The sequence below is a fragment of the Cimex lectularius genome, unplaced genomic scaffold (assembly GCF_000648675.2).
Source record: "Cimex lectularius strain Harlan isolate CLEC.00 unplaced genomic scaffold, Clec_2.1 scaffold129, whole genome shotgun sequence".
Lineage (NCBI taxonomy): Eukaryota > Metazoa > Arthropoda > Insecta > Hemiptera > Cimicidae > Cimex > Cimex lectularius.
Genome location: NW_019392715.1, coordinates 885,708 through 1,028,990, shown reverse-complemented (window position 1 = coordinate 1,028,990; position 143,283 = coordinate 885,708). Strand labels below are relative to the sequence as shown.

Genomic DNA, 143,283 nt, shown 5'->3' with positions numbered 1-143,283 from the left:
ATTTTCTTGTTTATATCGGATAACAGTATCGGAATGAAGGTTAAAATAATTAACATTAAAAAACGAAGAATTGTGTAGTCCGTGTGGAAGCCGAAGACTATTCGGTCTTCTTTTTTATGCGGCCTTCCAATATTATCCCACACGTGCTTGATAGGGTTTAAATCTGGCGATTTGGGTGGTGTCCGGAGCTGCCTAGGCTCATGTATGATAAGCATTCATGAGTTTTCCGAGACATGTGTCTTGCTGGAAACGGAAAGTCCTTCATGTTGGGGTTGTTGTCTTTCTGGAAAAGGAAATTCCTTTTTTATACCCACTCTAATATTGCGTTCCTTTAAATTCTGTGATTATCAAAGTAGACGTATTGGTTCATGATCACATCGATAATGTGTAAATTGCCAACTCTTCTATAACCCATGCAGCCCCAAGCAAGCACTCCATATTTAGCTGTCGGTAGTTTTTTCTTTAATTTCAAATGTTCCCCTGGCTTACGCCACACTTTCATTCTTCTATCGGATGGAATAACAGTTTCCCAAAATACATCAGGCTTACTTAAATGCTCTTTAAAGAACTGGAGGCGCTTTTCCCAATTCTTCGCACTTATGCCCTGTGTTATCTGGGATTGCGTCAGTGCATGCCTTGTTTTTTAATAGTATTTTGTACCGGTTTAGGGCGTAAGTGAAATATTTACAATACTGATACAGAATATCTGCAATTTCGGGACCGCTTGTTGAAAGGTTGTTTGTCACTTCTTTGAGGACCTCATCGAGCCCCGTATACCGGGAGATGTTGTAATGAATTGTCGAGGGTCACTTATTAAGTACATTTCCTATTTCACAAAATGATTTTCCTTCATTATGCAATGTAACTATTACTTCCCGAGTGGACTGCGGTACGTCCATATTGAAGGTTAATATCGTAATAAGTAAAACATGATTGTTATTAAGATAATATTGCACAAGTATTTTTTGCCTCTCGATTAGCCTATTCAACGTTATTAGAAAGATTTTGTATAACGTTTCCGCTATTTCAAGGCCGACATATTTAACGTCTTTTGGATAACGTTGACGCTATTTGAAAAATTTTTGCGTAACGGATTTTCCTTGCCGAGTTTGTAGCAATTCAAATTATAGTCGTATCTTGCAAGCTTTTAAACAAAGGCAGCGTTAACAAATGTAATGGATGTTTTCTTGATTGCTGACGAAAATTTGGCAAATGCTGATGATCCGATAGTTGTAAAAGCTCTAACGTACAAAATTAATTACAGGGTGATGCGGGGTAAGTTCAGTTTAAGTGAAATTGATAAGGAAAACTGTCAAAAACTTTAAAGAAAATAGCTTTACTTTTAGAAATATTAGGAAAACTGCATTTCATTGCAGTTAGTTAACCATATGCGTACTCATTATAACCATATTCTATACCTTTTAAATTGTATTTAGTCGGTTTAACCAAAGGGTCTGTTGCACAATTGCTGGTCATTTATTGACGAAAAGTTGGCATATATAAAATGGGAACCTTATGGACCAACAAACAGCTGAGGTTCTCGCCGGCCCTCTGTGTGTTTTCCTTCTTTTTCTCTCCTTTCGCGCGTATTTCTAAAAATGTTGGTATATTTCTTGCTAACCGTCGTTCCTGCTTGAATGGAAATAAAACTGCTAAATATTTTACAGTTGTTTACACCAAATATACACACATTTTTAGGATTCATGAAAACTGTACGAAATGAAGAAAGAATGTTAACTACAAAATATTTTTTTTTTAAATTATATTTATACATTATTGGAGAACATATCCAATAAAACACAACTTTGATGACTTTACATTCACCCTTTAACAAGCTCGGCATTATGAAGCAACGTAGGACGCTATTTCAGATAGGTTCCGTTAAATCTGCGTTCTGGCTACGTTATGCAAAATCTCCTTATTATGAAAACAAATACTCCTTACATTGAATATTTTATTAATTATGTTTTAATCCAAAAGCCTTAAAATCATGGTCTTGACTACAACTCTAAACCACGAATCTATTATTGAATAAACGGTTGTTGGATCGCATAAGAAGATACAGTTAAAAGCCTTTAAATAATATATTAAGATTTAAGAAATTATATTTATAAAAACAATGACATACAATAAGAAATTTGGAGCTCACCTCTTGCGGTTTTTTATGATGAATATGATATCGTAAGGCTGATAGAAAGACATAAGATGAACTTCTTTATTTTTTATCGCAAAGCAAAACAATGCTAAAAATGAAGTTTACTTTTTTGTTTGTTTCAAAAGTTATTTTTTGCCACTTTTTAAATAATTTTAATTTGCATCAACATGAGTGTGAAAAGAGTAACTAACAACTCCACATCCGCGGTGGAAGTTTCACGTGTTTTGTTGATACTTCATTTTTCCTACCCCTGGTGTTTTACTTTTTCTGGTCAAATTCGGCTTGAAGAATTTTATAGGAACCACCCTTACACTTTTTTGTATTAATTATTTATTATCTGCGTTTGAACTCTGGTTTCAATAAATATTACTACTTTTACGGAGTTTTTCTAATTAATTAATATGAACCCCATATATTCATTGAGTCCTAACAGTATTAATTATTATGGGCGAACGGTGGCATAATTCTCTCTCAATAACCGTTATGCTCTCATTACATATTGAAACCCTTGTTGAGGTAATTGGATTTTAGATTACTTCCGAGAGCAATAAAGAAATGTTGGCCTATGCTCAGTTTTCTTCTTCTAGTGTAATATGGAATAGTAGTCATAAATATTTCCTTATTGTTTTCTTCTATGTTGTTTCAGGCTGATTGAAGCCGACTCCAAGAGTCTCAATTCCATCTCGAACAACAGCGGCCATTCACGCAAGAGCTCAGACACCTCGCAGATCTCTCTCAATTCAGGTAACTTTCAATTAATGGTAAAACCAAAGAATAATCCGTGTTAATATTGTAAACAAAATATTATATCTTGACGCGTATATGGGAACAATGAAACATGTCGGTCAGTACCACCTATCTTGGTTACGACTCCTAACTCGTTGGTGTTAACCAAAACCTAACAGCATGCAAGAGAAGCAATATGGCGTAACAATTTTTGATGATCATTAATATTTTTGCTTAATTACATAAGAAATATAATTAACTCGCTAATTGTATAATACGTTTTAATCCATATTAACAAAGAAAGCAAAAAATGTATTTATAAACTTTTAGAAGCTACTCTAGAATAATATGAAACCGTTTCTTGTTTGATTTAGTATTCCCTTTTCTTCAAAATTTAACTACTGATTTATTAACTACATTTTTTTGAAAGGTTGGGAGGTTGATTAGGAATTATAAAAATCCTTTCCTCTACTGCGACCTAAATAGATCTATTGTGGAACCCCTCTATAAATTGTAGTTATACCTTGGAAAGTGCACTTTTCATATAAGTCTAAGCATTTTCCTCGGTGTCTTTTCGCGTCCCTTTTGTGAAAATTTTGTTACCCATGGGGCTGTACCGTAACTGGGCTAATTCTTCACTTTCACAAAGGATATGTGCCGATGCCTTGGTCCTCCTGACAGAGTCGACATGTTTCGGTCTCTGCCCAACTTTAGACGATAGGAGGGCAGTGGCTGGTATAATTAATTCACCTCAAATCCTGCCTGCTGAGAGAGAGAGAAGTTCCTTCATCTTCCGTTTTGACAGATTTGTAAATTTTTTAGTTTGCCTTACACTCGGTACTTTTGTCCAGTGTTTGACGTTTTCTTTCTCAAACCATTTTTCCGGTTCCAACTTAAGCACACATTCCGATACACCACCCAATGTTGGTTCTGGTCTCATGAGTGAAAGGGTTGCCCCTTTTTTGGTTAGTTAGTCAGCCTGTTCTTCCTTCTTTCCATTAATTTCCGGGAATCCACTTTAAAGTAATGTTGTTTTGTTTTCCCAGAGTCTTTAAGCAGTTTTGGCACCACAGACAAGTTTAAGCATTTAGTGCCTTGGCTGCCTGACCACCTGAGAGTATGTAAATCTATGCACCTTTCATATTTTTCTACACTACTCCCAGTTTCATCTTTGATCCATTTATGTACCATATTAGGGTTCCTTGTTGAAATTTAGGGCCACTTTTCTCGCAAAGGTCGCCCATTTGGAAGGGTCTGTCGACACTCAAAAGCCACCTTTTGTACATAAATTTGTGAGGATGTAAGGTCGAAATTGACTACCTACTACATGACAACTTTTATAATTACGTAGTTTCATTGGAACATGAAGGTGTATAAGATTGTACAGTTCTTTTAAGTTCATCCTTGTTTTCTTGTTTCTCTTTTATATCTGCTCACTATATCGGTTGCTTCTAATATTTAAATTACTTTCCAACATATTCTGTCTACTGTAGCGTTTGTTAACAAGGACACTGCAACACGATATCACGATTCTATGAAAAATCAATCATTTCATTCAAATTAATTCCGCCGTTTTGTCAATTGTTTACTTAGCGACGGTCAAACCGTTCCATACTACAAATTGGTCAATTGACGTGAATCAACGCGAGAGAAACGTTATCGATTTCAATGTTTTATGACACCATTTTTTATAATTAAATATGAATAATGTATAATTCACTAAGTTGTTTTTAATTTCTTTGACCTTAAAATGGAAGCGGTTCATATTTTCCACGGGTTTCTGTTGATAATTAAATTGATTTTTAACCCAAGAAAGTAATGGTCTTCCTAGAACAAATCTATTTAAAACATCGATTTCCCATTTGTAATGAATATGGTATTGGCTTATTGACTAAGGGTCTAGGCGTGTGTACTTTTTTGTTGGTCTCATAACAAAAATAAAGGTTGTAGGATAGCAATATGTTTATAGATCTATTGTAGAGAAGAGTGAATGAGAGAGAGACAAAAAGATGGGCAGACATAGAAAAAGACAAGCTAAGATAGAGAAAAAGATTAAATAGAAACTAAAATAAACTTTAGTACAGTCTAATAACTTATACCTTGCTTTATTGACAGTTAACCTTATGCTAAATTACTTCTGCACCCTCGAAAACAAAAGTTTTATGTCCGAAAACGAGGGACTCGATCGTAAAACACACAACCAGTGCATATTTTAAAAATAAATCATTTACTTCGAAACCTTATCAAATGAAATAACTTGTTTTGAAAAAATCTGAATAAGCATTCATTTTTAAGATGTTTGTGACATGCCATTCTTCCGCCATAACGAATGCTGCAATGTACAGTTTAATTTATACATGTCAGAGTAAATTCATGTCAGTCAATTCAAGTGAGGTTTCGAGAGATCTGTGGAAGTTAATAAATGTACTTATCAGAATTCTAAAGGTGCATACCACGATTCTGCGGGTTCGTCACTCGATTAATGATTGTACAATTGGTAGTAAAGATGCATTTGTAGAAAAATGTATAAAAATTCATGTGTGAGTTACCTAGAACTACAAATAGGTGCACTGATTGGACTGTGACATTGAGTTAATATGCGTTAATAATATGTTTATAATATAAATATGCGTTATATTAATATAATGTTTGTATTTCTAAGCATTGTAAATATAAGTAATTAATTATACATGTAACTTCGCGTCAAAAGAAAACGCTGACTTTTAAAGGAAAGCCGGATCGCAATTAATAAGGAACATTGACTAAAGAAAATCGCATTAAGGCCAAAACCATTATTCGTAGTGAATGTCAAAAGGAAAGGTACAAATTTTCCTTAGTAAATTTAGAAAATTGGAGTCCTTAAATTACATCGGCCTCTGTTAATGGTATATGAACTGAATTGAAATTACTTAAACTCAATCCCCCCTCGGTTTCAAGTGTTTATTTTGTATTTGAAAATTGTGCTGGGTGTAAAATAACCCTAGAAATGGGTTGTCTAAGCGAGGTTGTGAAGGTGACAAAATCCCCTGAGATTAAAAGTCTGATTATTCGGTTTTGACTAGCTCATTCAATTATATACCGTCCATATCTGGGCCAAATTGAAAATTGGAAACGAAGACTTCAGCAATACTTACGGAAATTGGTAATTGGATCCGGAATTTCGTATTTTGATTGAAAATCCCCTAGAAATGCAGTACATGATCGATGCAAAAGCGTTTTGTTTAGGTAATTTTGAACTGACAGAAAGCGAAATTGCAGGCTGCACGGAATCGGGCGCATTAGTATTCTCGATTAACAGAATATTCAAACAAAATAGTCCAAGAATCCGGTAAAACACTTTGAAGATAATCTGAACGTTAAAACAGTTTTAGTCGTTAAGCCCAAGGTCTATCGAGACCCTCACCAGCCCGGCTACAGTTAATTCAATTTAAGATCTTACTTTCCGAGATTAGAAAAAAAAATTGTGATAAACTGGCAATTGAAGCAATTTGTTATTTGTATAATTTATGTATAATTTAACTGAAGCCAACATAATATATATTATGGTATTTATCTCTATTTAAAGCAAGGCTAGGTTTATAAATAGCATACATTATGGGCCCCAATAACCATCCCTAACCATCCATGTAAACATAACAGCATTCCAAATGGTTATAATTTGAATAAGCATATTCAATCCACTCAGGGAGTTGTAGCCCACTTAATGTGGAATTACTACGACGACGAGTGCGTCAGCTGTCATCTTGAGAATCAAAAAGTCTGATAAGGCCGAAAGGCTAGGTGCGGACGTTAAAGATCCTCATTGCCCTTTCAAGGACGACAGAGTATACGGGAAAGCAAAGCACCATATTCATCTGAGCTGCTGGTGGTGGGCTGTTGCTGCCAAGGTCGTCTCAAAGAGGCATACGATGTGAAGCCAACTTCCCACAAACCATTACGAATCGTTGGCCTTGCCAAAACATCTTGTACACTATGGAAAGGGTTCCGTCTTGCAGTAATGACAATATTTCTGTCCTCCCGTCTCTTTCAGACGGAGCGGCTAGTTGATTCAACTAGTTGAACGGACGGGTGTCAAGGAGTGTAGCCCAGGTAGCAAATGATGGGAACCGCCCCAATCCCTTGACACGCAGTCAGCTCGTCCGGGCGGGTGATCAGCAGGCACAAGTGCCGCTCACGTTCTCATCCTGACTCATTGACTCAACACAACAGACACTGTTCGGCATTCATACCAGTCGCCTAGTTGAGTCAACTGAGTTCGCCATGGAAAGCGTTACAATTGCAAGTTTCAATGTGGAACAGTTCATTAAAGATATTCGTATTAGTCCCGTGATATGGGACATGAGGTGTGAGGAGTATAGTGATAAAACTTAAAAAAAACGAAGCTTGGAGGAAAGTAGCACAACAGTATTTGAGAGAAAGCGCCCGTTTCCCAATTTTATAACAACGGATAAACCGGCACTTTTCTTTAATGGGTTTCCTCCTTTTTTGCTTCTCATTTTGCAGAAAAGCAAGCACAAGAAGTGCTCCTGCTTCCTCGGTGCTAACATCGTACTGACCTCCCGTTGGGAAGAGAGATTGATCCCACATGTTGCCTTGTGTGAAACCATCAAATAAAGTGTCTTCACCAGTAGTCAACCGGGCAACTTAGTTGAATCAACCAAACCGCCTCGTCTGAAGGAGGCCCGTCGTAATGCGCTGAGATCCACTACCAGCCCTCCTATGGTACCTCCAGTCTCTCGGAAATCTAACGCCCCGGAAACCACGCTCTGAGAAATGTCAACTGCCTCTGCGATATCCACTTGCCTGTGACCTCGATGACTCACTCTCACAATAATATTGCGAATGTCTGATTCAAGGTGATATCTTTCCATGGTTAAAGATAATACAACTGGATTAAAATAGAGAAAAGACGAGAAAAGGTGTTTGTTTACAAAATTAGTAATCTTCATGTTTACTATTCTTAAGTAAATCCTTTGTTAAAAATCAGGACTAACAATTTTTTGTTTTTTGTTCGTATTTTCTAGTTTGTTTTATCCAACTAACAAAAATAAATCGGTTAATTTAATTAAAATTAATATAATAAGAATATATTACAAATATCCCTATTCAGTTTTGAGCAATTTACAATAGATTATTACGAAAGCAAAAGTTCAAATTAATTTGTAATATTAACGTTGGTTGTTAATTCGTATTCAACGGTTTTTTTTTAAGTAGAATTATTGAAAGAAGAAGAAGAGACATTTTACTTTAGTATCGCGTCCTCGAAGTCCTTGCAAGTGCATATATGGAGTTCCTGAGAGACAACCTTAAAACGCCATCTGTCGCTTATTAACTAAAAATCTGAAGATAAATTACGGATTTTGGCACACCTACCAGTCGATAATCGAAACCAATGCTACAAAGTTATAAAGTTGGTGGGAGTACAAACTTGTACAAAATCAACCAGCATTAAAACTTGTACAGTCAGCAGTTCTTATCGGACGATAGCTATGAGTGGTTTTTCACCTTAATTAGCACGAATTGCGACTCATTTACCTATGGCCAGGCTGAAAAACACAATCTCTTACACAATCCAAGCGGAATTCAAGAAAAATGACTTCCCCGTCATCGTATGGAAGGAAGTGGACAGACAGAATACCAAAGAATTATTTCCAGGTAAACTCCATAGATCAAGAAACTCAAAAGTTGAATCATGGTGAATTTTTTTATCTTTTAAAATATAGTACCACTCAGTGTTTTTCTCTCTAAACTTTTTCAACGGTTTACCCTTAAAACCAAATTGCCAAAGCTATCAAGCTATTCTCTTCTACATTCATATCTCATGCATTTGTGTAAATAAAATAACTATATTTGTTCGACCATAATTTCATACATTACAGCAATCACAAAAGTGGTAAGAAATGTTTGTTATATCTACGTACATATAATATTAAGAGCATTGATCAAGCAACAATATGTTGATCAGGCACTGGGTCCGTCTTTACTCGCGGGTTTTGACGTACTAGTAGCGCTCATATGCGTTTCGGCTTTGTGTCATCTTCAGTGGGGAACTGAATTGAAATGAACAAGGACAACAGCCAATAGGGTAGTCTGAGGCCGCAACGGTGTTGACACGGCGACTCATCACTGAAAGGGAAAGGTCTCGGGTTCGAATCTGGCGACCCTGAATTCGAACCCAACATACTTACAAATGGACTTTTTTTCAAAAACACCTGTAACCCGGTATGACGGCTGTTGCGAACCTGTAAAGATAAAACATTCATATGTAAATACATCATTATGCATAGAAGATACAATATATATATACACATATAGAAAGAAAAAATAATATCAAAATAAATATTTAAAAAAAGGATACATCTACAAAATAAATATCTCTTGACAAAATGTAAAAGGAAAGGGATAAAAGTATGAAAAGGAAGAAATAAGAAATGAGGGTAATGACTTGAGTTGTAAGTGCATGGCTTTCTTTCTATAACTACACCCCAAAGAGCTCCAAATGAATTTGGAAAACTGACATTTTTTTTGTAGAAATGTTTGTGGAGCCATTAAAAAAATAAATAAAATATAACTTATTATTTACCAATTAACAACTCATCTTTTTTTACATTCTTTTCTAAAATTACTTGGTTTTTTCACAGTTAGAAGTCACCCATAATTCATGATAATAGTAATAATCGTCAATATTGGCAATGGTCAGATAGTTGATATGTAGCAGTATGCTTGGAGAGCTGACTCATATAATTATTTTTTGACCCAAATGACTGAAAAAGTAAATCCATCGCCTGATGAATGATCATACTATTACCAAAGGTTTTCCAAACTTCCAGATAGCAAAGAGTATTTTCTCAATACCAAATTATAGTCTCTTCTCTCCATGAGCAAAGTATGCTTTTTTTTTTTTTTTTTTTTTTTTTTTTTTTTTTTTTTTTAATGTTCACTGTATTTTTTTGGACTTTGTAGAAAAGCTCTCGGTTATCACAAGAGAGTCCATGACCTGTAGCCGATAAAAAGCATATTTAAAAGCCCAATAGTTTACTCTGTGGTGATAAACTCTTTTATATAAAATAAACTTTATAATACTTATTTAGTATTTCTTGGAAAAGGTTCACTTCAAAAAATTCTATTCGTTGGAGTTGTCATCATGACAAATTTCTGAATATTTTATCTTTGTTCTAGTCTAAATAAAGTGAAAAGTATAATATCTTTGAGAAATATGGTGTTATTTTATTAGGTGCTGTGTATTGCTACACACCATTAAAATAATTAGATTTTTAAGTATCAACCAAGTGGTGAAAGTTTGCTCTTTATGTTTTGTAAACTATTTTGTAAAATTGTTTCTAAATGTGTTCCTATAAAACCAGTTAATACTTCTTACTAAACAAGCAATAAACCTTATTAGTCAGACGTGATACACAATTACTGATATTAGAGTTTATTGTCTGTCATTTATTTTTCTTGGTTTTTTCAATAGTGGCAGAAAGATTAATCAGCAGAACAGCAAAAACAGAATTAGATAATGATAAAAAAAAGCATATCATTCGTTACTAAAAAAAAATTCTTAATTCCCCCCCCCCCAAATGTATTGCAACAAAACAACGGGTACCTTGGTATGGAGGGTGTGCATAATTCAAATAATTTATTTTCTGATTCCATTCATAAATTTCAAATTAGGTTAAAATTTCCTTCGTTTTAAGGTACAAGTTGCACTCAGGAGCGAGAAAGATCTGAAGATGGTGAAGAAGACTCTTGGATTTTGTGGGCTCAAATTGCAAACGACTGGGAAGCACACAAAAAGAAAAATTTGGCTCAAATCAAGGTATGAATTCAGTTAACTTATGAACTAGCTGTTGGAACACGAGATAATTTATTTGATACCAAAGAATCTAATTTTTTTATTACTATTTTATATTTGTTGCAGCAATTGGTTCGAAAAGGAATTCCACACCACTTCAGAGGAATTGTCTGGCAGCTGCTGTGTGATGCACACAACTCTCCAGAAAAGGAACAGTACGCCGAATATATTAAGGGTACATCAGCATGTGAAAAGGTGTGCACAATTCTATTAGTTTTTTCTCTCTTATTAAAAATTGACTTGTTGTGTTTTAATTTGTATTTGTTTAGTTGTCATTCATTCAAAGTGCTTAAATAAATAAAAAATTGTTAATATGTTTTGTTATAAACTTTAACTATTTGGTTGGCAGGAATGTTAATTATTTGTTTTATCATTTCATTTTTATAAGGTAATTCGAAGAGATATAGCCCGGACCTACCCTGAACATGATATGTTCAAAGAAAAAGATGGAGTAGGCCAAGAATCGCTTTTCAACGTCATGAAGGCCTATTCTCTGCATGATCGAGAAGTTGGCTATTGTCAAGGTTCTGGATTCATTGTTGGACTTCTTCTCATGCTGGTAACTGCCGCTTTCTTCATCTCCGGTGAAGGGAACTCTAACATAAAGAGAGCGATATCTTTTAAAATTAAATTAATATATAAACATATTTATGTTTGAAAAGTTTTAAAAGTCTGCTCTTTCTGTCGGAGAAATGTAGTTTGGCACTTTATGTATTATTCATGATTGGTATTTTTCATTATTTTACCAGGGAACTATGGTGACGGGGTAATTCAGTTTAGCAGAGCTTTGGTTTCTCGTGGTTTTAAAGCTTGTAATGAATGAACATTGTAAACAATAATAATACAAAAGACAATATTGTATTTATTATATCTAAAAGTTGAATCATCATTTTGTTTTTTGTAGAAAAGTCCCAGATTATATTTCTCAGACTTATTTATACTAACAGATTATGGATTGCTTAAGAGTATATTTTATTTATGAATTTTCTGAGTTTCTTTACCCTAAGTACTTAGATAAGAATATTAAATCCATTTTTTGAAATGAGTGACTTTTTTCTCTATTCTTTCATATGTTCTTAAGCATTCCACTTTCTAAAGCTGGAGAACAGACAACTACTAGGAATTGACTTGCTTTGTTTATATGATTTTAAAGCAGATGCCAGAAGAAGAGGCATTCGCTGTGTTTGTCAAACTCATGAAGGACTACAGAATGAGGGATATGTTTAAACCGACAATGGCAGAACTTGGTTTATGCATGTACCAGTTGGAGAACTTAGTTCAGGTATTCATACTGGCAACTAATCGGTGTAAAATAAAATAACTAGGTTAATACAGTTGTTTTATAAATAGGAACTGATACCAGAGCTTCACAATCATTTTAATTCTCAAGGATTTCATACATCTATGTATGCTAGCTCGTGGTTTCTCACACTATTCACCACTGCCTTGGCAATTCCTACAGCTTGTCGTATAATCGATGTGTTTCTATCTGAAGGAATGGAAACCTTATTCAAAGTTTGTGGCTGTTTATTTTTATTTAGAAGCGTGACTAAGATGTGTATAATTTAATTACTTTTATTAAAAATTATCTTGCAGGTAGCGCTTGCGTTATTGACAATGGGTAAAGACGATTTGCTCTCTTTAGATATGGAAGGAATGTTGAAGGTAAGGGAAACAATAAATGAACTTTCTTAAATAAAACTTATCTAATTTAAATATTAACAAGAAAGGTGTACTAATATTTTTGTTCTAGTTCTTTCAGAAAGAATTACCCATAAGAGCAGATGCAGATCCAGAAGCTTTAATGAATTTAGCTTATAATGTAAAGTTTAATACCAAGAAAATGCAAAAGTTGAAAAAAGAATATACAGTCATGAAAACCAAAGAACAAGAAGATATGGTCGAATTAAGGGTAAGTTTTTTTAGCATGTTTTATTTAATTTTATTTATATTCTTCAAAATCTTAATTTTTTTATTTAAATCATGATACAGAGATTAAGGCAGGAAAATAGATTGCTGCGTCAGAGGGTAGAACTTTTAGAGGCTGAGTCATCTGAACTTGCTCACAGGCTGGTCCGAGGACAAGTGTCAAGGGCTGAAGAGGAAGAGACTATTTTTACTGTACAACGAGAACTCCAGGCGTTGCGGATGACTCATCTGCAGACAACTCACCAACTGGAAATAGCTCAGGAGGAAATCAAAGATCTTTTAATGGTTATTGAACAAAACGTAAGTAATAAAAAAGAAAAAGCTCTCAGTTTATATTGATTATGAACCAAATTGCCCAATTTATAATTTTTATGGTTGAAATTTTGAAATTTTTCATGAAGCATAATTCATGCCAGAGTTCGTTAGATGAAATAACAGCTAAGAAAGAACAGTTGTCTCAAAAAGAGGAAATGGTCTCCTGCCTTCAAGAGGAACTTTTTAAAGTTCGACTCAGGGAGGCCGAAAAAGATGCTGTTATAAGAGATCTCCATTCTAAAATTCAGGATTTAGAGCAAGTTCGTATATTATTCATAATTTTTTTTTCTATTATTCATAAATGAATATTTTGAATTTATTATGTGCCTTCACTTCTAGGATAAGAAAACTTTGAGAGAAAGTACAGTGGACAACTCAGTTGCTCACCTCCAGGAGGAGCTTATCGCTGTTAAACTTAGGGAAGCGGAGGCAAATTTAAGCTTAAAAGATTTACGTCAACGTGTGACGGAGTTAAGTTCTCAGTGGCAGAGACATCTACAAGTAAGTATTATTTTAGTTTTTAATCACCATTCCTTTAAATACAAAGAATTTTTACACTGTATGTCTGTAGGAGCACAGGGCAGAACCACCGACAGCACCTGATTCTACACCAAAGAAACTAGGCCTATTTTGGGAATCCCGGAGTGGTGATGTTCAAAGGCTTGAAGAAGAACTTATGAGTACAAGACTAAAAGAAATGGAAGCTGTCATGGAGTTGAAAGAAGTGAGACTAAAGGTAATCATCTCATTAATTTTACATAACTCCATTCAACTCGATCTAATTTTTGTTTTGAATAACAAAGGTCATGGAGCTTGAAACACAAATACAAGTCAGTAGCAATCAACTTAAACGCCAAGATGAAGATAATAAAAGACTTGCTGAAGCTTTAGAAACAACAGAGACTAAGCTTAAAGAGCAGACTTCTAAATGTAGAGACCACATCCATAAATACACTGATCTTGAATCAAAGGTATGGGTTCTTTCCTTGTTATTTAAATTACATTTACAAAAATCCTACTTTTTAGATGAAAGATGAATTGATGATGGCTAGAATACGAGATGCCGAATGTTCTCAACTTGTTGCCGAATTAACACAAAAAATTTCCCGATTGGAATTAAAAGTATGTTGTCTGATTTTCTTAAATTTTTATAGTGTTTATTCCTTTTTTTTTTATTCATTGTCTATTTTTAAGAATTCTGAACTAGTGACTGAAGGTGAATTGAGGAGTCACATTGGGGATTCAGACAAAGTGAGGCAACTTCAAGAAATGTTAGTCGAAATGAACAAAGGAGATGTGAGTAAAGTTATATTTCCATTAAGTAAATCATTTATATTGGGTTGTCCGGAAAATAATGCAGGATTTTGGTATTAAACAAAAAAAAAGAAACTAGTTACTTTAAAGCAATGTTCTTTAATCAAAATAATTTCCCATACTCTCAATACATTTCTCCCAACGTGTTGGTAACTTATTAATTCCGTCTGAGTAGAATTCAGAATTTTTAGAATTGATAAAGTCAATAAATGCATTTTCCAGTTCCGTTTGATTTTTGAATATTATGTGTTGTAAGTAGTGGTCCAGGTGTCTAAAAAAATGGTAGTCAATAGGCGAGAGGTCCGGAGAGTAGGGTGGGTGAGGCAAAGTTTCATAGCCAAGCTCCAATAATTTTTGTGACGTTACACGTGACACATGTGGTCGAGCGTTGTCATGCAACAAAATGGGCCCTTTCCGATTGACCAAAGAGGGCTTCATTGCTGCCAATTTCTGATGCATGGTATTAATTTGGTTACAGTATGATTCAGCATTGATGGTTTCGCCAGGATTTAAGAAGCTGTAGTGTATTAAACCAAATGAAGCCCACCATACCGTAACCATTACCTTTTTTTGATGAGTTGGGGGCTTTGGAAAATGTATTGGAGCTTCTCCTTTGTCGAGCCACTGTCCAGAACGTCTAGTGTTATCGTAGAGAATCCACTTTTCGTCACATGTAACAATTCTGGCCAGAAATGGGTCATTTTTGTTTCGACAAAGAAGTGATGCACAAACATCAAAGCGCTGATTTTTTTGGCGATCGTTTAATGAGTGTGGAACCCAATTTTCGAGTTTTTTCACTTTTCCAATCGCCTTGAGGTGGTCAGCGACGGTCGTTTTACTGACTTTGAGTTGCTCTGCAAGTTCTCGAACAGTTGTTTTGGGGTTTTCTTCCACCACTGATCGCAGAACATCATCATTAAGAGAGGAAGGCCTTCCACGACCTTCTTCATCTTCAAGGCTGAAATCTCCCTCCCGAAATTTTTTAAACCACCTTTGCACAGTGCACTCATTAACACAACCCTCGCCCCAGACTTGGTTAATGTTTCTAGCCGTTTGGGCTCCGCTTCGGCCGAGTTTAAACTCGTAAAAGAAAATCGTACGAAATTCTCGCTTTGACATTATAAGGATGACTGAATTATTTCCAAGTAGCGGAATGCTACAGAGGTAAACAAACAATATCATTTGGAAGAGGATTAATAAGTGTTGACATTCATACAAATGAGTAATCCTGTAAACGTAAACAGAATATTTTATATAGATTTTTTTTAATGAAAACTTAAAAACCTGCATTATTTTCCGGACAACCCGATATATTTACATACTCTACGCATATTTTATAATATTTTACTTTTTTTTCACAAGATGATTCAGTATGAATCATCAAAGGGACATTTATTTTCAAAATCCTTACATTCACCTCCATTAGAATGAACATAAATATTTTACAACAAAGAAAATATCCCGAACAAAAGGTGTTAGGAAGAAGCTATGTTTGAACTTGAACATTGAATTTTTTCTTTCATTGTCATATTGATAAATGAGTCATGTTCTTTTAGCTAGAAGAAAAAAGAAAAAGAAAAAAAGTTTGCTCCCTCAACGAATAAAACCATTAACAAAATATTAATAAAAGAAATTATTTAGGGAGAGGTTTTATGTTGTCCAAATAAATAATGCAGTTAATATTTTTTTAAATAATAATTTGAGAAATTAATATGTTTGTTATCAAAGGTTATTTATTGTTCTAACTCTTCTTTTAGGGGGGCGTCGGTGGCCGCAAGGTTTAGTCTTTGACACGGCGCTCATCACTGTAAGGTAAAGGTCCAGGGTTCGAATCCAGCGGCCCTGCATTCGAACCCGACAGACTTACAAATGGGCTTTTTTTCAAAAACACCGGCACCCCGAGGGTTTATATGACCTCTGCTGTTGCGAACCCTCGTAAAAAAAAAAAAAAAAAAAACTTCTTTATAGTACTTAGTATTTTATAGTACATACTTATTCATTTAAACACATTTATTCTCTAATTTTTGATTTATTGAATTGAAATAAATACAACAGAAAACTGAGAGAAATGACTTTTAAGTAGAACATTTAAAAAAATAAATATATAGTTTGGTCATTTTCTATCATTTTTGTCTGCCTTTCTTTCTGGTTGTGAGATAGTCAAATGAGTCTTTCTTCTTGCAACTTTCTCTTTTATACCAAACTAGCAAGACTTGGAAGGCCAAAATAATTTTTTGAAGCAACAAAACTACAGGTTCATCACGCCACGGGTTGCAGACCACCAAAGAGGAAATCTTATCATATTTTGGTACATAGTTCTTCTATGAAGTAATTTTATAAGTGTGTCTCTTTTCTTTTGGGCCCAACCCTGAATTCGGAGAACTGAAAACAAGGTCCCAGAGGTTTTTATGATCGGACCTGACTATAATTATCTAATTTATCGATCAGGCACCTTTTTTTAATATATTCCATTCAAACCAAAATAAATACGAGACCAAAATATTAATTAAATTTAAATCTTTTATTACATTTATTTCCAAATCAAATTTAATTCTCGTTTTATAAAGAGAAGTAAAAGTAAAGGAAATTATTATTATTATTATTTTTTTTTTTTTACCACCAATTCAAAAATACGATTAAAATTTTAACACAACTTTTAAAATCAAATGTTATTTCTTTTATTTTTCTTTATAAAAATATATTTTTTGTCACAACTCTTTTTAAATTAAAGTACAATTATTATTTTTTGTTTTGACGTCAAAATATAAAATTTACTCACTTGAATTGTGTACACACCAAATTTTTTCTTTATTACAAAAAAAAAACAGCTCTTTAACCCATGTGATGATTTGAAATGCCGTCAAATAGTCTTTGTTCCTTTTATTTATATTTCCACAAATTGTGGATTAACAGAAGGACAAACTGAGTTTCTAAATTTAGTTTAAAAAAAATGTTTTTTTCAGCTATTATATCAAAATTTGACGAATTCCACATAAGTAACAAATTAATCTTATAAATCAATTGTTAATTTATTTGTTATGTGCTTCAGAAAATAATGTAACTTATTGTGCTTGTAAATATGTTGGCAACTTTTGCAAGCGACTCTTTTTTTAATGAAACAGCCATAAAAGGATTTTAACGCTCCCCAAAGACTACAATATAATAAAATATATTTTTGGCCTTTGGCACAATAATGTATATAAGTGATATGGTTAGATTCAAAGATTTGGTATTTCCCAGCTGAAGACTCCCTCAACACCTGATATTGAGCCTTGGAAGTGGGTTGAGTAAGTTGGTCCAGATTAAAGCATGAACACTTACCGCATGGGTTCAAATTACAGCATGTGCTTTCCCTTTGTTTATAAATAATTTTATTTTATATAGTTTCCCCCCCCCCAATTATTGCCCTTTTGAAGCCCTATCCATGAAAGTAGATTCAGATATTTTATTCTGTAACTATAAGTAGATTTTATTTAGCCAGTTAACAAAAAAAATCCAAAATAATCAATTAGGTTATTTTATTGTTGCTTCATAAATAATTTTTTCCTTAATTTACAATGTTGTGATTTTTTTAATTAATGTTTTAAAATGAATGCTGTGAACTATCAACAATCTACCAGATGAAATACTGTTTTGGCAAGGAACAAAGGTTTCAGATGAACCTTAGTCTGTAGATTGTGTGGCATGTTGAATGCATTTTGTGGCAATTTTATTGAATGTAAATTTTCATAATTTGGTGGTATTATTCATAATAATATGTATTTTACTACTTGTCAATATGCTTTTCAATATAAAAAAACAATCAGCAAATAATTAATAATAATAATACTTTTTAGTCAATGTAGAAAATGGAATTTATTTAAGTTATGGTTGTCAAACTTAAATCACACACATTAAGCTAAGCAAAAAACATATTGGAAACACCAAATATTACAACTTCTCCATCAAACATAATTGACAATTAATCTGCTTAGTTGAAAGTAGCCTTCCTTGTATTCATGCGGGAATATGATTTTTTTTTTTTTTTTTACAAAATCGGTTGATCAATAATTAGTTGAAGTGGTGTGGAGCATCATTATCATTCCTGACCACTCTTCACTACTTCAACAAACATATCTTTTATATTCTATTATATATCATTATTATTTATTCAAATAAATTGATATATTATTTTTTACGCAAAGTGTGGTTCTCATGTGAGTATCGTTGAATATTAGCAAAAAAGAAGGAAATTGGTAGGGTGCAGGGGTATTTTCTGGATGTTGTGAGTTTGAGCCCTGCTTGACAACCACACTTTGCATAAAAAATAATATACCAATTAATATAATTGCTTTTATAATAGGACCAACTAAAAACAAATATATATTATTTATTCAACATATCTAAAATATTGACATCTTTTAGATACACCTCATCTGCAAGCTAAGCAAAGCCAAATTCCTTTGACGCATTTACTGCAGGATTTATTTAATTTAACTTGTTTATCAGGTTGATATTTTTTTATTTGGAAGAACTGAGAGTTTGATTTTTCTCCATGTCGTCATCATCAGTCGCTTTGCTAAAAATTAATATATACTAGTTAAAATAACTAATATAATTGCAATTTAATTATGGTCCCACATCAATTTACCATTGCTAATTTATACATCGTTGTGCAGCTATGATGCCACGAATCACAATGTTTGAGAATGGTGGAATAAGAGGTAAAATTTAAATACATATACATAGTTGTCAATTGGGGACCAATCACCACAGCTCAGTCGGTGGTAGAGCACCGTGGTACTAATCTGGATGCCAAAGGTCTGAGTCCCGCACGTGACACTAATTTTTCATCTCAACCTTCTTTGCATAAAAATTAATACGTATTGAAAAACTGGTTAAAACAATTATAATTGGTGATGATTCTCCTACATCATCCTAATTCATTTAATTGATTGTTTACACTCAAATATGCATTGTAATAAACTGAAAATATAAAATATGTAGATAAGAAGATAGAAAACATTAAAGATTTTAAAAAAATCATCTTTACCCATTGTTGAGATTTGTAGTTTTATCAGTCATCTGTTTTCTAATAATACTCTTCTATTATATATTTGGTTTTAAAACAAATGGCTATATAAATTGCTAATGCTGAATAATAATAATGTTAATTGTTTTAATTTTAGGTCATGAGCGATTCCTGGTCTAACAAAGGCATGAATCGATCTGGGTCTGTCGATACCGAGAGTGAACACGAAGAAACAGCAGATCTTTACATCAAGCTTGAAATGTAATGAAAGAATTATTGTTTTAAATTGAATTTAAATTAAGAAAGAATCGTCACACCCAGTAATACAAGGGCGGGAGATGGAGCTACTGATTTTTTGGCGAAACGATATCCCATTTTGATGTTTAATACTTTTAAAACAAATATTCCTTGTATAAAACTGTGCAAGGATTTGTTTAAAAAAAAAGTCTTATCTTCATTTAAATGAATTAATAGTTAAAACTAAATATGAAAAGTAGCGGTTTGCTCAGCTCTTAGAAAAAGTGAAAGTTACAGTGAAAGCACAAATATTTAATGATATTATTTATCTTTGTTAATTATTAACAGAGATATAAATGAACAAGTTGTGGTAAAAATTTTATTTTCCATCTACTTTAGAAGAAAATGACAAAAATTAACCATAAATAAGTTTAGGTTTATTTATTGTAAGTGTATCTTTATAACCAGTTAAGGAAATTAACATGGTTCTCAACACTTATAAACATTTTCATAGCATATAAACAAGCCTACTTTTGATAAATCTTTTAAATTTAATTAAATTGTATTAGAGATTTTATATAACTTGTAAAAAGGAATTTTTTTACAATATCGGATTGAGGACCATTTGTGAACAAATAAGTATGGCGTACTTCATCGTAAATGATATAATCAAACTCAAAATATTTGAAATAGAATCCCCTTGAAAGATTTCACGGGAGAAAAATTATTAGTTGAAAAAAGTGTAATTCAAGACTACATATCTCATATTATGTTTAAATAAAAATTACTTTTGTTGTATTCAGTAGCAAACGCTATTCAACAGTACATTTGTACCAATAGTTTTTAAATTAAATTAAATATTCTTGAAATTAAAAAGGTTAAGTAATTCCTTGCAGAAATTTTAATTTCTCATAGTGAATACTTTAAGGTTTGGGATTTATTATTTTTATTATACTTGCTTCTATGAAATTAAATTGGCATACAATTAGATATTATTTATACTTATTTATTTTATCCGTCCTTTTTAAGTGTATTTCTGTGAACTGATTTTATTTTAATTGTATACAAAACCCAGTATTTATTATATTAATGTTTTTTTTGTTAAAATTTGATTTATTTTTCTCCACACCATTTATTTGTATAGAACAGAGAATTGTAAATATAGTTTTTAGAAAGATAATAATAAAAAAAGTGCAATGTTTGTATATTCGTTTATTATTAGTTAAATATTTAAATTATTTTACAAACGTCAAATTATTACTCACATTCAAATTTTAAATTGGTGTGCATACTTCCCCTCTCAATTTTGCTACTTTATGTATCGGAATAGTGTATATTGTAGTAATATATATATAAACTAAGGTTTCTTTTGCTAACAATTATTCCTTTAATTGTAAAAGGTTTATAGAAAGAAATTTGGCTAAATATTTTTTAATTGCATATGTTCCTTATTCACGTCAACTGGATTTATTTGGATATCAAATTACATTCCAGAAAGTAGGTTATTTTTTTAGCAATTACCTGTGATCTTGCAATTATAATTTGCTTTCTTAATAAAGTTCTTTACTATTAAATTTTTCTGATATTAGTTTCTAGTATTTTTCACGGGACCATTAAATTAATTTGTCTGACACATCTTTCATATAGAATAATCTGTTAATTTATTGTTGTGTACTTATCATTTAACAATTAACCATTTTTAGATATAACAAGAAATAGTATTTTTATTATTAATTCACCATTTGTGATACATTATATAATTGTAATGCAGTTTACTGCTGTATTTGTCATTACTTTTTTATTCTTTTAGTAATATAGTTAGTTGTTTTTATTTCTGCTTCTCAAATTGCTTGTTTTTTCTTGTCTTAAAAAAAAAATATTTCAGTGTCGAAAAAATACAATGTTCATTGCTCATTTTATTATTTATTCAGTCAATTTTTTCTAGTGATATGGTTAAAATAATATTTTTCACACTTTTTTGATTTTGTAACATTGCAGTTTTGATTCATGGCTACACACGTGGTAAAAAAATAGACTTTTGGTTAATAAAATTGTATATTGCCAAATAGTTTTATCTTTACTGTACCTTGTAATCATTAAATTTCTGAAATCCCAATAAGCTGTTTTTAATCAATTATAAAAAATATCCAAGTATTTGTTGACAAATGAAGTTTTATGTGTAACCCATTGTACCAAGATTTAGGTAAACAATGGGCCTAATTTGAGTAAAAACAAATTAATTTCTTTCCCCGTTTTACACTATTTTCATTCTATCAAATCTATCAACTTAATTGTTTCTTCAATTATTATGAAAACAGTAAAAATAATTGAAGAATGAAGAAATTCCAAATAAGAATAATTTGCTTCGAGCTTTAGTGACCTTAAAGGAATTAAATTAATGATGCACAATGTACATTTTCTATAATGTACAGTCAATAAGTATAATTTGTGAGGTTCAGGAGCCAAATAGCCTTAGGTCATCTTCGGCCCTTGCTGGCCTTTCACGTGTATTGAGTTTTAAACATTTGAGCGTCCTAATCTGGTTGTTGATGATGAATATACCCATGTTATGTAGATGTTCAGATGTCTAAGACCAGCTAATAGACATCTCAGTCTGGCCATATCCAATTGCAGTTGTGAGTTTGCCAGTCTTGGTGAAGGTTGTTTTAGCATAAGTCTCTCTGCTTTTATACAAAAACTAAGTAGATATCCTAAATTGCTAGCCCTCTCATTTGTACCGTAGAATAGACACAAAACACAATAATGTATTACCACCCAACACAAAACATAGAAGTTTGGTCACACCCACTCCCCAGAGAATCTATATTTCTCGGGTTAAGTGACATCTTCCTTTCACATTAATAAATCACATTCATTTCAATAAATACAACAGAATCACATGTGAGCATAACACAGACTTATATACATTTAAAAATCCCTATAGGTCTGAGGTACTAAGAAAAACGATCTGGGCCTACCGCCTTGCCCCAGGACCAACTCTGATGATCAGTCAATAATCTTTTTAGATAATTAAGGTGTAGTTTAATACATTAAGTACTTATCTAAAAATCTAAAAACTATGGTAAAAGTAATATAAATATAAAATTAATAAAATAAAATCTACGGCCATTAAGTTAATTATAATTATTTTATGCTTAAATAATAAAAGAGTACATGTCGTGTGTGAACAGATAAAATAAATGCCAATTTAATAAAATTGAGACAGAAGTTCGTATGATATTATTTTCATACGAATAGCATTGAACGATTTGTATACAATTAAATAAACAATTGGTATAGTTGAAATTCTTTATAAAATACGTGGTACGTTTACCATTTTAGTTAATTGGAATTTTTTCTTAGTTTTTATTCAATGAAATTATTTTATCCCCTGTTGTGCTGTTGGGTAAAATTAGGGGATAAGCCCAAACCGGAAGGAAGATCATACATAAATAAAGTACGGTTGTTCTTATTTTTTTAAGAACATTTTTAAAATGTACCGATACTTAAAAACAAGCTAGGAGAAATCTAAGTCATACTCTCTTTATTCCTGCTCAAACCAATTTTTTTGCTGTTGATTGTTTGGTCCAGGAGATTTATATGTTAGCTAAAATAAAAAAAATATAAAAAATTTTTTAAAAAAATTAAAAAAAAAGCTTATAGCTTGGTAGATATCTCGTTATGTTTCTTTTCTTCTGTACGTATTTATTAGCATGGATGTGCAGTGCGAGAGTGCCAATGGTGGAATATTGAGTATCCCATCGACCCTAAATTAGATTAGTAATATGTATGTATAATTAATTCACTATTTTTGTGGTCCGCTTGACCAATTAATTAAACTCCCCATCTACCCCACCTTATGAATTTTCCCTCCTTTTGCCATTTTTCAAGTTTGGAGTTGATGTCCGAGTGGATCGAGGTCACGATAGCTCAGGTGGTAGAGCAGCGGCGTATCTAGCCGAAGGTCGTGGGTTCAAATCCCTCTCGTGCCATTAACTTTTTTTCATCTCAGCTAAAAACCTTAATTAATTGTCATGTATGTGTAATGTTGAATGAGTAAACGGTGAAGGAGGAATATCGACTATTCCACTACCAATGGAATGAATGGTATGTAAATAGGAATAAAAAATATTTAAGAATGAAAGAGAGTGTGAATGGGTTTGGATCTAGGAACTGCTTGCGTAGGATGCTGAATTGAACTTGTCGATAGCCCCTGGACTATAATGTCAGACCTCAGACTGCTAAATCACCGAAGCCATAAGTTCAATTATGTACATATGTGTATATTTGCATAAATATATGCAACATTGAGCTTTCTAGAGCTTAAATCAATTAAACAATATATTATATTACATAATTTTATATTAAACAACTCTTTTTAAAGAAAGTTAAACAAGCAATTGAGCATCGCATCAAAAGGAATGTGCAATTATGACATTAAAACAATTGCCCTTCGATGTTGTGTCATTAGTCAAACCCCTCCTCAGGAAGTTCAACTTGGATGATCATATGGGACCTTACATACTCAAAATCAGTGACAAAAAGAGTAGGTCACCCACTTTTTCTTTTGTGAATTCATGTTATCAATTAGAAAATTAAAATCACACTCTAGCTTCAAGTTTGGCGCGTTTACAAGCTTTTCTCTCGAAAAAAAATTAACGGACAAGAATTCTTGAGGCTTCACTGAAAATATAACTTTGTCTGAGAGTACAGATGGGAATTGAATATTCCAAAGTATGGAAATAATTTTGTTATAAGAGATCCTACAGTGAATATTATTTTTAAAAAATCCAACATATCTTGTGATACAACAGAGAAAATCCAATTTTCAATAATTATAATTAATAAACAAATAAAGTTAACAATTGACTCATGAAATGGTTTAAATTTAATTTAAAAGTGGTTTATGGAAAGAATCATTTAATAACTATATAAAATTAAGTTCCTAAAGGTGTCATTTCCCTACTTGTTCCTGAAATATTTATGTTAAACATTTTGCTAAGTATTGTCACAAAAAGTTTTACCTAAGCATAGTTGTATGAAACATCTGACTGGCACAGAATATTGTTTGGTGATCTATGCTGTAGGATTTACTGAATCCACGACAAAAAGGAAAGGCTAATCGTCCCCCTGAAATTTCTCGATAATATCAGAAATTGATGGTGACGAGTTGCAAAATTTCCTGTGCACTGTGTATTTCTACAGGAATTTGTCTCAAAGAAAAATTTCCTAGCTCATTTTTAAAAATTGATGATCCACCAGAGGGCCAAGGATATTTTCAAAGACCGCATTAATTTACCTTCCTGTATATTTAATAAAATAGAATATTGCAAGCTATTCTAAATAAAATTACTAGTAATTAATTATAATGTTAAAACTGTAATAAATTTTTTCTACAGAAAATTTAAGTGCCATTTCATTTGGGTTTGGATTCGTATAAGCTCAAATCTGCATGTAAATATATATATACATGCACTGAATTGAGCCTATAACTTCTCGCAGTCCACCGGCAATTGCAGCTTGTTTAATTTACAATAAATTAACATCAGGTCTTGATAATCACCCACCCGGGGTGTTGGCAGTCCAGGGTCTGACATCAGTCTTATCAGTCCAGCCACAGGGGTTGGGCTCCAGGTGCAAGAAGGTCAATTCAGCATTCAATACATGCACTTCCTAGATCCAAACCCATTCACTGACTCATTCATTCTTAAATACTTTTTATTCCTATTTACATACCATTTGCTCAATTGATAGTGGAGTACACAATATTCCTCCTTCTACACACATTACATGACTAATTTAATTGAGGATCGATGGGTACGCATTCTGCCATATACCCTCTCAAACTGCACATTTATGCTAATAAATACATATACAGAAAAAAATAATAGACAATAAAATAGCCCTGTTTTTTCCAAAAAAGAAGGGTCCAGATACCTGCTGCTGTGCTTAAGCAAGATTCGTGTATCTGGTGGCAATCCTACACGGTCTCTATATAGAGCCAAGGAGTTGCACCCTTCAATTAGGTGGACACATCGAGCAACCTTTCTCTAAATGCCAGACGCAAACGGCTTTGGTCAAAAAGAAAGTGTCCATGTCCACCTTGCATGGCCTAATTTTTAATCAGGTGAGGCTGACCCTTCTTCTTCGATTCAGTCCCTCCGAGAAACACCTATCAACAATGGTCCTGATCTGTGAGAGCTTCTCTGCCGTCCAGGCCACCGTTTTTTAATCAAGTTTTTTTATTTATATCATTTGTATCATAAGTGCCATTTCATATTCAACCGTTTAATGGCGTTTATAAGAATAACATGGTTTCTTTAAATCGATACACTAATTAAAATAATGACCACTAACCACTTTAAATAACAAATATTTCTCTTTAAATATAATAAGGGTTTATAAAAAGAAATATCTCATAAAGTAAAAAAGGAGAAAAAAATGCGATTTGTTGATTTATTTTCATCTTCGTTAGAGCGTAACAAATAGTAAAGAAACGTCTTATCTCAACTAACGCAATAAGATATTTTTGCACTCAAATAAGTTAAAAAAGTGATAATTAAATCTTGTGTTTTAGTTGCGCAATATTGTTTATATTGAAATATGTGTCTAATAAGATTGATTCGGAGGTCATTTATTCACTCTTATTAGCTTATATATTAGGCATTTTATTCATAACTTTCAGTACAGATTAATATGTTGTAACGTTAAGTTTTACATACTGAGAAATATACAATTTTTCTTAAATAAGAGAAAGAGTTTTGTGAAACAGATGTTTACATGGTCTTATGTATAGTTTGTTCGTTTCAGATCATCTCATCCAAGAGAGAGTGCGAGTGAGAGAGATATGCTGATATTTAACATCGATAAGGAGAAAATATAAATTATTTATATGAGATTTTTAAAATTGAAATTCATTACAGCTGAATTTCACCAAGAACAAGTAGAGCAAGGAACCGATGGCTTTACAGCAGACGACGTAACTTGGGATTCATGAAAACGATTTGCACGGGGTGTCTATCGATTACTAACGCTTTCCCTGCCTGAAAATCCTGCAATCTCTCTTCCTTATAAACGGAAAGAAAACGGGTATTCTAGTTAAAGTCGAATTCTAGACATACGCGATATTCTAAAATCTAAGATTTCATAAATAAGAGCATAAGGTGGAATCGCGGACGTTTTAATAAGGGCCGAGGTATGGACTGTAAAAATAAAAAACTATACATTAAGGTTACAGTTATTTAAGAACGATGGCGTCGTAGTTTTATAAGTTTTGAGGATTGAAATTCGTGAAATTCGAAGGCACCGGCGAAATGTAGTGGACGGCCGAGGGAGCAAGTCGAAGTAAGACTTTGTTTCATCACCGTGACAATAAACAACTATACAAACGTCCCTTAATAACTTAAGATGCTCCTATTTGTGGAAATATGGCTAAATCCAATTTTGCTAAGCTCCAGGTTGTTAAAAAAGTTGTAACAATTATTGGATGGTTTCCACATTGGACTCCGATTACATGCATGTAACCCTAAACATACCTAGCAAATTGCAGAGAAAGTAGTAGTCCAAAGAATTAGGGACGTTTTAAATGAAAATAACATTACTCTGCCTTGCCAATTTGGCTTCAGACCCATGCATTCTACTTCTATGCGGCTGGCCAATGTGGTGGATATGATTTTCCATAATGTTAAGTAAGAAACATAGAGATGATACTTATTGACGTGGAGAAAGCGTTCGACTGTTTGGCACAGTCTGTGTCCTATATTTAATCTCATGCCCTATCAATTTCTTAATTACCTAACACATTTAAATAGTATTTACCTAACCTACAGGAAATTCTTTGTACAGATTTATGGCGTAAGGTCATCTTTAAAAAGTATAAGAGGTGGGGTTCCCCAAGTATCTGTCCTTGGGCCAATCTTATTTATCATCTGTATAAATGTTCTTTAAGAATGGCACCATCTTTTGGTACACAGATGGATCTAGAACACAAAAAGCTAGGAACCCATGGGAAAGCACATCAGTGTCTTCCAAGTGAAGCCCGTGCAATCGAGAGATGTATTCAATTCAACTTGACTAAAGGGTACAAAAACAAGAACATAGCTATCATATCAGACAGCCAAGCAGCCATGAAAGCACTAAGCTCAAATATCATTAGTTCAAATATGGTGTTGAACAACAAAACCAAATTAAACTTATTAGGTACGCAGAACAGTCAGCCTCTGCTGGGTCCGAGGACACATGGGAGTAGAAGGCAACGAGAAAGCGGACACCCTTGCAAGGAAAGGGGCTGCTACACCGCTGATAGGACCTGAGCCTTTCTGTGGGATAGGAACCCACACTATCAATGAGTACCTCAGACAGAAGGACAAAAAGAAAATGAAGGAACAATGGAATTCACTCATTGGACACAAACAATCCAAGAATCTCCTAACAAATTTCGGAAGGAAAGAAGTTACAGAAAAAACTGCGAGTCCTAGCAGGATTCTTAATAGTTCACTGCAAGCTAAATGTACACTTAAAGAAGATTGGAATAATCCAAAGCGGCACATGCAGATTCTGCAAATATGCAGAGGAGACACCAACAAACCTATTAATAAACGGTAGCTACACTTGCCAGCAGGAGGAAGTGCTTTGGGATGTACAATGTGATCATTGAAGAGATTGAACCACTGAAACCGGGCCTACTAATCAAGTTCCTTGACGAAATAGGACTCACTGGTGTGCTTTAGGCAGAGAACGGAGGATACAATAGCTCTTAAAAGGCGCTGTATATTACACCCCGACCATCTGCATCTGGGTCTCTTTGCTGACGATATGGTCTTTATAGGAGCCTCCTTTAAGGTTGATTCCATCTGCAGAGAATAACCAGTAACTGTTGATAGGTGTATGATAAAAAATGGAGAATCAGACCTAATGGCAGCAATACTGTTTACTCGACGCAGACCAAACATTGTCAATCATGATGTAAGAAATAATCTGTCAGTACCATGGGTTAAGAATGTTAAATACTTTGGAATGTACCTGGATTCCAGACTTAATTTTAGTTATCACGTTGAAAAAATGCTCAAAAATATGGACCATCTTATGGAATGTTACCGGTCTTTAATAATCGTTATACAAACGTCCCTACGGTATATAAATTACGATGCTTCCATTTGGGGAAATACATCTAAATCTAATTTTGGTAAACTCCAAGTTGTTCAAGATGCTGCTCTAAGAATTATTGGAGGGTTTTATACTTTGGACTCCGACAGATTCAGACACGTAACCCTAGACATACCCACAATAGTACAATTGTAAATTGTTATAATTCAGAATAAATAGCTCATTTGTACAAATCAAAAATGGAGCAAGGAAGACTTTAATTCCCGTAAATACAAGCATAAACTATTTAAGATATATTGTTTGAAAAATAACGAAGATTAAAAGGAAATGTGTGTGTCTGCCATTGTACCTGATTTAACAAATTTCTGTGATAAGTAATGTGTAACTAGATGTTAATGTTTATTTTTGTTCATTGATTTGTTCTGTAACTGGGATTTTTTCATATATTTTTCCTCTAAAATGTTTTATGTGTAATGTATATTTTAAAATAAAATACTTCTTATATTTAATGCGGACTAAGAGAAAAAGGTTCAATAATACCATTGAATTAACTGAATACAACTTATGCAAACAAATCTGTAAATCAAAAATTACTTGCAATATTCATAAATACAATCTCAGAATTATTTTACCACTTGGGAGTTCGTGAAGTTGGTGTATTAGTTGAAAAGAATACGCTTGCAAAACAACTACTGGTTGATATTTTATGTTAATGTTACCGTATTAACATTCCTAAAGGCAATATTTTCATGAAATACGGAGAGCACGAAGAGGGTTCCTTCTTTATTGTTTAAATAAAACAATCCTGCATGTCCCTTATTATAAAATAACTTTAGGTTGACAGGACAGAGTGTGAAGTCTAGGTGAGAAGTTGGGATGAAAGTTAGACTGGGATCTCTTCGGTGCCGCGGGCGACTGTATCATTAAATTGTTAAAACTTGTGTCGCTATTGAATTTGGTTCGTGACAACTTAAAACGATAAAACATTTCTTGTTCTAAACGGCATCATGAGGATGCCGTGAGAAGATATTATTTTAAGAGGGCATCGTACCGGGAACGTCGTTTACAAATTTATACCTTTTATTCTTATTCTTAATTATCGTTTAATGTTATATTTTTCTTCTTTAGAAGATCCATACCTTTAAAAATTGATTTGGATTTGAAATTACATTAGCTTAATCTGCCATGGATGTACATTTATACAACATGTGCAGAGCTGAGCCTATTACCTCTTGTAGTCCAAATTCCAGCTTTTGTAATTTACAATAAAATTTTACAATACATACAGCAGGCCTCGAGAAAAGGTATTTGTTTACAAAATGAGTAATCTTCGTGTTTATTATTTTTAAGTAATTCCGTTATTAAAAACGAGTTTATTTTAAAAGTAGCATAAGTCGATTGGTTTTTAAATCGAGATATTTCAGAGTTTGCATTTTAAAATGTTTGAACTTACTTAGGGATGGTTAGGGTATTTTCTTAAATTTCTTGCGTTTTAAATCCACTAATTTCTTGTACAGTTATGATGTTTTACGTTCTAACATCTCGGGCCATGAATATTTTTAATTTTATATAAATCATCGTACCTTCATGTGATTTGTTATTTATTGAAAGTATATATTTATTTGCGTGAATGGAGGGGTTTATCTATCAAATTCCCCAAAGAATATCGAGCACTCTGTGGTAGTTTGAACGAAGCCTGGTGAATGTAATTTATTAGCGTGACTGGAGGGGCGTACCTTAATTACGCCGAGGATACGGAATACTCCCTTGTAGTGAGAATGCTAACCAGTCTATCACGTTTTTATCTTGTTATCCATAATTACAGGTACAAAGAGGATAGCAGTAGGATAAAGAAAAGGGCTGGTTACTGTTATATCTTACGACAAAACTACAAACATAATTATTACTATGGTTTGGCATGTGTCCTTTTTCTCAGTAGTCTTTGTGCCGGTAATAATATTACAGGTACTCCTCACTTGTCTAATCTACTAAGCTATTATAAAAATTGATATATTTTAATACAAAAGCATAGAATATTATCTAGCAAAACAAGAAATCACAAACTGACTCTGTTTAAAACAACACAAAATATGCAATAAAAATTAATGAATGACGGTAACGCAAAATTGATTTAAACTTATGGAAACAATAAAAAAATTGGAGCCAAACAAACCTAGAAAATAAAAAGAAAGAAAAAGAGAAAATCAAAATGTAAAAAAATAAATAAATAAAACATAAGTAAATGTTTTCAGTAATATTTAATAATATACATTATATTATTTACCAGGATTAGCATTGTATCATTCAGCAAATAGGATAGGATAAAGAAAAGAGAGTTGGTTATCGTGATATCATAAAACATCATAACTTGACTGGATAAGCGGTAAAAGAAATTAGTAGATTCAAAACGCGAAAAAGATAAGAGGAGGGATTCAAAGCTAAGGAAGAGAGGGTTGACCGTGACCAATATAGTTTGCCTGCCCTACAATAATATAAAAAAAAAAACATTATAAACAATAATTTCTATAATAGGTTATATGAATGATTGCCATAGGCACCACAAAGATTTAAAAAATTGAAAAGTTATTTAATTATTTTTAAATGAATGTGTATGTTCAATTTTTCGCAAACACCATTGGTTCTCGCATAAGCCGAAAAAGAGGTTTGTGGCATATAAATTTTGGTAAAACACATTCTATGAGAAGTATATTTTTTTAAGTTATGTAAAATCAAAATATAAAAAGTAATTATTCAGAAATCGTGAGATGCTGTCTGGTGTGATGTAGATTTCAGAAAATATTTTCTTTATCGTGCCGACGTTTCGATCTTTATTGAGATCATCTTTAGGGCTCAAATGTTTGTCTTCTGTGTAATTGTGCCATTCGAATGACAAACTCTTTGAGCCCTGAAGATGATCTCAATAAAGATCGAACGTCGGCACGATAAAGAAAATGTTTTTCTGAAAACTACATCACACCAGACCGCATCTCACGATTTCTGAATAATTATCGACTAACGGTCACAATCACCACACATAAAAATTAATTATGAACAGTAAAATAATTTAAAAAACACAATTTATCAATTATTTATAGGAATAATACGTATATATTTAAAATTCACATTATCCATAAAGTGAATAAGTATCGAAATTCGATCATAATTTTTCTTCGATTTCAAAATAAAATTATGAGGGATGCCGTATTGATAATTTTAAAGAAAATTTTAGCTTAAGTACCTTCAGTTTGCTTCAGCTTTTGTTTTAAGTGATTTATAATATGGATAGTTTTGTTATACCCAATAAGATAAAATAATATTTATTGAATGTTTTATTTGATTATTTAAGATACACTAGGTGACTAATTTTACCAATTTGAACAGATAAATAATTTAAAACTGTGATATAAATGTTAAAAGATTAATTTGCTCTTCAAATTTCTGATTTATTGGAAAACAGATTTTCTTAGGCTAAACATTTTTATATAAAAGAACCAAAGGAAAATACTTTACAATTTTGTAAACAATGTCATAATTAAATTTCGTTATGAAATGTTGTAAGTTGAAAAGTAAAAGTGTAAAAACACCATAGTGAAGTTGGTTTTTCCTTGTCTTTTCGAGGTTGAGTGTAAGGGAGGCCTCAAAACGCAGACGAGATAACAATGATGCTCGTTAATTCAATGAGTCAGCACGAGATGCGGGTTCTATCATCTTATTTCTGATTATTCTTTTAATGAAAGTCTAAAATGTTCCAGCCGTACAGATACATCTGTACGTACCGGTTTCGGCCCGATTCCCTTCCATTATACATCATCCGTTTAAATTCAAATATTTCAACGCTATAAACTGGACACACAGTGTGGAAAAGAAAAATTCGATTGGTACATTTTCTCTTTCTCTGTTATTCAGTATGAACGAGCTCCTGGGAATGCAGATATTAAAAACGCCGACCTTCGTTGAGCATTCCTGGGAGCTTTGCTTTGGCGCATCGAGGAATGAAGGACACACCATGTACAAATCGAGAACTTGGACTTCCTGGCTGTAAACGCGGTCACGTCGTCTATTTCGTATTAATTTTTTAAACAAGCCTTTTTCTCAGACAACGCGCAACAATAAAATTGAAATACATTAAAGTCTTTTAACGATTGGAAAACTTACCAGCAAATCGTGTAAATTGTTACATAAAACAAAAGGCCTTTTAACGATTGGAAAACTTACCAGCAAGTCATGTACATTGTCTACGAACATTCCATACTTCTGCGTTTCAAGTAATTCAGAAATAATTGCGTTTTTAACTCATTATTAACGATTTACATGGTCCATATGAACTGTTTATGTTGTACACTTTTTGTAAAGGATGGTCGTTAATCACAGGTTTTGTTAACCTTCCTTTACAAAAAGCGAATCCCCAAATTTATTTTATTTCTATGTTCATATTGTATCAATGTGTTACGAAAAACAAATTGATGTTAACGTGTGTTTTTTAGCAACAGGTTGTTCAATAATTTGTTGAAATCTTGACGTGGGGTCAGGAATGAAGTATTTTAGACAAACAACACTGATTCGGGTCATCTTCAGGGCAGAAAGTGTGGTACTATTCTTGTGGTGTCATATTTGTATCTTGTGAAATTGTTGTTCACAACTTTATACCCTTAATATGATCCGAATAAATGTCGAATCGTCGGGGGAAAAATATTAAAAAGGATGTTATTCAAAAATAGTTCATTCCTCACGACTTGAACAAATTATTGATGTTAATGTATTATTACTTGTGGGTACCACCGACGCCTTTCTTACCCATCGAATACCAGGATCTATTTAAAATGCTACTATTAGTATTACTTACAAATACACGAACTGTAAAGTACAAAGTATAAGAAAAGAATCAAAAGAAGGAGTCTATCAATTCACGAGAACACCAGAACAGTTCTGGTGAGTTGAACTATCGCTTACAACATATACAACCAATAAATGGAAGTGTGGGACCTCTGCTAAGTCCATTGGAATGGTACCTGCTTACCTTTGTATCTCTAGTGGGCTTATGTCAGATGGCAGTCTGTACGTTGTATTTGAAAACGTTCTTTGAAATCAAGAACACTTACAAAGTCGAAATCAATCCTTCAAGTACATTTGTTTAAGTCTAGTCAGAAAGTCTACAGTCTGTAAAGCCACACGGTCAGTAATTTGTTCTTCATCATTTCTGAAAAGTAAATCCTCCAGCATTGCAAAGAAACGCATGAGCAAAAGTAATCTAACCTTTGGAAGTTTGCACTAATTTTTTGATAACACAGGCGATCTGGGTCTTGTATTAATAGTACTTAAAGGCTGGCATTTTGCAAATATTTGTACTATTAGTGACTGTTTATGAAACGGAATTCCTTGTATTTTAAACAATTTTTCTTATACTTTTGACTTTACACTTGTTCTTTGTACTTTTGCACTTTTTTATTATAAAACAACATTTTACAAATTTCAAGCTCCTACACTAATAATATTAGTTTGTATTAAGGTATAGGGTAATGGAGGCATCATTTGGTGGATAAATCTTTCATACGTATGAAATGTTGTTCAAAGAAAGACCGGCAAAACTAATGGTTATGACTTATGACTGAGAAATAATAACGACCATCATTCTTAACGTTATAATGGTTTACGTGCAACACAACAGAAAAACTGAAAATAAAATTGATGGTAAACATTTTTGAAATAAAACGATCGTTCGACTAAAGCGAATGGGATCAATTTGTCAATTGGATTTGACCAAAGCTTACTTGCGACCATAATTCAATTTAATCTATGCTTGCGTTAAATTTATTTTCTGGTAGACTTTTTTCGAAATTTTTGATAAAAAGTCAGATCATAGAGTTTATTTAAGATGTAGTAACGTTTGAAAAATCTGTAGAGAACGTAGGATCTTATAGATATTTAATGATTTAAGAAGGCCGTAAGACCTCATACGCAAAATACCTGGTTTATTGTACAAAAAACTAATGTTAATCATTTTTGGAGGAAAAACTTTTACGCTTTTATCATTTTTAAACGTACTTTACAGCTTAGTTTACCATGAAATTATTTTTGAGGTTAATACTTAATTTAGTTTTACTTTATATTTCTACGCATTAATGGTGTGAAGAAGAACAGCAGGAAAAAACTGGGGGATGCAGTCCAGAAACCCTGGTCTGGATGTACACCATGATGGGGAGACCTATCCTCACATATGGTGCAATAGCCTAGGTAAAGTAAAACGGATAGCAAACTGGAGAGAACTCCGAAAATACAGACAACTCGCATGCGTTTGTATAACTGGAGCGATGAGAACATGTCCCACAACTAGAGAAAATATTGGGATTAACCCCTCCACCATTGACAATGAGAACAGCTAAAACTATTATTAACATTATCAAAAGAAAACCTCCTAGGGATAAACTTAAAATGGAGGGATAGTAACAGCCTAATCCGATACTCTTGGCCCCAAGAGACGACATTAACAGTATGTTTGAGTTCAAGCAAAATGTTCAAATAAATTTAAGTAACCAAAAAGAATAGGAAAAAGGAAAAAACCCTCCGTTGTGAGCCATACCTGCTGGTACGCTGAAGGATCTAGAACGCAAGAAGGTCCTGGAACCAAATACTCAGAATCCATGGGAAAATACACCAATATCTTCCATATGACGGTCATGCAATTGATAGATGTACCCAGTTCAACTAGCCAAAGACAACAAAGTACTAAGTTCATCATTAGCTTAAAGGTGGTGATGAATTGCAAAACTGAACTAAACAGATTAGGTAAGTTACGTAACCAAGTCACCCTCTGCCGGGTCCTAGGGCATGTGGGAGTAGAGGGCAACGAGAGAGCGGACGCCCTTGAAAGGAAAGGCGGTGCGATACCGCTGATAGGTCCTGAGCCCTTCTGTGGAATAGGGATTCACAATGAGTATCTCATAAAAAAAAAAAACAAATTGAAAATTAAGAAACAGTGGAATTCATCGGACATAAACAATCGAAGAGCCTTCTGGCAAATTTTGGAAGGGAAGAAACGAAGAAAGAAAAACTTCGAATTCAAATACAACAAGGTACGTGCAAAATCTGCAAAGAAGCAGAGGAGATACCAACATACTAACAAACTGTGGCGCCATATTTGCCCACAGGAGGAAGTGTTTTGGGATGTACAAAGTATTCGTAGAGGAAATTCAACCACTAAAGCCTACTAATCAAATTCCTTGATCAGCTAAGACCCACCAGTGTGTTATAAGTACTGAACATACAATCGCTCTCAACGGGCGCAGTATGTTACTGACCCCAAATATTACATCTAAATCTACTTTTGACAATTTTATTTTATATACTGGTGAATCGTGTCTTTTTAAAAACCCAATCCTGTGAATAACTTAATTGTCAAACGGTCAAAATCTATTGTCGATTAGGCGTTCTGGATAAAGGTTCATTAGCACTCAAAATTAATTGAACAATGAATTTGATAATTATAATTAAACTAAGAAAAACTCTTTTGTCAACATGGGCCCAGACGAAAAGGAATATAAATATTGGTGAAAGGACTATCTTTCCCAAATTCGTAATTACTTCAAAACCGCCAAAATCTAAAGCGATGTCAGAAAAGGATGTAAGTATTTATACACCGTATCGACTCATTATCAAATCCTTATTACGATATATTCAAACATTGATATTTATTAAATTTTGAACTACGCGATATGTCTAATCGATGTTTACAAAGTTTAGTATTAAATAAGACCAATGGAAAAAATTAATACATAATATTCCGTAAAATGTTAAAATAATTGAAAATTTACAGTTAAAGATATAATCTTAACAGTTATATCGTATTCAACAAGAATCACATTCGTTTCTAGCTAACATTACTGCTTATCAACAAGAGATCCAAACGATTATTATACTAAAGGTCAAATCTAGTCAGACAGATAAGTAAAATCAATCGGGTAAAAGCTGGCATTATTTAAACCGATGTAAAAAATTTTAATTGTTTCTGACGGAATTGTAATGAGGACGAAGTATTTTTTGATCGAAGCACCAAAAGAAGAAGAATTGAGATTATCGATTATCCAAAATTGCGTTTTCCATGCAAAACAAACAAAAACCAAAAACAACTATTTTCTATGTAACTTTTTTTTAAGATTTAGTTTTATGGTTAAAAGGTTAGGCTTCAAGGCATTGAAAAATGATAAAAATCACACTTCTCCCTCATAATTTTATTTTGAAAACGAAAAAAAATTATGTATCGAATTTTGAAGCGTATTCATTTATGGATGATGTGATTTATTATTCGTATAAATAATTGATAAATCGTGTTTTTTTTAATTATTTCACTCTGTATAATTACGTTTTATGTGTCGCTTTTCCATAACTTTAAAAACTATAATTCTCAGAGGTGTGTGTTCTAGAACGCAAGAAGGTCCTGGAACCAAATACTCAGAATCCATGGAAAAATACACCAATATCTTCCAGGCTGACGGTCATGCAATTGATAGATGTACCCAGTTCAACCCAGTTGTGTGTGTGTGTGTGTGTGTGTGTGTGTGTGTGTGTGTGGTGTTTTAACAAAACAAATTATGTATGCCATAAACCTCTTTTCCCTCTTATACGAGAAATTAATAATGTATGTGAAAAATTGCACATATTCTTTCAAAGCCACATTCATTTAAAAATAAATTTAAATCGTATATCATTTTTTGTTACTATGGCAGTCATTCATGTAGCCTATTATAAAAATTAATATTTAATTTTTTTAGGGCAGGCAAACTGCATTGCTCATCGCCAGCCCTCCCTTTCTTAGTTTTGCATATTTTTTTCTCTCGTTTTAAACTTACTAATTTACTTAGCTTTACTTTTACTATTTCTCCAGCCAAGTTATGATGTTTTAAGATATTACGGTAACTAACTCTCTTTTCTTTATCCTATTGCTATCCTCTTTGTACCTCAGGGCCTCGTTAATTGTTTATAAAATGACGTACAACATAATAATCAAGATAAAAACATGGTAGACTGAATAGTATTCACATTACCCGGGAGTACTCGATATTCTTCAGCAAAATTGGGGATATGGCCCTTTCGAACACGCTAATAAATTCATTCAACTTCACTTCCCACGCTTTGTTCTAACTATCCCAAAGTATTCTATATTCCTCGAAGTAATTGGAAATAAGCCTCTCAATTCATACTAATAAATTACATCTACAGTACTCCAAAGTACTCGATATTCCTCGGGGTGATTGGATAAAACTTGCCATTTTGGTTAAAAAATTACATTCACACCACCCCAGAGTACTTGATGTTCCTCGAGGTAATTGGGGATAATCTCCATTTATTAAATGAATTATTTTGATGAATTGGAAACATTTGTTCCAATAAATAACATCACATATGTAAATACTATTTTAAAGATATTTCGGCCCTGAGTCTAGTCAGTTTTTGTTGTCTTATATTATGTTGTGTGATTTTGCAAATAATAATTGATACAATACCATAAATAAGTAATTCGTTTCAGTTACAATAAATAGCCAATACTTCCTTTTGTAAGCATATTCTTTTCGACGATTTTGCCAACGTTTAAAAAAAATTGTTTTTCTACATCTAAATCATACATAAAAGGATTTTCAGTTGCTATTTCCTTGTGTAAACAAAATTGAAATTAATCCTGGCATGTGCGCATGATTAATGAACGATTGCCTAACGTTTGCCTATAGAGTTAGGATTCAAACTAAGTCGCGGTCGATTAATAGATATGGAGTGTGAAAGACTAGGGCATAGGCAGATGTTTAATTCATCCCAAGACGAAATCCGTCATTCGAATACCAACAACTGCTCAAGGATCTAACAGTTCACGGCTCAGACTCTAACCCTGCTTTAAGCTGTTATAAATACACTTTTTTTTCTACTCCAATTTCTTTTAAGTAGACGTATTCTTATAGTTTCTTTTTACTAATCCCATCGGGGCTTCAGTGAACGTCACAATTTTATTAATCGGAAACATATGCCCTCTTGTGTTTCATATGAGGACTGATCTCTTCTCATACTATAAATGCTCCCCCGGCCAAACAAATATACCATTCATTCACAGTTATTCATACCATCCGGCGGTGACCAACCGTTAAGTAAATTATAGAAATAATTGAATATTAAAACTTATTCAAAACTGGAGTTACTATTTGTCAAATCATAGCGTCATAACTTTTAAGTTATTAAAATATTACGCACCCTACCTCAAATCTCACGTTTTAACAAAAATATAGTACGAACATGACAGCGTTTTAATATCTGAGCAACAAGGAAAATGATTAAAATGTTTGCAAGTTAATGGTTTATACATTGAAATTCGATAAGGCAAAGGAAACTGTTTATCTTCTATTGTATTACTTACGAAGTACTTATTTATATAAAAAAAATAGCAAACATTTATGAAAGAATGGCCAAATGTTGCATAAAATTTTTCAATAAATTGACTTTTTGAAGTAGCAAGGTATAAATGAAGTCCTACTGGCTATTATTTTTTTTATTTATCAGTTGTGATATGTTTGAATACTTAATTTTCTGAGAGTGCATGCACTGTTTTATGTAGCAGGGCATGGAAAAATTTATCTTTATTTTTACAATTTTTTTAAGCCAAAATTGTTTCTTAACATTGAGCTGAACGCAAGTTTTCCTATGCACATACAAAATAGACAATGAATTAATTTTGAAACCAGTTTTATTCCCGACAGCATACGTATATTAAAAAAATCTTATACAATAATAAGAAAAAAACGCTTACCAACAAATTCTCATAATAATTCTTCTTCTTCATCACGAAGTTATATTTTACTAAAATAATCCAGAAATTATGTGTATTAAGGATACAGTGTTTCAAAACAGATCAAATTGATTCATGCTGTCTCAAATATCACAGTCAATTTTTTTAACTCATCCTACCTCAAATTATTTACATTAATTTGTTAATCAAGCATTTAATTTATTATAATATAATTAGCAACACTACTTCCACTTATTTAAAATAGGCTAATAAAGAAAATAATATTTAAAAATTAGTCTTTAAATTCTTAAGTTAAGCCTTTATGATCGAAAATCAACAAATCAGACAATTTACGTTGAAAGACGTGTTCGTACACTTCTGTCTTCTGTAAGTATACTTTTTATAAAGATATTGAGGCAAGAAAGACCGCGGTAGAGAGAAGTAAGAGAGTCCGATTTGTATTTGCAACGCTTGTGAACCTTGGTTCGAATCCCGGCATACCAAATGGATTTTTAATTGTCAACGATATGGAATATAAAAAACTAAAACGTTATTTATGAACTATACGAACGAACTATACAAATGCCCATTAATAACTTATGGTGCTCCCTTTTGGGGAAATCTAAATTCAATTTTGCTAACCTCCAGGTAGTCCAAAATGCTACTCTGAATTATTCAAGGGTTTCAACATTGACTCCGATAAACAACATGGACTTAACCCTAGACATAACTAGCTTAACAACCCACAATAGAGCAATCGTAAATTATTATTATTTTTATATTTATTGCACATATTTATTAAACGTCATAATTATACGAAAAATTGTGTATAATTAATTGAATATAAATGTAATAACGTACTAATTTTTATCGATGATCATAATTTGTATTTTTATTAAATACATTCAATTAATTACGCGAATAATCGTGTATAATTAATTGAATAATGTACAAATTTCTATCGATTATTATTATTATTTATACTTTTATTACATATATTCAACATTTTTATTTGAACAACATTTTTTATTACATATATTCAATTAATTATACGCCATAATTATACGCAAAATAGTTTATAATTAATTGAATATATATGTAATAATAAAAAATATCGATTAAAATTATTTTTATTTTTATAATATATATTCAATTAATTATACGTCGTCATTACACGAAAACTTGTGTATAATCAATCGAATATACATGTAGTAAGTACTATTTTCTCTCTACCTCTCTTCCTCAGATATGCAAACGCACGCAAGCTGTCAATATTACTTATTAATTATGTCTAAAATATAATGTTTAATATAATTTTCCCTCCCAAGAAAAATGACTAATAAGAAATATTACACGGATATGAAACAATCCGGATTTCGAGCCCTTTAGCTCATCGTCAGGTTGAAGGAAACAACAACTTAATGTGAGTAGGAACAATCTTTTTTTTAAAAAGGATTGAACTCCACACTCACTCCATCATTCATAATTTCTATTACATGGATATGCTGTCCTGTGCCCGAATATTTATGGTAGAATGGCCCACGTTATGAGATATCGATAAATTATTACCATTTTGTTTAATTGAAAGTGTAATAAAAATATGTGTGGATTTAAAGAGTGAAATTCATAAATATGACATTGATTTTTATACAGGGCGTATCTGTTTTTCTGTTTAGAGGGGGTTCCCGGGACGTTGGACAAGCCGGTGAATTAAATTATTAGGCGTTTACTGGCTGGCATCCCCCGAGGAAGGGGTGCGTTATGTAAGGCGTATTCTTCCATGTGAAAGGGCCCGATAATAAATCGAAAAAGGGCATAAACGAAAATCTAAAAAAAAGGGTTTTCGAAATGGGGCCCTAAGCCAAACGGAATAGATCGGTTCTAAAGAAATTGGATTGTTGGGTGTGGTGTGTCGAAGAGGGGAGGGGGTCGCGTGACGTCACAATTCCAGGCTGGAGCCCCAAACCAGCGCCAGCAGCTCCAAGCTCGGATCATCCGACAGTCGGCAACAAACCGCCCGTTGGAACAGTTCACTCAGTGCACGTACCATTTCCCGTTTCTAACCTATTTTCAAAACATTATTTTATAATTTACAATGGCGGAAGAGAACAACAAGCAAGAGGCTAAAAAAGAGGAGGTCCAGGACACGGCGAAGGACGTCCCGCAGGATACAAAAGAGCCCGAGTCCAAGGAGAAGGAAAAAGAGAAAGAAGTGGAAAAAGAAGCCGCTACAGCCCCGGCGCCGGAACCTCAGCCTCCCAAGCCGCTCGTCCATAAGACCAATTTCGAAAAGGACGTCGTCTATTTATTCCAGTTTTCCAGGACGCCGGTAATCCCGTCTCTGTCGCCGTACTGCCTCAAAGCCGAGACCTACCTCAGGCTCGCCGACATCAAATACGAGGTAAGGGCCGCTCCCGCCGCCATTTTCGTTTCTCTCGCAGTTAGCGTCCGTTCAATCCCTACGCTTCTCAACCCCCCAAACCGACATCACACTTTCATTATTGTCTACATTCATATATTCAATAATAAAAAAAAAAACTATTTGTTTCAACCGTATAAACAAAACAGAACATCACATATTTCCTGCCTGTTTTTGTATTCTTTTTTCGATTATATTATAACGCTTTAATAAATGTTTGCTTCGATTCATACTTTTTTTTCATCGCTTTAACAAGCTCTGGGTTCTGCTTTCTTTGGCCTTTTTAAATTGAAAATTACTTTAAAAAGAAGGCAGAGAATAGAAGCATTACTTTTCTTTTAAATCTACTTTCATAATTTTTATCTGCGCATTAATTTATTTTGTACGTTACATGATTTCTTTTTAAGCTTCTTTATTTTTGTACTTTCAAACATCGCTGCAAACAATAGAGCCATTTTTTCAGGTAATATATCAATTTTTGTTTTATCTTTTTCTATCTTTGGGCGACCTGCACCGTTTTATGCTCCGCTTGTTAGTTTTTATTGATGAAAAGACGGCGTTTGTTATCGTTGGGAAGATAAAGGGAGATTTTTTGACTGGGACCGGATGGTTGGGGGCCACACCCATCTAATTTTAGACGTAGAATAAACAATTAAGGCCTTTTTAAACATTAGCCCCTATGGCTTGAGTGGGTTCGTGACGGGCGGCCGTGGTGAGGCCTCGCCGTGCCGTCCTCCTCCACCGCCTCCTCCGCCGCCGCCGGCTTATGTGCACATTTCCCCGTTTTTGAAACGAAGCTATCGAGCTCGCTGTTCCCATGGCAACACGGGGTCGACACCCTAAGTGCATCTTTGCCGCGGCCGTGGCCGATGGAGGGGTGGTGGTGCGTCCAGGGATTTTTGGCCTAATCAAGACCGAGGGAATTCAATAAAGGCGTCGTTTTGGCCGGCTACGATGAAAAATCGTATCCGCCGCATTTCCGAACCCGTCCTGGTAGATGAAAAAGATTCAAGTCGCCTGTATATTTAAAAAAAAATTATATACGACTCAGCTTACCCCTTATAGGAATTGCATGTGAACCTTAAGTTTAATGCCACAAATTCCACATGTTCCAATTTTAATATTTTAATACCCGAAAGGATTGTATTTGTATGTATAACGTGGGAAACAATCTGAATATGGACCCTTTCCACAAAAAAAAAGAAAAAAAAAGCTAAGAGTTAATTTTAAGTAATAAATTAGAGGTAAAGAAAGTTTTAAAATCTAGAAAAAAATGTTCAAGCTGGACTGGCACCCAGATTAAACGATTGTTACAAGTATTTACAGCTTACTAGAGTACCCACTTATTCAAATACTTTATTATACTTTTCGTTTTTGTTGTCTTAGTTTTCCTTTTATGAGTACTTTAATTCTTAATTGCCTCTTGAAGGTTGGTAAAATGATTCACTCTACCATCTTATTGCGACGTTTCGGCATCCTATCATTTTCAAAATAGTTCTGGAAACTTGAGCTTCCATAAATGAAACATTTAAAGAGAAAAAAAACATAACCTTCTTAATTACGTACAAATACTTCTCAAAATTCCGATTTCGTCAGCAGGACGATCTCTCTATTGTGTTTTGGTCAAACGCATTACTTTCTTATGTGACGCCTGTACTTAATATACAGGCGACGATTAGCTGACCGGAATAGGGGACGGCTAGACTGCTGACAAATGTCGAACAACTAGACCGCTCAAAATAACTAACTCATTTCCCTGCCTTGGGGGTGCCATGGCATACATGTTCGTTCAAAGGGCATAAATGAAGTTAAAGAAAATATAGGACTAAATTAAGGTAATAGAAATAGAAAGAAAATCGTAAATTAACTAATTATATAACAATACGATCATCGTTCAAGAGTGGTGAGTCAAGGAGTCATTACAATTTATTTTTTAACATAACTAGGCCACTGTTCACATTGTTGAAGATTCAGAACATCCTGAGACGGCTTGTGACTAGCATGGATCAGTGGAGTGGCCTTCCCTGTGGACGAGGATAGCTCCTCGCGGAATAGGAATGCTGTCGTCCCATATCTCAAAACAATAATCAAGAGTAATCGAAACTTCGAAAAACTTTCTGGTTGATTTAATTATTTAAAAAAAAATATTTGTGCCTCATTCAATAACTTAATAGCGACTTTTTTTCCCAAGTAGTCAATAGAAATTCCTATCCATAAAAAGAACAGGTGCCATCCTGTTGGTTTTTTTCTCCCGGATGGTTTACATTCCAAGCTTACTCGAAACTTCCTTTATAGAAGTCAGTTGTCAGGATCAGTCCGACTAAACGAAATAATGACAATCATTAATCACTTTAGTAATGTTATCTTATTATAAATCGTGATGAACTGTTTTATGATAATATTGTTGTCGATTTATGTGATTTCATACGTGAAATTCTTATAGAAACTGGTAGATTTATGAAGCTTTTTTTCCATTGAAAAGTCGGGCTATGAAGGGCCCTTCTTGGTTGGTTTTTGCTTGGGGTCTGTTTAAAATCACTTAAGGTCTATAACATAATCTCGGCCTTGTAGCTGAAACGTTTTAAATTTTAATGCATTAACCCTTGGGGGCTCCCAGGCTGATAATTGCCCTCGTTTCATATAACGTTCTGTCGGCACACCGTAAGTAGTAAAGTTTAACGAAAATCAATACCCTGCACGAATAGACTTGCCGTTATAAATAATTAAATAGAAATTTAAAGCATCCCCTTAGAGGATTAGTTAGACGGTTTGTCGTTTTGTTATTCACTTTCCACATCTGAACTAGGTCGCTAGCAGCTAACTGTAGCTTTCCCTCCGACTTCCTGGAAATTTTTCCGAAAGCTGGCAACCGTCAAATCGGCCGTAACAAATTACCAACGACCCAAAACATTCTCCTTTGTGATTTTCGTCTTGCTGGGCGAGTGACTGGTGGTAGGCAGTCTATTTCTTGGGTTTTTAAAAAATGGTATATAGAACAATAAAACTGTGCGACTTGTCGGTCGTTAATTCTGCTCTATTTTTGAAGATAAAAATACGCAACAGGCATCGATTCTGCTGATTTAAAAACAAAACAATTAACAACACGCTGGACTGCACTATATCAACATAGTGACATAAAACTGACGGTGTTGTTATTGTACTGTTGTTCGAAACTTATAATTAGTCCATCCACGAACGGCCGTCCCCATTCTTCTTTTCACAAAGAATTTATCGCAGAAGGCATTTCCCAGAATTTGGCATTCACTTCTGCTTTCCCTTAAAAGCATTACTCGTTCAAGGGAACAGGTAAATAAGATTGGAAATACGATAAAGGCTTTGCTTCCCTAAGTCCTTTATCTATTTTTCAGGAAACAATTTACTTCACTTTTCCCTTTACGTTTAGATTTTTTTTTTAAATATTATATTTCGTCCAACCTTGATAATGAAATTGTTTGACCAAAAAACTTATATATATATATGTATATATACTGATATTTCGGATGCAAAAGAAATTGGCCTATGCAGTCCTCCAATATTTACGATAAATTAAGCCGATGAAGGCCTTTCTTTCATTTTATAGAAGAGCTTCAGGCATCTGAGGAATGTAGTGCGCAGTTGAGTCACTCCCATCTTTGTTTATAGACAGAGTTAGTACACAGATTGTCTTTCTTGTCAGTTGAGCTATTTTATTCAACCTTCGGATCTTGTGAATAAAGATAATTAAATGCGTGTAAACACATTCTAGTCTGTTCGTGTTGGTATGCTATTTTCTTTATTAATACGTATTTGTAATCTTTACGTCTTCGGATTACAATATGGAAGAGGAAATATTTTTTCTCTCTCTTAACGGTGTTAGGAATTTAGCGGCCTCCTTTTCTGTTCTCTGGTTGGACCTAGGTTGAGCTTGTTGATGGAAAATAATGATTCATAGCGAATTAAGCACAACAGGCGTTTCTATGAGGTTGAGAGTTTATCGATTGTAACTAATCTTTGACGATAAGGCAACTGGTCAGCAAATACAAGCTTTATAAGAAGCACAGGTCCGTAAGCAGATCGCTTACAAACAGTTCCAGGCCAAATTTGTTGATCTGTCAGTAGATAGGGAAATTTTCTTAACAAAATACCCGCCGGTTACGATCCTATATATTTTCTTAACAAAATATCCGCCGTTTACGATGCTATATATATTTTTAAAATCTTTAATTAGGTTGAAAAGTTAAGACAATCAAAAAGTTTCAAGTACAAGGAAAATGTAAATTTAAATTTTGTTCGAGTTTTAAATTAGTTCAAGAAATGGATTTTTTTAAATAATCAATCTATTGAACTATCTACAGTGTAAGGTCAAATTCCTCTGCTGACCTCTACTCTAAAAATAATGGGTTTCGCCTCACATTAATTAAAATTAAACTTCCCTTTTACTGTGTACAGTTTTGGATAAAACCACTCGCTGTCTTAATAATTAAATAAAAAACATTTACACAGTATGAAAAGTCTTCTTTCATGTGATTTCATTATTCGAAAATGAAGACGTTTTAGACATGTTGATCAATTATATTTCTTCTCTGATAATTGTTCATCTTTAGTTTCACTTAATTTGTTCTTCACTCTCCATTCTCAAACTTTTTATTCACTAGAGAAAATTTCTCAACGTGATGAATACCTATTAATTAGTCTGAAATGAAAAGTCATATGCCATGCCTGTTCATAATTTATTTTAATTAATAAAGGAATTTATATTTATTAATTAATTTGTAGGTTGTTTTAATCTGCCATTCTGGTGCATTTAATTTTTTATCAGGTCAAGAAAACCCCCGTACTGATTGTCTAATAATCAATCAATCAAATCATCAAGTTACTGTTAACCGCCTAAACGAAGGCACTTCCTTACTATGAAGTCGTGTGAACATTTTTTTCGGGGGTTCGGTAAGTATGTCGGGTTCGAATCCTCCGACCCCGCATTCGAACCCAGGACCTTTACTTTACAGCGATGATCGTCAACGCATTAACCATTGTCCCCTCCCCGTCAACATTATTATACTTATTGTAACTTCAATTGAACCAAAAGGAAATTATTTATCCATAGCGCTCATAACGTGGGCGATTCTATGCAATGTATATGTTTATGCAAATATAATGTACATGTATATGTATGAAATTTCTTATTATTCATTTTTCTTTGGTGGGAAAACTATATTAAACATTATAATTTTACTAGAATTAATAAGTAATATTTCCTGACAGTGTGTGTGCTTAATTAAGTCAGGAAGTAAGAAGGGAGGTAGAGAGGAGAGAGAATAGTATTTATAACCTGTAGTATTATAGTATTATTAAATATTATTGTTTATTATGAAATATCACAGTTGTGCTAATTAGTAATACAGTAAATAGGGCGTAGCTTAATTGAAGTGATATATAGGTTTGGCGTGATACATTGATACTCTAAGGACAATTAATTCATTAACTAATTTAACTCTTGTTACCCCTGAAATAAAATAAGCTCTTTATTTACGAAAAAATGCGCTGCTAAGATAAAGCAGTTGGGGGGAGGGTAGGTGGCCGCAACGGTTTAGGCGTTGGCCAGCGCTCGTCACTGTAAGGTAAAGGTCCCGGTTTCTTATCCAGCGGCCCTAGATTCGAATCAGGGACCTTTACCTTACAGTGATGAGCGCCGCGTCAGCACCTTTACCGTTGAGACCACCGACCCCCGATAAATTTATTAAAACACAGATTTTTAAAATACAGTTGTTTTTATCGGAGGACGTTTAAAAACTTTTACCGATACTTACATTAAAAATATCTGTTATATATAAATTTAGTTGTTGAAAAAAAAGGCATATGTTAAGAAGTAATATCTGGATCTTAAAAAACATCTCTCAGCTCATTAAACTCCATTAGTTTTGTAATAAGTTTGTACTAGGGAATTGGAAAAAGCGTAATAATCATCTTAAGCAATATTCTAAGAATGGTAGTTTTTATCACGTAGTAATGTATTCATAAGATACAATAAGAATAAATAATTGTATTATTTAAGGGGAAACAAGTCGATTTTAAAATTTATAATATGAAATTGGGATAACATTATTCGTTTCTCCAGATATACTCGTGTGCAAAAACGACATGCAAGAAGCGGAAAACGAGTAACGGTCGCATAACAGGAAAATTTCAGAATGTTTGAACACGGTAATTGGAAAAATGGTACAAATTATGATTAATAAGGACCGTTTTTTAATGGCCTGTATGCCTCTTGCAATTAAAACTATTTGAGATGGGTGTAGGGCTGAAAAAAACTCATGTCCGAGGGGTGGGTTACTGAACCCCGGGGACGAGTCGGAATGGTGGTGGGGTGCCGTTCGTCTCCATGGAGACCCGGGTAACGGAGGCGGTGGGGGCGGCGGCGACGCGAACCACGCCCGTCCATCCAACAGTCGATACCCCAAGACCACTTTCATTACTTTTCATTTGACACTTCCAAGTGTAAAACCTTTGTTTTATTTAGCTGTTTTTGTTTATTGAAACGACAATTTAGGCAAATATAAGCCCGTTGAAACATTTGCAGTCGATACGAACATGTTTAACATTTTAACATGTTTCAACAAAAACATATTTACTTAACAGCTTATTTAATTTAATTGTCGAGTTTTGCAAACAACCCTTTCACCCACTAACAAAATGTTTTTATCAATCTGAAACACCCCGCGTAAAAAGTTATTCTCATTGGTTTATTTATGCAGGGCCGTTAAGACTCCATTAGTGTCGGTCAGAATAAAACTCGACACAGATCAATCTTTTATTAAATAGATATACATACAGGGTGAGGTTCGACAAACTATAAGGGAAAAAGCGTTAGTCTGATGTGACCGTTTCTCCGTTTCTGATGTGACCACATCAGACTTACGTCATTATTAACCCCCAAAAAAAGCGTGTTTCGCCTGCGCTTTCCTTACGTTAAAATAGAGGAATCAAGAAATAGGAAAAACTTCTGACACCGCTTAAATTTTGTGCGTGGAAATTTAAGTTGTCTTCTGTTTTAAACAAGTAGAAATGAATGTTATGGCTGTCTAGCCCCTTACCCCGACCCACGTTAGTTATTAACCCACGGCAGTTATTAATAAATCATGAATGAATGTTATATTGAAAACGTATATGATGCATATCATTTTGCAATTATAACACATTTATTCTGAAAAAGTTCATTAAGGTCAATAATCATTCGTAAATACAATTGGAAACGTGCAGTCCTAACATTAATTTTAAATTTTATTGGGTTTCGTGGTCCGCTTGGCTTTTATCTCAACCAAAACCTTAATTAATTGAAAAGAATTAATTTTAAAATAGGGAAAGAGATTTTATGTTATCAGATGTTAAGACAAGTTAAATATGTTAAGACAATAGTTAAATATGTATGTATTTAGTTTTCATAAAAATACTACATTAGTTAAGATACATATCGTTCAGGGTCTTTGTTAATCTTCCTACTTTTTACTCTTCTACCAAGGACAACGTTCACTGTTCATGTCGATTTCCCACATTAATAAACATGTTGTGAGGAGGTTCGCAACGTTAGGCAACAAATAATGAAATTGTACTTACAGAAAACTGAACGTTGAAAATATTTTAAGCCAATTAGAATTTTGGGAAAGCTTAAGAAAATGGCAAAAATGTAGATCGTAATTAAGAAGAAAGTTGAATCGTTTAAGGGAAGAAAATACGGTGAAAAGTGTCATTATAACAAATCAACAGCCACCCTCTTATATGATTGATTTAAAAGCAATCAGAGTGGTATATTGTAAAACGAAATTAACCAAGCAGCTTGCTCAATTAATTACTAAAGAAATAATTATTATTAATGTTTTTTTTTTTTTTATTAGAAAGGTAGAAGTATTCGTTAGTTTGTGAAATGACCTCGTTAAGTTACTTGTTCTTGAAGATCCGCGCTTTCAGACTTTCCCCAGTGACAGAATTGACTTAATTGGCTGTAAAATTCGGGATTATCGAAATAAATTATCAACGGATGATATTACCATAGTTTGTACTAGATATTGAACCGGGCATAGCTGGGGTGGTAGTGTATTTTGTTGTTGTTGCTTCTGGCAAAAAGTAAAAGTCCTCATCCTTGGGCGCCGGTATAAAAATAGAGAATACGTTCCGGGAATGGAAAAAAAAAGTTTGAGAAAAATCGATGTCCGTAGTTGTAATGAGTCATAATGAGTCGCCGCCGCGCCGCCCCCCTTCCCGTCCTGTGCGTCTCCTAAGCGGCGCCCCATGAATCATATTTCAGGTCGATTGGAATTGACCATGAGGTCCTTATCACGGTTTTCATAAACCAACAATCGTTTATCAACAAGGAGGAAAAATAGGCATATATGGAAGGACTCGTTGAGACCGCGGTGGTATTTTCAATCGTTTACAAGTTATTTTTATCTTTTCAACCTTCTTTCAAAGATTAAACTTAAATCTAATTTTATTCCACACAAATTCTTTTTAAAATCACGACTAAAGTTGATTGCTTGCGTCTGTAGTATCTATTAAATGATTAAATTTTGCCTCTTAACTTCAATTATTGAATTATACTTGGAGATACTGTGTCTTGGTCACAACGGGTCATTAGCTCACACCTTCTAGAAGTCAAACCAAGGGAATACCAATTTTGACTAATCACATTATTTAACAACTACTTCATATTAAAAAAACTAAACAACATCAACCGCCTGATGAAACCTTAAGTAATTAAGCTTGTTTATTGCTGGTTGTACTTGCCCGTTTTTTGTCAGCATTTTTCGTTCCTGTCCCAAAGAAGGCGAACGTACTCGGGTACAAAATGAAAACAACTGATAACAATTGGTGCTTATGAAAATCATAAAAGAATTTTAACATTAATTTTTATTACTAATTGTTAACAGGTATAATTTAAGAGATTTCAATATCGGCTCGCTTTCGTTAATAAAAACTCTTTTTTGGGCTTTTTCTTGAAGACGTTTAAATTAATATATCTTTTCTGGAATATCGACCAAAAGTTTATATACTAACATTTTTTTTTAAAGCATCTATTTGTAATGTAGGTTCTAACCAGAAGTAAACTGTTTATGGGCCTGTTCGTGTACAACTTAGTGATGGCTCACCGAAGGTATGAAACGCAAAGAAGGGATCATGCTCACCCGTTTCAGATAGGCCATACCAGATTGACACATGGATCAAACCCCACGTAGATGTGCTTGTGGAGGAAGGTTGCTCATTGTGACATTTCGTCGAGGGGTGTCATGCCTTGGCCCCTTAGAGGGAGCGAGTAAAACATAGACAGTCCTTGAGCACGAAAGAGGGTTGTTGGGTCCCCTATTTAGATTTTTAAGGGTATCGGTGGTGTTCACTTGGCATTCGGGACATGAAGACAATGAGAAAGTGGACGTTGGCCAAAAAAGGATGCGATATGAACTCTCTATGCCCCGAACCCTATGCGGCCGTGTCACACACCTAGAAATGGATCCTTAATGAGTCCAAAACTTAGTGGTACAACACGGCACGCGAAGAGATTCCTAGAAGTGCCATCCGCAGGACTTACAGAGGAATTACTGGAAAGTAAGCTCAATAGAAAACGGAATTGTGGTTGGACTCCAGTCACCACTGTCGCATAAGTAGGAGTACAGACAGAAGAAATACTCAACAGATACTGCCAGGAAGAAGAGGATGTAGGTGCAGATTCTTGCAACTAGTAGAGGAAAAGCCTCAAACACAGGTTTTTTAGATTTTACACTAAGGAGCCGTTGGCAAGGCTACGGAAGGTGATTAACAAACTGAGTTGGCCAGTCTGTTATAAAAATAGAGGAGCACAATAGATCTGCTCAGGTCGAGGTGCAGAAGGCCTTGTGGCCGCCTCTTTTATCCCTATCCCCATCTGTAAATATTATAACTACTGGGTGTACGTTTATATTTGTTTGGGGAAATGAATAAATGAGAGGACCGTGACAGAAAATTGAGTACCCGGCTATGGCGCTCAGTGTGTTGGAGGGAGGTCCTATGACTCTTGTCAGTAGGTAGACTAAAAAAAAAACAGTTTAATTACTGAGTTTTAGGTTATTTTATTACATACTATTCCTTTAGATTAGATTTTGCAATTATCTTGTAAGCAATATTCTTTTTTCCCAATTAGAAATTGAGTAATAATTAATTAAATTGTTGAAAGGAATCAAGATTTGCCGATGTTATTTCATCTTTCCGTTATCTTTTTAAACAATGGTTTTACTTTTATTATGTATTTTATTTGTTGGGGATCCATATATAATTAATTTTTTTTTTTTTTTTTTTTTTAAAGTTTAGCTCTTTCTTTTTTGCCTCCAATGTAAGAGTTGACTGAAATCGTTTATTTACTCCTGACGGCACGTAGACTTAAAACTAGCAACCCGTATAGAGGGGAAAGTAGAAGTACCACTAGACTTTGTTTGTCTTGCACCTTTTGTCTACCTTGATCAAACATTTCTTTAAAGTAAAAGATCGTCCCTTGACTGATAAAAACTTCTGTTAATTAAAGACCGTTACATCCTAGGGTTTTGAATGTAGAAAGGGGAACTGTGGTGAAATAGGTTTCCACGGATATTCCTAGGTAAAAACGTCGTGGCGAAAAAAAAGAAAGAAAAAGAAGGAAAGCTAGCATTATCCAAGTCACCCTCGCTTTCTACACTGAGCCAGAAAACTCGAATGCCGTCGGATGCATGACAAATGTCAAATGCATTCACATTTGAAATGTAAAATAAACATGAGGTATTTAAGCTCGTTTGTTCAGTTGGAACTTCTTAGCTAATAAATGTGTACATCGTAATTTTGAACAGGTTGAAAGATTTCGACTTCCTTTCCTTTCCTCGAAAGGCTGACTCCTAATTTTGAGTCATATTTCCAGATAAAAACGTGCTCACGTTGCAAGCACTATCTCAATCTGCCCAATTGTCTTGAAGTCAAGAGAATTGACCGACGCTCGTAAAATTTGCAAACTTGACCTCTTTGATAAGTTTTACGTCCTCTACTCGTGAATCTTGTCTGAATTATTTCAAGAATCCGCTTTGCCTTCATTGGCAACGGTTGCATTAATAATTGTAGTGTTTGTTTATTGTATCATTCATTTTTTTTCCTCGTGAAGAACAACACAAAAGTGTATCCATCCCATTACAAGATCATTTACGCCCTATGTTAAATTATTAAAAGTTAAATAATTTTCAAATGAACTGGATCACGGTATGGTCTTGAAAAGACAATTCAATTGTTTCTGCCAAGCTTTTAACTCGTTTTAAGGTTCAACAGGGCCAAACAATCTTTGAAATCTGTCTGCGAATTGACATAATTAAATTTTTAATAGCTGATTTCAAATTTCTTCAAAAAACCAACTTAGTCCCAACGTTGCCAATGGCTGAACTTACTTGGCAATAGTAATGGGATTACTGTAATGGTTGTTACACTCCTTGGCAGTGTTGGAACAGAATCTTACCCCAAAGAAATTTGAAATATGTATCTTAACTGTGTAGACTATTTAATATTGTTTTGCCCTGATCATCTTAAAATAGATCGAAAGCTTGGCAGTAACGATTGAATTTGTTTTTCCATCAAGACCTTTTTTTTTATTTATTTCATGAAACTAATTTTACTAGTAATTTACATTAGGTCTAAACTGAATGGTTCAACATACCATAAACAACCTTCTAATCAACTGTTAACTTAAATATGAAAATTTTGAACCAAAAGAAGTCAGTTTAACTGTTTGGAGTTGTGCTTTGTTTAAGGCCTTACATTTTTAATTAAATAAAAATATTAATGTGTAATCAATTTAAAAAAAGATCAGAGATAAGGCTAGAATCATATTTATATTTAGCTATCTGCGATGAAATGTTAAATTTCTTTGTAAGTGAAGAGGACCTCACTGGTCTGATATCCATGAGGCGGAAAAGGGATGTATGTAAGAGTTGTATGGTGGGGCTTAAATGAGATAATCTACTGTCCTTCATTGTGTGTAGGAAGCTGGGGAGAGATAAATTATTTTCCTTTGGCATGCATCCTATTTTCCTTAAAAATTTCGCTTCGATTAATTATTAAGGGAACATCATAATAGAAATAAATTTTTAAAAAATGCCAATATTTGTTTCTTAATGAATTACATACTTTATTTTTCTCTTCTTAATATATTAACCTGGAGTTGTTTAATTCTTTAATGTAGTCATTTTAAAAGTAACATTGCTTACAACACAAACAAATTAAAAATATTAATATTTTCAATTTTTATTGTACAAATCTTGTCTAATGTATTAAGAAAATTTAATTTCTGTTAAATAATTAAAATCATAATTTTTGTTTTGAAAAAATTTCAACTACAGTTAAAACTGTATTTGCCAAATACCATTTGAGGGCAATGACCCCACTGTCCTACAGGAAAGGGTGATTTTACCTTGGAAGGGTTGTTCAACCCCTTGAGCCTGTTGCCATGACTATATTACAGCCACACCCAGTTATATTGTATAAACATTTATATATTTATTCATTTGCATACCCTCAAATTAATTGTAAATTGTCGAGTAAAATGGTAAATTTACCTAATTTTATTTTATCATCAAATCTCGGTTTTTCACTTTAGTTAAGTTTAAATTATAGGAAATTATCAGATTGCAATCAGATGCAGGTGTTCTTCCTAGTGTTACAATCAGCATTTTTTTCCCTCCAGGAAAACTAATTATTTTATTTTAAATATTCATTCTTTGCCTAGTGGAGGCACATCATTCAATTGAATGTTGAAAATGGTTTTTAAAAATAACTCAAGAAGGGAATTTATTTAAATTATGTATATGAATAGGCAGGGGTTAAATATTCTTTTCTTCTTACATGTTACCTTGAGGAAAAATACCAAAAATGAAATATCAGTTTTTAAACTCAGGGAGTTTAAAATAAAAAACATCTGCCATTTATATCTCCCTTCTCATTAAGGAACTAGTTCAGAATCCATTTTCAGAATTGTTATTTATTTATTTTTCTTTGTTTCAGAATGTAGACCATAAGACAAAGTTTAAGTCTAAGAAAGGATTATTACCTTTCATTGAATTAAATGGAGAAGAAATAGCAGATTCTGCTGTTATCATTAAAGAGTTAGGACAAAAATTTGGCAAAGACCTTGATGCCGGATTAGACAACAACCAAAAAAACATCTCGCATGCTATGATTTCAATGATTGAAAATCACCTATTCTGGTATGTACATATTATTATAATATAAATGTAATATATATTTCAATACTTACAATATATTATATTCCAGGGTTGTAATGTGGTGGAGGACAAAGCACCCTGATAATATCATCAAAGGATATAAAATGAACCTCCAACATTTTCTTGGCAGTAAAATCCCACTAGGAGTTCTCAACTTTTTCTTCAAACTTAGTTACAGTCGAAAAGTAAATAATTTTATTTTTCTTGACATTGATAGTGCCATGTATATTAACAAATCATTTTTAGGGCTGGAAAAAAGTTAAAGCCCATGGAATCGGCGTTCACAAACCAGAAGAAATCATGGAATTTGGACAAAACGATCTTAAAGTTTTATCTGAAATATTGGCCGACAAACCATTTTTCTTTGGAGATGAACCTACAACGGTAAGTTTTGTCTAGAAAACATATTGTCTCAACTAATTTTGTGCAAAATTTCAAATTGCAGTTGGATGTAGTGGCATTCGCTAATTTAGCACAAATATATTTTATTGAAAAAGACATGCATTACCCACTTCAAGAATTCATGCAAGAAAACTGTGCTAACCTTGTTGGACATGTGAATAGAATGAAAGACAGGTAAAATTATTTAAAATGTTTTTAAAAAACAACACTTTAATTTTTTTTAAATCGATTTCCAGGTGTTTTCCTGATTGGGAAGATATATGCACAACACTAGACCTCAACTCTCATCTCCCAAAACCTCCACCAGAAGAAAAGGAATCAAAAGGAAAAGATGAAGAAAAAAAAGCTGAGAAGGAAGGAGATGAAGGTGATGAAAAAGAAAAGGTAATAGATATATTTTATACCAAGTTTTACAAGTTATGGTCAAATTTTCTTGCAATTATAAAATGGAAATGTATTCATTTTTCAGTCCGAGAAAGAAACTGAAAAAGAGAGTGAAAAGGAGAATGCTGACAAGGAAAATAAAGAAAAAGAGAAAGAAGAAAAGTAAACACCTTAACAAGGAATATTAAGTACCCAAACATCACCTCCTTCGACTCTTTTCCATCACTTCAATATCGGCTATCAAACAAAACATCAGATTATAAATTTGACCTTTTTTCTCCTCTCCCTTAATACATAAAGCATATCCCATGTTCACTCAAACATGAGTAAAAGCATGTATAGATCTATTGTGAATGTGTCCATGGTATGCATGAAAGTACTTTATGTACTTGTGGGTGTGTGTATGTGAGTGTTATGAAATATTTAACTCCATTTTCTATACTTTTGTTGTCTACAGAATATGAAAAGGTTTAATTTTTTTTTATAATTAAGGACAGAATTAAAATTTATATGTGGGCATTAGAGCTGGATGAAAAGTTCAAAGATCATTTCGTACTCGAAATTTCTTAGAAGATTTTCATACAGTGATAGGTAATTTTTATGAACTCTAGCTAGATAGGTAAAAGTGTAGATTCAGAATGATATTAATAAACACATTTTATACGTGACTTATACTGTTTAGAATTTTTCATAATTTTTTAATGAGCATGTAGATAATTTCAGTCATGACAAACAATAGAAAATAGACAAAAACGCTCAAAATTGTCATATGCTCAAAAAAAAGTTAATTCAATGCGCTATTTTAATTTACAAATTTTTTTTTTTTAAGATGTAGAAAATGAGTCGAGAGGAGTGAGTTTATAAATTGTGCCGTAGGTTCGACTCGGGACCATACTATTTGTCCAATGCATTTAAAACACACTGCGGCGCTAGTTTAATAATTTTAAAAAAATTTGTCTTTACAATTTTCTGACTTGAGATTATTAATCTTGTGGTTAAAAAAAGATAAAAATTAAAAAACTTATCAGGACGCTCTATGAGCACTGTTTGTATCGCATACATATAAATATTTATATATTATAAAACTTGTCAAACAATATGCTGTAAGTTTCCTCTTTTTTTATTATCTTTTCAGTAACAGTAAAAAAATGAAAGAAAAATTACATAAAAATGCTTGTTTTGTAGCATTATTACAATTATATAAATACATTTATATATATAAATATATAGGATAGTTGTGTATACATAAGCTTTTATTTTATGGATTATTATTTTTTTTATTATACAGTTATGTGTTTTATAAATATATATAGTATATTATATTTGGAGGAGCTTTACCCCCTGTGACGGATCCTGATCCTCGGTTTTTGGGCTTTGATTGTTTAATGCACCACAAGACAGGAAATGATCTCATTGGTGCACATAAAAAAGAAAAAGAGCCAGTCTCTAGGTTAATTGATATTTTTTATATGTAAAAATTTGTTTATGTAAAAATTGTATACTCACTAATATTTCTGGTTTGTTTGAAAGTTCACAAAACAAAAACAAAGTTAGTTTTTTTTTTCTTTTCTTGCTATCTTGTGTATAAAATGTTAAACTTACTAATGTTGATTGCTATCAATGACAGCATTTTGACCAAAGCTACATATGAAATTTTATAATGTTGTGGTTATTGTAGCTTCTCTTTATTGCTTTAACAAACAAAAATGAAATATTTCAAAAAATTGGAATGTTATAGTGTTTTGTCTCAGTTTGTGGTAATTCACAGTTGTTTGCATAGATGTGCATATATACAGCCCATAATTTATTTTATATATACATATTGATATGCTAACAGTTGTATATACATAAACAGGCAAGAACATTCATAACAAAAACAAAATAAAATAATTGGAGCTGTAATTTACACATTTGCCTAAATAAAATATAATACCCATTGATGTGTTTCAGAATTGGAGTGTGCTTTTTTTGCTCAAAAATGTCATTCCTTCACAATTTAAAAATATATTTACAACAAATTGTTTTATTAAAATTTTGCTAGGTGGTCATAGATTCAGAAAAAGTATCTCTAGGTATTACATTTAATTTATTTAGATTATTGGAAATCTGTTAAATTATCGAGAAACAAGTCCTCATGGAATTTAAATTTTGTTCAATTATTTTGTGATTGTCTAAGGATTGTGTATGTTGCAAATTATGTCTAAATGGCTGTGATGACAGCCACAGCATAAATACAAATACACTAAGACAAAAACGTGGTCAACCTTGATTTTTAAAGTACATAAACCGTAACAATTTTTATTTACTGAATATTTTTAAAGAAAAATATAGCTAAAAATGTTGCTATGGAAACAGAACAAAACAGTATTTCCTATGCTTGAATTCGGCATGGCATCAATTTATGAGGTTTTCAATGTAGTGCTGCTAATACTCCAACAGTGCCTTTCTTAATTCTTGCAATGATCCTAACTGTGTGGTGGCTTGCATTTTCATGCATCAAAATAAAACCGTCGCCAATTAGTGGCATATAAGGAACAACTTATGATAAAAAATCTTCAATATATTGTGCTTGATGATCAAGTTTGTGCGACCATCTATGGAAATGTTTTAGGGATATATATGGCTCTCCTGTTTTTCTCCAAACCCTCTCATCCGTCATAAGGCAAATGAAACTGACAAATCCTAAAAAAGATTTTAGTCCAATCTTGCTCATACCAATTGATGTGATTTCTTGCAAACCGCATTGTCAGAAGTTCTGGACTAGCTGCAGACCACACATAATCCAGCTTAAGAAAGTCTTTGGCCTACAGTGAGAAACATTTCTACCTTGTTGAAGTTGTTCGAAGTCAACAGCGGTAGAATGTTGATTATAGAGTAGATTCGAAACATTATCTCAGCGATGTGACGCGATTTGACGATCCATGCTTTCTTGAATAACCTACAGTATCTGGTAGCAATGGAAGACCCTTCGGACAGTTGTGCTGGGAGTGTTAAGCACCCTTGCCAAATTGCTTTACCATCTGCCAACAATGTTCTAGTTGAAATCTCAATCATCTAAAACCAACACTCAAACAAATTTGAAACAAAACAATCAAACCACCAGAATGTGAGAAGCTTTACAGAAAAAAACAAAACAAAAAAAGAAGAAAAAAGTGACTATTCATACAAAATCTAATTGTAAACCTAAGCGGGAGATTTTATGTCTCTTATTTACCTTTAATCTTTTAAAACAGACAAAATATTGTTAGATAATATATATATATATAAAGTTTGCGCTTATATATATTTAAATATTTAATAGGTTTTGGTGGATTGTTGCAGAATACGATTCATAATTGCACTTCTTAAACAGGTCAATTTTGGAACAACTTACCTTTACTTGAAAGGTCAACATGCAGACCTCTGTGTTATTTGTGATCCCTTAGCAATACCTGGTTGAGAAATTTCCTGAGATAATTAATTTCACAAGTAACTTAAAACATTTTTACTGAATAGATCATACAGAACTAATATTACTTTCCTTAGGTCTAATTTGTACAGCCAGGCTGTGAAAAATGAATAATTAAATTGTTTTATTTAAGTAGCTGGCATGAATGAAAGTGCTGTTATCACATTTCATCTATTCATTGCAATTCCAAACTTTCATAATTTCTTGTGAATGAAAGTGTTATTAGCATCCATTCACAGGCCAGTCTGTGCAGTGAACTGGGGCAACCCCGGACACCCAAACTTCAGATTATCTGCTGCCACATCCTCTCACTAGTACGATCGAGTGCCTGACAGGGTCATGTATGGCATGCTTTGTTTGCGGATATGTCTCCTCAGGATTCATTTCAGTGAGGCCTGGACTGTCACTGTGGATGGTGCTTCGGTTGGCCAGTCAACCAACGTCCAACACCCTCCCAGAAGTAATCACCCACAATCTGACAAAGTTGCCTGTCGTGTACCCCACCCTCTACAAGATTAAGTTCATTGCACTTAGTAGTGGATATACCAGTTTTCGTCTAGTTTTTACAGGCGGTCCAAGACGCGATGGTGGATGGTGAAATAGTCACCATTGCCCCTCCAGTAGAGTATATACATATTATGCAGGGCGGGCGACCGAGAAAGGAGGGGTTAAAAGCCTAGGTAGGCCCGAACCCCATCCCTAAAAGGTCTGGGACTTGGTCGGCTCATAAACCTCTTTACAAACCCCAAGATTTTGGACCATTTTATCTTGGGGAGTGATTTGTCAATGTCTTCTCCTTCAAAAGTTTCAAATCTATCCCTGGCATACCTATCACATTCTGCGAGGTAGTGTCGGGCCGTTTCTTCTTTTATTTCACAGAAGCGGCAAAAGGGGTCTGGTAGGATACCCATTATGAAGAGGTGTCTTCTCAAGGGGCAATGGCCCGTTAGGATACCTATCAGCCTCCTTATTCCCCTCCTTGAGTTAGAGAGTAGCCATTTCGTTTCTTTTGGTTTGATTTCCTTCAGAAACTCCTTCAATTGCCTATGTCCGGGAGGCAGATTCTATTCTTTCAGGAATTGTTTCATGCCCCAGCAATTAATACTCTCTTTCGCTGTGCTTATAGAGTGGGGTAATACCGGTTGTGGCCCGACAAACACGGTATTTGAGCCTTCTTTGGCCAGGCTGTCCACCTCTTCATTGCCATAGTGCCCCTTATGAGCTGGTATCCGTATGAGGGTTACCCTATTCTCGTACCTGGTAGTAATCCTATTAATAAGTTCAACGGTTTCCTCTACCAGCCTAGATGTTGATAACTCTTTTTGTAGTGACTTAAGACTGACATGACTGTTGGAAAAAATTCTAATATCTTTTCCCTTAATCTTGTTCTCCACGAGTGTTCTGCAGCAAACATTGATGGCCCAGACCTCCGCCTGAAAGACTGAGGTGTTATTACCAAGAGGGGAGGAGATGCTGATCCCTAATTTAGGTATATGTATTCCAGCACCACTTCCCTTGTCCTTAATGAGTGAGCCATCAGTGAAGCAGTCTAGGCTACGATGGACATCATCCGCACTACAGTTGTAATCACAGGGAGTAACTACCTGAAAGTGCTTTTTCCCTAAAGGTGTTTTTACTTTTTATTGCTTACGCTTAGTAGTTGGTTATTGACCTTACTCAATAAATGTAGAATTTTCGAGTGACCTATATTATTTCCCTTATGGTTCCAGCTGCCTTCCAGTAGAGTATGCACTTAAGAGTTAGGGTCGATGTAGTAATATTTATGAAAGCACCCCATTCATCATAACTTATGTTAGCTTATTACTTAATTCTTAGATTATAGTTTGCTCGAGTTCTGGGCTGAAATGACCTAGCTGTCGAAAGCCCCTACAGCCTAACTCCATTGGTCGGTTACCAAGACCCCCCCCCCCCGAGCATTTGGCTCAACAGCTCAACGATAGTCCTAGTCACCCAGCCGCATAACTCTGAGAAACTAAGGTGTGAAAATAAAATAAAGAAATCACAAAATTCAGAATATATTTATTTACAATAAGAATTTATTTATCAATAAATTTTAAAAAATTTAAACAGTTGAAGAGAATTAAAAGTTTTTTCTTTTAATTTGTAGGCATAGAATAGTACACCAAATAGTGTTTGTACTAAGGAATGTGTATGGAAACTGCTACTTGTAAAAATAAGTACATACATTTATTTTTATTATTAATATTATTACATCATTTGAAAAATGAAAGATTATTTTTCTAAAGAATAATTATTTATTTAGAGGTACTCAATAAATCATAAAATAACGAACTACACACTACTTGTAAAAACCTTATTCAGGCCATTAGGCTGTACACACTTTATTGTAAATTACGGTTTGTACAATTTCTTTATCCTTCATCACAGACATATCTCACTGTTGTTCATTTATACATAAATGAAGCTGAATCTGGGGGGGAAAAAAACAATTGATAATTAAGCCCAACTTTTTAAAAATAAACTTCTTTGTTTTAATTACCTGCACAGTGCCTGTGGTAAAGATGAGATTATTGGTCCATAACCTTGCGAATTATCATAGAGTTCAAACAACGGAGCGGCAACAAGTTTGTAGTTTTTAGGGACGGCAAATTGAGCTAAAAAATATGCAAAAACAAAAACAATATTATCCCCGTCCAAATAACAATTTAATGCCTAAACAACATTTAGTTCTATATCAGAAACATTGTTACAAACTATTTACTACAACAATTCAACATTCAATTATGTATTTTAAAAATAAAATTGAATTTTTTCTGCTTGTGCAGTTCAGAATTGGCAATGTGACAGCAAACTCTTATGTTAATACAATAATGGTTCTATTAGTACAATTTACTGATTAACATTCCAAAAAATCATGAGGTCATTTAAATGCTGAATTTTTATTTTAGATAAATAATACTTCAAACAAATGTCTGGATGAACAAACTTAAAATTGACTTTGTTTCAGAAATGTTTTTACATAAACTTGCTCAAAACGTAGCCATAAGAATTGAATGTTGTTATAAATAATTAAAAGACCAATAAAACAAATTAAGAAAAAATAAACAATAAAAATGAGCAAATAAAGTCTAGAATAAATAATTCACACACAAAAAAAATCAGATCCAATTATGTATGACAAAATGTATTCAGTTCTCAAGGATATTAACATCCTTTTTTAATTTTTATAATATAAAATGTAATGTTATAGAAAAAAGTGTCTATTTACATATAAGGTATTAAATCAAATGTCTCTAAAAATTAAAAAATATTCCCATGAAAATGAATTCAGTGAACGTGGTCATTGCAAACAAAATTATATTTGTTTAATCTAGAACCCAAACAGCTGTTTTTATTTTTTTATTTAAAGATATTGTTTAATCAAAATTATTTGTGGGGAAACTATAGGCGCTAAAGAAATCAACAGTGAAATGATTTAAAACAATTCCCAATGAACAATATTTACAATGTAATCAAGTTACTACACCATTCATTTAACATAATGTGTATAAAACTTGAAAACAAGAAATGGTTGTACATATTGAGATTTATATAAAATTTTATAAGTACTGATTAATGTTACAGTCTCTTATATAGAAAACTTGGTCAATCAGTTCTAAAAAAATGAAAAAAATTGCAATAATTCTTGAAACTGAATATAAAATAGGTTGGCATCAAATCGATATAACTCCATTAAATGTTACAATCAAGGTGATGATATACTCAAAACATTTCAATGCCTGAAAAGGACAGGAATGTTAGAGGTTTAACCACTTCAACTCTTGTTTGGATTGTAATTTTGTGGATTAAATACAAAATTACGTAGAAATTAATGAATTCAATAAACAAAACGTTTAAAAATGACAACAAATGTGTAGTATTGGGTTACGTGACAATTTTTCCGTTTTTTCCTTCTTATTGTAAAAACAAGTGCATTATCTCCGCTATTGAATATATTTCTAAGAAAATAAGTAATAAGCAAATCCAGTGCAACATTCAAACCTGATTAAACGTTAATTTTAATCTATATTTGAATTTAGTGAATATATGCACAACGGAAGTGTCCAGATATACAGGGCGCCCATCCTCTTGGTATTCTGATCCCCCCAACTAAGGTATGATCAACAAGAAATAAAGTTTTATTTATTAACAGCTAATGAAGAAAAAAAATATGCCAGTAATTTTGCATAATGAAATTAAAATATTTTAAAAATTAACACGCAATTGATGTACAACTAATATTTCATTTATTTTTTAAAATGCTTTTTTATTTAACAACATTTATAAGATAATGACCAAAGCATGTATTGCATTTACATATAGTAAAATAATAATTGAACTATCTGCTTATTGTTCTGATTTTTATCTACTCTGTACATTTGATTCATGTAGATAAACGGAATGTTATTTTTTACCATACCAATTCTATACAAACTTTTCTAACAACCCAATATCTGATTTATTTTAGATGAAGTTATTAAAATTTAAATTCCTCTATAAAATATTATCTTTTATTATATTAATTAAAATGCAAGACTTTTTTCAAGGTGAAGAAGGAAGAAATGTGTGTGGAAAGGATTGATAAATGTCATGTATAGCGCTAAAGAAAAAAAGAAAAACTAGTGATTTTCACTGCTATTCCAGATTATGCAACGGTGTACATGTTTCATACAAATTTTAACAAGTAGTCAGTATAAAAATGAAAATGTATGTAACATTTTTTGTAAGATTACAAATGAAGAAGGAACATGTTCCACAAACAATTAAGTACAATTAGCAAACAACTGTTGTCTTTTTTTTCATACCTACATCATATTAGACTCCATTATTATAATTGAGATCAAATAAAATCAAAAGAATGTTTCTAGACTTCAAAAAATATTATTACCTATATAATATAAAGCATTTGGCTTAATAGTAAAAAGTTAATAAGTAAACATGCACAAGAAATGTCTAACTAAATACATACGATTAATAAAAAATATAATATAAACAAAGCAACCTTTCTAATTAATAAATTTTACTTCATAATACATGCCTTATTGTATTATCATTAATATAATTTGTTTGTATATATTTGAACATCTCACACTCCCAGAAGAGTCCATTTTTTGAGAATGGACAGTTGGTACATTTTCTTAATGTTTTGCTACATAGTAAGGAAAATTATATTCTTATTAAGGTGCAGTAAAATATAATTTTGCCTTACAATTATTACATCTCCGATTACAATTAAATAATTCAAAATTCCCCTTTAAAATAGACAATTTTTTTTTAAATAATAAAACGTGATTGTTTATTTATGTTGGCAGTTATTACTGCCTACAAAGAAATTAGTGAAACAGAAAAACTAATTATTTCATTAAAATTCTAATTAAAAAATAAATAAATAAATAATAAAACTTTGGTTTTACATGATGAGACAATAAATTATAAAAAAAAGGAAAGAAAAAATAATATTTCACGAGCAAGTTTTCGGCCCCAAATAAGCAATCAATGAAAGTTTATACAGAGTGAAAACATTTTACATGTAAAAAGGGTGCCATTATTTAAAATAGTTACTTCAAGAACACATCAATATCTCAACCAGAACCCGTATTTAAGTTCCCATATTAAATAAATATAGAACATTAAAATATAATCCAATTAATCCTTTATTTAATGTTCCCTTTATGCCATTTGATCATATTTCACTAGGAACCAAACATTTATTTATGAAGGATTTTTTTTGCAACAACAGAAGCTTTCACCATTAGAAGTTGCTTTGCTATAAAATATGCAGGAATTTAACAACTTCTGCTCAGTGTGAGATAAGCCTAATAGCATGAACGTTTAAAAAATAAACATTTTTTAAAAATAAATTCATAAATGTGGCATAAAGGGCAAGCAGGATTAATTAACAGGTTAAAAAAAGAAGACAAAACGAAGTTCTTTAAAAGAATTCTTTTTCTCTAAAACATACATTCCCCAATTTTCTCTTAATTTGCAAATAGTTAAAAAAAGAACTTTGATCTCGAAAATTGATCATTATTTATTTATTATTGGGACCACAGGAAGTAGCTTGGTAATTCAACCGTTATCGAATTGAATAAACACCCTTCTTTTGAAATATAATGGACTGTAGATTTTTTGGCCAGGTTGGTTGAACTTCTCAATGTCTTGCTTAACTGTGAAATAAACATAAATTCAATTACAGTTTATCCATATGTTCCCTTGTAAACTTTGATATTGCTCTTCCTTCTTTTATTACCTCTTTTTAAGAAATTCACTATTTATATCAATTTAAAATATTTTGGATGTGAGAAAATGGTGAAAATAACAACATACCGAATTAAGAAATGGTGTAAATTTTGATGATTTACAAATGAAATGACTTGTGTTACCTTTTTCAGCCAGTTGGACGAGAAATAGCCTTTTATGCTCTTTTGGCTTTGTAATATGTGGTGGAATGTAGGGATACTGTGGTGGCTCAAAATTCGGTCGCCACCAGTTGCCGATAGTGTCTTCGACAATCCAATCTTGTTTTACACCATCTTGACGCCCTAGTGTCTACAAAATCAAGATAAAACATTTTCTATAAGTAGTTTGCACAACCTTTTACTTCATTATGATTATTAAATTATAATACAGACAATTTTGATTAAGTATTACATTATTTAATTTCAATATATTAATGGTTAACTTAAATCAAAACTCACTTCTGTGAGAAGTCTTTTAAGACCGTCAACTTCATCTTCCCCAGCATTAAGTTCACCACCTGGTAACTTGAAAAATGTTGTTCCTAACTGTAATAATAAAACATGAGGCAATCCATGTTCGTGCACCAAAAGAACTCCTTCTACACTTCTCCTCATTCCAATCTTTTCAAACTCTTCTCTCATCCGCTGGAATCTGGCTGGAACTGAAGGATCTTTTTCAAAAAGAGGCTCTTTCGTGCCAAACGTGTAGTTTGTTAGAGGGTACCTGAAATGACAAGCAATTGTTTGAATCTAAACCAATCAAGTCAAATTCATTGATACGCAAATTACATGATTATCAATAAATTGGTAAATTCATGGTGCTGTTTAAAATCGTCTAAGATAAAAAATTTAAGAGTTACATTTAAACATAGCAGCAGAGATGTCTGGTGAGCAAAAAAATAAATCCTCAAAGCAGTAATAATACATTTATATTAATATATGTGGGAAGAGAGCATCTCAGATCAATTGCCCTCCGGGTCTGGTTGTTTTAAAGGTTTTTTGGGTAAGAGTTGAGGAAGATATGCAAGTGCAAACAGAGAAGAACGACGTATATTGTATAGCAATACCTTGTTAAAAAAGCGTGTTACAAGTAATGCGTACATTCAGTTACTCCCCCACATATATACTAAAATAAAAATTAAAATGTGTGCTAATATACTGTCTAAAAATGTAAAAACAAATATCAGAATATTGAACCTATAATGGAGATGATTGCACCATTGATCACACTCCCAAAAGAGTCCATTTTTTGAGTATAGACAGTTGGTACATTTTCTTAAAGTTTTGCTTCGTAACAAGGAAAATTATATTCTTTTTAAGATGCAATCAAATATAATTTTGCCTTACAATTATTACATCTCCAATTACAATTAAATAATTCAAAATCCCCCTATAAAATACTGACAAAATTAATTTTTTTAAATAATAAAAAGTGTTAGTTCATTTATGCTGGCATTTATTACTGCCCACAAAGAAATTAGTGAAACAGAAAAACTAATTATTTTATTAAAATTCTAATAAATAAAATTTTGGTTTTTCATGATGAGACAATAAATTATAAATAAAAAAAAGAAAGATAAAATAATATTTCATGAGTAAGTTTTGGCCCCCAATAAGCCAGCAAAAGTTTATACAGAGTGAAAACATTGTATATGTAAGTTCTCTTCCATATTAAATAAATACAGACCAATAAAATATAATCCAATTAATCCTTTATGTAATATTCCCTTTATGCCATTTCATCATATTTTACTAGGAACCAAACATTTATTTATAAAGGATATTTTTCAACAGTTGAAGCTTATTATTATATTCATTAATTTTCATGGCCTGCTTGACCAATTAATAGAATTCATTTAAGTAAGGTTTTTAGTTGGCAAAAAGGAGGGAAAATTCAAAAGGTGGGGTTGAGATGGGAAGTTAGTGCCCGAGTGGATCGAAGTCACGTGGTAGAGTAGCGGCGTATCAAGCCGAAGGTCGTGGGTTCGAATCCCTCTTGTGACTGACTTTTTTATCTCAACTAAAAACCTTAATTAATTGAATCTTATTATTATACATTAGAAAAACTCCTTTGGTTTTTCATTGCTAGAACTAAAGGCATTTTCCCTCTACTTTACCTTTAAACTTAAGTTGTTTATGTTTGAATATTTAATTATGTAAATAGTCAATTAATTATACACAATTTTTTTCGAATTGAAAAATTTGTGTCACAGGCGGGATTCGAACCCACGACTTTCGGCTCAATACGCCGCTGCTCTACCACTTGAGCTACCGTGACTTCGATCGCCCATGCCACAAACTTCTCATTTCGACTACCTGATTTTATTCTAATTATAAGCAAATCGCGGCTTCATATAGAAACACTTTTTATTAACGATTATACTAGATTTGCGGGACTGTGTACGATTCACACAGTTTCTGGTGTGATTCTAGATTAATACTAAATTTTTTATCAGCTTCTATTAAATTTATAAATATTAAATTAATTATACACAATTTTTTCCGAAATGAAAAATTGTGTATAATTAATTGAGTATTTATATATTTAACAGAAGCTGATAAAAAATTTAGTATTTTTTTCATTTTCTCGATAAAAGAAAATTCTGCCTTTAATTTGTCTCATTGTTTTTATCGATAAATATTTGTTTATGTTATATTTTAAATTGGGAATATCAATTAGAGGGAAACACACTTAATCCTTAATCCAAAACAAGAATAAAGGATTTTTCAATGTTTAATTTTTACGGAATTTAAAATGTTTATTCAGTCTCATTTGCATTCTGAATAAAATTTAGAATTAATCTAGAATCACACTTATGAATCGTACACAGTCCCGTTAATCTAGTATAATCGTTTATAAGAAGTGTTTCTATATGAAGCTGCGATTTGCTTATAATTAGAATAAAATTGGGTACTCGAAATGAGAAGTTTGTGGCATGGGCGATCGAAGTCACGGTAGCTCAAGTGGTAGAGCAGCGGCGTATTGAGCCGAAAGTCGTGGGTTCGAATCCCGCCTGTGACACAAATTTTTCAATTCGAAAAAAATTGTGTATAATTGAGTATTTAATAGAAGCTGATAAAATTTAGAATTTAATTATGTATTTAAAAACTTAAGCAGACTTTTTGGTAGGATAATAATTGGATTTGGAATTTATATAAACTCAAATCTGCATTGTAATTTACAAATTCGATAACCACCCACCTCAGCTGTTGGCATCCCGCATCCTGCTACCGAAATTGGGCTCCAGGCCAATTCAGCACCCAACGCATGCAGTTCCTAGATCCAAATCCATTCACACTCTCATTCATTCTTAAATAAATTCTTTCCTATTTACATATCATTCATTCAATTGGTGGTGGAGTACTCGATATTCTACCGTCACCCTTTACACCTGTTGTATAACCTGATGGGTACTCAATATTCTGCCATCGGCCCTCTCACCCTAAACATTCACTCTAATAAATACATTTGCTTTTCCCCTGGATATTCGCTGTTCAGCTCAAGCACAATTCTCATATCAGCGTGGAGTTGCACCCTTCAATTAAATGAGATAAATCGGGCAAACTTTCTCTGCTTGTAAGAGACATATGTGTTTACGATCAAAAGTAAGTGTCCATGTGTCAACCTTGCATGGCCCAAACTTAATTGGGAGAAAATGACCCCTCTTCTGATCGACAGTGCTCTCCAAATGCAAGATCTCTGCCGACCCGGCCCACCAACACTGCTATGTTAGTTGAAAATTTACTTTGTTGATTTTTTACCGAGTCATTATTGTTCCAACTTATAAAATGAAAGAAAATATTTTCTGTTTTGTTTAAAAAAATTGTTGTGGTTAGAATGCTAATTATGTTATGATCATGCACATATATAAATTATGTTTATTGAGGTTTACTGTCTTAATTATGTCATTATAATATAAAAAATACCAATTTTTAATAATATAAAACGAGCTTTGTTGTTTGATAACAATCGAAGCTATAGTATAAACAATCGGTCGACTGAGTCATTGTATAACTGAAACTGAAAATAAATAAAGCTGAGAGTCATTCTGCCGAGAACGCGAAGCCGACAAAATAGACATAGGCAGATGGACGTCAAAGTATAAAGAGCGGCAGATCGGAAATTTATTTGAAAATAGAGATTTACGAACCCAAAAAGGTGCGACTTACAAATTAATCGGCCTGTTGATGGTTAGCAATTGTCCTCCGGTGTATTTCGTCGGGAAACTCGTCGGAGCTTGGTTCGTGGAAGCCCTCCGCGGCCAACCATGGCCACCTCCGGGAGGCGTCACGTTCTGGTTTTCTTGTTTGTTTATCGTCGCAGCCGTAGCCATGAGTCGAACGTTTGTCCCTCGGGGTCGAAATGCTCCTAGCACGCCAACGAGAACTGCCGAATGAAACAAACTTGCCGAAAGACAGGGGTGGACGCAGCAAAACGGTAATCGACCAACACTAGCGTGATTTTCCGCGGAAGAGAGACTTGCCAATGAATATGGAGCCGATGCGTCCTAGCGCCTTCCGCGGTCTTGCCTCTTACTAGCGCAAGCCGCAACCGTGCCGACATGCAGCGGCCGCTTTTGTAAATTTACTTACTTATTTAACGAGAAATATCCCAATTACAAATAAATAAATTTTGCAAAAAATATTATAAAAATAAATATTCTATATAAATGATTGATATAATCTATGGTGGATATAATCATAATATAAAATAATTGAAAAATAAAACAACAACGAAACAATCATGAATACAAATATTATGTGAAAACATATTTTATTTTTTGCCGGCACACATTTTTCCTTTCTGCATTTTCCTCTTCGGTATTTTCACCCTCAAATTAGTTCATTTATTCAATGCTTATCTTATGGTTGCAATGGCCTGGACTCATCTGCACCCTTCACTCACATACCAACAATATATATTCATTCACCAATAACTACTTACAGCACGCTAATAAATACACTCATGGGCCTACTTACTTGCCGTACACCGAGGTACATAGTAAATATGAAAGTATTCATGAATACTACACTAATTAATACAAAATATACATAAAGAAAAATAAACATAATTATTTAATCACAACTACAGAAAACAAAATACACTGCTCCACAAAAAAGTGGCACACTATATTTTTTCTTTTTTAAATTGACTACATTATGGCCATATTTTTTGTTTTAATACTTTAAAAATGATTGAATAATTATATGTGTGGTGTTTAGTGACTATTAATTAAAGATTATTTAGAGATCGTGAGATGCGGTTTGGTGTGATGTAGGTTTTAGAAAAACATTTTTTTATCGTGCCAATGTTTCGATCTCTATTGAGATCATTTTCAGGGCCTGGGATTGGCACAAAAACATTGGCACCATAAAGAAAATGTTTTTCTAAACCTGTCACACCCGACTGCTCTCATGCACATCCAATAATCATTAATAATTATAATTGGAAGGAAAGTATTTGTTTATGTCACTGATAGTGAGGTGCTTAATTCATAATTTTATTTAAAATCTCCACAACGTAAATCATCAATGAAGGTTTTTAATCTTTTAAAAATATGGAGTGTTTAGTGACTGTTGGCTAATGATTATTTAGAAATCGTGAGATGTACACTAGACCGCATCTCACAATCTCCAAATAATCTTTAAAAATATATTTATTCACTGCTAATGAAACAAAACAAAATGGTTGCAAAAATGTCTATAATCAGCGAGCAAGTTGCCTGGCCATTGCACTCATTGAGGGTGGAAGGAATGAGCGTTACACTGCAAGTTTTAGATTTGCCTAAAACAATGGTTGTTGGGCATTCATTGGTACCAGGAGATTGTAAGGAGTACTCGGAGACTAGGAACAGGATGTCGAAGAGCCAGGGGTCCAGCTGATGATCATTTATCAGATTTCACACTCTGAGACATTGCTTCTGAAATGCCACAGACTTCAAACTGTACGGGATGTATCCATTAGTGCTGAAACAGTAAGGAGCCTTGCAGAAGTGAATACATCCCATGAGGCCAACAACAGGATCCAGCGCTTACCAGAGACCATCTGTTTGCAAGGGACACTGACAAAGGGCGGAAATAGTAATGAAGGAATATTATATTTTCAAACGAGTCCCAGTTTTCTTCCGTTCACCACATGGACGTATTTGAGTTTATCGAGCAGCTGTAGAACTCTACAGCCAATGCAACATTGCTGGAAGGGGGTCGTTCAGTTATGGTGTGGAGTGGAATTTCTTTGGAGGAAAAAACAGAGTTAAATATTTTTAATAGGACACAACTTTATGCAGAAATCTACGTGACAGAAATTCTTGAAGAATATATGGTGCCATTTGCTCCTTTATTGGCGAGAAATTTTTGTTTTATGCGAGATAATGTAAGACCAACTATCACTACCTGTGTTATGCACCTTTGAGATGTCAATATTTACATCCTAAGTCACTCAGCCTGTATTCCTGAATTAAACCCCATTGAGTACTTTTGGGACAAGCTCGGACGATGGGTAAAACGAAGAAATAACCCTCATACATCCTTAGCTGAGCTGCAAGTTACGTTGGTTGAGATTTGGGATGTAATTACTCAAGAAGTGGTTAAAAGCTTAATTATTAGCGTGCTGAGAAGGTTAGAGTGTATAATAAGAGCAATAGAAAAAGAAAAAAAAAAGAAGTAACTATTAGCAATATTAAAAAAAAAAAATGTCGTTCTAATGACCAAAATATTTTTATTACACATCATTAAATATTCTTCTAGGTTAAAAGAGGTTCTAAGGAAGCAACAACACCAAACTTCATCAACAAGTAAAACAATACAAAGATAATAATACAATTGTTAACTTATTTTACTTATAACAATGTCTAAAATCTAGTAACATTTCTTACAATATTAAATTTACATATATTAAACAAAAATATAATACAGTGAAACAAAAATTAAATATTTTAAAAGATCGTGTTCTGACCAACTCCTCCAAGGAGTCAGTTATTTAAACGATAATTTAAAATTTAATTAAATTAAAATGCTATTAAATCCCCAATGCCCTGAAATAAGCTTGCTTTGACCACACGGAAGTGCCAAAAGGGGGATTGTACATATCTTCCTCATCTGATTGCACACTACACTCAGTATCATCCAACGAGTTCAAGCCGCTGAAAGCACCAGCATAAATGACATGAATGGTTGTTTCAACTGACAACTTCATGTCTTCAAGCCACTGGAGGGGAAAACAAATAAATGAAATATATTTGAAAATAAAATGAGGGAAATTTAAAATTTATTTTACCTTCGGAGTGATTAAAAAATATTGGGCTTGAGGATCCTTGCAAACAGCACACGTTATCAAAAAATACACTCTTTTTTCATTAAAGGCATCCATCCCCTGAACAAAATAAATCTTGTAATTATGGTCTTCATCTTACTTATTCTACTTGTGTATTATTGTAATATATTTATTTTATTTTATTTTTAAACAAGGGTTTGCAACAGCAGAGGTCATATCAACTGTTGGGGTGCCGGTATTTGGAAAAAAAAATTAATTAATTTAAAAAAAAAAAAAAAAAAAAGTTTGCAGGGCCACAAGAGTCAATCCCGAGACCTTTACCTAACAGTATTAAGCACCGTATCAATGCCTAAACCATTGCGACCACCGACACTTCTACCCTTCTGTTTATTGAGCTAAAATTTGTGTGGCAAGAAAAAAAAAAAATTGGCTTAAGAAACAAAAGCTGATAACAATTAATGAACATATTGTCATAGAATAGAAATAGTAAATTATTGAGTTGTCACATAAAATACTCCAGATTTGAAAAAAGAAATTTTTTTCAATGAAATTGCCAAAAAAATTGAAAAAAGTTTTCACCTGTCTATAGGTAATGTATTAGGAGAATAAGAGGAACACTGTAAGCTTCATAGTTCCTTTAATTTGGTCACAGTATGTATTGCTATGGACAGGAAAAGGCTTTTTTTGTAGAAATGGTGAATGATGGAGTGAGTGCGGTGTTCAATCCTTTTTTAAAAAAGGTAGTTCCTACTCACAGTAACTGTGAGTAGGAACTATCTTAAAAAAAAAAGTATCATCTATGCATGATTATTTCATGCTGTTCTAAATCTATTAAGTTTATGAAAATATGTCAGAATTAGCCTGCAAAGTTTATGGGGAAGATACAATCATATGCATTACAATAATAGCATTTATGAAGGAAAAAATCCATGATCGCTTTTATCGCAGTCAATGTGATAATTCTTTTGTGTGACTTTTGCCACTTCAATGAGAAAAAAATATACATATACATTTTATTGTAACAAAAATTTATGACTGGCGATGACAGTAGTTTATTTATTATCAATTTAGTTTTGTATGCTAATGAAACATCTATTTAACAAACTTACGCTAGAAGCCCATTTTTAGAGGACAGGGTAAAAGATGGGGTTTGAAAAAACCAACCATTTGTAAGTATGTCAGGTTCAAATGCAGGGCCGGTGGATTCAAATCCGGGACCTTTACCTTATAGTGATGAGCACCATATCAACGCTTAAACCGTTGCGGCCACCGACGCCCTTAAAAAGTTATTTTTATTACAGATAAAATTAAAGATCAGTTTGCTAATGAATATTTATTTACGATATACTTGTTAATATGACCTCTGCTGTTGTGAACCCAAATTAAAAATAAATAAATTTTGACAGCGTGTGGCCTAGAGAATGAGGTTTTGTATTATGTAGTTGCCATTTGCACAAAATTGTCAGAGTAAGAAGTGGTTAGGCTCTAAGACTTAAGCAGGGAAAAAGTTATACAAAAATCGGAACAGGAGAAATAAAGTCTAAATGCCGTTCTCAACACAATTGTTTTTTCTTATACGCTCACTTTATCGAGCCAAGGAATAATCCCACCTTTAAATTAAGTGGGACACATCGACCAACGTTTCTTTACGTGCCAGATAAATACTTTGGCCCAGAAGTGTCTGTGTGTCAGTTTTTAGTGTGGCCCATTTTTAGACATGAGGTTGATAGTATGATTCAATCGGATCCTCGCTCTTGGTAATAATTTCTTATCAATTATGAAGATTCTTTATAATAATTGGTTTAATTTCTATGCATAATGTTGGCATTATATCTATGCAAATACATACTACTAAAGCTAACTTTGTTATTGAAAATGATCAATGATGAAAACAAGGATACAACCAAGACTACCACGTGGTTTTAGAAATCCTTCAACCGACGATGAGCTAAGGGCTCGAAATCTGGATCATTGGAAAACAAGTTACTGTGAGTAGGAACTATGTTTTTTCAAAAAGGAAGGCTTTTTTCTGTGCGCCAGTGCCAGATGTTTAATGATTAAATTTTGTTTACGGTTCTGTTTAGGCATGTGATCAAGTGGTCTATTAACACCACTAACCTGATCACCATCAAATGTTAACAGAACGGCCAATAACAGAAATACTGACTCCCAAACAAGATAAAACATCGTCAGGACTTTTAGAGCTACCTGGTAATGACAATGATCATATCTTAGAATATTAAATGTTATCTATTACAATAGCATCCTCATCATTCAAATTATATTATTATAATATTTTCAAATTTAGAAGGCTTGATACATGTAGAGAATAATTTGGTATATCGCCTCTGACCTGAGAGTCTTACGGTACAACCACAGTTACAGATCACCATTAATGTACCTCATGGCTACAGCAATTTTTAAATGTATGTGATGTGTCTGTAAACTTAATGGAATTAATGTAATTGATTAACATTGATTGTTTAACCCAGCCACCAGCCACTAGTGTGCTATATACCCCAGACCTGGGGCAAGTGAGTAGTCTGAGGAGTTAGTGAGAATTGAGAAGATTCAACCCTGAGAAGTATTGAGTATTTTGAGGGAGTGAGTATGACTAGACTTCTGTTTGTATTGGATAGTGACGACATTCTGGTGAAGGAATATCAAATACTACCAATGCCAGGCATGGTGATTCTGAAGTGTGACAAACGCTGTAGCTGGGGAAGGGCCCATTGGTGTAATTGTTGTCTCTTAAACTTACCACATTATATGGTGTCAAACTTCTCCAAACTGACACTGTTAATAACTAGACATCCATTATGGCAAGACAGTTTACAATTTTATTTACTCGAAAGGAAAAAAAAGAGTATAAAGTGCAAAATAAAACTACATATATACTGTTCATACAGGTATTTCGAAAATAACAATAAAAACAACTAACCTGATTGATTTCATCAACAAATCTAAATGGCACTTTAATTATGTTTTGAAGCGATAAGAGGAAAATTGCGGTTGTAAGAGATCTTTCTCCCCCACTTTGCACATAGGCATTTAACTCTTGCAGTGGTTCATCATTCCTGAATTTTACTTTGATACTGACGCCATAATTTTCATAATCCTCCTAAAAACACTTGCAAAACAATTCAAATCATCTATTTTCTGTAGCATAATTTTAAAACAGTACATACCGGATCTTTTCCATGATCAAGTTCAACAGAACCACTACAACCCAAAAAGCTCAAATAATCAGAAAACTTTAAATTAATTCCATCCAACAAAGCTAGAACGGTGGTGAACCAGTTTTCTTTTAATGCATTCAACTCTTGCTCCTCAGAACCAATCATAACTTCCATTTTTTCTACCTCGCCCCTCAGTTTTGAGACAATTTCTTGTTGCTCTTTATAATCGGATAAAATCTTTTAAATAAAATGCGAAAAAGATTAATAACAGCATTTGTAAAATATCATTAACAAAATAAAAAAAATCATTTTTACTTTTTTACTAGCTGCCCTGATTAAATCCACTTCATTTTCTAACTGTAATATACTTTGCTGTAATTCGTCAATATTTTCGGCAAATTGCGAAAACTGAGGTGCATATTTTTTAATAAACTTGTCATCATCAGGCGTCAATCCGTCTGTTGATTTTCTTGCTTGGTTTAGAAGAAATTTAACTTCATTCTTTAAAGACAAATATTCCTTTTTTTTATTTTCCAATTTTTCCTAAATCGACCAAAATTATTAAACAAATCAAATTTCGTGATTTCAGTCCATAAAGAAAATTACTGACTACAAGTTCATTTTTTTTCCTTTTGATTGATGCACTTTTTTTTTCTTTCTCGGTTAATACCCGTGTGATTTGGTCATGTTCTAAATTTTTCAGACTTAAGGATATGTTATTTTTACTTTGTTTATTAACAATTGTATTCAGTTGTTTTTGAATTAAAACGGATTCTTTCAGACAACTCTAAAAAATATTACATCAGAAATCAAATTATAGGGGGAACAGCAAAATAAAATAATATAAATAAATAATACCTGGACCAACTGGTTTAATTGATCCATTTCAACATTAACATCTATTTTATTATCTTCCATTAACTTAAGTTCTTCTTCTTTCATTTTTAATCGAACTGTTGTGGTTTTAATATGTTCAATAGCTATATGAAGGTCACGTTTTTTATTTTTTAAATGATTCATCTGTACATCCAATTCTTTATACTTTTGTTGTTTCTCAACCAAATTATGTTTTATAACTTTTACGGATTCCTTTTTTTCATTTAACCTGAAATTTATTCCAAAAGTTAAAGAAAAGAAAAAAATATTGTGTCCTACCATACTCTAAAAACACTCACGCTACAGTTAATGAATCTATTAATTCATCATTGATAGGAAACGAGAGGAACCTCGCTGAACCGATTTCCTTTACATTATGTATCACTTCTCCAGAAAATCTAGACTTTTTTGACTGAATACATTTGTCTCCTAAAAACCAAAAATAAATCATTTAAAAAGTTTATTATTCAATTGTACTATTTGAAATTTAAATTTATTAACACTTTCAATTCGGAGGTCTTCCCTGAGACCACTTATAGTTATTATTTAAAAACTATCTAAATATAATAAATATCAGTATTCTATAATTGTACAACAAAATCAGAACTATAGCCAATTCTAGAGAAAAGAATGGCGTACACAGATTTGTATGACATATTGACTGTACTCAAAATAATGATATAAACAATATTAAAAAGATAATAGTATATTTGCCTGCAAAGTAGTATTTTATTTGATGAGGTATACTACTGAAATTCTGTTCGACCTCTGCTGAACCAATAGGCACTTCATGAACTCTAAATTTCTGGCATAGCATCTTCAAAATAACTGGTGGTGCTTTAATAAAATCTAGCACATAATCAGTGAAGCCAAACTGTCTAATAAAAATCACATTAATTAGTAAAAACATCAAATAGAGGGAATGTATGAATTTATAATTACTTAATTTCTGACAAGGGCAGAGTTGGTGGAAACATAGTTCTTATATCCCTGTCTGGAGGGCTGCAATGAAGCGTATTTATTTGTAAACCTTTATCTCTTATTATTTCAAAAAATTTACTCATATCCTAAAAACCTATCTTGTTAGAAAAATTACAAATTATTATTTATGAAAATGTAAATAAATGAATTAACCTCAGGATCCTCACAAACAAAAGCGATTAGATCCCTGTACCTAATGCATTTTTCTACATATTTGGCTTTATCTGCATTGTTAACATCTATCTGAAAAATAAAAGCAAATATATTAAATTTAATATACACAATTTTTCAAAATGTTAAATTTATCACACAGGCGGGATTCAGACCCATGAACTTTGGATAAATACTCCGATGCTTTACCACTTGAGCTACCGTGACTTAGATCGCCCATACCACAAACTTCTTTTTCATATATATAATAATACATGATAATACAAAGTAAAAATGAATGGTTTAAATATAAAAACAATTCACTCATTTCGTGATCCGCTTGACCAATTAAATCATTACAATTAATTAAGGTTTTTAGTTGAGATGAAAAACCTTAATTAATCATAAAAACAATGTTTTATAAAAATATTGTTTACAGTTAATTTCAAATTTTATTGGATAACAAATACATAAAAAACACTCACTTCTAAAAACACAGGGCCATAAATTTTCTTCTTGAATTGATGTTGATTGTTCAGAAGCCAATCATGGGCAGTGTGTAAATCTGGATTCTCATGCAACAATTTCATTTTACTTTCTTTGATACTGCATGCTTGTTGGTATTTGTAATCGATAACTGCAAAACTTAAGTTAATAAAATCCCTCATTCTTCATCCCTCTCATTCAAGTACAATTCAAACCTTTTAATTGTTCATTTACATTTGAATAATTTTGCTGTAGAGTATACTCCTCTTTCCTTAGATCACACTTTTTATTTCCAATCATTCTTAATTCTTCTTCTATACTTTTTAACTCTGACGTTAAGTCATTTTCTAAAAATTACATACACAACACATTAAGCTAGTTTATTTAGTATATAAATAAATTCTAAGACATTGTGATGAAGTTGGCTAAGTAATGTCAGTAATATCTTAAATCTGCCTACTTTCACTTTGCTCTGTATGACACATTTACATCTATAAATGAATACAATACAAATGAAAAAGATTTGATTGATAAAACTGGTGAGAATATGCAGATCAGATGATCAGGCAACATATACACATAAGTAAATATTATACAAAATATAATCATTGTTGCATACCTGTAGATTTTGGAAGTGTTCTAGAAATGATGTCCAGCTGTTTCTTACACTCTTGTATTTCTTTTTCTCTATTTCTCTCTGACTCAATCTTTTGATCGAAATCAATTTTCGAAGTGTTTAACTTACTTTTTTGTTTTAAAAGTTTCTTGACCATTTCTTTTTCTTCGTGTTTTAAATTTGTCAATTTGTGTGTCTAAAAAAACAGGTCCTTCATTGTATAATCTTTAAACAAGTCAATATTTTTAAAACTTAATTTGGATTTAATAGTTGAGAAATACTGTTATGAAACATGTCATGACAAAGTTTTTGCTATTTTAATTTTTACTTAACCATTCAATTAAAGGAGATTTCATTTTCATAAATATTTAATTATTTTCATGTTCATATTACCATGTCATCAATTTGTTTCGTTATGTTTGTTTCAAGCTTCAATGTTGATCTTATGGCCTCTTGAACTGGTTTTACCTCAGCATCGACTTGCACACACAACTCTTCAACTTTTTTGACTTGTTCAGAAAACTAAAACCATTATGGTTAATGATTCTGAAAACATAAGTATATAAAGAATGCGTGACCCAATAAATTACCTCCACCCTATGTTTTTCTTTTTCTTCGAATTGTAACCAAAGAACTTTCTTCTTCATATTATCAAGGGTTGCAATTGCATTTTGCCTTTTTCTAAATGTGTTCACTTCTTCTTCTAATCTACCATATAATAAATAAATACAAATCACACAATGAAAGCCTCTTTTATTATGTAATGAGTAAATAAGTTACTTTGCCAGTTTGTCTGCTTCAATTTGATTTTTGTGTTTAATATCTAACAAATTGCGTTTGTTATTGATGGAATTGGATTTGAAAGATTTCAACTTTTCAAAACACTCAAACAACTGTATATTTCCTATAGAAAATTAAATTAAAACTAGGAAATTTTAAAAAAGTCTGGTTTTTATTACCAACACATTTTTGTGTAGCATCTAGCAATTCCACTTTATTCATTTTAGCAAAATCTTGAACTCTATCTTGAGGCAAAATTTGACATAAGTTATTTATGTCTATGTTAAATTTGGATAAGATTTCTTCAATCTAAAATAAAACAAATGTAAAAATGAATTAACACACTTAAGATCTTAAATCCAATACCTTTTTGAATGCAACTTGCTTTCCTTGAAGAAACCACTGGGAATTGTTTCTATTTATTATCTTCCTTTTAATTGAATAGTTTCTTCCATTTGTATTGAATAATTCAATTTCAATTATTGCTTCTTTAGAACCTCTTTTAATGTAATCTGCCACCTCGAAGAATATTTAATTATGTTTAATACAAATATCTTGGCCATTTGGACATGACATTTTTTTATGTATTCCTAATAATTACTAAATATTTAAAGCAAACTCTTCTTACAAATGGTAAAAATCTTAATTAACTACTGATGTTTCATTTCAAAACAAGTGTATGAATTAAAATAATTTTAGCCTTTAAGTATATCCCAGATGAATCTAGTATGCCTATTCTTTTAAATTGTAAAAATATGTATTATTAACCTTAACTAACCCTATTAGAATAAAATAAATCAAAATGCTTTAATTGTAGTACTGAATATTTGTACACTAGCATGATCATCTCCTTTCATCCTAATCTAGCTTTTCTTAGCATTGTCTTAGACATGTTTCAGCACTGGCTGTTTCCAGGGGTTGATCTGACTTTGTCAAGTTACTAATTTCATGAACAATAAGTTTTATAACAAATTAGTGCAAAAATTTCAAATTGCACATCTAATTGTTGGAAAGAAGAAGAGTATCCTGACTGATCATGAGAGGTGTGCCACAAAGGTCGGTATTAATCCACTTTTTTATGTAATATATAAAAATGATTCCCGAGAATGACACATTACTAGTCAATTAATCACAGCTCCTCACTGAAGATGGTGCAATGACATTTTTTCATTTACTTTTCATTTCATTCATACATTTTTCTTTTACACTGAAAAATGCACTGATACGACTGCGAATAAATTATCGTTATCTACGGGGATTTGTACATGGCATAACTATGGATAACAAGAACCGTGGATAATAGGAAACACCTTAAATCTGAGGCTTCAAAGCATTTTCTTCTATCTGCATGTTAATTAGACACTTTCTGTATCTCATATTTTTTTTTTTTTTTTTTTCACTAAGAAAAATACCATATTTCCCCATAACCTGGGGAAATACAACAACCTGATGATATCTTGGGTGCCAGGGCACAGGGGAATTTTGGGTAACGAGAAAGCAGACAGACTGGCCAGAGGAGGATCTGCAAGACCAGCCATAGGCCCCGAACCTATTCTTGGGATAACAAAAACAAATAGAGAATCCTCCATCGCAGAATGGATCCAAGCAAAACAAAAGGAGAAGTGGATAAACTCTAGCGGTGCTAGACATAGTATGATGATGGTACACAGATGGCTCCAAAACAAACTAAGGAACCGGATCAGGCGTTTTCTGTACAAGCCCAAAACATGAGCAATCAAACTCATTAGGGAAGTACACTTCGGTCTTTCAAGCAGAAATACATGCCGTCAATGCTTGTGCCCTGGAAAATCTAAAAAAAAAGGTCACACTGACAAAAAATCCTCATAAGATCCGATAGCCAAGGAGCCATTAGAGCATTAGCATTTAAAAGAATCACATCAAACTTAGTCAGTGAATGCATCCAAAATCTCCAAAACCTGGGGAAACACAACAACCTGATGATATCTTGGGGGCCAGGGCACAGGGGAATTTTGGGTAATGAGGAAGCAGACAAACTGGCCAGAGGAGGATCTGCAAGACCATACATAGGCTCCGAACCTATCCTTTGGATAACAAAAACAAACATAGAATCCTCCATCGCAGAATGGATCCAAGCAAAACAAAAAGAGAAGTGGATAAACTCTAGTGGTGCTAGATACAGTAAACTTATGATGAAACAACCCTCACCAAGATTGGCGAAAACACTGCTGCAATTGGAGAGGGCAAAAGTCAGAGGAGTGGTGGGACTACTAACCGGTCACTGGTATCTGAGAAAACATCTACACAACATGCGTATATACAGTGATGTTCCCATCTGCAGATTATGTAATGAGGAGGAGGAAACAGCCACGCATATCATCTTCGAATGCGAAGCAACAGCTCAATGGAGGTTTAACCTAACGTACGAAAAAGACTCAGGGTACCAAATTACAGCAATAACAGTCAATGACCTGATACTTCTAAGAAGAAGAATTGAGTCTATTGACTGAACTAAGGAACTATGAAGGTACAATAAGCCAGAAGGCTGCAGTGCCTTGGGAATACAAACCCTGCTTCCCAGTATCCTTTCCACCACACCATACCATACCAACCATAATATGCTTTTATTTGAGTTTCACTTGATATCTGTGTAGCTAGGTCTCTTAATAGAAATATATTTGAATTTAATTTTTTTTATTAGATCTGTACAGTGGGCAGTCCAATTTAGTTTAGGGTCTATTTTAATGCTTAGTAGGCTAACCAATTCAGGATTTGTTTGGAGTTTTGAGAGGTCTCTTTGGCTTAGTGTAAGGATTTTTACTTTTATTGTTATTGAGGCATAATCCATTTTTCTCAAACCATTTTTTGAGTTCATTTAAAGTATTCTTATTCGTTATATGTGCCTTCACTCGGGATTTATCAGACACTGAAGTGGTGTTGTCATCTGCAAAACCAGTCAAGTGTATACTTGGAAAATTTATGTAGAGATCATTTGTGAAAATTAAGTAGACTATAGGACCCAATACAGACCCCTGCAGAACTCCCATGTTGATCTTTTCAAAATCAGACAATTGTTGGTTATATTTAACTGCTTGTATCCTGTTTGACAAGTAAGATTTTATCAGCTTTATCGCAGAATCAGAAAAGTTGTAGCATTTTTAATTTGGAAATGAAAATCTTATGCGAAACAATCAAATGCTTTGCTAAAATCTAGAAAGCTAGCTACAGAGTAAAGCCGGCATCAATCCCCCTTAGATGGCTATCTCCAGTGTAGGAATTTTTAAAACGACCTCTGCACAGTTCAATCAACATTTGCATACTCTTCAAATCCACAAACAAAACTTGGATTTGGAGGTTGATTTTCTTCATATAAGGGATTGAAATAACAATCATGGTAAGAACTACCTTTGGGGGAGAGTCAGATCACCACCTCCTGGGGGAGAGGTAGTAAGATTCTTTTTCATCTGCACCTAGCATATTATCAGACGCTGTTTGTTTACGAGAAACACTGCTGATCTCATAAGTAGAAAATGCCTCAAGGCCGAAGAATCAAGACAAGTTTCTTCCCCACTTGCCCCTTCCGAAGGGTGGACCAGCTTCAGGCGCCTGACCATGCACAACACGTCAAGAAGCTCAATGAACAGAAATTATTTCCATCAGGCATTCTTCGCATTGGATTTGGTCATGCCATCACTCCCGAGTGGAGGGGCTCGTCCTACTAAGAACTTCTGACAGACAGAATTTTGATTTTAATACTATCACCCCTAGTGGAGCCCAGCCGTTCATTAAAGATTACTCACCATCAAACTATTACAAATCTTTAACTTTTACCTCCTCTCTAACAATCACAACTGACAGAATGGTAACAAAGATTGATCTTGGGGATGGGATCCATCTGTCACACGGGGGTGTTCGACACTGTTTACCAACACCTGTCATGAAATCTGTCTGTCATATTATGATGACGCAGGACAGGACGTGTGTGAAACACGAGATATACTTTTATTGAAATCGTGTAATTCAATATTGACTTACGTTGGACGATCTGCCTATGACAGTCGGCTTGCCTCCCAATCCTAGAATCACAGCGCAAAGAAATGTGGATTTGCCTGTTCCGTTCGGTCCGAGTATTATATTGAGCTTCGCCTTCGGATAAATTTCCACATTAGAATAAGTCCTAAACATTAACAACAAGTTACAAAGACGGAACAAGATTCAAAAAGTGAAATACTGACACAAAATCGACCAGTGTGATTCTCACGATCATTCCATTTGACATGGGCTGTTCATTGTCGTAGGCCGAAGATGCCATTGTCAGAAACGATGTACTATCAACAATTCATAAACTTCAGTTGGAAACGAAGATCAAAGTTAAGTGTCAACTAAGTTATGAAACACCGGCTGACATTTCCCTGTTTTTCGCATGTATTGGGCGCCACAAGTTTAGAGCCAGCACCATTTGTATTTAAGGCTAGGTTCAACAGGAGAATATTTCTTCTCCTTAAAATATATTTTAAAGACATTATTACAACTAATTTATTTTATTGATTTATATCTATTTAGTTAAAATATCGTTCATATTATTTCATCATCAGTTTTCAGACAGGAAGAAAATTTTTTGTTTGACAAGCTAAGAAATACAATGTCAGTTTGTTTTAAATTTGGCAAAGTTTTCACATATATCAATTCCACATTTGTATAAATATATTAAATAATCAAAGAGACTTTTTATTTTACTTTGGATTGTTCATTTTTGAGATTTGATCTTGGTTTCAGGTTCCAATGTCCGTTGGGGCACTGGACAGTAACCTCTGTCTGTCCCTGCATTCTGCAGGATACTTTAGTATTTTAGTACGTTAGATCTCTATGTGACAGTGTAGTTGTCAGTCGTCTGATTTAAGAAAAAATGCTTCTTGAGCTTTAATTTATTCCGACTTTACATCTTTGGCTGACAATTTCGAAACCGAACTATTTTTAATCTTTATGTATTTCGATCGTCGCGTTCAATTTTTTCGTGTTTTTTTTATATAAAACAAAGTGTGAGAGGCAGAGGTGGAAGACAAACGATTTCGTTTATTATAACAAGAAAAAATATATAAGAGGTTGTTAATTAAAATATAAATACAAGGATGGAACCGAGCGACGATTTAGACAGGTAAAATTCAGTTCAAATTTAAATCTATAGATTTAAAATGTAAACAAAAAAAATCACAGCGAAAATATGTAAAATAGTAACAATCATATGGCATTTACCTGTTATCGTACCCAAAAGAAATGTTGATTTTTAAATTATTTTAGTTTTTAAAATAAAACTATCTGTGTATTTGAGGGTGGTGAATTACTTTACTAAGCCTGTGGTTCATTCCTTACCTAAGCATGGTACATATGGTTCTATGTACTATTGTTATGTTCTATGTACTCTATTCTAAAAAGCATAAGTAAACATTCACTGTACACACAGTATTAAACATTCAGTTCTCCTCCGAGGGCCTATTTCGTAGTGCTACTAATAGTATTACTTAAAGGTGGCACCAGAAATGCGGCATTCACCGAACATTTACCAAGTCTCGAGATGCCTGCGCTTGTAAGTTCGTACAACCAGCCAGTTTGTGCAGAAGCAGTGAATATTCACCAAGTGCCATGCAAGTCCTCATCTTACTACCAATCTAGATGGACAACAGTGAAGCTGCGATTACTGTTTGGTGCTACAAACTCAATCACAGAGTACTGTTGCCCATTCCAATTTTTGTAATTAAGAAGAGAAGCATTCCAAATTATTGGTTTGGCTACTCCACAACTTACATTGGGCCAATCCGTACCTTACAAATAGCAATGTTGATTGATGATTACAGTTGATATCTGGACAATACAGTTGGTGATTGATACAGTGGATGCTTTGAGTTTGGCTACTTCATGAATGTGTTCACTTTGAAGCGGACAAAAAAATTGACAATTAGACGAGCTTTGCGAGCTCCAAATATTGTTGCTCAGCAAATGACCAAGCACACTTCCCCACTAGTTGGAATTTGGCGAATCACGCATGCCTGGAACCGCCTTAAAATGTACAAGTTTACGAACAACAAAGTACAAACATCAATATTTTCAGTTTCATAATGGCGAAACATTGGCACGATAAAGAAAATGTTTTTCTAAAACCTACGACACACCAGACCGCATCCCATGATCTCCGAATAATACTACAAATGACATTATACAAGCAAAAAACTACAAAAGAGCAAGTCAATTGTTCAGTTAGAGAAAGAAACCAACAAACACAATTAATTGAATGGGTGCTGTTGTGTACCAATGCTGCTTCATTTTCAACTGGTGCATAAGTCAGAATCAGTAATCTATTATTCCACACACATTGAGGAAAATGGGCCATATTGAAAAACGAATTTATAATTTTGGTGATGTTTTCCGGTCATGGTACAATTGTGTGAAATAATCAAGTATCGACTACATTCACCATACATTTACACAAATGGAAGTTTTACTTATACCACGTCATCTACTGTCTGGAACTTGCTACCACTTTCCAGCCAGTGTATTGCAGAATGTATGTTTTGCTGAAAGTACTGCGCTTTTGTGTTTTCTATTAGTCCAGTATATCCATCAGTAAAGACTTTAAGTCTGTACGATGACATTCTGAATCATTCTTTGAATTCAAAAACAATTGCCAAGTCGTGATCCATGTTCTGAAGATTGTACTATGTCTAGTAACATTTTGTTGAGCTACACAGTCAGTGATTGGTTCGTTATCACTGAAAAGTATATCCTCTTGCATTGTAATGAAATGCATGAGCAAAAGTAATCTAACATTTGGAAGTTTACACTAATAATTTGATAATACAGGCAATCTGAGCCTTCTATTAATAGTAAAGACAGGTATTTTACTAAATAGTTGTATTGTAAGTAACTGTGTATGAAATGAAATAACATAATAATAGTGAAATGAAACAGAATTCATTGTATTTTAAACAATTTTTCTTGTACTCTCAATTTTACAACTTTTACATCATCCTTCTGTACTTGGTGTGGTGTTTCTTGTGTGCAACTCTCAACACGACACAAGAATGACACATCTACATGGAAAACAAACACTTTGAGCCCTAAGGATGATCTCAATAAAGATCGAAACGTTGGCATGATAAAGAAAATGTTTTTCTAAAACCTACATCACAACAGACCGCATCTCACAACCTCTAAATAATCTTCTGTACTTTTTTATTATGATTCTTTTATCCCAATTTTTAACTATTGTTTAATAATTTTGAAAATTTATATATTTGTTTAATATTTGACAAAATATTTAGCAATTCTGTAAATAACAAAACTGTTTTATTTATTTTAGCCCAATGAAAATTAAATATTCTTCAATGAACTACTGTGACTCTCCAAAAACATCGCTTCTGTTTGCTGCACAGAGCAGATCTTTTGACAATAAATCAAAAAGACAGCTCAAGAAAGTTGTTAACCCCTTTGTTCCTAGAGTTCAAAGCTTAGAAAAAGATACTTGTTCTCCAACACTTTTTGTAATTAGTCAGAGTCCAAAGGTAAAAAAAAGTTTCTGCCTCCATCAATTGCTGAATTTTTTAACCTTTTTTTGTTTAATTTGTAGAATGAAGAATTCAGTTGGAACATTGACGACATATCTAAAATTCAACCTGCTGTCATCGAATCGCCTCAATATATTACTTTGGAATATGACGAAAAGACTGAAACAAAAGCTCAAGAAGTAATTGAGAAGTAAAGGATTTTTTACTCCTGGTAGAAAAAAGTCTACATTTCTGTCCTTTTTTTACTGTTTTTATCTAGGCTAGTTTTTGTGTGCAGATTCTCAATCTAGTTAAGCAAATTGTCACTTGTAGTAATACATTAATGTTGTTCATACATTTTCATGCAAGAAGCTTTACATTTAAATATCGAACCATTCGGTGTTTTGACAAAAGATCAGGCCTCTTTACAACACTATTTTTCAAATTATAAATTCTCAAATAAAACACCAATGATAATGCTGGGATTCAAACTCAGAACAGCTAACATGGTAAAAAAAAATCAGGAATCAAGTGCCTTACAATTCAGACACTCTGGTCCCTCGTAAAGTGGATCTATTTCAAAAACTTTTAAAGGCCAAAGTTTGCCTTTAGGGTGTTGTTTATTCAGTGTAGAGGTCAAGTCACTATTGTATCTTGAGATGGTATGAAGGCACAGGGGTCAGGAGTATTTGATTCTAAAAACCCTAATAAGAAAAGGATCTGCCACACTTTGGACAGTACTAAACCCTTTTTCTATCAAACAGAATAGATCTAAGAGACTAAACAATGGCAGGACCCTGATGTTAAAATAATAAATAATTTTAGTAGGTTTCTGCACATGCAATTTAAAAGAATAAAATGTAGGGTCATTCAGTGTGATATGTTCAGTTTCTACAGTGAAGCAGAAAGACCTGATATATCAGATTGTAGAAGTGGAATCAATATAACTAGTGCAACTGGGAATATAATAGAAGTGGAACTACCAGTACTGGGCAGTGTCTAATATACAAAAGCTTTTAAATGGTGCATTATGAGCCCCTTGAAAAAATATGTTGTTTTGGAAAAATATCCAACAGCAAATGTTGCTAACAGTGACATTTAAAAAATTATTAACAGTCATAATAGCTAGAAAATGCATAGACCTTTATTTCACCATAATAAAATTATTTCTTTAATAATTAACCAAAAAATTTCCATGTAGATATTTTTCGGAGACACACAGTATTGTATCACCTATTAATTCAGGAATTGGACATTTTGATTCCTCTGCCCAATCGACTCCCTGTGATATAAACAAATACAAGGCAAGGAGCAGTTCTCCTGCTGTCTCTTCAACCCCTTGTGCTAAATTTTCAGAAAGGAGAAGAATAATTAAAGTAGACGGTGGGTTTTTGCATATGTTTTATATTTTATTTCTTATAGTGCCTTAACGACAATGTTGTTTTTGGAAATACAGCTGCTGAACAGACTGATCTATCTTTACCTCCTGTTCTTCCACCTGATATCGAAGCTATTCTGAAACCTTATTTTCGAACTAATAATTGTGTAAGGAATCTATTTGCATACATATTATTATTAGCATTTGTTTTAATAATTTATTTGTTAGGATAATGTAGAAAATGAAGAAAATATGAATAACTCAACTTTGAGAAGAAAACTATTTGTTGACAAGGACAATGAGACTTTAAGTCCTGTTAAGTATGTCAACTACTTGTTTCAATATGATTAAAAAAATTATTTGTTCTAATTATTTGTTCAGAGCTTCTTTAGCTGAGAGCCCTCCACTTGAATACTCTGTGAAATCATCAAGAATAGTAAGTATTTATGTAAGTATTTACATGATTCAAAATGCCTTTAGAAAGTATTTTGATTATTGTTTTGGCTTTACAAATAAATAAAAATTTTAATTTAGAATTGGAGCAACTGTAATGACAAAACAGACGTGATAATCGAATTATCAAGCCCTGACTTGTCCCCAATCAATTCAAAATCAAATAATGAATCGTTTGCCAGTGTAAATACATCTTTACGCTTTGATAATAAACTGTCAGGTAAGATATTTTTTCAGGGTCTTGTTTATAAACAACAGTTCATATTCTTAAATGTTATCCATTTTCAGGTAATCATTTAACACACAATGACAAAAACGAACTAATATGTGAACTTCTGGCAGAACCATTAGGGAGCAATCATTGTGGGATTTTTAATTCTACGACTAAAACAATGCAAAAAAGCATGTGCAATGATCCCCAAGATACAGGGTATAGTACAATGGACGATTTGATTTTCCACTGAAATAATTTTGACATAAAAAATAAACTACATTTAATACTGCTGTCTGTAAACTCTTTTTTGATAATGTCCTTTAAAAAATTCTAAAAATATATACAAAGTAAATCCATTTCAGCAAGATTGTAGTATTGGGACACCCATTATTTATAATTGAAATGGATCTATATTTACCATTTAGTTGTTATAGATTGTGCTAGTTCTGTTCTCTGATCTTCGCTGGATTGTGTTTAATAAAGCTAAACATTGAGTTAAAGCACAATTTTAATTTATTAAATTTAAAAATAAAGTTTTGAGGTACATTCATAGATATCATCTAAAAGGTTAATCAAACAATACAAAAGAAAAACAAGCCTTGGTAAATACAATAAAATAATGAGTATACATTTATCATATTTATTTGCTGGTGGTCTGTGGTAATGATAGCCTTGAAAGAAGGTCCAACACAACAGAGGATTGCTACTCTTCTTCTTTTTTTGTTCGTTGTCTTTCCTTCAATTGATTGATCCGAATAGAGAAATAGTGAACTGTTTCAATAGTTTATTCATTACTGCCAATGCATAATTTAAATTTTCAAATTTGAAACAGCGATGATTAGGTCTTAAAATTGATTTTATGAGATAAAGGAGTGTTGTTGAACGCAATAGCGAGAGAAATGTTTTGCGGGATGGTTAGGGGTAAATTAAAATTTTTTAAATTAGCCAGTCCATTCCTAATTAGGTGATGGAGAGGGATATCACTATGAAAACAGCATACTTAACATTCATAAAATCCGGAACACAAAAAAATCTAATTGGGCAGAACCAAATGAATAGGTAGGTAAAACTCGAGCCAAATTCAAAAGTAATAATTTGAACATTACTGATTAATAAATTAATGGGAAGAGTGAGGTTTTAGCCTGCACATATGTGCAACAATTTGGATATGTTGGGGTTAATTTTTTATAACTGGAGAGTGGAGACAGATGTCAGGTTGAGCGATCTAGACAGCTTTGAAATTTAATATTGGTGGCTAAAAGAAAGAAAACCCGGATTCGCATAGGTAAGTTGTATCAAATGGAAGAAGAAAACTTTTTGCTTTTTCAACAAGTGGTTGAAATTTTTTGTTTCCCAGACGGAATCAAAAATAGTGGCAAGTATCGGACTTGACAGTAGATTTTAGCGTGGAATCTGAAGTAATATTCATATTCACTTGAAGATTTGGTTCTCTTGTCGCAATTGAAAACAGTTTTGACTACTCATTCAAGATCGTGCAGCATTGTCTCTCAATCTGTTGGGAAGTAGAACTCAAAGGAAATCTCCCAACTTTGAGAGTGTCTACATATTTCATTAATCAATGTGCCATTCGCAAGCTCCCATTTGTTTTTTTTTAATCATTTACCACAGGAATATACCACCTCTTCCTTTTCAATAGATTCATCCCAAAACTTTTTTTTAATGCATGAACATTGCCATTTGCATCGAAAATTGTTAAACTATTCCCATGCAAAGAAAGACTCTCAGAAATACGACAGTATACATTGCCGTTTCTCATGATTGAAAAAGGCCAATTTGACAACTGTGGTCCATCAACAAGATAAGACTTCAAAACATAATACCTGTATTCGTTCGCCACTTCACTTCTGTATGGAAAATCAGGGAATGATGAAGGATTGCCATATCATCACATAGTACTGTGAAAAGTCTTGACTTCAAAGGCCATGACTTGAAATAATTAATAATTTGTTCCATTCAAAACTTTGTTTTGGCGGACTGGCATTTCATAGCTGTAGCATGTATGTGAAGAACACAAATCACTGCTACTGTAAAATAAAATTTAAAAAAAAGAACTCGTTTTCTCTACTCATTGTTATTAGTTTTTTAAATTTTATTATTCATTCTAAATTTATTGTAATTATTTTTTCTCGAAGCCCGCCGCAAAACACAGTTTGGGAAGCACCCGTCTAAGGAAAGTGAAATCAAATCTACTATCAAAAACTGTAAAAACAGCAATTTATTTGTTTTGCAGTCGACATTATAAAGAATTCTCAATATTCAGTAATTTTCATTTTTTTATCTAGTCAAGAGACAAATTCTAATAATTAAAGGTGATGTAGTCAAATATCATAGACCAATATACAATCGTTAGGTAGTTGCAGAACACTAAACTAATTTAATTTAAATATAAAGAAAATATTTCGTGGCTTGTAAATTTGTATTTGAAAAGACAGTGTCAATTAAAAAAACACTGGCGATTTAAATAAAAAAACTGTTATTAAAGTCAATTTTTGAGGTAGGATTGGTCGGGAAGTAAGCGGGATATTACTGAGATAAACAGTTAACGGTTATCTTGTATTTGGAATTTTGGATCAGGGTGTAAGTGTTATAAAGCATCGATTTTATTTCTAGTACGAATTACAAATAATATTCTTCATGTTCTATTTAGAAAAAAGAATTTCATTGACCGATGGCTTCACTTGATCGATGTCAGTCAAGAAAAAGATCGGGCGAATTACACGTAAGATTCGACCAAAACTTTGTTTTCTTATATTCGTTGTGTGGTTTTGGCGTTTTTACTAACTGTGCTAAAAAAATGTTATTCCTCTTTAGTTGATTTTCGGCCCGATGTTTTCTGGTAAAACGTCCGAGCTTTTAAAGAGGATCAGACTGTACAAGCTGTCTGATAGTGCGTGCGTGATAGTGCGATATGCCAAAGACACGAGGTACACGAGGCACATAGCCACACACGATGGGCTTGCCACCCAGGCGATACCTGCCGTCGATCTGGCCAGTGTGATGTGCCAAATTCAAGAGTACGACGTTATCGGGATCGACGAAGCCCAATTTGTAAGAACAATAGAATTTTAGAACACACTAATAGTTATATGTTAATTTAAAACAATCACTATTTAGCATTGAGATGTCTTTTCAGTTTACAGATATTGAGGTGTGCGTCAGACAGCTTATTGAAATGGGGAAAATAGTCATTGTCGATGGGTTGGATGCAACTTATAGAAGGACGGCATTTCAGAACATGCTCAATCTTGTTCCGCTTTCATGTTCTGTTGTCAAGCTCTCGGCTGTGTGCATGTCATGTGGAAGCAAAGCTTCATTCACAAAGAGGATAGGAATAGAGACAGATGTGAGAACATTACTTTAACTATTTATTTAAAGCAATTTAAATACAGCATTCCTTTGATTTGTATCTTTGAAGTAAATTAAGATATGTAGTGCTGTCAAATCGTTCTTTTTTGTCTGTCTACTTAAGTAAAAAGACAGGGAAGGGCTCATTGATTTGCACTTTCTTCGAAACTTCGAGAACGTCATCGGGAAGCACTACAACGACAAAAAATGCAGAAAAGTGGTTTTAAGGCATATACTCAAAAGCCACGGTCTACCAGCACCAGATGGAATTTTTAATTCATTATATAAAAAAATAAACATTCACATTCACAAATATAGGGAAGGAACCATCTACAGAAAGTAATACCACTAAAGAAGAAGATAGAAAATATGAAGAAGACCCTGCACAACTGGATGAAGACGAGCTAGCAGGCAAATCAGACGAACCAAATAGATAGTCTGACGTCTTCGAAATGCCATGACAAAAGCACAAAAATAGTGAGCAAGTATCAAATTCAATTGGTCGCTTAATTGAAAATTTTGAAAAGAGAGCTCGTAATCGCGAATTAGCAAGAACCTCCTTCTACAGATTCTCAAGTCCTCCAGCAAGATAAATTACAGAATAACGATGCTCTTTATCAATTTTTTTTTGTCAATGTACAACAAGACAAAAGGCCTTACAAAGAAGTATCAGAGACAAGTCTGTAATAAGATTTATCAAGCAGTGACTCAAGCAGAGGAAGAGAACGAACTTGAAAACACTGGAAAAACGTTTTCTTTAACTCCCTTGTTTTCAGATGAAACTGAAAGTACCTCTTCCAACTCTGCTATGGTGCTGTCACAATACCCAAGCTTTTTCATCCAGCCTGTTGCATTAGATCAGGACTGTTTACAAGAAACTTTGCCCTCGGGATTGTTACAGCCTCTATAAATAATTTTCTTTAATAATTTTTTTTTTGGTTTATGTTATCATATTACCCATGACTTCTCAAACTACCAGCTACCATGACCAGCGTGAGTGGCAAGCAAATAAGGTGGGAGGAAGGGCGGGGAGTTTTCTTCTCTCTGTTAAATTACTGCTTGGATGGACTCCTCATTGGAGGACGTGGATAAAAACCATTCACATCTAGATACCATGGAAAATACATCCGATACTTCCTCGAGGTAGCTGGGGCTAATACACTCTGCTCCCATTCTGACAACCTTGCCGGCCAAACCTGCCGAGACCCGGCCCCACCACCATCCCCCCCCACAACTACCACACTCCCAACAACAGATTCTCACAAATTTTCACATTAACATTTGATCACACCTTGATGTTACATTAATAATTATATTACTATTGCTTCTTTAATAATATTGTAAGGTTAATAAAGTAGTAATGATAAATCAAGTAGTTATGACTTTTTCTTTCAGTTTTTTTTTTCTAATTTACAATCAAAGCACCCTTGAAAATGTTTACCTAAATTCTAACTGTTTAAACCTACGAACTAGGTGGTATTTCGGAAGTAAATCTAAAATCGTACTAGTAACATTATTTACTTTATTTATTCCTCAGTGTAAGATTAATAACAAACATTCTTACCTTAGGCATACAGGCATAATTTTTTTTTCCGATTTTCTTCTTCTTCCTGATCGGTTGTTGAGGTTACATTGCATCCCCGTAATGTCGTTTTTTATTAATACATGCAGTTCAACAAACTGCGTTCAGTTTAGCCGGAATATTTAGCCTAAATACGTTTCCTGGAACTTCCTCCTGGATGCCAAATACTCTCCACGAATACTTCACATGCCTAAGTAGGCACTTCTTTTATTTTATTTTTTTGGATATCAAACACAATAAAACAAATTCCTCAGATTCTAAATCTAGAAGGATTTACCGAAAAGAGGACATCGTCACTGGGTTCAATACGCGGAACCTCGACAAACCTGGAGTGTCGTGGGATGTGTTGGGAAAGACATGTGCTGTCTGTGGGCAGGATTCAATTTGCGGCGGGCCTAATCCCTTGAAGCCAAAAATTGAGTTACAATTCAGAACTGAAAAACAGTTGATTAAAAATAAACATAATAGAAGACAACATTGTTTGAACATGTTAGTTGTTTTCATTGTATTTTTTGATGTGTAAGGAAAGAAATATCTATTAATTGTTAGCTGTTTCGCCAAATAAATTTTAAGAATTTTAACATAAGGATTTGAAGCAGCCTCGACATCCCTTTTAAACTTAACCTGAAGACCTAACAGTCAGATTGGACAATAGGAAGGTGCAGCCAGCTTCAGCAGTGACATAAGAAAAAGGAAAAATTATAAACACTTTTAACAAACAAACACTAACTTTCAACAAAACAATTTATTATCTTAATCTAATATGCAATAACTTAATATAAAATAACAGTTAACAACAAATAAATAAAATAGCTTTAGTTTGTACATTGTCTATAATACTGTCCTTGACTATTTATTTTAAATACTCGGCTAAATTTAAAATAATATTAATCATTAATTACAGATTGAAGTGATTGGAGGGTTTGAAAAATATATGGCTGTTTGTCGGGAGTGCTATAAACAACCTTGTCCAGAGAAATCGTCCCCATTCAAGAAGCTTGAAAAATTGGAGTATAGATTGAACAGGCTGGAAAACATGAATCTTCAGAATTGCAAAAGGGAATTGACTGGATTGTGATATTGATTTTATTATTAGGGTTTTTTAATTAAATATTTTTTGTTTTTAGAAATGTAAGTTTTTGAGACATGAATTTGTAAAACTGTTAAGATTTGTATTTTTGTAATACATAACATTTGTAGTTGCAATGTGCTTATTCCTTTCGGGCTTTGCTCCTGTTTTGAAGTACGTAAGATATGAGAGCAATTGAACCACTCATTATAGTGGAGAGTGTTAAATTAGAGAGTAGAATCAAATCCGCTGAGTCCATCAGAACTGTATATATTCGACCTTAAAATAATATAAAAATATTAATAAATTTTGCATTTTACTTGTATTATATCAGGTTGTACTCTAAGTCATTTTAATAATTAAAATTGGTATTATTGACACTATTTTTATTGGGTAAAATTATCATAAGTGAATTTAGTCAGTAAAAATAGTGTTCTCATTGGAATAAAAGGATAAAAAAAGAAAAGACCATAAATTCAGAAATGATTAATTATTTTACAAACTTCGACTTACTGGCATTTGTTAGAGCTGAAATAACCCATGATGTTACACTAACAGAATCGGCATTCATATGTTTAAGTATTTCCCACAACTGGACAGCCTTGCTCGATAGGGAAATGGGAGTACACAGTGGCTAAAATAAATTATAAATATACAATAAACCTTAGGACCTTGAACCTATGCAGAATTTTTTAAAAAATATATTGAAAATAAATGTGAAAGAAAAAATATCAGAAAAATAACTAAGATGTACTGTGGTAATTCAGCTCGTTTATTCATATTCAAGGAAATTGCCAATATTTTTGAAAACTGCTGGCAATGACAGTAGTTTTACATTTTTAATTTGGTTTATTTATTTATATTTGTGGGGCAAAAAAAAACAACGATATATGGTGAACTTAATTTATGTGCTGTACACACACCCATCACATTGAAAATAAACATTTTGAATATTTTCAGTGACATCAAATATTCTTGGGGCAATACCATTTTCCAGCATAAGACAATGTGGTGTATCGTTTTCATTTAATGTTCAATAACAAATACTGATTATTAACTAATTTCAGCATGCTAAATAAACATGATAATTTCACCAGTATGACAGAAATATCCAATTTGACTTCATTCATCATAACATTAAGCTCATTTTTTCCTAAACATTTTTTTAATCTTTATCTAATACACAATGATTTTTGTTTGACCAAATTCATTTTTTTACCAAGAAATTAATTTAATTGAAAATTAAGAAAATTATACTAGAGACCATTTAAGCAAGTGGTCATTATTTGTTTCTATAGTTCATAAAAATGCCCCTGTATATTTCTTATTACTTAGTAAGTACTTAGTAGTTACTAAGTTACTTAGTAGTAAGTATTCAAAGTACATTACAGATCATTTTCAATAAAGTTAGCTTTAGTAGTATGTATTTGCATACATATAATGCCAACATTATGCATAGAAATTAAACCAATTATAAAGAATCTTCATAATTGATAAGAAATTATTACCAAGAGCGAGGATCTGATTGAATCATACTATCAACCTCATGTCTAAAAATGGGCCACGCTAAAAACTGACACACGGACACTTCTGGGCCAAAGTATTTATCTGGCACGTAAAGAAACATTGGTCGATGTGTCCCACTTAATTTAAGGGTGGGATTATTCCTTGGCTCGATAAAGTGAGCGAATAAGAAAAAACAATTGTGTTGAGAACCGCATTTAGACTTTAGTTCTCCTGTTCTGATTTTTGTATAACTTTTTCCCTGCTTAAGTCTTAGAGCCTAACCGCTTCTTACTCTGACAATTTTGTGCAAATGGCAACTACATAATACAAAACCTCATTCTCTAGGCCACACGCTGTCAAAATTTATTTATTTTTAATTTGGGTTCACAACAGCAGAGGTCATATTAACAAGTATATCGTAAATAAATATTCATTAGCAAACTGATCTTTAATTTTTTCTGTAATAAAAATAACTTTTTAAGGGCGTCGGTGGCCGCAACGGTTTAAGCGTTGACATGGTGCTCATCACTATAAGGTAAAGGTCCCGGATTTGAATCCACCGGCCCTGCATTTGAACCTGACATACTTACAAATGGTTGGTTTTTTCAAACCCCATATTTTACCCTGTCCTCTAAAAATTGGCTTCTAGCATAAGTTTGTCAAATAGATGTTTCCTTATCATACAAAACTAAATTGAAAATAGATAAACTACTGTCATCGCCAGTCATAAATTTTTGTTACAATAAAATATATATATATATATATATATATATATATATATATATATATTTCATTGAAGTGGCAAAAGTCGCTCAAAAGAATTATCACATTGACTGCGATAAAAGCGATCATGGATTTTTTCCTTCATAAATGCTATTATTGTAATGCATATGATTGTATCTTCCCCATAAACTTTGCAGGCTAATTCTGACATATTTTCATAAACTTAATAGATTTAGAACAGCATGAAATAATCATGCATAGATGATACTTTTTTTTTAAAGATAGTTCCTACTCACAGTTACTGTGAGTAGGAACTATCTTTTTAAAAAGGATTGAACACCGCACTCACTCCATCATTCCTAAATGATACTTTTCTCCCCAGCCAAGCTAGTACTTAATTGCTGTGGTGGCACATGCTTTACAAGTGTAACTACTTTGTCTAATGAGCAGGACTATTCTTACCAAAATTAATGTTACGACACCAGATGGTAGAACTTTGACCAAAAATCCTAAGAATACGAGGCCATATATTAAAGCAAAAATTGCCGTCTTTCTTTGTAAAAGATCTTGATAATATAGCACGAGGAAAATCAAAACGTATTCCTGTACAATAATTATGGGATACTCTAAATACGAAAGTAGAGCATATCCATTGATGAAATTATATGTTGCAGTTGTCGAATAACTGAAAATAAAGACAAATATACACGGCCAAGTACAATGGTAAAATGCAATGTAATAAATACCTCATCAGTTCCATGGCTAAGCCATAGATATTAATTCCCTTGGCACTTTTTAACTTAATTATGCTTTTTATCTGTGGTACTTTAAGAAAAAGGCAAAATGAAATGGTAATAACACTCAAAACGTCAGAAATCAACTGTGCAAAGTTCATTGTGATTTTTTTTCTCGGAAACTGAGAATAATTTTAAATTTAGTAATACAAAAATAAACAGTCAAGGTCTTAAGCCTAAAACCTCGAATTTTAATAGACAACCTTCCAACCGCACCACTTCAAATACAAAAAATAAAGTCAAGAAAATAAACCATTTTATGAAATGGTCAATAAATACAAGCTTGGACGACTTTGAGAAACTTTTATTGTCATAACGTTGAGTTTAAGCATTAGTCGATAAGGCAAAAAGTCTTATCATTTTATCAACGGAAAACCTTTCTCAGGATTCTCAAGCAGTCTGGCACGTGAATAATGACAAGAAATATTGTATATTTATGTTGAATGTGACATTATGTTTGCATTATGTGCATTGAGAAAAACACCACACATTTCTACATTGAAAAAAAGTTGAATTTAATAATATGTAATAACCCATTTATGCTTTAGTGGCCAATTGGCCAAGTTACTTCTTTCAATTAATTTTTATTAATTTAAAAAGACTATTTCAACCAAGACCTTACATAAAAAGAATAATTAATTGAAAGAATACGTAATAATATTCATTTCGGTCTTCCAAATCTCTTTGTTTTGATTAACCACATCTTGATTAACAAGGAAGAGCCAAATCAAAATAACTTGCTATTAAAAACAACAAAATACATCGTTCTTTTTTAAACCTTGTTTTAGTACAAGTACATAAATTGAAATTCTGGAGTGTGCATATTCACGTTAAAAAATTTCACTGTTTAATTTGCGTTTCAAATAACTGTTTCAACTATTTTTATTGTACTCTAAATGTTTTATATATTATATTGATAAAAACAGGTTATTTATAGTTTTAAAAATTGCACTGAAATTTTCTTGTAACGATATTTGGGAAAGAAAATTTTTCAATGACGTCTTGAGAGAAGAGGTGCTGCCATCTGACCAGCCCGTGAAATGTTACACGAGGAAGGTAAGTCAAAGGTTGATTTCTTGATTTTATTATTGGATTTCTTATTTTTTCCTGACGAGGTGATAAAAGGTAATAAGCATAATATTTATTACAGGTGGTAATGGCAGTTTTGAAATATTTTAAAAGATACGCCGTCAGCTTCTTTTTTCCATTAATCGCGATATCCTCAATTTACGCAGACTACAGCCACACTCAGGACTGGAAGAGACAGCAGTTATTAAAGAAAAATCAAGCTTGAAGAACTAAAGTACAGTGATTTTTACTAGGAAAGTTTAGAGGTATATTTAGTACTTATAAGGTTCATCATTTTTAAGGATGTAAAATTACAGATATTTAAAAATAAATAAAAATGATATATTTAGGATATATTCGGTATTTATTTCTATTTTTTAAATTATATATATACAGGGGGTCACCCGAGGGTGTGGCATGTGTCACCATTTATTGCATGGGTGCATTCACTAAATGATCACTCTCTCTGTATTGTAGCATTACTCGAAGGAATCGTGTCAAGCATGCGCTTCAGGTAATTCGAGACAATGGCGGATCTGCCTATTTTGTGCGCACTGACCCGCGGTTATTATCCAATGTGACAGGTTTTCTGTCGACCCATTTGTTGTTCTTGGAGAAATACCATGAACTGGAGTGTCTTGGCAAAACGCAACCGTGATCTGAAAAAAAAGTAAACGAAAGTAGCTGTGTTGTTGGTTGGATTGGCTCTACAGCTCTTACTAAGCAAGAGCTCTAGAAATAATAAATAAAAGTAATAAAGGTATGGGGCTCATTGGTTGCAATGGTTTGGGTGTTGACATGGCACTCATCACAGTAAGGTAAAGGCTGGGTTTGAATCCAGCTGCCGTACATTGGAACCTGACATACTTACAAATGAGCTATTTTACAAAAACACCAGCACCTCTAGGATTGATATGACCTCTGCTGTTGTAAACCCCTGTTAAAAAGGGGGTGAGTATATCATTCACTTTTTGTAATGGATGGTTCTACTCATAGATTTGGGATTTGTAAATCTGTGAGTAGAACCATCTATTACAAAAAAAAGTATCACGAACACTGGTTGATGGGTGGCCCTCGTAGAAACTCACCTGTAGAAGAAGGGTTATCCTCACCAGATTAAGGCCATATATAGAACACAGAATGTACTTTAGAGCTAAAGCCCGCATATTGTCTTGTTTATAGAGAAAGGTTACTAGATGTGTCCTACCTAATTGAAAAGTTCAATTTCTTTGCTCCATGTAGTGTGTGTAGGAATGCCACCGGAGATGAGAATTGTGCTTGGGCATGGCAACAAGTATCTGGGTACCCTGTTCTGATTTTTGAAAGAAACAGGGTTGTTTTAATGTGTATATTACCAACAGTGTTGTTATACCCTAGTGTGTGTTGAGAATGAACGTTATTAGCATTGATGTGCTGTGTGAAGGCAGAATATTGAGTGCATTAACCTTCAATTAGGTCACTGTGAATGGTATGTAAATAAGAATGAGTGAGTGTGTGAATGGGTTTCTGTCATGAGAGGAGAGACTGAGGCAGACCCAAAAGCTGTCAAGAAATAAAAACTGGTGGAACAGTTCAGAAAAATAAAGGGGTAATTATTATGGAAAATACCCATTATCTACATGGAGAACATATGCAATAATGTGGTATGTAGGTAGCTTCAAAACATCATCAGGCATTTTGTGCATACCTAAAGTATGAGTAATCAAAAACTTGGTAGAACATTCTGTCAACACTTGTGCCTTTTAAAAGGGGTTACCCTGACAAAAAATCAGACAGCTAAGCAGTCCTAAACTATTAACATGCAAAATAGTACATGAATGCATCTAAAATCTTCAAAACCTGGACAAACATAATACCGTGACATCTTGGGTGCCGGGGGCAAAGGAGCTGTGGGTAATGAACAAATAACTGGCCAGATAAAACCATATATAGACCCCAGAACCTACATTTACTTAGTATAAATAATCAAACATAAACTACTCCATCTAACAATAGGTTCTCAAAAAACAAAAGGAGAAATGTATGAACTCCAGACGTGCCAGACACAGTAAAATCATTATTAAAGAACCCTTACTAGCCAATGCATTGAGGTTAGGTAGGGCGAAACTCATGTGAGCTACTCGCATCTGAAAAAAGATTTACACAACATTGATATATTCAATAATGGCCTCATTTGTAGATTATTCAATGAAGAGGAAGAAACTGCCACCCACATGACGAATGGGAAACTCATAACCAAGAGTACACCATAAGAAGTCACAAGAAAAAGAATTGCAGTATTGTAGCAACCTACTACTTCTTAAGAAAAGGATCAAATGAATTGAGCTTAATTAAGGAACTAGGAAAAATACCCTAAGCCAGAAGGCTGCAGAACTTGGGGAATACAAAATATGCACTTCCTATTATGCCCTTATTATTATTATCATCATATCATCAGCAGCATTAAGGCATAATAAGACCTTTACCAGGCCCTTTTTAAATATTAACCAACTTCATAAAGATGAAATCCTTTTGGATAGTAGTTGTGGGAATGCCAATCATTCTGGCTATGCTATGCCAATTTCTTCCATCTTTCAATAACTATCCCTGTGTTTCTATCTAAATTAGAATATTATCATAATCCATTTGATAAAACAAGGAGAGGTTAATTAATTTGTGCTTTAATAAGCCTCCCCTTTTCCTGAATCATGAATAAAATTTAGCATTACACTCCAAACGGATTTTTCTAATAAGGAAGAAAAAATATTTAGGATGACCACATTTTTACCCCCACAGTATAAACATATATGGATAAAAGTGTACTCCTAAGCTTTCTAATGGATAAATGTCTGCCATACAAAAATTTGTATGGCATCTATTGAATGTAATAAAGATACTGATAAAACTAATATGTATGCATACAAAATTTTTTGATGTTTCTTCATTTTCTTTAAACAAAATTTTTTTCTTAACATATGTAATGTGGACTCATTAAATGAATGATTTTTTAATAACAAGTACGGTCCAAAATAATAAGTTATAACAAGTGGGATTGGGTTGCCCACTAACAGTTTTGAGTTTCCATTAGTAGTACCAAACTATTGCAAATGCAGTACTGACAACCAGAAGAGAAAAAAAGGTCCAAAATAAAGAGCGTATATTTACAATTTGCTATAAAATTGTAAGAAATTAAAAACAATAAAGTACATTTATATTTGTATGTACAAATACTTTGATTAAACCTAAAATTTCTATATTGTGTACATCATTGTATAAACTCATAGTTATATCTTATATGTATTTGTATACTTTAAACAATGTTTATAAATCACAGGCCCTGAAGATAATCTCAATTGAGACCGAAACATTGGCACAACAAAGAAAATGTTTTTCTAAACCTATGTCACGCCAGACTGCATCTTGCGACCTCAAAATAATCATTATTTGATTGGGGGAAGGGTTTATAGAATGATTTTTGAGGCTAAAGAGGCCAGAGTTTTCAGATTTACACTCAATCTGTATGTTAATTTTATGTAATTGTTTTAGATGCTGAAAGAGCCGTATTCTCGCCTGATCTACCTCATCATTCCCTTCACTGGGATGTATATTGGCAAATATTTGGACAACCAGGAAACCTTAAGAATGACTCGATTCAGAGATAAGAGTGCCCTTTATGGTAGAACCTTACAACTAGGGGAACAACCCTCATGGCCATGAAACAACATTAGTTCAAAAACACTTTTATTAATTACAAATGAAGTTTGTTCAGGTACAGAGTTGTACTTAGAAAAATAATCTATGTAAATATCAAAAAATAAATGTTATAAAAAATAATGCACTTGGTTGATTTTTGTTTAATAAATAAAACAAGCTTTATAGGAGCCTACTCACAGAAATATACAATGTATATTTGAACAAAATATATATGCACTAATTCAATTTATGATTGTTAATGTTTATTTCAATTTTATCCAATTTATAACCAATAATAATAACTAAATTTTTTCACATGATATAGGTTACTAACAGCAAGGGCATTAAGAATTGATAGAACATTTTATTAGTGTAGCTATATAAACCAAACAGATAAGTTATATCAAATATTTATATATCATTAAATTAAAAATAATAATACTGTTAAATGAAATTAGTTATTTTAAAAGTTTTGTCTGGTTTTTTTATTGGCTTCACTAAAATATTCTCCTTGTCTTGCAATATTCTCGATCGATTGTGTACCTTCTTACTCTCTAGCCAGATTTTTGGCTGAGAAGTTTCTGTCAAATCCTCTGGACTATGAGATGAACAAGTGACAGAAGTTGGCCTTATAAAATTATCACCCAAAATTTTTCTTTTCTCTTCAAAATGCACTCGTTTTGAACGTGTCTCTATTGTATTTCTTACAAACAACGGCCTTGGAAATTGATTAGGGTCTATTCTTGCAACAGTCCGGGAGACACTTGTATCACCGGGATCGGCAGAAATATCGCTTACATTTCCATCGTGCACCATTGCATACAGTCTTGGATCTTTTCTCCTTTTGCTGTAAACCTCGGCTAAAACCAACTTTTCTTTTGCTTGTCTCTCTAACAGAGCCAACTGTTTTTCTTTGTTTAAAAGTGACCTCTCTTTTATTGCCATCCCTTCTTCTTTCTCCTTCAATCTTTCTTCTCTTTTTCTTAACGTTTCTAATCTTGACAACCATTTTCCTTTAAATGTATTGTTGGTCACTTCCTCGGCATCTGTAGTCATGCTAAGGTTTTGTAAAGCTTTCAGGCAAACATTTTCCAAGTCTATCGAGCTTTTGGATGGTTTTGGAGCTGATTTTATATTTACCACAACAAGTGGGTGATGGAGTATCATTTCTATCGTAGGTCGAAATTCGTGTTTAACGCTTAACATAAATGATATTACTTTCCTTAAATTTTCTGAATAAAAACTTGGAATTTCTTTATACCTGAAAAAATTAAAATCAATTAAAAATATCAAAAAAAATTATTGTACACGAGCAATACTCTTACTTTCCGCTTTTAATCTTAAAAGTGAGCTCTTTCATATTAGTACCATTAAATGGTGGCCTCAGCGAGCACATTTCATAAACCAAACATCCTAAAGCCCAGATATCAGATTTCCTGTTATGTCCATGTCCTCTTACTACTTCCTTGAAAACAAAATGTACATATAATAACTACAGATTTTTTAAATTTTATTATTAACACATACAGGACTCAAATAATATGGTGTTCCAACAAAATTAGTTGTTGTGGGTTCGTCCTGCTCTATCCTAGCCAGCCCAAAATCGCCAAGCTTTGCATTTCCCTCTTGATCAAGAAACACATTTGCTGGTTTTATATCCCTATGAAGGACTGTAAAGCCAACCAGCTTTGTATGGCATACTTGAATCGCTTTCGACACTTGATAGAGGATTCGCCAAATAAACTCCTCTGAAAGTGACTTGTTTACACTGTAATAAATTGTGGTGTAATTTTTTTTTTAAACAAACAAATGTAACATGAATATAAAGTTTATACTTTTTAGAGTCTTTGATGACAGCAGCTAAATCTCCCCCTTGGCACCATTCTGTTATTATATAAAGTGTAGTTGTTTCTACATGAATAATTCTATCAAAGTACTTTACTATGTTTGGGTGATCTAATTTACTTAGAAGATTTACTTCAGACACCAGATTCTAAGCAAACAAAAACAAAGCAATGAATAAAGGTAAGTGTATAATGTAAATGCAAAAGAATTGATCAGCATTAAACCCAAGAGAATAGACAGACACAGGGCAAAATAGAGTTTAACTTGTGATCACTGATTTTCAGACCAACAACCACCACCATAATTAAAGTTACTGCTGTTTTATATCTTAAAGAATTAATCTATAAAATTTAGGAATTATTGCAAACTGTCAGATGAATACATAATGAATCCACATCTTTCACAAATAATATGAACAAAAGGTTGAACATCTTGTCTACACAGTTCGGTTGTTTCTGGTCATCCTAGTCTACAAATCTTCGTTCATACCAAACCAAATCTTTCAAATTACAGTTCATCGCCCCAGACCTCAATAAGAAGTCTTTCAGTTTTATCTTTGTTGCAATTTTGCTATTTAGATAATTAAACAATCTCAACTATATTTACAAGAAATTACAGTTTTGTACAGTGTTATGAGCTTTGCTAAAATGCATGAACAATGTTCAAATGTTCAACAATGTTCTTTGTAACAAAAGAAAGTGTTCGTGCTTCTGTACATTAATTTAGCTATAGTTGGGGGAGAGGGGGGCGCAGCATAAGTTCATCACTTTAAGGTAAAAGTCCCGGTTTGAATGCAAATTATCCGCTGGGGCCCTGTATTCAAACTTACAACTTACAATTATTTTTTTTAAACACCTCGAGGGTTGATATGACCTCTGCTGCTGCAAACATCATTATTAATTTTTTTTAAAATTGCCAAATAAATTGTTTTGATTATTGATGCTGATTAGAAGAGGTCCAGCAATGACTACTTCCTGAACGAATTATTTCTGATGACACATAAAATTCAATCTGTCATAGGAGAATAGGCTAGTCTATTTATTATGAATTTAAAAAAAAAAGATTTATTGAGAGTCAAATCTTATTTTACCTAAAGTTATTACCGATGTTAATTGTTCAGCTCAGGATGATTTTTTTAAGTTTTCTGTATAAACTTTGAATACCTTTTCTTGATTTTTTAAAATATTTTGTCTGTATGAACCTTGCGATGGGGGTTCAGACCAGAGAAGCAAACTCCAATCTGATGCGAAAGTTTAATATAGTCGTTCGTTGCAAATAAGATTTAAAATTGGTCGAATTTGGTATATAAACCAAACACTTTTACGTATTGGGTACAGCATTGTGTATAGAATGAAGGAAAGTTGGGAATCAAATAAAATCTTTGATGGTAGTAACGTGTTTTAAAGTATTGTCAATATATAGTATAGTTACAGTAGACAGAAGAAGAAGTTATAAAAAATGAAATTGTATGATATTCAGAGATATTATAGGATAATAGGTTAATATTAGACAAAACCACTGATGAAATTAAGAGGAATATAGCATGATTGTTCCTTTTATAATGCACTTTCTGTGCAAATGACAACCCAAAAGTAGGTGTCTGGCAAAACAATGTCAAACATCAGTTAAAATAGTCATTATTATTATTGTCATAATAATATTCATTTCAGTCATATACTTAATCTAAATTAAAAAGCATAACTTTGTTAATTATTGATAAATCTAATAACAGCCTTTTATAACAATATTAAAAATTCAGAAATACATACAGCCAACTCTTCTTAATTAGAAACTTGATAATGCGAATTTCTTGAAAATACAAACTCTTCAGCAGGCCACTTCGATAAATTGAAAAATTCTGCATTTTATGATATGCTTGAAAAAGCATGCTATTAATTGGTTAGGGGGTTATTAATTGAAATGGGGCCATTTCCCATCTTTGTAATTTGCAGTTTTTCTTTGTCATATTCCTTTAAAATTTCAATGTATTGTTTACTTCCTTACACCCTAAAGTTCCCTAGAATTTTCTCTAGTTTGTTATGTTCTGTGGTCAGTGTTTTGTCAATGTGTTCTCAGCACTGGTCACTTCGGAAAATCATTTAAACAAAGAACGCCAGGCCATATTGAAATGAAAACTTTACAATTTTTTTTTTAATAATGCGTAACAATATTCCATTTTACAGTTGATCTAATTCTGCTTTTTCATTAGTTTTACTGTTTTATATGTACACTTTAAGTTAAAACTTGGAAAAATGCATATCAACTCTTAACAATTTTTGTTCTTTCCTCGTCATAATTGGAATATCCTTATAATTTGAATTATTTTTGTAGTTCGTTGAGTTTTGAATTATCAAGAGACAAATGTATTATGTTCTCTGTGGTCCTTACTGGTGGTCTCTGGTGCCTTTACTCTAATTTTTTATTCTTGTTGGTTTTTATCAATCTGGTACAGCCTAAGGTGAAGAAGGAATATTGAGAATTGACAGTAGAGAATGGATTTGGATTTATATAAGCTCAAATCAGCACATGCATATACATAGAGATGTGTGGTGATTAGTGACCGTTAGTCGATAATTATTCAGAAATCGTGAGATGCGGGTGATGTAGGTTTCAGAAAAACATTTTCTTTATCATCCCAACATTTCTATCTTTATTGAGATCGAAATGTTGGGACGATAAAGAAAATGTTTTTCTGAAACCTACATCACACCAGACCACATCTCACGATTTCTGAATAAATATGCGTAGAGAGTTAAGCCTATCACTTCTTCCAGCTGCCAGCACTTCCATCATTGTGAAATTTACAATAAATCACCAGCAGGCAATGAGAATCACCCACCTTGTGTCTTGCCAGTATGGGTTCAGACCTCAGTGTTATCCGTACAGCCGCTGAGATTTGAGGATATCAATGGCTAGGTCATTTTATTCCCAACGTGATCAATCTCCAGATCCAAACCCATTCACACTCTCACTCACACTTAACATTCTTTCCTATTTAAGACATTCACCCACTTGATAATCATTCATCACCCTCTACACAGATTATACAACTAACCTAATTGAGGATCGATGGGTTACTCGACATTCAGCCATCAGCCCTCTCCCACATTTGCACACAATAAATATAATCAGCCTCATTGTACACAAAACGAGATCTCTACAGAGATTTATTTACAGTAAAACATTCCTTTTTTTCTATAAAAATTGGAAGCAGATTTCGGTCAAATAAAGTGTACGATTATGAACGTCTCTACCACCACAGTGAATCAGTGTTTTATCGTTAAATCTTTAACTTTGGCTCAAATTTCCTTCATTTATTGGTTATAAAGAGTCTGAATGACAACAAAACTAAATGGCACTGGTGTTGGTTTACTTGTCTGATTATTAGTCGTTTCAGGTCAGAGAAAATCTAAAACCTTTGTATTTTTAAAATTCTCATTGTTCCAAACTTCAAATGAGTGTCATTCCATAAAAATTTATTTACCTTCTTATTATCCTCGCTTAGTTTTCCGTAATCGACGGCTTTCCAAACAAACAACTGATTTGTTATCTTGGACTTAACTTTGTAACAAGTACCGAATGTACCCCGGCCTATAATACTCAATACCTCATAATCTTCAAGTCTTTGAGACATTACCAGCTTATTGATGAGATATCATCGATTGAGAATTGAAATTATATTACATAAATTCGCGAGTTTTTCCGTTGGGATTTGTTTTTCGTAAATTGTTTTTCTTCCTTTCGTTTTTTTTTAAATTCAAATCCCATCCCTTCCCCGAGTTAACCGTTTTTGCAATCGGAAGAGTCAGTGGTAATACGATCAGAAATTTGGTTACAAATTTAAAAAAAATCTATTAATTATAATTATCTTGAAATAACAATAAAATTTGTGATAACATAAATTTATGTTAATAAAATTATGTAATTATTGGACGAATATCAATGTCTCGCCCGGTCTCATTGGCCGTTCAACCAGCAGTGTTGTAAGTTTGTAACTTCTAAGCACAGCAGCAGCTTGCTTGGAAAGTATGTCAGAGAAACTGAGAAAGTAACAACGTCGTAACCTATCTTTGATTGTCAACATGATTACTATTTGTCCGTGTTGTCAGAGATGTTTCTCCGACAATGAACCTTGACCCCTGAGTGGAAAATGTCCCAGTTCTCCAACACCGCCTACTCTGTTTAAACGAGTAATATTCTTTCATCTTATAATAAATATGGACTCCGACGCCCAGGAACTGGCAGACACTTGGGCCAATTTTATTCGAGTCGATATGAGCCAAGGGGTATGGACATAACATTTTTCCCTTAAATTAAAAAAATTGAACAGAAACAAATTTCATTTTAATATAAAAAAACTTTCATCTATGTTAGAAATTCATAGAACAGTAACTAATTATGAAAAGACAATGGAAATAATTATTATTTATCTGCCTTTCCTACTGGTTGGACATTTTTAATATTTGTAGCATAGTTGTCTGTTTTGATTTAGATTGATATTTCGCCATCTTCAATGGTAGGTCTATAATAAAACGTAACAATCACTGAAGAGTTGAAATCTTTATTAGCTATATTTCATTCAATTTTTGTCTATTCTTACATAACTTTCCTACATATATTCTTGTTCGGGACAATCTCACTGTGTTAGCCAAGTCGTCTGCTCCGCCATACCTTTACTGAGGCTCTTGAAACTTAGATTGAGGCTGGCGTTACAGATGAGTCAAAAACTGGTGAAGGTGTGGCGTGTATCACGAGGTGCATCCACTTTGTGATTGTTCCCACTGCACTGTACTATTTACTCAGCATAATTATGTGATGTGGTATGTGCTTGGGGTGATACATGATGGTGGTTCTGCCTACCTCAACTGCACTGACTCCCTTAGGTGTGGTTATTGCTGTATATGGCAGGTTCATTGTCAACCCTCTTGTTGGAGAAATACAACTGGAGCAGCTCTGCAAAACAGTGGGTGTATGTAATAAAAAGGCAGATGAGTTGGCTAAGGTCGAGATATTCCAACCTCTGGACTTAACCACTGTGATGTTCAAAATGCAATAAAAACAACGATTGAAAGAAGGTGGCAGCGTCGGTGGGCTGGTTCAGCAGGGAAATGCTCTTGGATCAAAAGCACTGTTGATGGATGGACCTCGGAGGATTTGAATCCTAAAGTAAGGGTCATCCTCACTTGATTAAGGAGAGGCCATGCGAGGTTGATACATGAACTCTTATTTTTGGGTTAAAGCCCCATACGGAGAAAGGTTGTTTAACATGCCCTAACTAATTTAAGGGTGTGATTCCTTAGTTTTATTTAGAGAGTGTGGAATAGAAGCTTCCATTGTCATTAAACAACAAAGCTCATTTTATATTGTTTAAAGACTTTTTTAAGGGGGCATCGTTGGCCGCAACGGTTTAGGCGTTGACACGGCGCTCATCACTGTGAGGTAAAGGTCCCAGGTTCGAATCCAGCAGCTCTGCATTCGAACCCGACATACCTACAAATGGGCTTTTTGTCAAAAACACCGGCACCCCGAGGGTTGATATAACCTCTGCTGTTGCGATAAGACAGTAAACTTAATAAACACATATTGCATTCAATCTAAAACAATTTTTTTAACATAAAAAGAAAATATTTTCTTTCTCACAAAAGATTAAATTGCCAGTGGTCTGTAAGAAGCGATAGGTCACATGTGCAGATTTGAGTTTATATAAATCCAAATTCATTCACTCCTGTCGATGCTTGATATTCCTTTTTCGCCCTATAAGTATATTGTGCCTGATGAATAAAACCAGCAATAATAAGCAAATTAGATTGAAGGTTCATCACCCCAAGAACATAACATTTCTAATGTTTTAAGATTGTCATCAAAAGCTGTTATTAGATTTATCTAATCTAAATGATTTTTTTAATTTTAGATTAAGAATGTGGAAAATTCTATTGAAGATACCCTTACAAGGCTAGATGAGTTTACTGGAGTTATCGATTTGGTTAGAATATTTTATTGTATTGAAGTTAAACGTATTTTGGGTTTATTCTGTTATTTCCGCCCCACAGCTGAGACGAGAGTCAAACTTCGAGGCGGCCTACACCATACTGGCAAAAAAACCTGAACTCATGCTCCTGTTCGAAAGAATTAGGAAACTCGAAAGAATCATCGACACTGTGAAACAGACTGTCAATTCATTTGAACACATTGTCACAACTGCCGAAAGTGAACTTAATTTTACTCCCGAGGGTAAATTGTTAAATTATATAAAACCACTATTTTTTGTAAGTATTTAAAATCTGGTTTGTTTTAACAAACAATTCTTGTTTTAATGCAAATTTTAAAAAATTCCAGAAAAAACAGAGTGCAAGCCTAACAAGAAGTGGTGCCTTGCCTACTTTTATAAGTCCAGAAATATTCTCAACCAAAGATTTGTTTGCAGAGTGATTTATTCAGTTATTCAAGGTTCCATTACAAATATTTAATTTTATTAAAATTTTAATTAAAAAACAACCATTTTTAATATATATATTTTATGATATTATAAAAAAAATTATCTTGTAAATTTTTTTAATATATTTTTTTTATACAAGTTATATCACTTGTAACAAAACTGAGTAAATGATTATGATATAAATAAGTAAGTTTTTTAAGTGTTTCACATTTTAACAACTTACATCTTGGTATTAATATGTTGACAAGTATAAATTCTAGACTTGTATTAGTAAAAAACCAACATGCAGATTTCTTAAAGCATCTTAAAATGGAATGATGAATTTTTAGGGCAAAATGTAAAAGAAAAAACGTCTTTCTATAAAGTTATAATGATGGAGATGTGTTGTTTTTATGTTATTCATTTTTAATTATTTAATTTTTTAAAATTATTATTGTGAGATTGTTAATGAAATTTAATTGAAATAGCGTGCAAGTCAACTAAGAATTCTTCAACCAATCTTAGAACAACTAGTTGGACTCTTGGTTTAAAAGATCGATTGACTATTTCAATAGTAGTGTATACTATTTTTATAATAAATTTAATTCTCAGATTTAATAAAGAATTTCAGTAAACCATATTTTTTAGTCTTAAATACAATTTATTACCTACTGCATACTGTTTATTCAATTTTATAAAGTCAAATACCTGAGTACTGCATATTATTTATTTCTCTTGTTTTAGGAAAAGTGTGGACTGGAATTGCTTATTTTTCCTTTTATTTGTCTTTCCATGATTTGTGAAAAAAAAGAACTGTTTTACTACGTTATATATAATCAAATATTCAAAGATAAAAACCGGGATTGTGTTTAGGAAAAAATGTGCAAAGATGCTAAAGAAATCTACAACCTTGCAATAATCTTTTTAAAGTGCAAAACTTGGCTAACATTAATAGAAACGATGAACGTGGGGTGAGTAAGTGATTCAATTTTTGTAAATGATGGTTCTCCTCGCAGATTTGAAATTAAAATCACGAGAAAAGTCAAATCTATGAGTAGAACTATCTTTACAAAAAGTGGCTAACATTGTTTAAGTCAGTGTACAATCTGAAAAAAAAAAAAAATCACCAATGTAACATAACTCAAAATTAGTAAACATTGGCACAAAAAATGAGAATTTAATGAAAAAAGTATTTTATTTATTAAGTGAAAAAAGTAATTTTGTTTATTGTTAAGGAATGAAAGAATGATAAACTAATTAGGATAGGAATAAAAAAAAATTAAATAGCCAATTTGTAAATTAAAATTATGAAACCCTGTTTAGTTCAGCTTTTTAAGATTTCTCATAGCCTCTTATGTGCTTTACCAGCTCCTCTTCTAAAACGTTCTTTACCAAGTAGGAACTAAGTTAACAATTTTTGGATTAAGTTTGTGATTATAAAGAAAAAAAACATTTTTTTTCAACTTTGATCTTTTTTATTATTTGTACGCTAATATCATAATACCGTCCTTTTCTTTTGTGGGGCATGTGTAAAAAGAAGCACCTCTTGCCAGTCGCTAGGGGCGATTTTTATCTTTTACATAACTTCTACCTACGTGCAGTAGCAGCACGGAATGGGATTATTAATATTATTTTACATGTCAACAATTTTTGTTAAACAGGTTGCATAGGTGTCTGGTAACATGAAACAATATGATATTAACTTGCTTCTTTCTTGGCTTGATTCCTTTCTGAGAGGACGATTTTACAGCGTTGTGTGTAATAGTTCCATCTCATTTTCTGTCTGGGATCCCTCAGGGCTCTCACCTTGGGCTGATACTTATTTTAATTACTTTTCATTGACTTATCGACTTTTTTTCTTCATATTATCTTCCATTGCGGATTGTAAATTACTTAACTAGATTTACATGCTTTCTTTACTTGGTGCTGTAGTATTGGTTTGTGTTCAATCAAAATGCAAATGCATTAAATTCAATGACTTCTAAGCAGAAGGATTGTGATTCTTGGTCGTATCACATTGTAAAGTAGATGAAATAAATGTCTTAGGTATCGTCCGATATGTAAAAAGTCCGGCATCTCATACGCCGGGAGTCTTCGAGAGTGGGCCCCTTTAATCATCTCACCTCCCCGGGAAACTCAATTTCTTCAGTCTGTGATTTTTTTCACAAACTCTTTATATACTTTTAAAAAGATCTCTTATGCTTAATGATCGTATCTGTTGTTTCTGTAGATAAACTCTTTAACATTTTGTTTTTATCACATTATTTTTATTTTATATTGTTATTTTTGTTATTTATTTTAGCTTATACTTTTGATTGTATTATAAGCATATGGCTGTTCTTTGTAGAGCTTATATTGAGATAAATAAATAATAAAAAACCTCTGGTGACATTAATATGGGATCTGGCGTTTTTTTGCCGTCTAGAGGCTTGAATCAAACAATTGTTTTTTTAATATATATATTTTTTTAATAGAGACACAGACTTGGTAAAAACATTATTTGGTTCTCAAAAATAGTTCTTGAATGGTTTTACCAAATGGGTGACTGAATTGCTAATTATTAACCTATGACTAGCTTTATTTACGGTTTTCTCTGTAAAAAAAGTTCTGCTACTAACAAACAAAGCCAAGATAGCTAATATCAATATTTGAGAGAACTTTAAACAAATTTGGACCTATGAACAACCAACTTGTTGAATCACAGACAAAAAGATCAATCTTAATAAATCCTTCAGTAACTAATAGGATAAGGCTGCAATGATCCGTATTATTATTTTGTACTTTTTCTGGTATACAACACATTATCTACACATCGTATGAATATCACATCGTATACAATGAAAGATAATTCATCAATGAACTCTGCATATGCAAATAATTTAGAGATAAACATTTAATAATTAAATGTTAATTATTTTCTCACAATTTCCGAATAATCGTTAATTAGATTGTAAATATTTAAGACTGACTGGGTACTTGTATTATCAAAACACAATCATTTTGTATAAGTACATTAGTATATTTGTATTATAATTTTTCACAAATCTTTTTGTGTTAATTATTCTAAAAACAAAATGTATAATTTGAATTATCAAATAATTCATGTAGTCACATCACTTTCGTTTTTGAATTGCTTCCAAGGATGCATGTTTTCTGGATCTTCTATTTCTAATGTGTTCAAGTGGTTAACAACATCGACAAATTTTCTATAGTCTTGTAAGAAATCTTTATTATTGAATTTTAGATTTACTTCAACTCCGCTTTCTTTCAATTTAATTTGTTCATTTATTTTATAGTGAAGCGAATTTACGTGACGCATGAAAATGTTGTTGGGTTTGATTTTTTCTCTCAAGAGAATGCCAACTAAATAAATTATCATTTTTAAATTCCAAGCTTCACAGCCGCAGTGGACCAAAGTGCCTAGAATTTCAACGTTGACCCTGCCACAAAACATATTATTATTTGACAAAAAACATACACACTTAGTATTCTTACGGTATTCCCAATTCTTTCATCCCTTCCAATAGTTCCTTGGCTTCTGATAATCTTCTACAACCGAGGGCCAAAACTCCAAAGGTTATAGTATTTGGAACTAGTTTTTCACTAGCTATAATCTTGAGTACTTCTCTACCGGCTGGAAACTGATTTTCCATATTTCTCTTTTTAATGAGCATGTTGCAAAAATCAATATCCATTTTGACATTTGATTTTTTCATTTCTTCAATAAGAAACTGAAAATGAATGCGACAAAAACTTGAGTCAATAACATAAGTCTGTTGCGTGAGAGAATTACTAACTTGTTCTGCATCTCTGGATGCAGGTATCAAAGATAGAAGTTGAGTAAATGTTTTGACATCAGGTTTTATTTTAGAATGAGCCATAATCTCTAGAAAACCTTGTGCACCACCGAATAACATCAACCTACAAATATAATTTCATTAATTTGTACAAATTTGTACTACATGATACAAACACATACTTGTGCCAATTTTTTTCAATCTTATCTACATATATTAAAGTTGAGAATTGTGGTTCAATTGCAAGTAAGTTTGCTGTCAATGTATTCGTTTCATTAAGTGGTACTAAATTACATGAGTCATCTGAATTATTAAAAGAAGACTCAATATTTTTGAATTGATTTTCCTCCCTCACTATTAAGAAACTCTGAAATATTTATATATATATATAAAACACTTATTAATTATAAGCAATAATTACCAATTTGTCATTAGGGAGATATTCCTGTAGTGCTTCCTTAACTTCACTCGGTTTTCCCAATTGGCAATCCCTTGTGCATCTCAAAAGTAGATTATAAGTGTATAAATTAGGCTTTATTTTCAGCTTGATTAATTTCCTCCAAACCTAAAAAAAATTAAGACAAAAAAAACAAAAACAATAGGACAAAAAAAATTAAATTATGTTATTTTACTATTAATGCATGCCGAAGTCCTGATTTAACATCAGAAGCGCAGGCTTGTAGTAAGAAATTAATAGTGGTGGTTGTGATTTTTAAATTGTTTTGTTTCATCTCATCAACTATCGTAAAAGCCATTTGTATATCACCACACCTTCCGAAAGCTATAAAAAGTATTTTTATAAATACACAAATATACAAACTGATTTGAAAAGTACACTTGAAATCTGTTATTTAAATTACCTTTAATCATTGCATTAGCGTTAACTTCATTTATTTGATAACCTTTACGTTTCATAAGGTCTTTTAAATGCAAAGCTGCTTCTAATCCATCTTTTGGCCAAGGGTCATTGGCACAAGCGTTAAACAATGATGTGTAAGTGCTAGCTGATTCATTAACTCCTCTTTTTTTCATCTATAAGAATTAATAAATGTTAAAAATAACTAGCTTTACTTCAAACAAATTGTTGTGATAGTACTTGATTAAAAAGTTGAAAAGCTTTTTTTGTATAGCCAAGTTGTGCGCATCCACTAATAAGTAGATTGTAAATATATTTATCTGGTTTAGCGTTTTCCTTTTGAAGCATTCTTGTTTCCAAAACGTTAATTGCGCTTACAAGCTGAAACAGAAACATTATAATTAATGACAAAACGTATGTACAATAATACAAAAAATATTTACGTCTTTTGAATTAAGATGCTGTTTAATTATTTTGGCATATTCTATGGGTTTGAGTCTCACTTTTCCATCGATATTATCGATAAAGTCAACTTCTTCCTTGTCTCCCTTTTCTTCAGGCATTTCTTCAGCCTCTTTCCGGGACTGCTGTTTATTCAGTGTGCCAAATACATCAGGATTATTGTGCCTTGGTATGAAGTCCAATTTGGTTGACATCGTCGTTTTTGTTTGTTTTCTCAATTGAAGTATACGACTGAATGTCATAAAATACTTGGACGACATTTTATTTGCAATGCTAAAGAAAATAAGTATGTTTAATTATTACTTTGTTTTCATTATGTGGTTGGTTTGTTATTACGTATTTGCAATGTGAAAATTTCAAGTTTTCCAGGTAATGGATATCAATAACTATCATATCAGAGCGTTAAGGCATTGACAAGGCACTTATCACATAAGGTAAACTTCACGGATTCAAATCCAGTGATTCAAACGTGACATACTTCAATTTTTTTACAAAAACACCTGTACCCTGAGGGTATAATACATACATATATATACATATTTCATTCCCAAGTTTTTTCGTTTAGATATTCTTATCATACATAAAATGGATTTCTCAATAATTTTAGTTTTTCTTATTTTAAAAAGTGGCTGTCTTTTAAATATGTAATATACTGAAAAGTCTGAAGGTGAACAATTCACGACTTAAAAGTGTTGGATTTTTTTACAAAACGGTTGACTGGACTATTACCATTCCTAGTAATCACATTTGAATTATTATATACTTTAGCATAAACATTTATACAAGGAGGGATACTATCACCTCTTCTATGGAGCCTAACAGTTGACGAACTGCTCGAGACCCTGGACCGTTCAAGAATAAAATGTCAGGGATATGCGGATGACATAGTCCTGACTGCCAGGGGAAAATTCGAGGAAACTCTCTCTGATATAATCCAAGAGGGACTAAAAATCACAGAAGAATGGTGTAAAAACCGCTGATTTAGGAATCAACCCCAATAAAACAACTATAGTCGCTTTTACACGGAAAAGGAAACTTGATCACATGAGGGAAATAACACTCAATAACACCGTCATAGAAATCAAAAATGAAAAATATCTGGGCATCACACTAGATGTAGATGTGATATTTCAGGGTATGGTATACTGCGCCCTTTAAGAGCTATGTCCCCTGTGCTCTGCCTAAGCACATCGGTGAGTCCTATTTCATCAAGAAACTTGATTAATAGGCCTGGTTTCAGTGGTTGTAGTTCTTCTCTGGTCATATTGTACATTCCAAAACACTTCCTCCTGCGGGCTAATGTAGCTCCGCAGTTTGTTAGTAAGTGAGTTGGTGTTTCTTTTGCTTCCTTGCAGAATCTACATGTGCCATCTTGGATTATTCCAATTTTCTTTAGATGTCCATTTAGTCTACAGTGTCCTGTCAGGAATCCTGTTAGGATTCGCAGTCTATTCCTGCTTCCTTTGACACATTCTGTGATATCTTTCTTGCCAAACTTGGTTAGAAAATTCTTGGATTGTCTATGTCCAATAAGTGAATTCCAAAGTTCGCTCATTTTCTTTTTGTCCTTCTGTCTGAGATATTCGTTTATAGTGTGGATTCCTATGCCACAGAAGGGTTCGGGTCCTATCAGCGGTGTGGCAGCTCCTTTCCTTGCAAGGGTGTCCGCTTTCTCGTTGCCTTATACTCCCATGTGTCCTGGGACCCAGCAGAGGCTGACTTTATTCTGCGTACCTAAAATGTTAATTTGGTTTTGCAGTTCAGCACCATCCTTGAACTAATGGTATTTGAGCTTAGTACTTTGATGGCTGCTTGGCTATCTGACATGATAGCTACATTCTTGTTTTTGTATCCTCTATTTAAATTTAATTGGGTACATCTTTCAATTGCATGAATCTCAGCTTGGAAGATACTGATGTGTTTTCCCATGGGTTCTGAGTATTTGGTTGGAATACTCCTGCCCTCGTACCTTCTTGTGTTCTAGATCCATCTGTGTACCAGAGGATGGTGCCATTTTTAAAGGAGTTATTTCCCTTTCTTTCCCATTCCTTTTTGGTGCCCAGATGTATTAGGAATTTTTGGTTAAATTCAAACCTCCTGTTCATGTCATCTCTTGGAGCCATGAGTGATGGATGGTTTTTCCACAGTTTGTTTCTGTCTCTCCATTTCAGTTTTATTCCTGTTGGAGGTTTCTCTCTAATAAAGTTGATTATGGTTTTCTGTGCTGTCCTTTCTACCATGTGATGTAGGGGGATTAGTCCCAATATCTTTTCCATGCTAATTGTAGGACATGTTCTCATTGCTCCCGTTATGCAGATGCATGTAAGTCTCTGTATTTTTGTGAGTTCTTTCCTTTTGGTTACTTGCTCCGCTTTATCAGCCCAGGCTATAGCTCCGTATGTAAGTAAAGGTCTTACTATCATGGTGTACATCCATAACAGGGTTTCTGGCCTACATCCCCAGTTTCTCCCTGTTATTCTCCTGCACACCATCAAAGCTCGTGTCGCCTTTGTGATAATGGAGCTGATGTGTTTCTTGAATGTTAGTGTTTTATCTAGTGTGATGCCCAGATATTTGACTTCATTTTTTATTTCTATCACAGTGTTGTTGAGTTTGATTTCTTTCATGTGATCTAGTTTTCTTTTCCGTGTAAAAGTGACTATAGTTGTTTTGTTTGGATTAATCCCCAAGCCTGCACTTTTACACCATTCTTCTGCGATTTTCAGTCCCTCTTGGATTATATCGCAGTTTTTTCCCCAGGGAGGCTTCCATTGATACATGAGATGCGTTGTCGAAAGCTCCCTCAATGTCGAGGAATGTGCAGATTGCTATTTCTTTTGTTTCCAGTGTTTCTTTTAGGTCACTGGTTAGTTCGTACAGTGCAGTTTCTGTTGATCTTCCTGCTCTGTATGCATGCTGACAGTAATGGAGAGGCATGCATACAGACCAGTGCTGTCGTTCTTATATAGTTGTCTATCAGCTTTTCAAGGGTCTTTAATAAAAAGGATGTTTAGCTGATTGGTCTGTAGGATTTGGGGGATGTGGGGTCTCTTTTCCCCACTTTTGGTATAAACACCACCCTTGCCCTACGCCATGTCTGTGGTATATAACCTAGTGCTAAACTGCTTCTGTATATTCGTAGCAGTGTTGGAGTAATTATATCCATTCCTTTTTGTAACAGGATGGGAAAGATTCCATCTGTTCCTGGTGCTTTGTACGGGCTGAAAATGTTAATCGCCCAGAGGATTTTCTTCTCTGTGATTATTTCAGCTGCTTTCTTCCAATTTTCTTTCTTGGGATTGTCTGCTCTCACATTTTCTGGGGAGATGTTGTAGGTACTGCCTGGAAAATGTGTACTTAGAAGGAGCTTGGAGAAAACTCTCTCTGATATAATCCAAGAGGGACTAAATATCACAGAAGAATGGTGTAAAAACCGCTGACTTAGGAATCAACCCCAATAAAACAACTATAGTCGCTTTTACACGGAAAAGGAAATTTGATCACATGAGGGAAATAACACTCAATAACACCGTGATACAAATCAAAAATGAAGTCAAATATCTGGGCATCACACTAGATAAAACACTAACATTTAAGAAACACATCAGCTCTACCATCCATGAAGGCGACATGAGCTTTGATGGTATGCAGAAGAATAGCAGGAATAAACTGGGGATGCAGATTGGAAACCCTGTTATGGATGTACACCATGATAGTAAGACCTTTACTTACATATGGAGCTATAGCCTGGGCTGATAAAGCAGAACAAGTAACTAAAAGAAAAGAACTCACAAAAATACACATGCATGCATAATGGGAGCAATAAGAACATGTCCTACAATTAGCATGGAAAAATACTAGGATTAATCCCCCTACATCACATGGTAATAAGGACAGCACAGAAAACCATCATCAACTTTACCAAAGAGAAACCTCCAACAGGAATAAAACAAATGGAGAGATGGCAATAAACTATGGAAAGACCATCCAATACTCATGGCTCCAAGAGACAACATGAACAGGACGTTTGAATTTAACCAAAACTTCCGAATAAACCTGAGTACCAAAAAAAGAATGGGAAAGAGAGGGAAACAACTCTGGGCCAGTTTAAATCTTTTTTCACGGGATATGTAAGTATGATGTGACAGGTATAATGGGGAATGGGAGATGGTCTAGTAAATGCGATCATTATGCATTAAATCAACCACCTAAGTATGGCAATAATATAATTTGCTTCATTAGATCATCATTGATGTCTTTTTACCATCCTTTAAATAAATATTTTGTCACTGATTTTTTCAGTTTCTAGGCATTTAGTTTGCATTCGATTGCGGTTATGTGTAAATTAAACTAATATTTTATTTATTTATTCTGCATATAGGACAGCATGTCCTTTACAGAGGGAATGAGTCCAGGCTTATGTATATTACATATTTATATTATATAAGAAGCAAAAAATTACAAAACAATGAAAAAATAGAAAAAAAATCAATCCAAATACAAAAGAAGCAAAGAATGTAAATAAATTTAACATAACAATAAACTAAAAGTAAAAGAACTTAGATTTCTTCTCCAAAATAATAAAATGCCTTAGTGTTAATGAACTAGATAAAAACATAAATAAATTATTGACTTCTTTCCTTTGAGGGGACAATATTTTAAACAAAGGAATATTTAGCGGGAGGTATTTGCGCCTGAATTTTTTATATGTTGCGCAAATTAAAATAAGTGTCCAAGAGACTCCAATTCTCCTGTCTCACATGTCTGACAAGGGTATTGAGAGTCAATAGCCAGCCCAGAGTATTTTGTATATCTTGACATTAAATTACTGAGAGAAGGTGGACAAAATAATACATCACACCTAAGATGAGAAATGTAACTGATAGACTTCACCAGTGAGGAAATGACTAAACTATAAATCAACTTTTTTTTTTTTTTGGAACCAGAGACTGGAGGAGTTCCCTCCTGAGCACTGCAGCTGAGCTGTACAGCTTATTGTACTTTATCCCCGGCTCCATATTTTGGGGGAGGGCTCGCAACACAAATGTGAACTTGAGCCCCCGTTGTACCTGTGTTCTTCCATTGAAGAAACTCATTTTTGAAGGGGGTTGGGACCAAATTCAGGGTCGCTGAGATCCGATCCCGCCCCTTCCTTTGATGAGTGCCGTGTCAATTTCTTTCAATTGCAGCCCTTAGGCGTCAGAAAAAGTCCAGAGGTGACGGTGGGGATCGAACCCACGACCACGGGATCTACTAGCCGAGAATCTGACGCCTTAACCACTCGGCTACTGCGGACCCCATAAATCAACTTGCTAACATGGATTCTGTTTAAACAGTATGTACAGAGAGTCATTAGTCAAGTATTTGAATATTGTTGAATGTATTAAGTAAATAATTATACCTTCGGTTTTGTAGACTTTATGTAAAAATTAAAAAGAAATGTATGATATCAAATAATAGAATTTGGATGTTGTATTTATATAAGCTCAAATCTGACACACGTTCAGAGTTGAGCCTATCACTTCTCACAGTCCACTGGTAATTCCAGCTTTTGTAATTTACAATAATTACTGGCAGGCCTTGGGTGATGGCAGTCTACATCCAATTACCAAGGTTCTCCAGGTGCTGTCAACAGCTAGGTCAAGTCAGTGCCTAAACACATGCAGTTTCTAGATCCAAACCCATCCACACTTTCACTCTATCTTAAATATAATCCTTTCCTTCTTTCCTTTCTACATACCATTTTTACACTAATTAGGGTGGTGTAGTATTCAATATTCCTCCCTCTCCCTTTACTCGTATTATATAGCGATTGAGACAAGAAATTGAGATTCAATGGGGTACTCAATATTCTGTCATCAGCCCTCTCACACTAAACACTCTCAACACACGCAAGGGTTGCAAAACTATCAGTACCATGTACAATAAAACAACCGTTTCCTTCAAAAATTGGAACAGGGGATCCAGATAGCCATTACCATGCTCGTATCTGGTGGCAATCCTACACGCTCTCTATATAGAGCCAAGGAGTTACACCCTTCAATTAGGTGGGACCCATCGAGCAAAATTTCTCTACATGCTGGACCCAAGACTAAGAGTGCCAATGGCTTATCATTAATGCCGACCTGGCCCACTGACGTTGCCACCTTCTTTTATCATGTATTTTATTATACTTTTAGCGTCAGAGACCTAATACAGAACCATAGCTAATTTACTTTTATTAATAGAGTTAATACATGTTTTGTTTATAGTGATTACATACAATATATAAATTCATTAAAACTACTTTCAATTATCATGCATTTATTTAATCTTTCACCGTTTGTTTTAAATATTTTTACTTTGTAATCGGGTTATTTTTTATAACATAGTGCAATGGATTAGTACTTACTAGTTGCTACTCGGTTTTCAGTACTTGTAGTTAAGTTAAGTAACCACTAGTCCACTACCCAGTAAGAGTAACCCGCTATTCAGTACCTTAACTTGAGTGGTTATATTGAGGTTACACTACGTTAAAATGTCTGCTGTTGTTGATGACAATTCTTTGACATTCATTCCCGTTAACAAAGTTTGGATTTTGTAATAATTTTCGTATGCCGGTAGTTTTTTAAAATCAATCCCTAGACTATTTTTAAGAATTTAACCATGGATTTGCTGAGCCTGATGCCGCCGGAAATCGCCGTCAAAATTTTCGGCTTCCTCGAACTTCGAGACCTTCTGAACTGTCAGGCAGTTAGCAAATCTTGGTACGACCTCACGAACAATAATCTCGTTTGGAAGACCTTCTGGGATCCGAATTTGCCCCTGAAAGAATGTCGCCCTAGAAAAGGTAGGAGGAGTGTTGTAATTTGAACAGTTTAACTTCCATTGTATTTTATCTGGATATAATATTGCATATAAATTTGCTACATAAGTACTTTTATTTGATACACACTGTACATACACAGAGGGTCTACAAGACCAATAGGCCCTGAACCTATTCTTGAGATTACAAAAACAAACACAGAATCCTCCATCACAGAATGGATCGAAAAAAGACAAAAGGAGAAGTGGATAAACTCTAGTTTCACTAGACACAGTAAACTTATGCTAAAACAACCCTCACAAACACTAGCAAACTCACTGCTACAGAGAGGGCTAAATTCAGGCATCTACGATAAAACCCCACTTCCTTGCATCCACCACCATTATTATTTGACATTGAAAACACCTCATAGAAATGATAAATGGTGGAGTACATATGTTGTTCAATCTTTATAAAAAGATAGTTCCTGCCACAGTTAGTTGTTTTCAACAAAACCAACTATTCACTATTAAGGTTTTAAGTTGAGGTAAAAAAGTCAGTCACGAGCGGGATTCGAACCCACGACCTTCGGCTAGATACGCCGCTATCGTGACTTCGAGATGGGAAGTTAGTGCCCGAGTGGATCGAAGTCACGATAGCTCAAGTGGTAGAGTAGTGGCGTATCTAGCCGAAGGTCGTGGGTGCGAATCCCGCTCGTGACACTGACTTTTTTATCTCAACTTAAAACCTTAATTGATTGAAAACCAACTATCTTTTTGTAAAGATTGAACAACACCTCATTTCCATATCATCCAGTCCATTAATATTACTGCATAATTATGTCGCAGCATTTTCACATGTTTGGATGGTTTGGACAATCATAAAAAACAGGGTAATTTTGGCATTGATGATTGGTTGTTTGGAAAAATATACATGAGCAGGAACATTCTAGTTTAATATTAATGTACACTCAAGAGACGACAACAATTTATCAACATACCTCAAAAATGAATATACAAAATTAATTTATAGAAAAGTTTGGTGTTTAGTGACCGTTAGTCAATGATTATTTGGAGATCGTGAGATGCGGTCTGGTGTGACGTAGGTTTTAGAAAAACATTTTCTTTATCGTGCCAATGTTTTGATCTTTAGATATTTTTTTAGATAATCATCAATTAATGGTCACTAAATGCCACACATTTAAAAATAATGTTAAATGCAAATAACCACAAAGAGAATTTCCTGAACACATTTACACACAATGCAAAATAATAAAAAAAAATAAAAATAAAAATAAAATATAAAAGCTTATAATAAAATAAATTTAAATAATTACTTTGGTTAACTAGGGCCAACTAAAACTCATAAATTAATATAAAATGTATTGTAGCAAACAATTTATGTATATCTAAAAAATACTAGATTTTGTTTTGTCTAGTCATGATGATATTGTAATTAGTATTAGACCATCCGTTAGTTCCTGTGGATCTTCTGCACCCACCGTTGGAATTTTGTGTTCCGATAAAAGACAAGTTAATAGATTAAGGTTGAGATTTGTTAAGAATTTTAATAAAGGGAATTATGTACTAATTAATGTCTTTTTCTTTCAAGTTGAATGAGTTGTTTTGTTCTCGGGTAGCCTTGCTGAGTCTCTTGACAACTTTTATAAAAATTTTGAAATTGCTATTGATGAATTCTTCCCTAATACTGTTCAGAGTCATCTAAACATCCCCATTGGTTTGATAAATACTTAATTTCATTGATAAAAAAAAAGAAAAGGGCGCACAGAAGATATGCAGGCATTTAAGATTAAGTGATTTTCTAAATATAGAGAAAATTAAAAGTTAAGGATATCCACCTATGTTTATAATTTTGAGGTTGGTACTATCATTGATGACAAAAGGTTTTGGTCGTTTGTCAGTAGTAATTGAGGCAGTAGAGGCTATCCCTGTGAAATGTTCCATGATGTTAACAATTTTCGTCCCTATTCATGATTGATCATTCTTCCCTGTTCAAACATTTGATATATTGTTCCGGGTCTCATTTCGAGTTTAATTCTACTGAAATAGTGGATGTGTGGAGTGACCCATTTGAACTGCAATAAAATGAATAATAAATTATTATTCGGCCCTTGCGCTCATGTACAAAAATTTTAAAAATAATTTTAATTTTGGTACCAGATGATGAGAAAAGAATGAAATAAATCCAAAGATTGTATATCAGACGATGAAAGGTATCACCTGGTTTAGCATCATACAAATTATATAAATAAAATTAAAAAATTAGTAGATCGTCATAACATAGAGGCCTTAAATTAATCCTAATAAAGTCTTTGGTTGAACCCCACAGTTCGGTGCCGTACAACCAAATATCATCTTGTCATTATTATCATCTTGTAAATCAATCGTGAGAGTTTTGTAACGTCTGGTCAGTTTCTGCTTTTTTGTTTTGAGTGTAGATTCCATATAAGTAATTTATCAATGTACAGCCCAAGGTAGCAGATATGGTTAACTATAAGATATGTGATGTAGAATACAAAGAAAGTAATAAACGAAAAATCTTCATTTATTGGAAAATTGTCAACAATTTATGCCATTGTAATATTGTACATGTTTGTCCAACTTGAACAGTTTTGACAAGTTATACCAGTCTTAGATGTTATCTTATGTTGACAAACACAGATAACTAACTGAAACAATACCTCTAAAATTGTGTTATTTAAAATTTTATTTATTTAATTTTTCATTTTCCAGATCTAAACTGGATGTTCACACCGCCTTGTAAATGGAAGATGTATTATATGAATCATATGAGGATCATCAGAAACTGGAGAGAAGACAAATATAAGAGGCATGAAATCAATGGAAGATGGTTGGAGACGACCGCTTATGACGGACAGACTCTAGTAATTAACAATTTCGGTTTAGAAGTATATAAAATCGACAAGGGAAATCTTGTCCACATGCAAAAGCTAAAGTATAAAAAATATGATGCATACATGTGTGCCACGAATACAAAGTATATTGCAGTGAAATACCGCCCATTTGTTCTCGTCTATGTTCAAATTAATGATCGGTATAGGGTTTCACACATGCTATACAATCAAGGCACCGAGAAAAAACTTACATGTATCAAACATATGAAACAAATGGATAAAATGAACGATAGGTTTCCAATTTATCCGTACTGGTCCAATTTAATGTGCATTCTGGGTGATACACTGTTTGTTTACATGCCTCATATTAAGGTTTTTTACGCTTGGGATATGAAAAACATGAGATGCCTTATGGATGTAGAAGGTTCCATCAGCGACTTTCTCAACGATAAATCTAAAGTATACATTTGTAGTGATGATCTCATTAGTGTTTATGATGAAATGGGAAATCTTTGTTATGAAGTGAAACCCCATTGGCCAATAGGAAAAGTTCACATTAATTACAATATGATTTTAGCTGTGAAAAGCACACAAGATCACATGGAAGTGTGCGCTTGGGAAAAAGGGACTGGGAAGGAAATATTAGTGAAAACGATATCTGTCTCAGATGATTGTATTCTTCATCCGAGATTAGACATACTTCTTGATGTAGTGGACGCATGGCAATTAGAGCGAAAGGAGATTTATGCACTAGATTTAAAACATGACGTTACTCTGTGGAAAACTTTGATTGGTGAATATAGTCTTCTTGGGGATTTACACAGTATCGTTGCTGAAAGGTTTCTTCTTTTTTGTACTTATTCAAGGCATGTTTTTGACATCCATGATACAAAATCTGGTAATTATCTCTATTCTCTTTATGGCATAGATGATGATGATGTTTATGCTTCTTATGATATACTTATTTATGCCAACCATAAAAATGTGAAACTTATTGTTCATATTTATTCCTAAACAAAATTGAAATAATTAATATTTGTATGATATAAATACATATATTAATATAGTTAATTTATTTTAATACAAGCACACAAAGTAATGTAAGATGTTAAATAGTCTGTGATAATGTAATATATGTTTTTAAAATAAGTCAGTATTATCATTTATACAAGTGTTGGAGAGAGTTCTCAATAACAGAGTAACAAAGTGAAGTTAGGGAAAAAAATTATAGATTTTGATTGAATTATTACATATGAGATTAACATTTGGTTTTATTTGAACATGTTCATAATTGTATTCAGTGTTCTACATGTCCTCTTGTAAAAGGAGGGATGTCTCATGTTTTTTATTTTAATGATTTAATAACAGGGCAAAATATAAAACATAAATATAAACTTTTGATAGTACATTGGGCCAAATTACAGTGATCTGTACCATAATTATAATTTTTTTCATTTTTTATACATAACATTGTATGTAACAAAATGTAGGCATTTTTTTAGTGGTTTGTAATTTTTTTAAATATTTATAATGCACATGCTAAGAAATATTTAGCTTTGTTTAAGGAATGTTGTGAAATCAAAGTTAATCAATAAAATTAACAATCTTCCATCTTTTCTAATACAATTATGTTTTAATCATTAAGTCATCATAGTGTTTACATAGTCAATTATCCAATACTAGCACGATTCTGCCACCACCCTTCTGCCAAAGTGACTTCAGGTATTTCTTGAGTGTATTTTTATTTTAATAATGGGGATTTGTAAGAGTAGAACCCCTGGAGTTCTGGTGTTCGCCATTGAAAAAGCGTAAATAGCGAAAATATGTGGAAGTACTTTGTGTTGGAATTCAACGGTGCTGAGATTTGTCTGAACCTTCGAGTGTGTCAAGTGGTTGACACCAGCACCCTTGAAATGAAAGAGTTTTCATTATTGAATATTAATTTTTATCAATATCTTGTTCTATCAAATGTAACCTTATTACAGAAACTTTCTGCATAATCCATTACATTTTTTTCTTCAATATATTACATAGATAATTGTAGTGTAGAATGATAGATCTTGTCCAGTTCTACTAAGCAAAGCTTATAAATTTATTATGGTTGAAGCCATAGTTTCAATTATTATAAGTAGATGTTTAAGTGCTAACAGTTTAAATTCATTAGAAATTGTTTCAAAGTCCTGATGAAGGTGATATATTTTGTGAAACCTTGACTTGGAGGAAATGAGTGTTCTAATTTTTTTCTTTTAAATTGGCCTTATCCTTGATCTTTCAAATAATATAATCATATCACTATATTTTTTTACATATAGGTAATTTGCTGTCTGAAAATCCTTTGAACATTTCCGGTATATTCATATCTCCACCTTTTTTTCAAATTTGTCTTGTAGGCTGTATAACATTCAGTGCTTGAAGTGATGTTTTTTGTTTGGGAGAAGCTATTACTTAATTATTTTAAGTGTACTCCCACTTTTTTGTTGCAAAATTTGTCTTTATCGTTTTTTCTAATGAAAGTATTAATAATAGAAAGTTTTTCATTTTAATTGGAAAAGTGTGACTATTTGTGAAAATTAATTAGCCTTTTTTAAATGTTAAAAAGAACTAAAAAAATTGAGCTTTCAACTTATTCTAACATTATCAGGGCATGCATTTACTACATATTTAAAAACATTGATAAAATCTTCACTAATTAATTACAAACCTTACTATAGAAAGATTTGTAATAAACAGATAAAGATAAACATAATAAATAACAAGATAGAGCTGTTTTAATGTTTGTTTGTTCATTTTACATATTTATGATTATTTTTTTGACTGTTTTATTAATGTGTCATGACCCCCCCCCCATACACACAGCAACAGAGCTACCCTAGGCCAAACCAATCTTGATTCTAAAACCAATTGATTTGTTCAAAAAGGTACATTAACATCCGTAATAAATAAAATAATGAACACTGCAGAATTTTCTTCCCAAACTAAATTGTCTAAATCATGGGTCTGTGATTTTTCCCCATGTATCATAAAATCTACCTTTTCATTTTTCATCAAAATTTTGAAGCTAGCAATTAAGCCATTAAATGGCAGTTTAATAAAAATAAAAAGACAACCAATTGGACAGGCAGATTACCATTAAAGACCTTGGAATCGCCTACTCTAACAACCCGACATTTAACTTGCATTGCTCCTCAATAGTTAATAAGGCACATCAAATTATAAGTTTCTTACAAAGAATTACAAAAAAAATTAGGGACACAGAAACAATGATTATCCTGTTTAAGGCTAAGGTACATCCCATTTTAGAAAACTGTTCAGTAGTTTGGTCACCACTTCAGAAAATTCGAAGGAATTCTTTAGAAAATGTACAGAGATAATTTATTCGCGCTTTATGGTTTAAAATTACCAGAATATACTTGGATACAATCATACAAACTTATTATGGAATCTGCAGAACTACAACTGCTAAACATAAGACGACAAAATAATGACCTGATAATTTTCTTACAAACTTTTAAATTATATGATCGACTGCCCACAGTTAATTCGCTAAATTTCGATACCCCACAGTGTTATACCAGACAAAAAATATTATTTTCGAAATCTAATTATAACACAAATTATTTCAAATTTAGACCGATTCCCTCGAATCAAGGAAATGAGTAATAAACTTCCTTTACATTGTAACACTTTTTGCCTTTACTTATTTAAATTTAATTTAAACATTTTTTAAAAAATACTGATCATGGCAAATTGTGTTTGATTTGTTTATATATTTCTGTTGTTTTCATTGAATTTTTATCTTTCCTTGTCTCTTTCTTTATATGTGTTTAAATATTTCTGTTTTCATAAATTTTTATCATTCCTTGTCTCTTCCTTTATATTTGTTTATGTATTTCTGTTGTTTAATTAAATTTTTATCATTTCTTGTCACTTTCTTTATATTTGTTTATATATTTCTGTTGTGTAATTAAATTTTTATCATTCCTTGACACCTTTTTATTTGTTTATATATTTCTTGTTTAATTAAATTTTTATTATTCCTTTCCTTGCCACTTCCTTTATATTTGTTTATATATTTCTCTTGTTTAATTACATTTTTATCATTCCTTGTCACTTCTTTTATATTTGTATACACTTGATACTTACAATGTATTATTGTGTTTGTTATGTTAAATATATTTTTAATTATTGTATATACATTATTATTTATGTTTCAATTATTCGTTATTACTTATGTATAGTTTAAACTCTTATAGAATTTGGAACTGGGTAAATGTGCTTACTCGTATAAACAAATAAATATCTATGATTGTCCAGGCGGTGGCGCTTCCTTAGCCAGTACATCCGCTTTTTCATTTCCCTCAATTTATGAATGTTGAAAATAAACAATATGTAAGTCAATGTTTGTAACACATTAATTTGATAAATTGTTTACTTTCTTGCAATATGCCTCGCAATGCACAACGAAAAAAGGAACAAATGTACGAACAACAAATTATTAAAGGCTCAAAAATTAAGTGGGGTCATTATACATCAATTATAGTGAATAAATAATTATCGTCACAACAAAGATGATAAAAATGTATACCAATTAAAAAAAGATTAAATGCAACGTCCAAATTAATAATATTTACGTTTTTGAGTCTTGTATAGTTGACTATGGTAATCTAAGAATGCGCTACGGTGGTAATTCGTGTTATCAGATATCAGTGGAACCTACTTTTTTCACATTTAACTTCACTCCCAAATTGACCATTGTGGAGTCGAGACGGTAAAAAATTTCAGTTCATGTCTCGGTAAAGTTTTCTGAGAAAAAAACCTTAAAATAAAGCCTGTCGAAATCGGGGAGCGCCGAAGATGGACCAACAGACGCCGGTAAGGAAAAGATTTCGCCGAGAAGCTTACCAACGGCACAACTTGACTTTTTTTTATTTACCCCTAAAGTCATTCTTTTCTTTTTGTGTCAATTAGTTCAGATATTCGAAAGAAGAACTCCGCGTTTTATCCGAATGCAACAAAGAGTCTTTCTACAGCAGGTGCCTCCCGTTCAGCACGATTCTCGGAGTCACGACTTACTATGCTGTTAAAACGGGTAAGACAATGGAACCAATTGCTTTAATTTAAACCGTATCCAATAATAAACCGACACTTGCCACTGTTAATTTTGAAAATTTGTCAACGATAGGTAAATATTTTTATTTACAGCGTTCCCTGAAGATAAACGCAGGATTTTACTTGATAGTTTTTCATCCTGAGATGTTTGTTATCATTTAGAGCAGTGGTTCCCAAACTTTTTTTGGAACATGGACCCCTTTTTATAGTCAAAAATTGCCCACGGACCCCCAAGGGAAAAAGCCACATAAATGCATAATATAAAAATTACAAATTAAAAAAAAATTGTTGAAGATGTATTTATTGAAAATATAAATTATAATATTAATTACTTTTGTTTAAAATAAAGTATAAAAAAATTAATGACGGATGAACATGATGAGATGTTATGAGTGTATATATGTCCGGTTCAATGTTTGTGAGTAGCAACCACAAATCCACACGATCACTAATTTCTATTTTTTGAATTTTTTTTGTGATGAGGTTCTTAACGGCACTGAATCCTCGTTCTACCAAATAGGAAGATGGGAAAACAGTCAATAACTTCTGTACAAAACCCAAAATGCAGGATATAAAATTGGGATCCGTTTTTGTAACCAGAATTTGTGGTTACCTTGTTCAAACATTGGTTTAAGTTACTCATTTGTGGATATTTCAATAAGCTGCTCCTGTATTAGTATGGATTCATCTGTGTTTGGGATCTGAGTTTGTCCACGCGCAAAAGGGTTCAACACCAGTCGGGAAATGAAGAATGTCTTCAAATCTTTGGTTCAGGTCTGTATGAAGAGCCGTTAAGTGTGACAGTAAGCAAGCAAATCTTCATCTCTAATTTGCAATTTCAAAAGATTTGGAAACTGAGAGCATTCTCCTCTTCCCAAGTTTTGTTTGTATAGAAAAAGTTATGCAACAAACGCAGATATTACACTTTTAGTTTTGATTAAATTCAATTGGTCACCTTGTAGTTTCAAATTAGTTTCGTTAAATTTGGCAAATAAATCAGACATATAGGCTATGTCATTTTTTGAGTTAATAAAATTGTGTCGCAAATCATTGTCTTTGCTTTCCAGGAATTCCAACACATAAAATTGATTTAAACATGCTCTTTTAGATAACAAACGTACTTCTGTTTTATATTATATCATTTTATATTATTATTTATATTATATTATTTTATATTAAACCTTGCACGGACCCCCTGACGTTCAGAGACCCCCAAATCAGTTTAGGGACTTTGTTGAGATAACGTTTTCTTTATAGTGCCAACGTTTCAATCTTTATTGAGATCATCTTCAGGACCTGATATTTATAAACATTGTTTCAATTTTACAAATACATGTAGGATGTGGAAAAAAATTGTACAGTGCTAGAAAAGTTTATATTAAAAAAAAAAAAAATTGAATTTATACAATGCTAGAAAATTTTAGATTCAATCAAAGTATTTGGACTCACTCAAAGTGTTTGTTTTACATGTAGATGTGCCATTCTTGTCTGTTGTGTTGAGAGTTCCAGTGAGATATTGATGTTTTATGCTTGTGTGCCTCAAAAAAACATGTTGAATTTTGAAAGGATGGTGAGGGAAGTCAGGAATAGAAAGACATTTTTATATGAGTCGGCTTCTTTGAGGTGAAAGGAGCCGACAAATAATCGTCAAGTAACAGTCACTAAACACCACACACACCCGTGCGTGCGTGCGTGCGCACAAATACTTAATTTGTTTGCCTTTATTGTATTATTATTTTTTAATATTTATTAATTTTTTGGCTCAACTTTACCCCGATAGTTTTATCTGAAGAGTAATTGTGTCCTGATTCAAAATGTCGTGATAAATAAAGAAGTTTGCTGTAAAATGTTATAAATAAAAAAAAGACTGATAAAATAGTTGCGTAGAGTTAAAAGAAAACCCAACACCTCCACTATTACCTATGACAACAACCAACAAATATTAAAATTCTTTGTATTGTAATTATGTAAATTGTTGTGCTACTGTGTAGTCAGTTTTATAATAATTATTAAACAGTACAGTATGTACACAGCATGAAATGATTAGTTTGATTCATTCTGGTCTGACAAAACCAGTGACAAGATGATCCAGGATGATTAGAGATCAAGCTACTTCACAACTTCAGCGCAATATTTCACAATAAAATAGTTTGTTGTGCGACAAACGCCTGTGATATTTATGTACCAAAAGAATATTAATTGTTAAGTAATTGTTACTGGTTTTAAAAAATGCCTATATATGTAAGAGGCTGTTAAGAAGAGGTTTTTATTTATTTATTTATTATATATGTATATAGTTTGTTTGTATACATATCGTGTAATGTGCAATGTGTTTAAGTTTTTGACTTTGTATCTGTAAGTAACAAAAAACTGACATTTTATAACTATTTATACAATTTATAACTATCTAAACAATTTATAACTATCTAAATGATTATGTCCCTATGTCTCTGTAGATCCCCTGAAGAAAGCAATAAAACTTGTCGAAAGCTTGGGCGTTGATATAATAACATTGTATGTTTGAAGACCACAACCCGAATCCCAATCAACATCGTAATAAAATAGTTGTATGAACAAAAAGTGCTCCCTCTTACATCTCATAAACCAATAAAATTTAATTTAATAGGATCGTTAAAACATTCTGACATGTTTTTTTTTCATAGGTGTAATTAAAGATTATTTGGAGGTTGTAAGATGTGGTCTGGTGTGATGTAGGTTTTAGAAAAACATTTTCTTCATTGTGCCAATGTTTCGATCTTTATTGAGATCATCTTTGGGGCTTAGTGTATGTTTTCTGTGTAGATGTGTCGTTCTTGTCTGTCGTGCTGAGAGTGGTGTAATTAAACCTAATAAGTACCTGATGTACACTCAGCACACTTCTGTGGCAATGAGCAGGGAAGTGGGAATGAAAAGGTGTACGGCACGTATGTAAACAGTCATTCATGCTGACCTTGCTCCTTTGACTGCCGTTGCCCGGTACTCCCCATGTTGGCAGTTTTTCATCTTTCAGAAGTCAAAGACAGACAGCATGACTGGAAGGGAGTGCTTACCATCTCCCTATATAATAATGATAATATGCTTTATTAATATTAATAAAAGAACAAAGTACTCTCACTTGATATATTACTCAAGATGGTTTGTAGCAATGATCGAGCCCTGTTTGGAATATCTTGTGTACGAGCAAAATTTTATGGGATCCTAAGGATAAAAATCATAAATTCCAGCACAAATTGCATACAGTCCGAACAAGGATAAGTGTAAACATAGCCAATATTTTGATGTGACTTAAAACCACCCAACCGAGTCACTCATAGCTACATTTAGGCCTTGGTTAAAGAAAAAAAGGCCTCGGTTAGGTTCAGTATTGAAGTGTTGTCAACGTCCTTCATTGCCCGAGGTTGAAGGGGAAAGTGGGAATGGGAAGTAGTGTGAGAGATGTAAACTCTCACTGTCTTTGGTGCTCAACTATTTTGAGGAATAAATATGGCAGTATGAGGAACAGTGGCAATAGCTGAATGTAAATAAGGCATCACAGTAATACTTAAGAACTTTCCATACAGAACAAGCTGTTGTTTTTGTTCTCTTTTTAACAAATTTTATTTACTCATTACTAATAAAGCATGTCAGTATTCAATAAATTGCTTCTACTTAAGCTGATAATAATTGTACAATTTATGGGTTATATTTTTCTCCTTTTCTTATTTTATCTTCTTATATTATCATTGTTTCAGGTAAACTCAATCCGAGTATTAAATTTGGCGCTACTCCTAAAGTGTTTGGAGCAGTTGTCATCGGTTATCTTTTAGGCAAAATATCTTATCAGAGGGTTTGTGTTGAAAAGTTGATGGCTTTACCAGACAGTAAATTAGGATCCATACTTAGAAGTAAATATGCTGGCAAGAAAGCGTAAGTAAATTATGTATGCTTCTATTGTTAAATTATGCCTAAAATTATTTTTTCTAATTATTTTAGGCTTACTATGGATATTCCGGAATCGGATAAAATTATTATCGGAATGAAAGAAGATGATAAATATGATGATGTGAGAAAAACTTCCCACATGGACATTGATACAGACCGGCCACACTTCGCAAACCTCGATGATACTTATAGAGCACCTGTAGACCGTAAATGTTTATATTTATTTTACTTTGGTTATTTAGATTTATTAGTTTATTTTACAAGAGTCGTTATTTATTCTATTTTATCCTTCTCTCACATTAATACAAGTTATAAAAATACTACCTATAACAATTTATATTTGGTAGTAGCCTAAGTATTAATTTTTGCATGAATAAATCAGTATTTTTTTAAATTTGTTTTAGCATTCAGCTCTCCAGAATTGAAAGAAGAACCATTACCAAAATATCCGCCAACTACATATGAAGAATTGAGGAGAAGGAATAGAGAAGATTATGAAAAGAATAGAACTAAACCTTATCGGTACTTATTGCATTGTTATAATAATTTATCTAATATTTATTATTATATAATAATTTTAGATTAATTTATATCTTAGTTCTTTTACTAAAGTATGTGGTTTTATATATGTGATTAGTAGACATGCATTTTGTGAATTTTTTTTGATATTTTGATTATAAATATGTTGGTTTTCATAACAATGCAGGAATAATTCGTTTAACTTTTTTTTTAGTGGAGTTTTGGTTCCTGATGAAATTCCTTCAGCTGTGAAACAAAATGAAATTGGGTCTAAAGCAGACAGTTGGTTTGATCCACCATCCAAACCAAACAAAAAACCAACAAATATTTATGGGGATTCTTGGGATAAATAAATAACTTTGAATAGTTACAAATGTATATATATATATATATGTATACCTTAAGTTGTTTTTTTCTTTTTTCTTTTTGTGTTTAGAATTTTCAGTAGGTTCACAATAAACTGCGTGCTTGTCTACAAGTCAAGTTATTTAAAATAAACCTTCAAAGACATACAAAAATAATATCTACATTTGTCATGAAGATTAGTTCATATTTATTTATTTACGGATCGATATACAAAGTGGGAGGTTTATGGGCCAACAAACAGCTGAGGTCATCGCTGGCCCTTTGTTTTCCTTTTTTTCTGGTCTTCCACTTGTATTTTGTTTTAAACTGCATCCGTTTGAACATCTCTATCTGGTTACTGACTTTCTGCTCTTATATGTATACTACGCCGATATCCTAAAATGCCTCTCGTTTGTACCTCAGGTTGTCAACTACAGAATAGACATAAAACATGCAATACATAGGGTGGGCCCAAACTCAAGTTACTTTGAGGATTTATAGGAAAAATTTTGTGTTGAACAAAAAGTGTGTATAAACATAGGTCATCAAATGAAGCCTTCTATGTGAAAAACCTCTTAAAACTGTGTTTTTCAGCTTTTTTTTTTTCAAGAACTACTCCCAAATGGCTCCATGTCTCAAAATATGCATCGAAAAAACATAGTCGAGCATTAAATTTTGAGTAGAATGAGACCAACTGCACATGTTTATCTTAATCCATTGCCAAGATATGACTTTGATATAATAACCACTTTTTTCAAGAAAAAAACACTTAAACATTTTTTTTCAGTGTTAACACTTCAAAATAAACTATAGGAAATTGAATTCTATGTAAAATGAGACTTCATAGGCACTAGTAGTAAATGAAAGAAGGAAGACGAAAATGAAAGAAGCAAGAACATCCATGAGCCATTGCAGCTGAAGTGAATCATGGGAACGACATTAGTATTAACTCAGCTTTCTGTGAAATGCCTTGACTATATATGAATGAGGAGTACGAGGACATTCACTTAGTGAATGGAATGGCTAATGCTGAGGCAGATGCTAGGATGTATACTGAGAATTATCCTATACATCGTAAACCACACCTCTCTGTATTTGCCAACCACCATCGGAATTTGTGGGAATACGGCTCTTTTTCAAGAGAATGTGGGACGGCTTAGTATGAAGTGCAGAATGATTAGAAGCGGTTGATGCTTCATTTCATTGAGGACTGGACTTGAATTCATAGCATCAACATTCATACTACACACCGGTCTTCCTTCTTTCAAGCGATTTACTAACAAGTCATACCTTTGAAAATTGGCAAGAAAATATAGCTCCAGTGAGGTGGCATTGGTCTCACTTTACGTAGAATTTAATTTCCTACAACCTTTATTTTGAAGTTTTAACACTGAATAAAGGTCGAAACGTTGGCAATAAATGAAAAAAAAGGGTATTTTTCGAGACTATCTCATTCTTGATCCTACCTCATGTCTTCAACAAAAAAAGTTTTGTTTTTTCTCAAAAAAGTGGCTATTATATCAAAAAGTCATATCTCGGCCATGGATTAAGATAAAAACTATGTTGGTCAAAATTTAATGCTCGACTAGGTTTTTTTTTGGTACATATTTTGAGACATGGAAACATTTGAGAGTAGTTCTTGAACAAAAGCTAGTAGTGCTAGATAGTAAAGTGTTTTTTCCACTTTTAATGGTATTTTTTGGTTCTGATAAGTATGATTTTGCCATTCTATACAAATTATAAGAAAGACTAGTGGTGAACGTAAGGAGTTAGATCCTAGAGTTACTAAAATAAAATAAATATGTACTGTACTTCAATACTTATTTTGTTTATTGAAACAAATTAATGAAATTATAAATTATAATTATACAAAAATATCTAGTTAAGCCCAATCAACGACGGATTAATAAAAAAAAAAAAAAAAAAAAAAATATAGAAACCTTATACCAATCTTTAATAATTTTTTTTTAATACTTAAAAAGAGATAATTATTTTGTATTCTCTTAACTTCTTATAAATATTTTATTTATATTTAATTATATTTGTGAAGTATGATTATTCAGAAATCATGAGATGCGGTCTGGTGTGATGTAGGTTTCAGAAAAACATTTTCTTTATCGTGCCAACGTTTCGGGCTTTATTGAGATCATTTTCAGGGCCAGGGATTTACAAACATTGTTTAAATTTAACAAATACATGTAGGATGTGGAAAAAAGTGAATTTATACAATGCAACAAAATATTTTTTTTTATATTCAATCAAAGTATTTCTACTCACTCAAAGTGTTTGATTTCTGCGTAATTGTGCCATTCTGACTGAGTATAAATACTTTGATTGAATATAAAAAAATATTTTTTTGCATTGTATAAATTCACTTTTTTCCACATCCTACATGTTTTTGTTAAATTTAAACAATGTTTGTAAATCCCAGGCCCTGAAGATGATCTCAATAAAGATCGGAACGTTGGCACTAAAAAGAAAATGTTTTTCTGAAACCTACATCACACCAGATCGCATCTGATGATTTCTGAATAATCATCGACTAATGGTCATTAATCACCACATATTTGTGAAGTTTGAACTAAATTTGTTTGACAAGTTAATGTACAGCTTAAATTATTCACTTACTGCTGTGTTCTACAATCCATGCACTAGCTAGACCCTTCTTGACTGATTGTTTTCATTGGCTGCCTTCTCATTTATATTTGTTTTTCCCCCCAATGTTTTATTACAAGCTGTAGTCTCCAGTTACAACATGTAATTTACTTATTACTTATATATATTATGCAGGGTGGGCGACCAAGACCTGAGGGGTTAAATGCTTGCTCCTACCTGCCTGGGTAAACTCGTACCCCATCCCTAAAAGGTCCGGGACTTGGTCGGCTCATGTGCCCTACATAAATCTCTTGGACCTGTTCACAAACCCCAAGATTTTGCACCATTTAATCTCAAGGAGTGATTTGGTGATGTCCTCTCCTTCAAAAGTTTTGAATCTAGACCTAGCGAACCTATCACACTGCGAGGTAGTGCCTTGCCATTTCTTCTTTTATTTCGCAAAAACGGCAAAAGGGATCTGGTAGAATATCCATTACGAAGAGGTGCCTTCTCAGTGGGCATTACTTATTACTTATTAAAACCTATAGTTATTTACGACTATTTATATGCTGCAGCAAATAATCACTATTAATCTCCCACTGCATTTCACTAATGAAACAACTACCTTCTCCTCAGAAAGGAATTTGTGGCTCCATTTATTTTTAAGAGCCCTTATTGGATTGAAGTAATGGGTTCTATTGGACAAGGCTTGGGCAAGACTATTGGGGTGATGGGAGAAATTATTGTGGATATGTGTATCAGAGGAAAGCCACGTCTTCAGCAAAAAATGCAAGGAGGGTGGTAGGATCATTGCAGTAAAAAGGATATATGGCCTGTGAGCAGTATTTGGAGTAATCTGATCCTTGTTGGATCCAAGAGAACCGCTCTATTAGATATGAGTGAAGGCTTAAGTAGAGGGTATGGTCAAACACTTGTTCTACATCAAAAAAAGGCTTCCAATTCTTTGCCCTAAAGGGAGTATGATATGTTCTACAATGCAAATCCCTTGCTATTCAATATAACAAAGCACAAGATCTTTATTTAAACTTACTGAAAATTATTTTCTGAATTTTATAAAGGTGAAAGCTTTTCAGGTAGTTGGTCAATGTATTTAATCCCATACCTGGAGGACAATGTACTTTGATTTTGGCTTCCAAAAGAGCTCAGTTGCTTTTATCATAGCTTCTGAACATGAGCTGCTCTCAGTTTTATAATTAAAGGTAATTTCTAGTATTTTGGGACAATCAAAGGAAGCATAGTAGTTTTATTTAGTGGTGGTGATGATATCATATTTTCTACTGAATATTTAAATAAGCCTGCCTATCCAACAAGACCAGACCGTCCACACCATTGAACCTGTTGCCTCATTCCTGGATCGATAAATTTAAAGATTGCTATATCTTAGCATCTACACCTTGCTGACACTTTGTTTAAGTTATGGACTGATTTAGTAGACTAGTATAATTACAATAAACTTACCAAAGAAACAATTGTGCTTGGATATGTCAAATTTAGATTTTAAAAAAAGTTTAGTGTTTGATGAAATTAATGGGCATGCTCACTCTTTAAAATCATATTTTTCTGTACTAATGTGTGGTGTTTAGTTAGTCAATTTGGAGATCGTGAGATGCAGTCTGGTGTGACTTTGGTTTTGTGTGGAGTATAAATACTTTGATTGAATATAAAAAAATATTTTTTTGCATTGTATAAATTCACTTTTTTCCACATCCTACATGTTTTTGTTAAATTTAAACAATGTTTGCAAATCCCAGGCTCTGAAGATGATCTCAATAAAGATCGAAACGTTGGCACGATAAAGAAAATGTTTTTCTTAAACCTACATCACACCAGACCTCATCTCACGATGTCCGAATAATCTTTGTTTGTACTGATGCATACTGAAGATTATTGCATAGTAGGGTGACCAATCAAGTTTTAATTGAAAAAAAAAAAAATATATATATATAATCAATTATATAAAAAATAAATTATTTCTGCTTTAGAGTAGTTGTATTGTGTAACATTCACATTTTCAATATAGAAATTGTAAGCTAGTTGATGTGTTTACAGTTATTATCACTGTTGTAAAATAAAAGCATATGAACGAAATATACGCTAATTTTGAGACAAAATTTCGTCACTCATGTTGAATCATCGATGATGGAAGTTTTAAATCATACATCACAAAACACAAGGACAGAGGAAATTATTCTCGTAGCATACAATTTACATCAATCGTTTGTTAAAACCTGAAAAGACGAGCACAACAAAGCGATTATCGCTTATGAATGATTTCTTAGATAAAAGTCGAACCTGGGCCAAGGATTTACATTGAACACCAAACTGAAGGTCGAAACGTAAAAAACTTAACGACGACTAATTTAAACAAATCTTACAATTGTACTTACACTTCAGAGTTTTAAGATGATCTCCCCTTAGGGATTAGTTCAATTTTTTTGGAATTCCACGGTCTTCCGTTTGTGTGAGTAGGTCAAATGAATCATATGTATCCCCATCAAGCATTCCTTGTAGCTCCTTCTTAAGGGTTTCATGCATTTGCATAAACCCATGGGATATGAGTGTGGGTGACTCAGTAGAGAACAATCGGACGAGCGTTTCATCACCGCCTCCATGCCTTAGATTACGCATATTTATGATTTGCCCGTGTTTAATCGACAGCTATAGCTGATGGGCCTACGATAAAATTGTCATTAAACAATAGCAAATCGCTAAAAAGAGGAAAACGTGCTAAAACTTGTCTTGTTTTTATGTTCTTTCTGACAAATGTTAATCAGAATATCGTCTCTTCTCGAGTTGGAGTACTACAAAAGAAGACAAGCAAAACTATTTCTTTTTTATCGTACGTTTTAAAATTTAATCAAATATAAATTGATGTAAAAATTTTGGTCGTTTGAAGTTTCAAAATGTGGTAATAGCGTCTATTCCCGTGAAATGTTCCATTATGAAAAGAATTTTTCGTCCCCGTCCATCATTCGTCAAGAAATCGCCTCGTCTAACGGATCTGAAATAGTGGAATTACATACGGGTAACTTTGAACCTGAGGTTGTTAGGAAAAAAACGCGCTTCTATGGGTCCAAGTTGTAAATATGGTCCGGATGAGATACTGGAATTGGTCTTAGGTGTTCTGTGATTTTCTGAGTATACCTCTCTACTCTGTTTAATCAATAAAGGGTCATTTACAGAGAAAGGAAAGATGAATTTTGTTTCTCCCGTACATCAAAAAGGTGGCTGTAGTTATATCGAACACTATCTATTATAAAAGCCCTGCTTTACCTAGTTATGGATTCTAAATTGGAAGTATATTGAGCCTTCTGCTTAAACATGTTATCCTACAGCAGCTTGGTTTCATGAACGTGCTCTCCAGTATTAAAACTTAGTTATTACAAAGATTGCATCCTGAGTTATTTGGAAAACGTTTCTTTTATTTTACCCGTATTTGTCTAATGCGTTGACGTAGATCTTTTTAATGGTTAAAAAACAAGAAAGATTAAGTATCTTAAGGTAATACTTGACTATAAACTAACTTTCGCCGCTCGTGTAGAGGATAGAGTGAATAAAGGAAAAGCTGCAATTCGTGTCCTGTTTCCCTTACTGTGGAGGGTGTCTCCAATAAACTTCTTGTGAATAGAGTAGTGGACAGACCAATGCTCTTGTATGCTTGTCTCTCATGCGGTTTAATATCTCGATCGAACATTGGCTCGCTACAAATGACCCAAAATAAGTTATTACACCTGATGACCTCATCACCCCGCTACACCTGCATTCTAGATTTTCACATTAACACAGACATGGATTACGTTGTACACTATATAAAACGCCTCACAAAGAATTTCTTTGAACGATGTGAGCCAGGCAGTAATCAGTCGTCAAATTGTGGACTATGACTTACTTGGACATTGACGGGTATAGGAAAGCGAAGAGCTCTTTAGTTTAAACCTTTTTTAGTTTTACCCTTAAAATACCTTTTTTTCTTATATCCACTTTAAAAAAAAAAATTAAATTCTAAGCAGAAGTATGCTCCAGGACTCTCATTCGGGGCCCCTAGTGTGTTTTATTTTTCAATGACATTGGGTCGGTCCTTAATAGTACATAGTTTTCTTTCCTAGCCGAAAATGTTTTTTTTTTGATAATTCTGCTCCTGAATCTGTAGTTTACAGGACGATCTGCACAAATTTTGGTGTCGAGGGGTTAAGATTAATAACCTTAATTTAAATAAGAATAAGCGTAAGGTTGTAATATTTACTAACAAAGAGCAGCGCATTAACTCGATATGCTTGCTTAAAATTTTAGCCACCATCGTATTTTGAATGCAGGACCGTTGGATTCGAACCCTGGACCTTTACCTTACTGTGATGAACGCCGTGTGAACGCATACCTTTGCGCCCACGGACGTCTCCATTGTCGATGTGAATTCTGTCTCAGATCTTGTCTATTTTTAGCAATAACTTAAATTGTTGGGACAACATTGAATTTATTCAAAAAAGAAAACATTAAAATACTCT

At 33.0% G+C, this 143,283-nt stretch overlaps 12 protein-coding genes and 1 long non-coding RNA gene across 25 annotated transcripts in view; 7 read left to right on the top strand and 6 right to left on the bottom strand.

Annotated features, from left to right (window-relative positions):
• Positions 1-21,608, top strand: part of LOC106665705 (ecotropic viral integration site 5 ortholog) — a 50,902-nt gene extending 29,294 nt beyond the window's left edge. For 3 of the 9 annotated variants that reach the window (XM_024226507.1, XM_024226501.1, XM_024226504.1), the window contains exons 3-18: positions 2,802-2,899; positions 10,579-10,700; positions 10,803-10,931; positions 11,125-11,295; positions 11,890-12,018; positions 12,087-12,251; positions 12,333-12,401; positions 12,490-12,648; positions 12,729-12,965; positions 13,067-13,240; positions 13,320-13,481; positions 13,552-13,716; positions 13,784-13,951; positions 14,007-14,102; positions 14,175-14,312; positions 15,603-16,062. In XM_024226507.1, coding sequence (XP_024082275.1) covers positions 2,802-2,899; positions 10,579-10,700; positions 10,803-10,931; positions 11,125-11,295; positions 11,890-12,018; positions 12,087-12,251; positions 12,333-12,401; positions 12,490-12,648; positions 12,729-12,965; positions 13,067-13,240; positions 13,320-13,481; positions 13,552-13,716; positions 13,784-13,951; positions 14,007-14,102; positions 14,175-14,312; positions 15,603-15,725 — 2,305 coding nt within the window. In that variant the 3' untranslated portion in view covers positions 15,726-16,062. Of the gene's footprint in view, positions 1-2,801; positions 2,900-8,312; positions 8,537-10,578; positions 10,701-10,802; positions 10,932-11,124; positions 11,296-11,889; positions 12,019-12,086; positions 12,252-12,332; positions 12,402-12,489; positions 12,649-12,728; positions 12,966-13,066; positions 13,241-13,319; positions 13,482-13,551; positions 13,717-13,783; positions 13,952-14,006; positions 14,103-14,174; positions 14,313-15,602; positions 16,064-17,534; positions 17,582-19,462 lie in introns of those variants that run through there. The other 6 variants (XM_014392341.2, XM_014392338.2, XM_014392337.2 and 3 more) reach the window with 6 other exon arrangements.
• LOC106665706 lies at positions 18,307-19,456 on the bottom strand. Its single transcript, XR_002910199.1, has 2 exons — positions 19,327-19,456; positions 18,307-19,259 (listed from the first exon to the last, which is right to left on the bottom strand). It is a non-coding gene; the product is annotated as an uncharacterized LOC106665706 (long non-coding RNA).
• A 19,774-nt stretch (positions 21,609-41,382) lies between the features above and the next one.
• LOC106665712 (failed axon connections) lies at positions 41,383-56,678 on the top strand. The gene is made up of 7 exons (XM_014392364.2): positions 41,383-41,810; positions 54,840-55,042; positions 55,110-55,245; positions 55,307-55,444; positions 55,506-55,636; positions 55,699-55,846; positions 55,932-56,678. The coding sequence occupies exons 1-7, from the start codon at positions 41,505-41,507 to the stop codon at positions 56,010-56,012; spliced, it is 1,143 nt and encodes a 380-aa protein (XP_014247850.1). The 5' UTR covers positions 41,383-41,504; the 3' UTR covers positions 56,013-56,678.
• Positions 56,679-61,375: 4,697 nt separating this feature from the next.
• LOC106665731 (cleavage and polyadenylation specificity factor subunit 5) lies at positions 61,376-70,135 on the bottom strand. 2 transcript variants are annotated; one of them, XM_014392396.2, is made up of 5 exons: positions 69,725-70,135; positions 66,014-66,278; positions 65,699-65,864; positions 61,816-61,930; positions 61,376-61,746 (listed from the first exon to the last, which is right to left on the bottom strand). In XM_014392396.2, the coding sequence occupies exons 1-5, from the start codon at positions 69,886-69,888 to the stop codon at positions 61,725-61,727; spliced, it is 732 nt and encodes a 243-aa protein (XP_014247882.1). In that variant the 5' UTR covers positions 69,889-70,135; the 3' UTR covers positions 61,376-61,724. The 2 variants fall into 2 exon arrangements, with proteins under 2 accessions (XP_014247882.1, XP_014247883.1); XM_014392397.1 differs by lacking the exons at positions 61,376-61,746; positions 61,816-61,930 and adding an exon at positions 65,331-65,482.
• Positions 70,136-72,265: 2,130 nt separating this feature from the next.
• Positions 72,266-84,394, bottom strand: LOC106665754 (structural maintenance of chromosomes protein 5). Its single transcript, XM_014392446.2, has 21 exons — positions 84,110-84,394; positions 83,910-84,051; positions 80,262-80,414; positions 80,075-80,204; positions 79,896-80,019; positions 79,706-79,823; positions 79,509-79,637; positions 79,119-79,311; positions 78,715-78,846; positions 78,499-78,650; positions 78,017-78,106; positions 77,825-77,949; positions 77,597-77,760; positions 77,182-77,311; positions 76,865-77,111; positions 76,617-76,793; positions 76,322-76,549; positions 76,016-76,243; positions 75,769-75,948; positions 72,831-72,926; positions 72,266-72,761 (listed from the first exon to the last, which is right to left on the bottom strand). Exons 1-21 carry the CDS (start codon positions 84,184-84,186, stop codon positions 72,573-72,575), a joined length of 3,204 nt encoding a protein of 1,067 aa, XP_014247932.1. The 5' UTR covers positions 84,187-84,394; the 3' UTR covers positions 72,266-72,572.
• A 260-nt stretch (positions 84,395-84,654) lies between these two features.
• On the top strand, positions 84,655-89,757 carry LOC106665757 (protein aurora borealis). 4 transcript variants are annotated; one of them, XM_014392449.2, is made up of 9 exons: positions 84,658-85,029; positions 87,229-87,430; positions 87,496-87,623; positions 88,614-88,795; positions 88,869-88,957; positions 89,019-89,110; positions 89,172-89,238; positions 89,325-89,463; positions 89,532-89,757. In XM_014392449.2, the coding sequence occupies exons 1-9, from the start codon at positions 85,004-85,006 to the stop codon at positions 89,705-89,707; spliced, it is 1,101 nt and encodes a 366-aa protein (XP_014247935.1). In that variant the 5' UTR covers positions 84,658-85,003; the 3' UTR covers positions 89,708-89,757. The 4 variants fall into 4 exon arrangements, with proteins under 4 accessions (XP_014247938.1, XP_014247935.1, XP_014247936.1 ...); XM_014392450.2 differs by having other exon boundaries at positions 84,659-85,029; positions 89,172-89,226; XM_014392451.2 differs by lacking the exon at positions 84,658-85,029 and adding an exon at positions 85,121-85,253.
• A 2,183-nt stretch (positions 89,758-91,940) lies between these two features.
• On the top strand, positions 91,941-95,611 carry LOC106665594 (thymidine kinase, cytosolic-like). The gene is made up of 5 exons (XM_014392091.2): positions 91,941-92,055; positions 92,126-92,197; positions 92,290-92,526; positions 92,612-92,821; positions 95,310-95,611. Exons 2-5 carry the CDS (start codon positions 92,147-92,149, stop codon positions 95,481-95,483), a joined length of 672 nt encoding a protein of 223 aa, XP_014247577.1. The 5' UTR covers positions 91,941-92,055; positions 92,126-92,146; the 3' UTR covers positions 95,484-95,611.
• LOC106665746 (PQ-loop repeat-containing protein 3) lies at positions 95,388-98,850 on the bottom strand. The gene is made up of 4 exons (XM_014392437.2): positions 98,450-98,850; positions 98,166-98,388; positions 95,988-96,108; positions 95,388-95,753 (listed from the first exon to the last, which is right to left on the bottom strand). The coding sequence occupies exons 1-4, from the start codon at positions 98,596-98,598 to the stop codon at positions 95,617-95,619; spliced, it is 630 nt and encodes a 209-aa protein (XP_014247923.1). The 5' UTR covers positions 98,599-98,850; the 3' UTR covers positions 95,388-95,616.
• A 4,526-nt stretch (positions 98,851-103,376) lies between these two features.
• Positions 103,377-108,976, bottom strand: LOC106665699 (serine/threonine-protein kinase Nek2-like). Its single transcript, XM_014392328.2, has 5 exons — positions 108,567-108,976; positions 105,073-105,230; positions 104,765-105,005; positions 104,563-104,702; positions 103,377-104,498 (listed from the first exon to the last, which is right to left on the bottom strand). Exons 1-5 carry the CDS (start codon positions 108,714-108,716, stop codon positions 103,682-103,684), a joined length of 1,506 nt encoding a protein of 501 aa, XP_014247814.1. The 5' UTR covers positions 108,717-108,976; the 3' UTR covers positions 103,377-103,681.
• Positions 108,977-109,098: 122 nt separating this feature from the next.
• Positions 109,099-112,137, top strand: LOC106665700 (biogenesis of lysosome-related organelles complex 1 subunit 4-like). Its single transcript, XM_014392329.1, has 4 exons — positions 109,099-109,368; positions 110,994-111,065; positions 111,133-111,348; positions 111,419-112,137. Exons 1-4 carry the CDS (start codon positions 109,300-109,302, stop codon positions 111,509-111,511), a joined length of 450 nt encoding a protein of 149 aa, XP_014247815.1. The 5' UTR covers positions 109,099-109,299; the 3' UTR covers positions 111,512-112,137.
• Positions 112,138-114,524: 2,387 nt separating this feature from the next.
• On the bottom strand, positions 114,525-123,098 carry LOC106665726 (pentatricopeptide repeat-containing protein 1, mitochondrial). The gene is made up of 10 exons (XM_014392385.2): positions 123,004-123,098; positions 116,594-116,885; positions 116,391-116,531; positions 116,155-116,326; positions 115,927-116,075; positions 115,716-115,859; positions 115,477-115,661; positions 115,295-115,418; positions 114,993-115,228; positions 114,525-114,937 (listed from the first exon to the last, which is right to left on the bottom strand). Exons 2-10 carry the CDS (start codon positions 116,870-116,872, stop codon positions 114,598-114,600), a joined length of 1,770 nt encoding a protein of 589 aa, XP_014247871.1. The 5' UTR covers positions 116,873-116,885; positions 123,004-123,098; the 3' UTR covers positions 114,525-114,597.
• Positions 123,099-123,118: 20 nt separating this feature from the next.
• On the top strand, positions 123,119-130,004 carry LOC106665727. Its single transcript, XM_014392386.2, has 2 exons — positions 123,119-123,441; positions 126,150-130,004. The coding sequence occupies exons 1-2, from the start codon at positions 123,258-123,260 to the stop codon at positions 127,283-127,285; spliced, it is 1,320 nt and encodes a 439-aa protein (XP_014247872.1). The 5' UTR covers positions 123,119-123,257; the 3' UTR covers positions 127,286-130,004.
• Positions 130,005-130,974: 970 nt separating this feature from the next.
• Positions 130,975-136,298, top strand: LOC106665767 (OCIA domain-containing protein 1). The gene is made up of 6 exons (XM_014392465.2): positions 130,975-131,143; positions 131,240-131,360; positions 135,112-135,286; positions 135,353-135,507; positions 135,706-135,823; positions 136,035-136,298. Exons 1-6 carry the CDS (start codon positions 131,126-131,128, stop codon positions 136,171-136,173), a joined length of 726 nt encoding a protein of 241 aa, XP_014247951.1. The 5' UTR covers positions 130,975-131,125; the 3' UTR covers positions 136,174-136,298.
• The last annotated feature ends 6,985 nt before the right edge of the window (positions 136,299-143,283 follow it).

Bases quoted from the DNA above. Each gene is read 5' to 3' on its own strand.
- LOC106665712 (XM_014392364.2), top strand. From the start codon at position 41,505: ATGGCGGAAGAGAACAACAAGCAAGAGGCTAAAAAAGAGGAGGTCCAG. The intron at 55,043-55,109 runs GTATGTACATAT...ATTATATTCCAG, and splicing joins ATTGAAAATCACCTATTCTG to GGTTGTAATGTGGTGGAGGA. The intron at 55,246-55,306 runs GTAAATAATTTT...AATCATTTTTAG, and splicing joins AACTTAGTTACAGTCGAAAA to GGCTGGAAAAAAGTTAAAGC.
- LOC106665731 (XM_014392396.2), bottom strand. From the start codon at position 69,888: ATGGCTACGGCTGCGACGATAAACAAACAAGAAAACCAGAACGTGACG. The intron at 66,279-69,724 runs GTAAGTCGCACC...TTGTCATTTCAG, and splicing joins ATCAACAGGCCGATTAATTT to GTACCCTCTAACAAACTACA. The intron at 65,865-66,013 runs GTGAGTTTTGAT...TTGATTTTGTAG, and splicing joins TTAAAAGACTTCTCACAGAA to ACACTAGGGCGTCAAGATGG.
- LOC106665754 (XM_014392446.2), bottom strand. From the start codon at position 84,186: ATGGCATCTTCGGCCTACGACAATGAACAGCCCATGTCAAATGGAATG. The intron at 78,651-78,714 runs GTTTGAATTGTA...TAAGTTTTGCAG, and splicing joins TGTAAATGAACAATTAAAAG to TTATCGATTACAAATACCAA. The intron at 77,312-77,596 runs GCAAATATACTA...TTTGGTTTTTAG, and splicing joins AATAAAATACTACTTTGCAG to GAGACAAATGTATTCAGTCA.
- LOC106665757 (XM_014392449.2), top strand. From the start codon at position 85,004: ATGGAACCGAGCGACGATTTAGACAG. The intron at 85,030-87,228 runs GTAAAATTCAGT...TATTTATTTTAG, and splicing joins CCGAGCGACGATTTAGACAG to CCCAATGAAAATTAAATATT. The intron at 89,464-89,531 runs GTAAGATATTTT...ATCCATTTTCAG, and splicing joins CTTTGATAATAAACTGTCAG to GTAATCATTTAACACACAAT.
- LOC106665594 (XM_014392091.2), top strand. From the start codon at position 92,147: ATGGCTTCACTTGATCGATGTCAGTCAAGAAAAAGATCGGGCGAATTA. The intron at 92,198-92,289 runs GTAAGATTCGAC...ATTCCTCTTTAG, and splicing joins AAAGATCGGGCGAATTACAC to TTGATTTTCGGCCCGATGTT. The intron at 92,527-92,611 runs GTAAGAACAATA...ATGTCTTTTCAG, and splicing joins GGATCGACGAAGCCCAATTT to TTTACAGATATTGAGGTGTG.
- LOC106665746 (XM_014392437.2), bottom strand. From the start codon at position 98,598: ATGAACTTTGCACAGTTGATTTCTGACGTTTTGAGTGTTATTACCATT. The intron at 98,389-98,449 runs GTATTTATTACA...CTTTATTTTCAG, and splicing joins TTAGCCATGGAACTGATGAG to TTATTCGACAACTGCAACAT. The intron at 95,754-95,987 runs GTAAGTCGAAGT...TATTATTTTAAG, and splicing joins TTCAGCTCTAACAAATGCCA to GTCGAATATATACAGTTCTG.
- LOC106665699 (XM_014392328.2), bottom strand. From the start codon at position 108,716: ATGTCTCAAAGACTTGAAGATTATGAGGTATTGAGTATTATAGGCCGG. The intron at 105,006-105,072 runs GTATAAACTTTA...AATTTATTACAG, and splicing joins GTCATCAAAGACTCTAAAAA to TGTAAACAAGTCACTTTCAG. The intron at 104,499-104,562 runs GTAAGAGTATTG...TAATTTTTTCAG, and splicing joins TTTAAGATTAAAAGCGGAAA to GTATAAAGAAATTCCAAGTT.
- LOC106665700 (XM_014392329.1), top strand. From the start codon at position 109,300: ATGGACTCCGACGCCCAGGAACTGGCAGACACTTGGGCCAATTTTATT. The intron at 109,369-110,993 runs GTATGGACATAA...TTTTAATTTTAG, and splicing joins GAGTCGATATGAGCCAAGGG to ATTAAGAATGTGGAAAATTC. The intron at 111,349-111,418 runs GTAAGTATTTAA...AAAAAATTCCAG, and splicing joins ATATAAAACCACTATTTTTT to AAAAAACAGAGTGCAAGCCT.
- LOC106665726 (XM_014392385.2), bottom strand. From the start codon at position 116,872: ATGTCGTCCAAGTATTTTATGACATTCAGTCGTATACTTCAATTGAGA. The intron at 115,419-115,476 runs GTATGTGTTTGT...TTATATTTGTAG, and splicing joins ATTGAAAAAAATTGGCACAA to GTTGATGTTATTCGGTGGTG. The intron at 115,229-115,294 runs GTTAGTAATTCT...ATTCATTTTCAG, and splicing joins CATCCAGAGATGCAGAACAA to TTTCTTATTGAAGAAATGAA.
- LOC106665727 (XM_014392386.2), top strand. From the start codon at position 123,258: ATGGATTTGCTGAGCCTGATGCCGCCGGAAATCGCCGTCAAAATTTTC. The intron at 123,442-126,149 runs GTAGGAGGAGTG...TTCATTTTCCAG, and splicing joins AGAATGTCGCCCTAGAAAAG to ATCTAAACTGGATGTTCACA.
- LOC106665767 (XM_014392465.2), top strand. The intron at 131,361-135,111 runs GTAAGACAATGG...TCATTGTTTCAG, and splicing joins TTACTATGCTGTTAAAACGG to GTAAACTCAATCCGAGTATT. The intron at 135,287-135,352 runs GTAAGTAAATTA...TAATTATTTTAG, and splicing joins AAATATGCTGGCAAGAAAGC to GCTTACTATGGATATTCCGG.